Source organism: Mixophyes fleayi, chromosome 7 (genome assembly GCF_038048845.1).
Source record: "Mixophyes fleayi isolate aMixFle1 chromosome 7, aMixFle1.hap1, whole genome shotgun sequence".
NCBI classification, from domain to species: Eukaryota; Metazoa; Chordata; class Amphibia; order Anura; family Limnodynastidae; genus Mixophyes; species Mixophyes fleayi.
The window spans coordinates 9598466-9730067 of record NC_134408.1 but is presented as its reverse complement, the minus strand read 5'-3'; the positions used below and the strand labels follow the sequence as shown (position 1 = coordinate 9730067).

Genomic DNA, 131602 nt, shown 5'->3' with positions numbered 1-131602 from the left:
TGCACCGACAGACATTCTATAATACCAGCACCGACAGACAATCTATAATACCAGCACCAACTGACATTCTATAATACCAGCACCAATAGACATTCTATAATACAGCACCGACAGACGTTCTATAATACCAGCACCAACTGACATTCTATAATACCAGCACCGACAGACGTTCTATCAATACCAGCACCAATAGACATTCTATAATACCAGCACCGACAGACATTCTATAATACAAGCACCGACAGATGTTCTATAATACCAGCACCAACTGACATTCTATAATACAAGCACCGACAGACGTTCTATAATACCAGCACCAACTGACATTCTATAATACCAGCACCGACAGACGTTCTATAATACCAGCACCGACAGACATTCTATAATACCAGCACCGACAGACATTCTATAATACCAGCACCAACTGACATTCTATAATACCAGCACCGACAGACATTCTATAATACCAGCACCAATAGACATTCTATAATACCAGCACCGACAGACATTCTACATTACCAGCACCAACTGACATTCTATAATACCAGCACCGACTGACATTCTATAATACCAGCACCAATAGACATTCTACATTACCAGCACCGACAGACATTCTATAATACCAGCACCGACAGACATTCTATAATACCAGCACCGACCGACATTCTATAATACCAGTAACGACTGACATTCTACATTACCAGCACCGACTGACATTCTACATTTACCAGCACCGACAGACATTCTACAATACCAGCACCAACAGAAATTCTACAATACCAGCACCGACAGACATTCTATAATACCAGCACCGACAGACATTCTATAATACCAGCATCCGACAGACATTCTATAATACCAGCACCGACAGACATTCTACAATACCAACACCGACAGACATTCTACAATACCAACACCGACAGACATTCTACAATACCAGCACCGACAGACATTCTATAATACCAGCACCGACAGACATTCTACATTACCAGCACCGACAGACATTCTACAATACCAGCACCGACAGACATTCTACATTACCAGCACCGACAGACATTCTATAATACCAGCACCGACAGACATTCTATAATACCAGCACCGACTGACATTCTATAATACCAGCACTGACAGACATTCTATAATACCAGCACCGACTGACAGTCTATAATACCAACACTAACAGACATTCTATAATACCCATAGACATTGTAAACTGAGGCTGTAAACTATAGTTTAGTATGAAAAGTTTCAGATTGTAGACTAAACGCTTTTCCTGATATAAAACTCAACACAACCTGTTCTTACCGGACAAAGAGAGTCGTGTTTATATTGCTGTATCCTGTGTTGAATGTGATGAAAAGGTTTAAATGTATCACAGAAAGAAATTAAAGGTCTAGTCTAGTGGTGGAGAGGGAGGAAGTTTATAAAGCAGACGTCACAGTTAAAGAGCTGGAGAAATCCAGTTAATGATAAGCAACAGAAAGTGATACTCATACATCTGTGTACCAACCCTGTAAAGGTGCCCATGCACATTTTTACAGTAACTTGAAAGTAAACACCCTGTATACTCAGCTGACTGTTAGAAGCAGATAACGTAGGTTATCTACTGGCAATACTCGTCCGATTGAAAGCATAGAGTGACTCCTGATTACTGACACCTTCTGAGTATCCAAAAAGGTGCTATGTGGACCCCCACTAAAAAACCCCCACCTTCCTTACCTCTGTAGATCCCATTTAAATAATCTTGTTCTGCAAAAATAAATGTTTTTCTTTAGCTGATACTCATCTGGTCCGCTCAGCTCCTCCCATCCAAGGAGGCAAAAGTTTGCCCCCCAGCCATTGCCGCCACCTTGGCCAATCCATCTCATGCAAATATCACACCAAGCCATGCCTTAGTGCGTTTCCTAAGGCTAAATCTGGGTACGCACCTATGCAATTATCGTGCAGATCACATGATTCGCGATCTCTTGGTCAGATATCACATTGGTGTGTACGTTCCCACCATCATGTTTTATCGTGCCAAATGACATTGTATCAGACCATTTGGTTTTCTAAACTTCCTAAAAATCACGGTCAATGATGGAACAATGCCGGGCATGTGGAAGTGTGCACACACTTACGACCAGCAGTGTAGGCAGAGATCTGGACAGAGTCACAATCTTTTCAACAGATGGTTATGAAAGATGAAGATCAATGATCTGAAGGTAAATATCTAATATAGTTTCATCCACGTTAACCTCAGTAACCTATTCACACTCATTCTATCTTCATCCACATATTCTATATCTTTACAGCTAAGACACCAGGGAAGTGTGAGGATTCTATCTAGGAACACTGTGACTATTCCATTTACTTCTAATATTACAGATGTATTTCTAGATCCTCATTTTAAGCGGTTTCTTTCTCTTTCTAATCTACTTTTAAATGCAACTGCATTATTCTAGAAAAATAATAAATAAGGTTTAACAGTTCAAATAACCTAATATTTTCCTTGTAACCATATTTAGAGACATTAAAACTCAAAAACCCTTCAGTCCCTTCTGAAATTATAAGAATGTCATCAGTAGATTGTTTGTATAGCTTTAACCACAGTGATTGTTATAGACATGTGTTTGCTCCCATAAACAACCCATAAACAAATTGGCATAATTGGGAGCAAATATTGGGCTCATTACTGTGCCATATAGTTGTAAGCAAAATTAAATTGAAAAATGATGTGAAATAGTTGTGTTCCAATACAAATTTAATATGATCTATGTGAGGATACCAATCCTTAGCTGAGATTGCAGTTACCCTCTGTGGGAATCAACTCACTCGGATAGACCAAAGTATATCCAAAATAAGGCTTTATTATGAAAGCACAACACCACAAGACGTTCACAAGATACAGGGTAAATGATAGTATGTATCCTCTAGCAGCCTCTTTGCAGTGAGCACTGACAAGTAATAATCTCAGTCTCTTTCAGAGTTCTTCTCTAGATACACAGGGAGTAGAGTCGTCATCATCATCATCATCATCAAATGTCTCAATCCTCCCCCTTACAGCAGTGGTCTCTCAGTGGACACTTTAACTTTTAGACATACAGTCTGTTACCTTGATTATACAATGGAATGGCTTGACTCAATAAGTTATTTGGCAGAATACACTAAACAAAGGATTACAATATAAATTCATGGAATGACACTTCACGTTTCGTGAAAAAAGAAAACATATCTGCAACATTACACAATCTGAGTCTGTGATACATTTTGATACAATAACATTTATATTGAAACATAATAATACATTTCCCAATGCTATTTCAGCCAGTATATTACTGTGGAGGCACATTGAAGTTCACATCTAGAAGTTCTAACCTAATTACCTCTCAGATTACCTGTTAACCTAGCTAATTAACTTGGGCTACCAGCTAGCTATGTCAAGTCACTCAGACATTGTTCTGATTACAAACCAGGTCTATGCCACACCTCATAAAAATGGGCATTTGAGGCAAATGGTAATTACCTTACCTAACATAAGCAAAATGACTTCGGCTGTCCTGTTATTTTCACACAATATGGCAATATTCTTTCTATTTCTAATACATACAATATTGCAGGTAATAACAAGGGCGAAATGTACCTAATAACATGAAAAGCTAATACATATAATACACCGCTGCTCTGGTGTATATACTTAAACTGGGCCAAGGATTAAAAAGTACATTAAACTGTGAAAAACGGGTGATGAATACAAACTTCTCAGTCCAGTAGTACCCCGTTTCGTGACAATTTAGGATAAATGTTACTTAATGTATAATCCTAGTGTGCTATGGAGAGACCATGTGCTATGGAGAGGTGGTGTGCAGTGGAGAGGCAGTGGGCAGTGGTGAGGGAGTGGGCTGTGGAGAGGCAGTGGGCAGTGGAGAGGCAGTGGGCAGTGGAGAGGCAGTGGGCAGGGGAGAGGCCGTGGGCAGGGGAGAGGCCTTATGCAGTGGTGAGATATTGGGCTGTGGAGAGGCTGTATGCAGTGGAGAGGCAGTGGGTTGTGTGCTATGGAATGCTAGTCTGCTATGGAGAGGCCGTGTGCAGTGGTGAGGGAGTGGGCTGTGGAGAGGCCATGGGTTGTGTGCTATGTAGATGCAGTGTGCAATGGAGAGGATGTGTGTAGTGAGCAGGCCGTGGGCTGTGGAGAGGCCATGTGCTCTGTGAGAATGCAGTGAATTATTAATACTGAGGTTGTATAGGGCTGTGTATGATGATGTTATGGGATTGTTCGGGAAGCATATGGGGATAGACTGTGCATATAATATAGATTGTTATGTATGAGAATATGGGAATGGGATACATGTGAGAAAAAATAGTAGACTTTGTGACTGACACATTGTACTTGGAATTTGAAAAGCAGATGTATTAAGTAGATGCATTAATAATACTGCATCTATAGAGCGTATAAGATGTATGGGACAATGGATGAGGAAAACTGAGAATGTAGGGGACTATGGATGAGGAATACTGAGGAGGTATGGGACTATGGATGAGGAATACCGAGGAGGTATGGGATTATGGATGAAGACTACAGAGAAAGTATGGGATTATGGATAAGGAATACTGAGGATGTATTGGACTATGGATGAGGAATACTGAGGAAGTATGGGACTACGAATGAGGAATACGGATGATGTATGGGACTATGGATGAGAAATACTGAGGTGTATGGGACTATGGATGAGGAATACTGAGGATGAATGGGATTATGGATGAGGAAAACTGAGGAAGTATGGGACTATGGATGAGCAATACTGAAGATGTATTGGACTATGGGTGAGGAATACCGAGGATGTATGGGACAATGGCTGAGGAATACTCAGGATGTATTGGACTATGGATGAGGCATACTGAGGATCTATGGAACTATGGATCAGGCATACTGAGGATCTATTGGACTTTGGATGAGGGATACTGGGGAAGTTTGGGACTATAGGTATGTGCGGGAATGACATACTGGCACTTCTTCACAGCCATGGGCAGTGGTAAGTGGGATAGGCGAGGCAGGGTAGTGCCATGCTAGAGAGGCACTCTGCTCCGCCTGCCTCCCCCATATGTCCACCGGTGCTGCATCCGGCGGACAGCGGTGGCTCTCTCCTCCTCCACCCTACAGAGAATGGGGGACAGCGTGGTAAAGGGGAAGAAGTGTGAGAATTAATTTAACGCTATCAAAATTAAAGTCTCTAAACCTTGGAGGGCCCTAGTCGGCCCCTGGCTGTTCATTTCAAGGTGGAAGCTCCATACCAGCACTGATTAATTTCCACTTTCACCACTGTACCAGTAGTATAGCATTAAGCCCTGATTTATGCAATATATAAAAATTTACTTTTTAAAAAAAATAAAAAAAACAACACATATTTGTATTAATGATTATAGTATTATGAGTTATTCATTTATTTGCAAAATCTTTTTTTTTTCTGCAGATAATCATGTGCGTATCCTGCAATCTACCACGTCCGTCTACATACGGAAAGTATAGGCAGAGTGCACTTATACCCTCCCTCAAATAGAAACGCCTCTCGAGATCCACACGAACTTGAACACAACAGACATTACGCTCAAGTTCTGTCCTCTATTCTTAACCGCAACTTGGGTGCAGGTTGCGTAAGAACATTAATCAGGCCAAGCGTGCTCCAGTAAGGCTCCACCCCCTATCTTTTACAGCGTGTGATAGGTGGGGACTATGTGACCCTCAATCAGTGCAACGCACCAAAAATGCCAGCTCTGTGAGTGCTTGAACACCCCAATATTGGTGCTTCCCCTGCCACTAATCATAGAATCTTTCAGTCATATGGGGGGGGGGGGGGGGGGGGAGGGGTAACTTGAGTGCCTCTAAAATCAAATCTATTTAAAAAGTTGGCCCCTGTGTCCGTCACACACTCACCTGTGGCTGTAGATTCATCCAGCATCATTGAACACCTCTCTGCCATCACACACTGTTACCCATGTGATCAGTGTACTTGACCTTTATACACAGAAACCACAACACTGTCCGCACTCATCTCTGTGACATCCTCTATCTGTGTGTTTACCAATTATACGCTTCAGATGTCACCTATCTATATGCTACTTCGTAAATAGTTATATGTGACAGACATATCCATCTTCCAGCCTTTATGGGGCCATAAAAGGCAATTTCCCAGAACCCCCCACAATACTTGGCAAGGGTCACGTGACTTACAGGTACCAGTTGTCCGTGTTAACTCTTCCAGTGACGGCAGCAAATAATTTATTATACACCCCACAGTCTACATAGAACGCACCCAGCGATCTTAGAAACATTGGTTATTGTTGCAGTAGGCTCCATTTATTTATTAGGGCTTATCCCATGATCTATTCATTTTGGGTTTAAGTTTGTTAAATTCTTTCAGAAGCTACCTCTACCCCACTGGTGAGATGTCTAATGGTTCATTTGTTGGGATTAGGAGGAAATGTCCACCACAAAAGAAAAATTAAATGGTATCTATCTCTTTCCATGATCAGAGACACTGTTACTTTGTATTTCTATACTCCTGGCCTGCCCCAACCTGTTTTTTTGCCTTACAAAAGGAATGCAAATACAATACAATAAAGCATCTATATACAAAATCAACCAATGATTTAATATTTTGATACACTGCTCATACACCGGTTAAGTTGCCCACACATGATGCCCTACGGTGGCTGGGGTTACCCTCACAGTTTCTGAGAAGGCCGAAAACCTCACCCATAAACCGATGAAGGTTACCGGATGACCAGATTTACCACCGGACCAGATTTCGATCTATCGGTATGGGGCCACCAGTCATGATGCAATGGTTGGCCAACTTGGTCAAGAATGTTCAGGTAAAGATCATAAAAGATCAGTAGATGGTGTCTCTTTGGTTCTCTTGCTCTCCATTACTTGATTGGCTTTTAGGTCTAGAAAAAAATGAGAATTAGAATATGATTGTAGGATGTCCTCCAGGTGGAGATACTTGACCTCTCGTGTTTGTGGTGGAACACTGCTTCAGCAAGGCTCTGTAGGCTGGGATATGAGCCTACAGAACTTTGTCTCTTGTTTATCAACTACATTCCACTCCATCTGCAGTAGCTGTGAGCAGCCTTTAGGGTCTCTAGTTACTGGACATAGCTGTGACTTTGTTGTATACTGGTACTATGTAATGTATGTCACACCTGAAGACCTGTCTGTAACCGGATTGGGTTGTGTCTCTGGAGCTGGACTGGTGACTACGTGGACAAAGCTGGGTGACCTGATTATGTTCCTCTGAATGTAGTGAATGGACTGGAGCAGATGGTGATTACACTAGCAGAGAAGAGCAAACAGGAACTGGATTGCTGGAACGGACTGCAACCGGAATACTGTAACTGGAATGCTGGAAGAGGATCTCTGTAACTGGAGTGGACCCGGAATGCTAGAACTGGAATGCTGAAAGAGGATCGCTGTAACTGGACTGAAACCAGAATGCTAGAACTGGAATGCTGGAAGAGGATCTCTGTAACTGGAGTGGACCAGGAATGCTGGAACTGGAATGCTGAAAGAGGATCTCTGTAACTGGAGTGGACCAGGAATGCTGGAACTGGAATGCTGGAAGAGGATCTCTGTAACTAGAGTGGACCAGGAATGCTGGAACTGGAATGCTGAAAGAGGATCGCTGTAACTGGACTGAAACCAGAATGCTATAACTGGAATGCTGGAAGTGGATCGCTGTAATCGGACTGGAACCAGATTACTGGAAGTGAATCGCTATAACCGGAATGCAGTAACTGGAATGGAACCAGAGTGCTGGAATCGGACTGGAGCCCGAATGCAGACTGCACTGTCAGAGCTGGATTAATAGCAAGACTGCAAACTGCTGGATATGTCTGAAATACAACATTACACTGGCAACAGGTAAGGGCTCCAGAAAGTCCTTTTATAGTTGTGGTTAATTCCTGATTGGAGACTGCGGTCAGCTGGGCAGAAGCAGCACTCTGAGTTGCTGAGATGGATCAGGTGACTATATCCAAGATGGCAGCTCCCATGAACAGGTTTTGGAGGAAATCTGGAATGGAGGCTGTTATCACCTGATTGGCTTAGAAGAATCATGTGACCAAATCCAAGATGGCTGCATCCACACTCTGATTCTGGAGGGATCTCTGGAGTGGAGACAGACTGGGCAGCATCTTACAGAGAGGTCTGACACCAGCAGAGCCTGAGGACCGCAGGGACAACTTGGAAAGACAGCGAAGAGGTAAGTGACAGAACCTGAGAGCCTGGGGTGTGACAATGTAAATGTATGTGTATTCTCTTGTTTCCTGTGCTACCCTTTAACTTTGGCATCCAAGGCACAAAAGACAAACAAAATCTCTGATTGGGGGAGGGGGGGATTAAACCAGACACCCCAATCTGCTGACACCACACCCATTTTGGGATGAGACCACACCCCTTCTCTGACAGGGTGCGGTGCTTTCACTCAGTGGCAGGCTGGGCAGGGGGAATCTGTCCACGGGCCGGTCCCATACTGGGCTACCTTGGTCTGGGTCACTGGGCCATCTGAATTTTTTTCCTTTAAAATGTTCCTTATAGACTTCTGAGTCCAGTCTTGCCCCCCAAGGCTAAAATGAGCCAGCCAGCTCCTGTATCCAGTCCTTAAAATTGTGATTGTTGTCTAGAATGCAGCTGCCCATACATGATGTCATTTAATTATTATTGTTATTATATAGCACCAATCATATAATGCAGCCATGCACAGAGGATATGCAGTCAGTCACATCAGACCCTGTCCCATTGGAGCTTACAATCTAAATTCCCTAACACACAGCCAATTAACTCATGACCACAGCGCTGTGTGTCAGCAATGCTAACCACTGTGTCACCGCGGCGCTGCCCACATACATTATAGGTCATTCCCGCTCCACAACAAGACTTGGCTTTTGTACTAGCTCAGAATTGGCAGAGATGGGGGTCTTCCCGATCCCCCTGAGTTGTGACTCATAGGCCAATCTGAGGGGGGGTTTACTGGTGCCTGAAACCCCCCCTCCAAGCCTGGGGCACTGTATAATTGAGGTGGCTGGACCCTGCCTCCGCTTCACACGGCTCTGCTTGAAAAGGGAGAGCTGTGTGCACCTAGCAGTAGTGCACGCAGCATTGCCCATGTATATTATGGGGATAGGAAGAGTTGGAGAGCAGCCAAGCACTGTCTAATATTAGGTGGAAAATTAACAAGTTTGGGATCCCGGGAGTGGCAGATTTTTCGCCCCCGTAGTCCTGGTATAATGTTTGTCGTGCAGTGTTGTCTTTAGAATATTTATGGCTTAGTCCTTTTCTGATATAGTTACAAATTATCCCTTGAGCTTTACAAATGGGTATGGAGCAGTCCGCTAATGGAACATTTACCCTGGAAACAAAGTTGCCCTTGGATCGTACTCCTTCCCTTAAGCATTTCGCTATCTATAGAGAGATTTTGGTCACAGAAATCTTAAACAGCAAAAGCAACAGGGACACCCGCAGTTTATACCACTAACAGGTACTAAAAATGAGGAGTAACAAAATCATATGCAAATACCAATTAAATAAATTACAGAGTTCACTCATATTTCATCTTATAGGACACAGTAGAATTGCATTCTGTAATTGGCCTATCGTGTGTTAGCGTTACTGGAAGGACATCGATGGAGTACGAAGGTCCTAAAGTCCGCTTGTTCAGCACTCAATACACTTTATTTATTGCACGTGAGACTTTATATCATTTCATGTTCAGAACTTAACAGGACGGTTTGCGGTAGAGCGACTAGTGTACGATTAATGGAAAAATCAGATTATAACTCGCAGCTATTAACCATTAGTCACATTCTCCATTAAACATTGAGCTGTAAGGTATGATAAGTAATCCTGTGTACATTTCTATGCTTTAACCATTACATAATGCAAGGATTTTAATACACATTGGCAGGTTGGTATGGTCTAGCTCTATACTGCTTCCTGTTGGCCACAAGTGGTAGTGCATTTGTTTTTGTTTTGTTTTTTGTTTTTTTATTGTGTTTAATATCTTACCTGCCACCCAACCTAAAATATTGGTTATCCTTGGTTCAAGTAAAGAGAATCTATGGATAAACGTAAAACAATTATACATGACCAGGGTATCATTAAAGATTAAAACATCACCTGCCAACAGTGAGGGTAGATATTTTGTGAGTCAAACTAATGTTCACGACAATGTGGCCAATCGATTAGCTAGGAATTCAGTGACGTCACTGGTTCCTGGTGAATTTGTAGGCGACATTCTCCTGAGTAAGGTTGGCAGATATCCAACAACGTCCAAATTTACCTAAATTCCCTTGTCCCTCTTTTCTGCACAATAATTCCTCTTTTTGGAGTCTGATTTATAAATGAATATATTATTGGTTCCAAAAAGTGTTTATAGGGCTCCTAATTATACATAGTTATCCATCCCGTATATTATTATTGTTGTGTGGTGCAGTATTTGCAGCTGGGTATAAGTGTAGTGCATGAAAATCGCTCTACAGATTTAGTCTGACATCAGATACATCTGTCCTGAGTTCTAGGTGACCCACTTTTTTAGGGCCAGGTGAGGCTGACAGGAAGGGGGACAGAGGACAAGACGGGAAAATAGGTTAATTCTCTGAGAGAAAATCCAAACAGCAATCAGAACAGAAACAAGGTATTTGGCGTCCGCAGAAACTGAACGGCTTAAATTTGTTGACAGGAAACAATTTCATCGTTATTTTTAGGTTCCAGTCACATTAAAGTGTACCTATGGCAGGGCCGTTGCTGCTGTTAGCCGCTTATAGGCTCTTGCCTGGGGCGGCATAGGTTTGGGGGCACCTAAAACAAACTTGTGAGTGTGAGATGGTGATAGGTGATGAGGTGAAGGTCGTTGGCAGAACGTAGTGGGCGAGTATATCATAACAAGAAATACATGAAGTCACTCGTCCAGTGTTTTTAATGACCCTGTGCCCCGGAGTTGTCTCCTCAGAGCGGAGGAAGACATTTTGTTGACTGAACCAACATTCAGCGTATCTATGCGCCAGCTAAAAATATCTGGTGTCAAATTTTTTCTAGTTTGCCAAATTCAGCAGGAAAAGGGCTAAAAATCTGTCAGTGTTCTTTGCTTCAAAAGGCAAATGGTCACTGCTTCTGTTCGAGTGATACTGTGGCCTAGTGGTTAGCACTTCTGCCTCACAGCACTGGGGGTCATGAGTTCAATTCCTGACCATGGCCTTATCTGTGTGGAGTTTGTATGTTCTCCCCGTGTTTGCTTGGGTTTCCTCCGGCTGCTTTGGTTTACTCCCACACTCCAAAAAAACATACTGGTAGGTTAATTGGCTGCTATCAAAATTGAGCCTAGTCTGTGTGTGTGTGTGTTAAGGAATTTAGACTGTAAGCTCCAATGGGGCAGGGACTGATGTGAGTGAGTTCTCTGTACAGCGCTGCAGAATCAGTGGCGCTATATAAATAGCTGATAATGAGTGATGATAAGCTATATGTATCCTACTACAGAAGAGCTTACATTCATTGTAATGTAACAGTGTCAGCACTTTCTCCACACTCCGCCTGCAGCGATCGGAACTACATCCGTGTGATCTGAATTTATTTTTTCCACATTACTTTATTATATAATATTATATAGGATTTTGACATGTAAGCTTTAATTGCCAGTGAAACGCTAATCACACCCAACTTACTCCACCCTACACGTAGAGCTTGGATAAGAAATAGTTGACAACTGTCCCTAATGTCCAAGATTTAAAGATTTGTCCCTGGAAGTTTTTGTGTCCCTTTTATTGTCCCTGTTTTTTTTTTTATATTAAGCAGCTGCACAATAACGTCCCCTGTTTTCTACATGATAGATGTCGACTTTACAACACAGCTTTATACATAGAAACTAGATAGATCCCATTTTGTAGATATAGCCAATATTCCTGAGCACACAGCAGATTACCAGTTTATGGTTATCACATAGATAAAACCGGTCCCTAAGCAATCGCCAATGAGGGTTAGTCCAATAAGGTGTTATTATAGCTTTATTAATAGTGAAAATAAATATTTGAGATCAGGGCTTGTTAAATTTGACTTCCCTGCTCCCATCTTTAACTCAGATATGAATAATTGCTACCTGACATCTGAAGCTAGTCCCTAGTGAATTATTAGCCTACAATCTCATGGATACTGGGTCAGCTTACAAAATGGCCGCCGTCCGTGTGTAGATGACTGGTGCTCGTTAAGTTCTCAGAGTAGCTACATTGAGTAGCTCCTGCATAGAGAATAATCAAATCAGGTTTTCTGCACTTTCACAGATAAGAAGATAAGCAATGGTGGTCAGGACGCAGCGTTGTACGATAACGTGGACGAATCTTAAAGTGGTCGCTAGAGTCTCCTATTCTGCCCTTTACCACCGTTCAACACTGAAAACTGACGATGGTGGTGTCTGCTGTGCGTTCTATGACGATCAATTTCATTGCTGAATGGTTTCAAGTTCTAGAAATATGTGTAAAGTAAACATGGCGAAATGCGTCAATACGAATCAAGATGGATAATTTAACCTGAACTCCCCTTTATATACGCCCTTTGCTTATTTTTTAGGCACACATAACGCATTCTATTATTCTATACCGCATATGTATTTGTTACCACGTATTCTAGTGCATGTTTTGTGTACACTGTTTTCCACCTAGACCAAACTTTTAGGTACGCAGCAAACGTTTTGTTCCTGGGAAGTTAATCACGAACATTACAGTATAAAATACGTTCAATGTATATATACAAATAGCAATATATAATAAATTGCTATTGTAGTGTCTCTTACATTGTCAGAAGTACAAAAAATGCCAGATATGAAGAGTTTTTAAACATATTTTTATCTATAGACGAGAAAAAATGTGCCTCATTTGTCATTCAGTCTCGAAATTTTATACTTCGCCAGCGGAATTTGGACTTAAATGTTTCTTGGTCTTCTCCAACCACACCACTCATGAAGAATAAATTCACCATTAATACCCCAGCTCTGTTCATTGATGATAAATGCTGCAAATTTACAAAATACAGTGCCAAATTTTTATCGCCGCATATAAACGGTCTGTTCTGTTGCCAAATTCAGTTTGCACAAAAAATTTCCGCTCCGGATTCCTTTACTACGAGATGTGATTGTCAGATCCCTGTCTTGGTGACCTCCACAATTTACACTCTAACAAGACACGTTATAATAGTTTTATAACCTTATAGTTTTATAGCCTTATAACCCACTCCGCTCTCTCTTCTCTCCAGACCGAATCCTCTTCCAGTAACACACACAGACAAAGCTACAAAAACAGGGATATTTATTTTATTCACAAGAGTTCTGTAAAAGGCCGGGAGTGTGACTCGGAGGGGTCCTATTCACTGATCCGTTAGCGATAGCGGTTAGAGATGTTCTGGTGAAGTATATGACGTCTGAAGGAGGCACGCGGTCTGGGGGGATCCTGGTTTTTCATTGGATGTCAAGTGGAGAGTGGTCAGGGGTCAGCGTGACATCATTCGCACAAACTCTGCAGAGATAGAGGGGAGAATTTAATCAGATTTAAAGTATAACAGGGCAGTTGTAAGTATGGGATGGCGACATGGGAAGAATCTTACCTTCAAAATCCACTGTGCCGTCTCCATTCAGATCGGCCTCTCTCACTACGTCAGCGATCTCGCTAGTTGTCAGTTTCTCTCCCAGAAGCCTTTGCATGGCTTGCTGTAGTTCGTCCAAAGTGATCTCTCCATCTCCGTTGGCATCAAACTGCGAATCATAAGTGATACAGAAGTGAACCGTTGTGTCTTTGACACCCACAACAATATCTAGGCCAGTGCCGTCCAACGAGTAACCCCAGGGCCGATTGTGGCCCTCCTTTTCCGTGTCACTCAGGGCTGCAAAACTTTGGTTAACCATAGCTCAGATTTTATGGAATTAGCAGGTCATTGATTCACACAGTAGGGGCTAAAGTTATGAAATCCTGATATGATTTGTAAATCTAAAATAATGTTTTGTGTTATAACACACAAAATACTTTGCACACTTATATATTGCAGTTTTATCCTCATCCTGTGTGCTGCCATATCTCCGAGAAAGTCTGTTCCATTCAAGTCACTGACGGAGGCTAAAAGCCATCCAGTGCTTAAATGCACTGCTGTTGCCTGTTGAGCAGCTTCACTGTATGAAACAGATAACTATTAACATCTATAATTTTTCTTTTAAATTGGTAATTATTTTATATATCATTTGCACTGACGCAATAACATTTCTCTTATTCCCTTAGTACTTTCAATTCCATAAGTTGAAACCTCTCATGCAGATAATTTATAGAGGTATTTTCAGCTTGTAGCTTCAGGTGTGACGTCCAATTCATATTTTTATTGAAATACTCCAATAAATAATAAGATAATTTGCAGACACTATTATTCATTTCTCTGCTGTTTTATGGAACAAAAATGATATTTAACCACCTGTCTCAAAGCCGTTGTTTCAAAGAGGAGTGAAATGTAACGCTAAAAAGTTCAAGTTAAACCTCTAACTTATCATCTGAATCCATCCCCAAATATGCGCTATCAACGCTTTCTATCGCTCTCTCCCCGGTGTTTATAAACTTTATTGAAGTTATTTTTTTGTCATCATAGAAACATAGAATTTGACGGCAGATAAGAACCGCTTGCTTGACCCATCTAGTCTGCCCATTTTTTAACCTATGGTAACCTCACACCTTATTTGATCTTTAGTACTTTGTAAGGATATCCTTATGTCTATCCCAAGCATGTTTAAATTGCTCTACTGTATTAGCCTCTACCACCTCTAATGGGAGGCTATTCCACTTATCCACTACACTTTCTGTGAAGTAGTTTTTCCTCACGTTTCCTCTCCAGTGTCAGTGCATGTCCTCGTGTTCTAATACTTCTCTACCTCTGTAGAATGTTTCCCTCCTGCACCTTGTTATAACCTTTGGTATATATGACAGTTTCTATCATGTCCCCCAGTTCCCTTCTCTGCTCCAAACTATACATATTAAGATATTTTAGTCTTTCCGGGTAAGGTTTGTGCTGTAGGCCATGCACCAATTTAGTTGCCCCTCTTTGTACAGTCTGTAATGTACTTATATCCTTCTGGAGATATGGCCTCCAGAATCTGGATCAGCTATTCCGACCTAGTTGCGTCTCACCTCTTTGAAGGCATCTCGGAGTTCCTTCACTCCGATCATCCCCGCCGTCTCTTCCAGGAGCTTTGGAGTCATCAGGTCGACAAAGTCCTGAAAATCCACCCGACCACCAACTGGAGGAGAAAGGGGGGTAGAGAAGGGAGATTACTAAGGGGAGATACTGTCGGGGAAACATATTGAAGAGAGAAACAAGCGGACAGAGACATATATCAAAAAATATATCCAAAAGTCACAAAATATAGAACACCTGGTGACCATGTTACGCATTTCACTGATTTACTTGTCGTCTTCCCACGGAACGTTATTAATGTGCTTTCTTCCACAATCAATACCTGTTATCTTCCTTCGGAAATGGCCATTGCTGGAGTTATCCCACTGTTCTATCTCTTAGCGCCCTCGCAGTACTCACGGTTCATGTTGATCTGCTGAGACAGTTCTATAAGTTCCATCTCAGTCGGCATGTATCCCATGATCCTCATCAGGTTCCCCAGGTCCTTGCAGGTGATGTACCCATCCTTGTCCTTGTCAAACTCCACAAAGGCCTCACGTAGTTCTACAGGAACCAGTGGGAAAAGTGAGACATTAGTGACCGTACCAATATAAAGCTGTAATGCACCCTACGAAGATAGTCCATTATATTTATTTATATAGAAATGAGGCTATAAACATTAGATCACACATCATGGGTTACTCTCCATCAAATCATCTGAAACCATAATTTCTAGGCAGAGAGGAATGAAGGAGAGAAGCTGTGAGTATTGTTCAAACAAAGTGTTTGAATAGGTGTGAAGTACGTTATCTTTGAGGTATGTCTTTTAAATGGCCATCACAGTGAAAGATTGCAGTGACTCAGAAAGGATTGCCCGGGCTGCCGTATTTTCAAACCCACTTGATACATGTTGACTGAATTCCCCTGTTCACAAGTAGATAGGTCAGAAATAACTTATTTTTCCACCAGAAGACAGTAGAAAAATGAATACTGTGCCGTTACTTTGCAAATTATTTTATTATCAATTTGTGGGATGTGAATAAAATAATTTGTAGAGCGCACTTTTTAAAGATTCTCACTGAATTGATATAGCCGTCATATAATACAAATATAATGAATGTATAAAATTATGATTCCGTTTAAAAATAGACTTTATCTTCAGGCTACAGTATAGTGATATACAGTAAAATGGATAAGATATGGGGTAAAGTCTACGCTGTATATAAGAGTAATATTTACCTTCAATCTCGTCAGTTCCCAGTTCCCGGTACTGTGTAAAGAGAAGAGATGAGAGAATCACAATGGTAGTTCCATACCAATATAACTGGTTTTATGCTACCAGCAACTTCCCTTATGTGCTGCTCCCCCTACATCTCCGACCTCAGTCATTTCTACGGGTATCACATATTTGTAAGTCGTGACGTATCATTAAGACACCGAGGGGTTCAGTGCAATCGATATCTTACAGTATCCTCAAACATGCCCGTGTCTTATCCCCACGTACTTGTCTTCTTCAGACAGTCCTGGCCTAGCGGGGCTTACAATCAAAATCCCTCCCCCAGGATGGTTAACTGAACGGAATGTTGGAGAACACCAGGAAACTCCGAACAAACACAGGGATTCCAAACCCAAAGCGCAGTGCAAAAGTTCTATTTGTGACGTCATGGGTCTACTTTTATGTAACTGCACCTGCTTTTATCGGAAAGAGCGTGGATCTGAGCGCCAAGATGGCGGTATCTGCAGGATGCAAAGGTTGCCAAGGCCGATGGGAAGATTCGGATGGAATAGAGCTGTTCCTTTGCAGCCACATGTAACAATGAGGTTTTGTATTACATGAAGAAATAATGGGATGGAATAGGCACGATTACAGGGGCATCCCCTGCCTTATGTTAGGATGCACAGCTGTTTCCTCCCCACAGGGGGACATGAATTTATCTGGGACCTTGGAGGGGTCAGAGATGGGGTCCTATCCCTATAAATATAATAAGTCACATTTTGCACCTCCCAGGTACACATTTGCAGGAAAACACATTTCTAGGTAATAAACAGCTAAAAACAGCCTAAACCAACGCGTAATAAAATCAGTCCCTCATTCCCTTGATGAAATTAAGACGTAAATATTTGTTAATCCTGCAGTATTTTAGGAGAGCAACGGAACATTGCTGGACGTCTCCATAAGTTTTGTGGCTATTCCTTAAACACAAAGACTATACAGAACACACAGCCCCTACTTGGCATTTAATATCTAATTGTTCTACAACAGGTGATATGTCATCCCTTGTTACCAATACCGAGTACTAATGTAAATATACCACACTGGTAATGCATCTCTAACACATCTTATACTAAACACATGCAGCTACTTACCCCCTGCTTCTCGGCAATGCCCTTACGGAGAAAGATACAGGCTGGTCCCAGTCCCTGCATGCCGGTACCCAGCGTTAGAACCGGTAATGCCAACTCTGGATCCGTCACCGCCAATTTCCGGCGGAACCGTGACACCGCTCCCACCGCCTTGTGGAGAGGACAGAAAATGGGTGTGAGAGATTGAGTTTTGGAAAATTATATTAAAATTGTAAACGTGAAACTGGAATCTCGGATCCATATAAAAATACCCATTTCCAACAGAGCAACCACCGAAACTATTTTTTATTAGAGTAAATCTGCTAAAATATAGACAAATCATAGATTGTTTTTTATATATTTTTTTAGCAATTGTTATGATTATTTATTTTGTTACTAAATATTCCTAATTTCCATTGGCAGGTTCGGAGCTTTAAGATTTGTCCGTGAAAATCTTCCTATTTATCAATATGGACCAGCTGTACAGTGCAATACCTCAGATTATATTTAATTAATGTTGGCAATTAGGTTACATAATAGAAGAGATTGCAGATGCACCCCTATAATCTTATACAAAAAGGTCATTTATATATAGATATCAGCTGCCTTGTGGTCTTATACTAATACGTTTTACATGGAATATTCAGCAATAATATTTTACTATAAAGGGTTGCCCTAGTATCATATATCTACACTGAAAATCAAAATCAAAGTTTAACTTTTCAGCCAAGATTATTTATGGGAACACTTGGGGCACCCACCTTTCTGTAGAAACGTGACACCGCTCCCCTGTACGGGACCACCAAATAAGCGTCAGAGAGAAAGCAGAGACTAAACGAGGGGGATTCAGTGTCAGATTATCGGGGTCACCTACAGGCACAGGGTCAAGGTCCGCAGTGACGGGAGAAGATCGGGAGTAAGGAAAGAAGATACCAAAGAGTGATGACAATGGGGGACACAGCGATTTAGGAAGTGAAAGGAGAAGGAAGAAAATGTGGCGGTCGGAACGAATGGCAGCAGAGACTGAGAGACCTGGAGACGAATGATGTGACAGGACGGTTGGGATGGATAATGTGCGGGTATCACAGATCACCAGACTGAGGATAATACAGATTATATCACATGTCTCTGTCCTGACTCTAAACATCTGCTGAATTAATAGCCCCCCCTTCCTCCTCGCATCTGTTGAATCAGCTTTAGATAGAGAAGGACCGACTGGCTTCCAGGAATATTAGTTCCTCCAAATATAGACACAACTCCACAGGGGGGGGCCTCAAAGACACCCCAAACACTGCTCATGCCATCCGATTATGTCTATCTCCAGCCAGCTGTAAACCCAACCAACAGGTGCCTCTGTGGTACTATATAGTAATTACTGTATATTACTACGTGCATAGGAGTATGATCGGTGGAATTCCTATATAGGAGGTATACACCGATCAGCCACAGCATTATAACCAACTGCCAAATATTGTGTAGGTCCCCTTGTGCCACCAATACAGCTCTGACCCGTCGAGGCATGGACTCCACAGGACCTCTGAAAGTATCCTGTGGTATCTGGCACCAAGATGTTAGCAGCAGATCCTATAAGTCCTGTAAGGTGCGAGGTGGGGCCTCCATGGCTCAGACTTGTATTTCCAGCACATCCCACAGATGCTCGATCAGATTGAGATCTGGGGAATTTAGAGGCAAAGTCAACACCTTGATCTCTTTGTCATGTTCCTCAAACCATTCCTGAACAATGTCTGCAGTGTGGCAGGGTCCATTATTCACTGCCATCAGGGAATACTACTGCCATGAAGGGGTGTACTTGGTCTGCAACAGTATTTAGGTAGGTGGTACGTGTCAAAGAAACATCCACATGAATTGCAGGACAGAAAGTTTCCCAGCAGAACATTGCCCAGAGCATCACATTGCCTCCGCCGGCTGCCTTCTTCCCACAGTGCATCCTGGTTCCATTTCTTCCCCAGGTAAATGAGGCACACGCACCCAGTCATCCACATGATGTAAAAAAAAAACATGATTCATCAGACCAGACCACCTTCTTCCATTACTCCAGGATCCAGTTCTGGCGCTCATGTGCACCTGATTGGCGCTTTTGGTAATGGACAGGGGTCTGAGGCTACACCGCAAGCTGCGATGTACTGTGTGTTCTGACATCTTTCTATCATAGCCAGCAGTAACTTTTCAGCAATTTGTGCTACAGTAGCTCTTCTGTGGGATTAGACCAGATGGACTAGCCTTCGCTTCCCACACGCCATGCTTATACTGATGCTTGTAGTACTAGAAGCACCTGCGCAGCCCAGCCATCTAATGGCAGTCTGGGCATGCTGGGGACTGTAGGGCAAAATGGTTAATTTATTACAGTTTTGACATATTGCTCCGCAGCACTAGGATTGTGGGTAAAGCAATAGTGCTATTCAGAACAGGTGTGGTTAATCCTGGGGAGGGAGGTTCCCCAAATTTTTGCGGCCATTATCCCCCCTACAGATTTCAGCCCCTGCTGTAGGTTTCCCTGTCGTAGTTTGAGGAGTCTCCATGCTTTTTGTTCCCCCTATTTTGCCAGGACCAGCCCATTCTGGCTTGGGCTGGTTTAGACTTTTTTTTTTTTGGTGGGGGGCACTCATATTTTTTGTTAAATACATTTTTTTGTCCTGTTGCATATGATATGCTTTTAATGTATGATATGCTTTAAGCGTAACCTAATAAGATGCGTGCATATTTGGTACTTCTCAGAGTTGCTCGTATCTTAACATACGTGTAAACTACGGGATGCAATATATGTTTACATTATAAGCGCAAATTGCGTTCATCTCTACATAAGGCTCAGAGTGTCCATATCGCCAGATTCATCATCATAATCACCATTTATTTATATAGCGCCACTAATTCCGCAGCGCTGTACAGAGAACTCGCTCACATCAGTCCCTGCCCCATTGGAGCTTACAGTCTAAATTCCCTAATATACACACAGACTAAGAGAGACTAAGGAAAATGTAATAGCAGCCAATTAACCTACTAGTATGTTTTTTGGAGCGTGGGAGGAAACTGGAGGACCTGGAGGAAACCCACACAAATACAGGAATAATATACAAACTCCACACAGATAAGGCCATGGTCAGGAATCAAACTCAAGACCCCAGTGCTGTGAGGCAGAAGTGCTAACCACTGAGCCACCGTGCTGCCCTCCCATCAACGCTGTACCACTCACGGTCTCCCCCCGTCAGTGCCACGTCCTACAAAGCCAACATTCATCACTGTAAATAAACTGACAAACACATCAAACATTGGTAAACAAAAGTTCTGCACCCCACAGGGAATATACTGTATATATACTTACTTTTGGCACGCTCTCCATATGAATGAAGTGGTTGTGGTTCCCTGTATTTCCCATACTGTCAGTCTTCACCCCATTGGATAGTTTCCTGCGAGCAAGTCATCTCTTGTCTACGCACCGAATCCACTAGTGTCCACCACACTCCGTGTCCCGCGTGTATGTCTCCAATGTGCTGTTTAATGGACCTTGGGCTGAATGCACGGGAGAGAGGGCTTCTGGACCTTACTACTAGGCAGCCTAAGGACACATGTGATGGGGTCTGTGTGCAGGCTCAGTTATTCTATGACATTTTCCTCCTGGAAGTGGGTGGGATGCATGGCACATAGAAGGGACAAGAAGCAGAGAGTAGGGGGGGGGGGGCAGTGACAGATGGAGAGCCGGGAGATAAAGCCGGCAGGATAAGCAGATGACTCTTCACAGTTTGGTGTAATAACCTGACAGGGTCAAACCGATTAACTTGTTTGGACCATGCACTGAATCCCAAAGTCAGCGGCTTGCAACCTTACTCTAGTTAATTTGGTACACATCAGGCAGCCAGAGCTCCGGCTTAATCGCTGGCCCGGTGTGGGAATTAATGAGGGCTCTGTGGTGATTTAAATCTATTCCAGTGACCTGATTTCTATACATGTCACACTTTCCCTCTCAGGATGAAGGGATCTGTCGGAATGATTCGGCAGCTTGCTGTCTGCAAGGGGTTAACACCCCCCTTGGCCGGGCCAGCCCCAGGTTACAGATAGATAAAGAATATTAATAAAATGTAAGAACATTTAAAAGACAGTAAAAAAAATGCTTTATGCAAATAATAATATTAGTAGGTGATAAATGGTCTAATTTTGGTCAGTAAATCAGCTGTTTAGTGATGGCTGGTAGCAATGTAAAGATTACCATTTTAGCCAATAGGTTAGTGACAGCTTATTAACTCATTCAGAACTTTTACAAGGACAGTCAGCTGTTAGTGAGCAATAGAATATTACGTTTATAAGTTACTGTAGTCTTTTAACAGAATTTTAGTTTTTGTTCTGGAAATTCAAAAGCAGGGAGTAAGAAAGGTGGGCATGAGGGCGGAGGGGGTCAGGCCAGGATATGATAGGGAGGAGCTGCAGCCAGTCTGGAGGCGGAGCAGCTGGCCGCTCCGGAGGAACCACCGAAGAGCGAAAAAGTGGACAACTCTCCCAGAACAACGTCCTACTGGAGCAAGCGTGTGGAGGCCCATGTCATGGCAAACTCTGACTATTCTGTGGTCAAGTGGTGGACGCATCACACACTGGGTGTACAGCAATAATAATATTAATAATGATGATGTCTAACTCATTGTGTGTACAGGTTTGATATCAGTGCAAGTCTTAAGCATTGTTTGTTACCACCAGGAAGATGTGTAAACCACAGGAAGCCTAGCCACCCCGTAGCGGGTCCGGTATGGGCTTCCATCACATGACTATATAAGATTTGTGCAGGGGCTGGATGGCAAACTTTAGCCCAGTGGGTGCGGCTCTGCTAAGCAGCCTATTAGGAACATTTTAAAGGATAAAGGTAGCCCAACATGGGACCGGCCGGGAGGCAAATGCCCCCCCTGCCCAGACAGCCCATGGGAGTGTGTGACCAGGCTCAGAACATAATTCCCCATCTGCTGCTCATTGATTTGTCAGTAGTTGTGAAGCGTGTCTCGGGATAGAACCTATAGCCAATCAGATTATCCGGATTCTCACAGCAGAGCAGAGTGTGTCAGGAGACGAGTGTGCTGATCATGTGATTGTATTAGTGAGGGCAAGGCTGCAAGTGATGGGGGCAGTGTCATGTTAGGAGGGGAAAAGAGGTTCGCAGAAAGCCAACTGCCCACACATGCAGGAATATTGCACCCAAAAGCATCCAAGTGTATGTGGGCCAAAAAAGACCACAATCCCTGATAGCAAAGAGCACCAGATATGGCTCTTTATAATGGACTGGACACCAAACATTTGCAATTTAGACTTGGGACCAGTTATGGCTACATACTAGACTTGGCACGAGATATGGTTCTACACATTGAATGATATGGCACAATAAATTATAACGGGCATATCAGAATGTACACCGCCCCGCGGTGTGGGTTATTATACCCCAGCTTTATGTATATTATTGGGACAACAGGTCATGTGGCTGCTTTGGGTGGACACAGGCAAGCGTGGCCATGCAGTCCGGTGGCCACAGGGCCGGCACTGCCTCTCACCGGGCCCTGCGGTCACTGATTTCATTTTTATTCACATTTGCTGCTGTTGGCGCCAGGGCTGGTGGCTTTGATAACAATGTCACGTGCAGCCGCTCCTCCCTGTGGGCCTCTGCGGAGCCGCCAGCCGCTGGCAGAAGAAGTCCTGGGCTGCCATCACTGTGTATGTGGTCTGAGATAATACAGATAATACAACTACATTATAAAGTACCATGAAAGGCACCAAGTCCTATATACATGAGAACGGTAGAGAATAATTCCAATGGATACACCAGATCTCAGCTGCCCTGTAAAGGACAACATCTGCTATAGCATCCTGTATATAGATAGGGACACCCAATGACAATACAAGCAACAAAAACTGAGAAAAACTAAATAAGTTTATTGACCTTAGAAAATGTATTAAAACATCATTTATAATATATACACTCAGAGTATTCATGTCTGTATTAAAACACTAAATAGACTGTCATTTGTGTTATGAGCTATTACTATGATAGCTATTAGCTATTTCTTCATGTCTCTCAGTCCCAGTAATGGCCCCATCAGTGTGCACAATACATTGCAGGTGGCCCTGTGTCCTCCCATTACCAGGGCCCCAGGCCGGCCCTGGACACAGGTTAGCAGTGTGAGGAGAGGACCAGAGGACAATGTATAATGCAGGATGGTCACATGGTGCAGCCCCAGCCCGGGCTGTGTGTGTGGGAGGAGCTATCACTGCATGTCCGGGCGGGGTCATTACTGTACTGAGCATACAGACTCCGCCCCTTCCCGCCCATCGGTCCTCTCCCAGCATCAGGAAACTCCGCCCCTCCCCGATATCTCCCGCCCTCTCCAGCCTCTCACCCCGCCCTCCACCTGTCCCTCGTGTCTGACGTCACGTCCCTGTTACCTAGGAGACGTGTGGACGCTACAGAGAGAGACCCGGATCTACAGCCCGGTATATACCTCTTACACCTACCCCTGTACCGTTATATACCCCATACACCTACCCCTGTACCCTTATATACCTCATACACCTACCTCTGTACCGTTATATACCCCATACACCTACCCCTGTACCCTTATATACCTCATACACCTACCCCTGTACCGTTATATACCTCATACACCTACCTCTGTACCGTTATATACCTCATACACCTACCCCTGTACCGTTATATACCTCATACACCTACCCCTGTACCGTTATATACCTCACACACCTACCTCTGTACCGTTATATACCCCATACACCTACCTCTGTACCGTTATATACCTCACACACCTACCTCTGTACCGTTATATACCTCATACACCTACCTCTGTACCGTTATATACCTCATACACCTACCTCTGTACCGTTATATACCCCATACACCTACCTCTGTACCGTTATATACCTCACACACCTACCTCTGTACCGTTATATACCTCATACACCTACCTCTGTACCGTTATATACCTCATACACCTACCCCTGTACCCTTATATACCTCATACACCTACCTCTGTACCGTTATATACCCCATACACCTACCCCTGTACCGTTATATACCTCATACACCTACCTCTGTACCGTTATATACCTCACACACCTACCTCTGTACCGTTATATACCTCACACACCTACCTCTGTACCGTTATATACCTCATACACCTACCTCTGTACCGTTATATACCTCATACACCTACCTCTGTACCGTTATATACCTCATACACCTACCTCTGTACCGTTATATACCCCATACACCTACCCCTGTACCGTTATATACCTCATACACCTACCTCTGTACCGTTATATACCTCATACACCTACCTCTGTACCGTTATATACCCCATACACCTACCCCTGTACCGTTATATACCTCATACACCTACCCCTGTACCGTTATATACCTCACACACCTACCTCTGTACCGTTATATACCTCACACACCTACCTCTGTACCGTTATATACCTCATACACCTACCTCTGTACCGTTATATACCTCACACACCTACCCCTGTACCGTTATATACCTCATACACCTACCCCTGTACCGTTATATACCCCATACACCTACCCCTGTACCGTTATATACCTCATACACCTACCCCTGTACCGTTATATACCCCATACACCTACCCCTGTACCGTTATATACCTCATACACCTACCCCTGTACCGTTATATACCTCATACACCTACCCCTGTACCGTTATATACCTCATACACCTACCCCTGTACCGTTATATACCTCATACACCTACCCCTGTACCGTTATATACCTCATACACCTACCTCTGTACCGTTATATACCTCATACACCTACCCCTGTACCCTTATATACCTCATACACCTACCTCTGTACCGTTATATACCCCATACACCTACCCCTGTACCGTTATATACCTCATACACCTACCTCTGTACCGTTATATACCTCATACACCTACCTCTGTACCGTTATATACCCCATACACCTACCCCTGTACCGTTATATACCTCATACACCTACCCCTGTACCGTTATATACCTCACACACCTACCTCTGTACCGTTATATACCTCACACACCTACCCCTGTACCGTTATATACCTCATACACCTACCCCTGTACCGTTATATACCCCATACACCTACCCCTGTACCGTTATATACCTCATACACCTACCCCTGTACCGTTATATACCCCATACACCTACCCCTGTACCGTTATATACCTCATACACCTACCCCTGTACCGTTATATACCTCATACACCTACCCCTGTACCGTTATATACCTCATACACCTACCCCTGTACCGTTATATACCTCATACACCTACCCCTGTACCGTTATATACCTCATACACCTACCCCTGTACCGTTATATACCTCATACACCTACCCCTGTACCGTTATATACCTCATACACCTACCCCTGTACCGTTATATACCTCATACACCTACCCCTGTACCGTTATATACCCCATACACCTACCCCTGTACCGTTATATACCTCATACACCTACCCCTGTACCGTTATATACCTCATACACCTACCCCTGTACCGTTATATACCCCATACACCTACCTCTGTACCGTTATATACCTCACACACCTACCCCTGTACCGTTATATACCCCATACACCTACCCCTGTACCGTTATATACCCCATACACCTACCCCTGTACCGTTATATACCCCATACACCTACCTCTGTACCGTTATATACCTCATACACCTACCCCTGTACCGTTATATACCTCATACACCTACCCCTGTACCGTTATATACCTCACACACCTACCCCTGTACCGTTATATACCTCACACACCTACCCCTGTACCGTTATATACCTCACACACCTACCCCTGTACCGTTATATACCCCATACACCTACCTCTGTACCGTTATATACCTTATACACCTACCCCTGTACCGTTATATACCTCATACACCTAACCCTGTACCGTTATATACCTCATACACCTAACCCTGTACCGTTATATACCTCATACACCTACCCCTGTACCGTTATATACCTCATACACCTACCCCTGTACCGTTATATACCTCATACACCTACCCCTGTACCGTTATATACCCCATACACCTACCTCTGTACCGTTATATACCTTATACACCTACCCCTGTACCGTTATATACCTCATACACCTACCCCTGTACCGTTATATACCTCATACACCTACCCCTGTACCGTTATATACCTCATACACCTACCCCTGTACCGTTATATACCCCATACACCTACCCCTGTACCCTTATATACCCCATACACCTACCCCTGTACCGTTATATACCTCATACACCTACCCTGTACCGTTATATACCTCATACACCTACCCCTGTACCGTTATATACCTCATACACCTACCCCTGTACCGTTATATACCTCATACACCTACCCCTGTACCGTTATATACCCCACACACCTACCCCTGTACCGTTATATACCTCACACACCTACCCCTGTACCGTTATATACCTCACACACCTACCTCTGTACCGTTATATACCTCACACACCTACCCCTGTACCGTTATATACCTCACACACCTACCCCTGTACCGTTATATACCTCACACACCTAACCCTGTACCGTTATATACCTCACACACCTACCCCTGTACCGTTATATACCTCACACACCTACCCCTGTACCGTTATATACCTCACACACCTACCCCTGTACCGTTATATACCTCACACACCTACCTCTGTACCGTTATATACCTCACACACCTACCTCTGTACCGTTATATACCTCACACACCTACCCCTGTACCGTTATATACCTCACACACCTACCCCTGTACCGTTATATACCTCACACACCTACCCCTGTACCGTTATATACCTCACACACCTACCCCTGTACCGTTATATACCTCACACACCTACCTCTGTACCGTTATATACCTCACACACCTACCCCTGTACCGTTATATACCTCACACACCTACCCCTGTACCGTTATATACCTCACACACCTACCCCTGTACCGTTATATACCTCACACACCTACCCCTGTACCGTTATATACCTCACACACCTACCCCTGTACCGTTATATACCTCACACACCTACCCCTGTACCGTTATATACCTCACACACCTACCCCTGTACCGTTATATACCTCACACACCTACCTCTGTACCGTTATATACCTCACACACCTACCCCTGTACTGTTATATACCTCACACACCTACCCCTGTACCGTTATATACCTCATACACATACCCCTGTACTGTTATATACCCCATGCATCTACCCCTGTACTGTTATATACCTCACACACCTACCCCTGTACCGTTATATACCTCACACACCTACCTCTGTACCGTTATATACCTCATACACCTACCCCTGTACCGTTATATACCTCACACACCTACCTCTGTACCGTTATATACCTCATACACCTAACCCTGTACCGTTATATACCTCACACACCTACCCCTGTACCGTTATATACCTCATACACCTATCCCTGTACCGTTATATACCTCATACACCTACCTCTGTACCGTTATATACCTCACACACCTACCCCTGTACCGTTATATACCCCATACACCTACCCCTGTACCGTTATATACCTCACACACCTACCCCTGTACCGTTATATACCTCATACACCTACCCCTGTACCGTTATATACCTCATACACCTACCCCTGTACCGTTATATACCTCATACACCTACCTCTGTACCGTTATATACCTCACACACCTACCCCTGTACCGTTATATACCTCATACACATACCCCTGTACTGTTATATACCCCATGCATCTACCCCTGTACTGTTTTATACCCCATGCACCTACCCCTGTACTGTTATATACCCTCACTGTCCCTACACTGTAATTTACATGTATGTAATACCAGTGTGCACACGTTGTACAATCCTGGAACGTGTATATGACGGTCACTATGATGGTTACACATTGGTGGATATCTACCTTGTTCCTAATGTAATTTCCTATACATTAGAGAAAGTTGCAGCAGCGTCTGGAGATCAGGGACAGCTAGAGGTCTATATTGTCAGACTGGAGATAAGTTGTAGGAGGCATGTACTTTAGAAATACATGTGTTTCTGTGACATCCAAAAGTCCCCTCCCCATCACAATTTGTAATACCAGAATCACCTCCTTTACCCAAGTTCACTGCCTAGGTGTCACCCTTGACTCCTCCCTCTCCTTCACTCCCCATATCCAATCCCTCACCCATTCCTGCCACTTTCATCTCCGCAATATAGCTCGTATCCATCCCTTCCTGTCCATTGATGCTAACAAAACTTTCATCCACTCTCTGATCATTTCCCACCTCGACTACTGCAACCTCCTCCTTGCAGGCTTCCCCTGCTCCTGTCTTTCTCCTCTGCAGTCCACACTCAACGCTGCAGCAAAACAAATGTTCCTCTCTCGCCGCTCTACTTCTGCCTCCCCTATCTGTCAAGCACACCACTGGCTCCCCCTCCTCTTCTGGCTCCTCTCCATCACCTGCAACTCCACTGACCCTTCTCACTCCAACTTCATCTCCATTCATACTCACTCACCCCCCACGATCAGCCAACGACCGCCGTCTCACCTCCCATCTGGTTACCACGTCTCACTCTGGAGCTGCCCCCCATTTATGGAACAACCTTCCTCGTTCTATCAGGCTATCCCCTAGCCTGCAAATTTTCAAAATATCCCTCAAAACCCACCTGCTCAGGATCACCTACCCTTCCTCCGTCTAACCTCTCCCCTCTCCTCTCCTCTATCCCCTTTCTTATCATTCCTCACTTATCTTCTTATCCTCTGTCTTTCTCCCCTCATTTATCCAGCCCTTATTCTGCCCTCCTTTTAGATTTTTAGACCCTTTTCCGCTCTCCGGTTCTCTAGTCCCCTCAACCCAACTCCTCCTGTTGTTTCCTATTAATCTGCTCAGGCCCAGTCTGCTTTAATTCACACTTCCCTCTGGTTCCCAGCGTTATTTATCCACTCATACCTCTCTGCCCAGTCTACCAGTCCTCAGCTGGGATGTCCAGTCTAGTTGTCTAGAATTGCTCTTTGTTTTGTTTTTGTACTTCCCCGTATGCCATGTTTTGTTTTCTCCTACACACTATGTACGGTGCTGTGGACCCTCTGTGGCACCATACAAGTAAAAGACAATAATAATAATATATATATTAATATTGGATGTTGGTGCTACAGAGAACAGAATTCTGAGAGATGTCTGGTCTGCTGGTGACACCACGGCCGAGGGTCTCACAAACCCACCTGACCCTCCAGCCATTGATCCCAGAGAGCAGCGAAGACCCCCAGGAGCCCCTTGCTGAGCCCAGCACCGAGGGAGAGCTACAGCTGGAGACGATCATGTAAGAGGGGTGGCTGCGTGGAATAATGATTGCCTTATTACACCGTTCTCCACCATACCAGTGAGTCTTTCCCTTCTTCCCCAGCGACTGTGGCGAGGAGGTGATGAGCTGTCGCTTTAACCCATCAGGGACACTGCTGGCTGCCGGGCTTATCAGTGGAACCATAAAGGTGAGATGACAGTCATCTGTCCAGGTGTGGGACAGCCGGTGTACTATCCTCTGGCGATGTATGTGTATTATTGAATATATCCGTGTACACGTCCGTATATAACTGAGTATCCCTGTAGGTATACACTGTGTCCGACGGAAGCTGTGTGCACACTCTTCAGGACGATCAGTCGATAGCCGCATGTCTTCCGGTGACTGCGCTAAGATTTCACCCTGCCACACCTTACTCCATGGGCGACCTACTTCTGGCAACGTGTGAGAGGCCAAATACTTTACTCTATGTCCTGTTTACTAGTCATGGAGTTTCTCTCTGAACATCTATGGAGTGTTTAAGGCCATCATTGACCTCTCCTCCTTGCTGTCCATGTACACAGTCTGTCTGTCTCTCCTTACCTCTCCTCTCCTTCCTCACTTCTTCTCATTGTGGTCATCAGACGCTGGGGGCCAGGTGAAGTTCTGGCACATGTCTACTCAGAGCTGCGTCCGCTCCCTGCGAGAAGACAGACAGACCCTGGCGGTGACCTTCAGCCCGTCCGGCAGCCACTTCCTAACTGCAGGATCCAATGACGATATCCTCGTGTACGACACCAAGACCTTTACGTGTGTCAACGTCTGTCAGCCCAGGTCTGTCTCCCTCTCTTCTACTGGTATCGCTAAACTTCACCTCCACAATGTACTAGGAACACGTGAATAAATGAGGCCTTCATTGGATTAGCTCACATGGTTCCATGATTGGACCTTTAGTAGAAGCCTATTATACTCTATTGAAGTAAATGTCATAAAGGCACTTGGTGTATATGGCATCAAATTTTCGTAGATACTGATGTCATCTCTGTGTTATACCTCTATTGGTTTAAGGATTGTTAACAATTTCGGCACCTTTAAGTGTGGTAGTAGTATCCTCACAGGGTGGAATCATTATTTATGTATTACACTATTATGTATTATTTTTATTTGAGGATATCTCCATACCCGTGAACCTTCGTTTGAAGAATTACCTACGAAAATTGAAAATTTGATGCCATATGCACCAAGTGACTTTGACATTTATTTACTTCAATAGAGTACAATAGACTATATTGATGTTTTGAGCTGTTGTTTATTTGCATCTTTTCTGTTTATGTATCTCTGTAAGGGATTAGCGCCGTATTGCTATATTAGTTTTTTGTTTATATATGTTATAGCGGGTACCTGGTGGAATCCTTTTAAGTTATAGTATCGGCTGCCATCCCTTTGTGCGCGGTCAGTTTCTTTCATTATCTTTCAACTTTAATAGAACAGTCACCTGGTTAACTTCACAACATTGTTAACCAACATTGAGGAAGAATTGATTGACATGTTAAGGGAACCGTAACCCCTGGTGCAGGTTGGTTTAGTTGAAAGAGAAACTAGTAGCTCTCACAGATATATATGTAAACACTTCAGGAGAACGTCCGGACTAAAGATAATTGACGTAAGGCTGTGATTGTGAGGAAGTATCATCTTCTACACAAGAAGCTGCATAGTATGTTGGCCGCAGGACACAACGCAGCATTAAGACCCAATTAGAATGTTTTAGACAACTGTTTTTTGTTACTTTTACCACATTCTATCTCTCAGCCCTTCTCTGTCGGTGATGGACGGACACCGGTCCCGTGTCTTCGGCCTGACCTTCCACCCCGGTAGTGAGGAGAGTTTTATATCCGGGGGCTGGGACGACACAGTCCAGGTGAGAGAGTAGAGTGTCCGTATAGTGTATGAATGTAAAGTAATAAAGGACTAACGTTATATTATAATATTCCATCGCAGGGTAAGTGCCGTCAGATACTTGGGAGGCCTAGTCGTGAGTTTAGCTTGTAATGTTACCTGATCTTCGTTCTATCTTCTCTTGCAGTTCTGGGACATCAGACAGAAGCATTCTATAAGGTAATAATCTGCGGCCGTGAAGTCTCCACCACTATGGGGGGTATTCAATTGTTCGTCTGGACCGCCGAAAAACTCGCGCTCTAAAACTATTACCGTTAATACGGTAATATTGCGCGTAAAAACCGTTCATACGGTAATTTACTCGCAGCTCAGGGAGCTGCGAGCTGAAATTCAGCGAGTAATTACCGTATTAACGGTAATAGTTTTAGAGCGCAAGTTTTTCGGCGCTCCGGACGAACAATTGAATACCCATGTCATGTTATTACATGTGTATCGGACGCTTATAATTATCCCTCTATCTGAAGCCGGTAATCTCCCCCTTGTTAGGAAGATCTCCGGCCCCCACGTGTGCGGGGACGCGTTAGACATTGACCCGGAGACGGAGCAGATCCTCATTGGGTCGTGGAGGAAGCAGGAGAATCTGCAGGTGAGATATGGAGAAGTGAGGAATACGGAGGACATTGAGACACACAGCTCGGTGCCTTCCCTTTATTAAAGCAGGGACAGTTATTATAACGTTTCGGGGCTTATAGTGTGTCCTTTATCAGATGCATCGGATATCAGTGCTGTAATGTATTTGCCCCTGTGTTCAGTATCTGAGGACTATTCTACAGCCGATTGGTCGGTTTCCTACTAATATTAACTCTTCGTGTCTTCCTCTCTTCAATATGAAATCTTTACCACCTCCGATATTACAGTGATCCAGGTTTGTTTTTCCTAAAACGACCACTAAGTTGTCGATGAAACACCATTATTTTACTTTTTATAACCTTCCAGTCTCTTCTGTAGAAGGACACCTCGCTGCTTGCGAAGCCCGTAATGTAGTCTGAGATTTAACCAGTGTCTTGTTATCATGGAAGATGTCACTATATAGCTCTCTATGGAAACAAGGGGTTTAGAAGGGATTTGCACTTATTTGGGAGCAGTTACTCCATCCTGTGTTTCTGAGTGCAGGATCTTCCCAGGGAATCTATCTTCTGTCTCCTTATCCCATCTTTCCCGTCCACTTATGTTACTGTCAGAGCTGCTGGGGATATAAGCGTTGGGCCCTGTGAGATGTCCTCTGGTAGTCACACTGAGCTCTTACAGCCGTGCCCTCTCTTATCTCGGCCAGGTTTGGGATTCTCAAACTGGACAGAAGATACGGACAGTACCCGATGATTTCCGAGGTCCATCCAGGGTGAGTACGACTCAGACACAAAGGGGATAATGAGGCCATAGTTTAATTTTAAGCAGGTTGCACCTATGATGCTGTTGGCACTGATTAACCAGCACTCTCCACAAGAGCCAGTTATATAAATGTCCCCGACTGTCTCTCAGGTGTACAGCTGTCGCTGGTTGGGTGCAGGTCACATGATCGCAGCAGGAAGTGACATCAACATGTGCAGAATTATTGATCGCAATTCTCTGCAGGTAGGTGACCACTGTATTGTGTATCCTCACACTCCGCCGTCTGATCTCTGTATCACACATCATGGTGACATTTGTTTTTTTCTTTAATGATCTTGTTAATGAATTTTAATTGCTATGACCCCTCCTCGATGGCTGTTCGCTCACACCCGGTGCTTTCTCCTTCCCGCAGACTCGGGGAAGCCTGGTAGATCTTCCATGTGGAGTCTACAGTATGGACATTTCCTATTCCAAGACCTCCGGCGCTCCTCTTGTTGCTGTAACCTCTAGTAACAGCCTTTTCTTGCTGCGCCCCACAGGGAGCGCCTTTTTCTAAATATACGACCATACCGGGCTGAGATTCTGGTGTATAAAGTATAACGATGGGGCAACTTGCCCGGTGACCCGATGTGTGCGTCCGCTGATATCTCTTGCTACTCCAGCTGTTACAAATTAGCATCAATTAGACAAATCAGTAACTGTAAGTTCAGACATCTCCACATTTAGGTACACTCAGCGGGACATGTGTCAAGCTGCGAGTTTCTGGTTGGTTTGATAAGTGGAGATGTTGCCTATAGCAACCAATCAGATTCTAGCTATATTTTGTAGAATGTACTAAATAAATGATAGCTAGAATCTGATTGGTTGCTGTGGACAACATCTCCTGCTGTTATTTAATTGGCCATAATATAATATCACACAGATTACAGTGTCCTGTTTACTAGTCAGGATTCCCGACTGCCGTGTGTTGTCACACTTGCCCTCTATGATCTGTTTTAAGCATTGACCAGTGAAGAAGAGTATAAGTTCTACATTTGTGTCTCGGAATATAGCCAAAATCATAGCAAAGTCACCAGCAAATACGATATACGAGAGGGAGAGTGTGTAAATATCTTAAAGCCTAATGTTTTATTTTTACATCACACTGTTAATAAACATTGTTTGACAATTATTCACATTGTAGTTTGTTAAATCAGATATAAAGTCTTTAATAATCCGCAGTCTTTTATCAGAATATGTGCACCTATTGGATTGGAGTTATGTTATGTGTGCAATGTACATCTTCTCCACAAGGTGGTACTAACGAACACTGCCTAGGACATTGGTAACGGGGTATCCCCTGTGTTCTGGAATAATGCAGATATGACGTGTGTCCAGGGTGAAGTGAACATACCAGGTACTGATACCGCACAGTAATATCTGCGTCCCACATTTATCTAGGTAGTGTCTGCGTCTCCTGTATACAGTTATACCTAATAAGAGTCTGCGGCGGAATCCAGGACTGTTGTGGAAATAGAGGGTGTTGTGCGTCCCGATGTCCTCAGTGTCCCCCCCAGGCCAGCTCGTGGAGGGAGCGAGCCACGGCCTCAAGACGCTCTCTGTACTCGAGAGCACTGTAGTTTCCCTTCGGTACCCCGGATAATCCATGAATAGCGCCCCAGCAGCAGCCAGCAATCACTCCGGTGGAGTCACTGTCACCTGGACGGGGAGGAGGAAAGGATGGAACAAGGTTAGAATGTTTTACCGGGAGTGTCCATTTGTCCTGGGTGAGAGGACAGCAGCTAACTCAGAAGCTCTGCAGTTTTATGGACAAATTCTATGTTTGACTACTTCATCTTTATCTCTGCACAGAAGTAGAGATAACTATATGATATATATCACTTATGACCCTCCTGTGCACTGCAATGGTCTCGTGTTTTGGTGCATAAGACACCTTGGGCAGCACAGTGGTTAGAATTGTTGTCTTACACCGCTTAGCATTCGGCTGTGACTGCTTCACCAGTGGAGTCCTGTAGGGTCATGGTTGCTCGTGTGTATACAGAACTCATTGCAGGTTGATAAAGCCCAGACAGACTCACCTCCATGGAACATGGATCTTCTGCATAGCTCCTCCCATGAGGAACCTGCTCCCAGGAGAGCATCATATGCAATCATTGGTGCATCGTGACCGCTCCTCCCTGGCCAGCCGTCTAAACTCCACCGGCCGTACTCCAAGTCCCTCTCTGCAGCACCATAGAGAGATGGAAACACCACTGGGCCGGACCCCTGTAACAGCCCCCTCTCCGTCAGGTATCTGAGGAGGAAGACAAGCTCAGAATTATATATTACACATAACAAAGACCCCTCATGGCCACCCCCCACTCCCTGCTCTCTCTCACCTCTCCCAGCTCTCTCGGAAATAATCCCAGGCTTCCAGGTGAGGTCCCACATCAGCCTCTGTAGAGCGCACGTAGTCCAGGGCCAGAGGAAGGGTCTCCAGCAAGCGGACCCCCCATTGTTCTAGAGGGACCCTCTGTACAGACAGAGAGGTGAAGAGAGCCGAGGCAAGTGACCCAAGATAGCCTGGGGACAGCCAGTGAGGGCGGAAAGACAACAGATGGAGAAGACTTTAGTGAATAGGAGGTTCCATAGGTAACGCGGATTCATTTCAATAAAAATCAGTGTGGTCATAGTTTGTGGCTGTAAATCAGTGAGACAAATGTAGCACTAAAGCCTGCTCCATAGGTATGCATTATACTGTAATAACTAATTATGGATGGTATGAATAACATGTCATAAGACACAGTCAGGTAGCAGAATGACTATCATTGTCTTACTCATCAGGAGACAAAACGTATCCGGTGTCTATAACAAAGACTTCTGCGTTGACATCGGACATTATGGCGGAGGTGAATTAGAGTTTGAAGTATGGAGGATTTAGACCGTGAAGAGGCCTCGTGTGAGTGGTTGATCATCTAGTCAGAGATTTACGGACCTGTAGGATGGTTGTGAGTCATTTTCCCGCTCTCCACGCTGACAGAGACCAGAAGAGACAGCTCTGATGGTCGGGGGAACCTGGAGAAGAGAGCGCCCCGCTTACTATCTCCATCATACTGAACATAATACATATAATTCTTAGCGTATCATACAACCGCTGCAAGTATCAGCTAGACACTGTGGTGGCAGCCATATTGAATTCACGAGAATCGCTCCACTCGGACCCAGTGACCTCACTGAGGTATTCCTTTCCCCTAAACTCCAGTGTCGGGGGGCACAGATACAAAACTAAGCAACTCATTCATTCTGACACAAATAGCAAAGTAACTCACCTCAGCCCTATACACATGGCTCTCATGGCTGCCCCGCAGCCGGTGGCTGAGGGGTTAAAGGGTATCTTATACCCGTCAGGGTGCAAGGGGATCAGCTGCGAGGTTCCTGTGGAGAAGAGGGGATGTTACTGATCTGTAATGCACAATACCCAGCAGTAATTTCATTGGATAATGTACCCTATTTCTCAAAGGGCATGCAAGGGGAGAACTTCTGCTTTCAGTTTTTAACTGATCCATCTTTATTTGAGAAACATATATGTCACATGACTAATTTGTAACGTGTATAAATGTCAGTGAAGACAGAACACATCCAGGTATAAAGATCTCCTCTCACAACAAACTTGTTGCTTTTTAATGTTTTTCCACATTCCGGCTGTATTTATTCCCATATATAACTTTATTAGGTACACCTGCTCGTTAATGCAAATATCTGATCAGCCAATCATGTGGAAGCAACGTAATGCATAGAAGCATGCAGACATTGGTCAAGAGGTTCAGTTGTTGTTCAGCCCAAACACCAGAATGGGGATAAAATGTGATTCAAGTGACCGAGGAAAGGATTATTGGTGCCAGATGTGGGGATCTGAGTATCTCAGTAACTGATGATCTACTGGGATTTTCACACACAACAGTCTCTAGAGTTTACAGAGATTGGTGCACAAAACAGTAAACATCCAGTAAGCGTCAGTTCTGTGGGCGAATATGTCTTATTAATGAGAGAGGTCAGAGGAAAATGGCCAGACTGGTTCAAGCTGAGAGGCAGGTGACTCAAATAACTATATGTGACATCAGTCCTATGCAGAGCACATTGAACCTTGAAGTGGATGGGTTACAACAGCAGAAGACCATACCCGGACTCATTCAGCTAAGAACCCGAAACACAGACTACAGTGGGCACAGGCTCACCAAAATGATTGAAGATTGCAAAAACGCCCGCTCTGGATTGTGTCACCAGTGTAGTCTGGCGGTGGTTGTGTAGGTGTGGGGAATGCATTTTTGGGCACATATTAGGCCCCTTAATATCAATTGAGCATCATTTAAATGCCACAGCCTACCTGAGTATTGTTGCTGACCATTTATATTCCTGTATGGCCACCATCTACCAACCATCTAATGATTACTGCCATGTCGTATGTCATCTCAAGCTGGTTCTACGAACATGACAATGAGACCAGTCTACCCCAATGGCCTCCACAGTCACCATATCTCGTTCCAATAGAGCACCATTGGGATGTGGTGGAACGGGAGATTGGTGTGATGCGATCATGTCGCCATAGACCAGAATCTCTAAGAATGCTTCCGGCACCTTGTTGATGCCATGATAAACTCAGGATGTTCTGGAGGCAATTGGGGCAAGTCCTACCCAGTGCTAGAATGGTGTATCTAATACAGTGGTCACTGAGCAAAGGAGCCAAGTTTTTTAAATAATTTGGGGTACTCAAGTTACCCCTCCTCTCCATATGACCGAAAAATGAACCTATGAAAGTATAGTGCAACATATGTTATAATCAAAGAAACTATTCCACATTCACACTATACGACTGAACGTTTCCCTTTTTAGCGAGAGCGAGAGCTCACTTACCCAGAATGCTCGTGGGCCCCGGTTTTCTCCCTTCCATGTCAGTCATGGCGGCCACGTATCTGCTAGCCAGCTGGTGATACAGGTCCACGTTCATCTTCCCTTTACCCAACGGTGGGAGAGGAGCAGACATGGGTGAAAGCAAGTCAAATTCAGAAGACTTCCCAGGGCACAGGCTGCTCTTACAATGCTCCACCTTATCTCACATCCCATCCCAAAATAGACAGTGCCCTAATCATACCAATCACCCACCTGTTGCCAGGCTCTCGCCCGTCGCCAGGTGAAGCACGGTGTCATCACTGACCGGCCAGTCCGGCAGAGACACCCCGATCTTCGGCAGCCCTCCCAGTTCCTCCAGCTCTCCGTGGATTTGTGGCCCAGATTTGCAGTATTCCCAGAGCTGATTCCTGTACCCCAAAGCATCCCCGGCGGCGCTCAGCAACATCGCCGAGACGTACAGATCGCAGGACGGCGCCCTGAGACACACAGAGGAGGGGGAGGTCATTGGCTGGAACTACAGTGCTCAGGTCTGAGGGAGCGGAGTGTAAAAGTATAATATATGGCATAATGCACCCTACTGTACGTTATATGGATATTAATGGTCAATGAGGAGTTCTGGAAACATATAAAGGAGGAGGCCGAGGGCTATTATACAGGTCACAGAAAAACGAGGTGACTTCTAATATCTATATAATGTACAGGAGCTATGTTATTCCTTATAATACAATACTTTCCTAATTAAATATAATAATTGATCAGGAGTTATAGTACCATAGGGTAAGGCAGAGGGAGACGCCACAGGAGTTATAGTACCACAGAGGGAGGCACCATAGTAATTATAGTACCACAGAGGGAGGCACCATAGGAGTTGTAGTACCACAGAGGGAGGCACCATAGGAGTTGTAGTACCACAGAGGGAGGCACCATAGGAGTTGTAGTACCACAGAGGGAGGCACCATAGGAGTTATAGTACCACAGAGGGAGGCACCACAGGAGTTATAGTACCACAGAGGGAGACACCACAGGAGTTATAGTACCACAGAGGGAGACACCACAGGCGTTATAGTACCGCAGAGGGAGGCACCAGAGGCGTTATAGTACCACAGAGGGAGGCACCAGAGGCGTTATAGTACCACAGATGGAGGCACCAGAGGCGTTATAGTACCACAGAGGGAGGCACCAGAGGAGTTATAGTACCACAGGGTAATACAGAGGGAGGTACAGAGGGAGATAGTGTCTCTTACTTGCTGTCCATGATTGATCTCCAGTCTGGAAGTTTCTCTACAATGAAGAAAAGGTTCACAATCTCCACTTAATATGCAGGTCAGGTTCAAACACGTTTTATCCTCCCTCCAACTTCCCCTCTCCCTTTATATCCTCTCTATACTGCGCGACTGTACCACAGTTATGTGGTACTTATATCATCATCAGTTATTTATATAGCACCACTAATTCCGCAACGCTGTACAGAGAACTCACTCACATCAGTCCCTGTCCCATACGAGCTTACAGTCTAACATACACACAGAGAGAGAGAGCGACACACAGACTAGGGTCAATTTTGATAGCAGCCAATTAACCTACTAGTATGTTTTTGGAGTGTGGGAGGAAACCCACGCAAACACAGGGAGAACATACAAACTCCACACCGATAAGACCATGGTTGGGAACTGAACTCATGACCCCAGTGCTGTGAGGCAGAAGTGCTAGCCACTGTGCTGCCCTATATCCCTATAACGGTGCAGCCTCCGCTCTGCCCCCAGTGTCTGTGTGTCTCTTACCCCTATAGCCTCCTCTGTTTAGGCTATAGTGCCCTGGTTTCGGTCTCCCTCTATGCAGTCCCCTCCCCGCTCCGTGGTGTGTGTATTAGCCTCTCTATAAGGTCAGCACATTCTGTGTCTATATCAGGACACTGTCTGGGCTCTCAGCCATTAACCACACAGACGCTGCCTCGGACAAAGTTCACAAAACATGTAATAACTGATCATTTATTAACCGAAACAGTTTTTCCCTTATTAATACCCCACTGCAATCATCTGCAGAGCATCTCACACACAGACCATCTCACAGCTCCATTCTGTATCGGTGCAGGGGGACAACGACATTGGGGCCATAACCTCTGACCTCCTCCAGGCTGACACGCAAGAAACACACAGTCAAATCTTAATTCAAAGAGTTATATTGTGTCAATAAAAAGGATATGAGATTATATTGTAGCAGGGAGGAGACAGACCATGCACAGCGCTGAAACCACTGACCTGAGGATCTTCTGACATCACCAGATCATGTGACTTCTGCAGTCACATGGTGCATAGAGGGGGGGCTGCAAGTATGCTTGTTCCTTTGTGCTGCTGAAAGTACTACAGGGCAATGCAGAGCGAGGCACCAGAATAGTTATAGTACCACAGATAGAGGCACCACAGTAGTTATAGTACCACAGAGAGAGGCACCACAGTAGTTATAGTACCACAGAATGAGGCACCACAGTAGTTATAGTACCACAGATAGAGGCACCACAGTAGTTATAGTACCACAGATAGAGGCACCACAGTAGTTATAGTACCACAGAGAGAGGCACCACAGTAGTTATAGTACCACAGAATGAGGCACCGCCGTAGTTATAGTACCACAGAGGAGGCAGCGCAGTAGTTATAGTACCACAGAATGAGGCACCATAGTGGTTATAGTACCACAGAGGAGACAGCACGGTAGTTATAGTACCACAGAATGAGGCACCATAGTAGTTATAGTACCACAGAGGGAGGCACCACAGTAGTTATAGTACCACAGAATGAGGCACCGCCGTAGTTATAGTACCACAGAATGAGGCACCATAGTAGTTATAGTATCACAGAGGAGACAGCACGGTAGTTATAGTACCACAGAATGAGGCAGCGCAGTAGTTATAGTACCACAGAATGAGGCACCGCCGTAGTTATAGTATCACAGAATGAGGCACCATAGTAGTTATAGTACCACAGAGGGAGGCACCAGAATAGTTATAGTACCACAGAGGGAGGCACCATGGTAGTTATAGTACCACAGAATGAGGCACCACCGTAGTTATAGTACCACAGAATGAGGCACCATAGTAGTTATAGTACCACAGAGGGAGGCACCAGAATAGTTATAGTACCACAGAGGGAGGCACCACAGTAGTTATAGTACCACAGAATGAGGCACCGCCGTAGTTATAGTACCACAGAGGAGGCAGCGCAGTAGTTATAGTACCACAGAATGAGGCACCATAGTGGTTATAGTACCACAGAGGAGACAGCACGGTAGTTATAGTACCACAGAATGAGGCAGCGCAGTAGTTATAGTACCACAGAATGAGGCAGCGCAGTAGTTATAGTACCACAGAATGAGGCACCGCCGTAGTTATAGTACCACAGAATGAGGCACCATAGTATTTATAGTACCACAGAGGGAGGCACCACAGTAGTTATAGTACCACAGAATGAGGCACCACCGTAGTTATAGTACCACAGAGGAGGCAGCGCAGTAGTTATAGTACCACAGAATGAGGCACCGCCGTAGTTATAGTACCACAGAATGAGGCACCATAGTAGTTATAGTATCACAGAGGAGACAGCACGGTAGTTATAGTACCACAGAATGAGGCAGCGCAGTAGTTATAGTACCACAGAATGAGGCACCGTCGTAGTTATAGTACCACAGAGGGAGGCACCAGAATAGTTATAGTACCACAGAGGGAGGCACCACAGTAGTTATAGTACCACAGAATGAGGCACCATAGTAGTTATAGTACCACAGAATGAGGCACCATAGTAGTTATAGTACCACAGAGGGAGGCACCAGAATAGTTATAGTACCACAGAGGGAGGCACCACAGTAGTTATAGTACCACAGAATGAGGCACCATAGTAGTTATAGTACCACAGAATGAGGCACCATAGTAGTTATAGTACCACAGAGGGAGGCACCAGAATAGTTATAGTACCACAGAGGGAGGCACCACAGTAGTTATAGTACCACAGAATGAGGCACCGCCGTAGTTATAGTACCACAGAGGGAGGCACCACGGTAGTTATAGTACCACAGAGGGAGGCACCAGAATAGTTATAGTACCACAGAGGGAGGCACCACAGTAGTTATAGTACCACAGAGGGAGGCACCACAGTAGTTATAGTACCACAGAGGGAGGCACCATGGTAGTTATAGTACCACAGAGGGAGGCACCACAGTAGTTATAGTACCACAGAGGGAGGCACCACAGTAGTTATAGTACCACAGAGGGAGGCAGCACAGTAGTTATAGTACCACAGAGGGAGACACCACGGTAGTTATAGTACCACAGAGGGAGGCACCACAGTAGTTATAGTACCACAGAGAGAGGCACCACAGTAGTTATAGTACCACAGAGGGAGGCAGCACGGTAGTTATAGTACCACAGAGGGAGGCACCACAGTAGTTATAGTACCACAGGATAATGATTGATGACAATAAATAAAACATGCCTGATTGTTCTGGGTTGTGACCAATTCTCCTCAGCTGTAAGCACCTGGGGCTAGATTTACTAAGCTGCGGGTTTGAAAAAGTGGGGATGTTGCTTATAGCAACCAATCAGATTCTAGCTTTCATTTATTTAGTGCTTTCTACAAAATGACAGCTAGAATCTGATTGGTTGCTATAGGCAACATCCCCACTTTTTCAAACCCGCAGCTTAGTAAATCTAGCCCCTGGTCTTTTTGGGAAGGGAAACTAGCCAGCTCAGTATAGTTCCTCTTCTCCAAAAGAACCTTTGACAAATGTAGAGGAGTCAGCGTTGAGTGAGGTCCTGGATGTGGAGAGTCAATCATGACCCCCATGTATTGTGCATGGGTACAGGGGAGAGGGTGACACACCATCAAATTTGGGAGACGGGGGCGTGACACCAATCAGTAGAAAGACAATAAGCTTAGTTTTGGATCTGTTGAGCTTGAGGTAGCTCTCAGCCATCCAAGTGGAAAAGGGGAGGAAGGATACATTTGTGTATCATCAGCATAGAGGCGATATTGAAGGACGAAGTACTGGAGGAGTCAACCAAGAGAGCCGGTGTAAAGAGAGAAGAGCTTTGGGCCAGGAGGAGCGGGGGACCCAGCAGATAGAGGGAGGGGAGGGGAGCCAGAGGTCGGAGGTAAACCAGGAAAGGAAAATGCTGCAAAGGCCAATGGAGCGATGGCCGTCAAGCAGGAGAATGTGGTCAACTGTGTCAAAAATACTGGTGAGAGATTAAAACCCACAATGATATAGGAATAAGGGATATCACGCGGCTGAGACAAAATGGTGATGTATAAAGTGGAAACATATACCAGGTCGTATAGGTTAAAAAAAAAAAAAAAATTATAATTTTGGTGTTATTTATTATTTTAAAAACTTCATGTCACGATAGAACACCTCCCAATAATGGTGAATAAATGAGGATTACAGGCCCGGTACTGAGGATTACAAGCCCGGTATTGAGGATTACAGCACAGATCTTTCTTTTTCACCAGCCGCGGGGTTCATTTATGTGGCCCACACATGAAATATCTTTAACTGGAGGTTGTGCATACAAAAAAAAACATATTAATTATATTTGCTGTGTGCATAACATTTATAGTCCCTACATTACCACAAACTATCACCACTCCTCCCGTGATACACAGTGAAGGCAGCCATTTTGTGTGTGCGTCACCAACTTGCAGCCAATCATCTCGCCAGGAACTGATGGCTAGAAAATGGCTGCCTCCGCTGTGTCTAAGTTCACGCATGCTGATTTAATTGTGATGTACCAATCAGTATTGGCTCCAAAGAAGTATTTTAATTCTATATTCAATATAAAAACATCAGTGTGTGTCAGAGCGTTAGCACTTTGTGCTATTATCAGCTGTGTAAGGTTAGATACGTCTTAGGACTAATTGTATCCAAACCCCATCACTGTGATCACACCAGGCTGGAGTTTGCTTCTCTGGTTATTTGAAGGACAGGGAGTTATGTGATAGCCCCGATAAAGGAGAGAAAAGTAAACGTCAGCCGTATAGAACATAACCCACAGAGCTCTTCACAAGACTGGTCTGGAAGCTCTGGAGTGTCCTCCGGATGTCATCATCATCGACATTCATTTATATAGCGCCACTGATTCCGCAGCGCTGTACAGAGAACTCGCTCACATCAGTCCCTGCCCCATTGGAGCTTACAGTCTAAATTCCCTAACATACACACACAGACATAGACACAGACAGACATAGACACAGACAGAGAGAGAGACTAGGGTCAATTTGATAGCAGCCAATTAACCTACCAGTATGTTTTTGGAGTGTGGGAGGAAATCGGAGCACCCGGAGGAAACCGACAAACACGGGGAGAACATACAAACTCCAAACAGATAAGGCCATGGTCGGGAATTGAACTCATGACCCGAACTTGTGAGGCAGAAGTGCTAACCACTGAGCCACCGTGCTGCCTACTGTCACGTTGTCTTCATGTTCCGGAACCCGGATGCGAACAGAATGGGCCCGATTGAAGTTCGGAAGCAACTTGCGATAAATAAAAAAAAAAAAAGAACACGGAACTTGGACGTAATTTCATGGCGTATTCAAGTCCGTGTGGATCTCGAGATCCATTTCTATTTGAATCCTGGTATAAGTTCGCTCTGACTAAATGCTACGTGCCGTATGATAACAGACACAGCAGAGTTCAGACCCTCATCAGAACACATGCACACAAAATATTTGAGCAAATAAATGAACACTATAATAAGTAATACAAATGCGCTTACATTAAATACATAAATAAGGATGTGCTTAATGCGTACTGTACATAGACAATGTGTTTTTATTTCCCTTTACTTGCATACACATATTCTGTGTTATCGAGTGGCACACACGTGTAGTAATCACTATCAGTCGGCACTGACACCTGCCTGTAGATGTAATACGGCTAAACAAGCGTACGTACAAGATACCCAGGACTTGAATCTGCCGCACCTCCCCCAGAACGCCCTCACTGTACATTCCCTGTGTTTGTCCAACGTTTCCCATCCCTGTTCCACCTTTGACATTGGTGCAGTTGCGTTGATTGGCGTAAGTCCCGTTCTGACACATGCGTAGCACAAATTCACGCGAGATACGGCGCATACAAAGACTTGCGTCCAAACATGAATCAGGCCCAATACGTTCATCCGCTACCGTCCGCAGAGCTTTCTCCACATAACCCGTGGTCTGGGCTGGATCGATCTAATCAGCCACGGTTCTAGCTTCGGCCCAGCAGCCGCCTTCTTATCTCTCCGCGCAGGAGGTCTCTCTCCTTCCGGATCCCTTGGAGGACGCTCTGGTTCTCCTGCGCCCGTCGTACGAGGTAGGGGAGGACCGAGTCCACGGATCCATATGGAATAGATTTATACACCAAGTACCCGGCCTGACCTGGTTAGGACGGAGGAAAGAGGCACAAAAGCTCAGTCAGTAAAGTCATACGGTTATGAAAGGGTTAATCACATAGATGGTTACACTTGTGGAATTAGAAGGGGAAAAAAATTGGCCACATTATATCCTGTTGTTTTATATATACTTATTTTTTAGCCAAGGAAATCATTTGGAGATCTTAATTACCCACCAATACTCCCCCAATGTTACAGCGCTTACACGTGACGCGGGATAAATTGTGGATTGTAGGAAGATTGGTTTTCTGGATACGTACCCAGCGTGAGGGACACGTGGTCGCACATTCCCAGCAGCTGTCCGAAACACAACGATCCGCTGCTCTTGTCAATGCCCAGTTCTGCCATCCTGTAAAAAGGGCAGTGCCAGCTTCAGAAGCAATTGATTTTACAGGGATAAAAGAGTTGTGCCATGGAAATATCTTGTGCCAAAGAGTTTTACATTGAAATATATAAAAGACAACTTTGTAAGGTGAGTAAAGTTCTGGTTCTGATTCAGTCTCAAAGACAACTGGCTTTGCACGAAAATTAATGACGATGTGTTTTTCTGGAAATAGAGTGTAAGCTCAAGTGGTGCAGCGTGAACTCGATATGGACATGTCCGATAAATTATAGTCTTACATCTAAGTGAAATCGGACGTTATTACGGAGAGATTATAATTACGTCACTCGGATAGTCCTAATAGTTATTAGTTATTGAGAATACAGTTAGGAAATAAACTGATATAAACACAATTCACACCAGTGTCATCGCCCACCTGGTAACGGAGTGTAGAACGGACTCCTCGTTGTGGCTGGCTATTATAAGGTTATAGCGCTGCCCTCGCTGTCCAATCAAATCCAACATCTTATCCAGGGAACGCTGGTAACTGCGGAGGTCAGAGGTCAGGAAAGTTCATGTTATTCTATTGTCAAACATTCACTTGGTGCACATGAAAAGGTGCTGTAACCCATAGCAACCAGATTATATCACTTCTATCAGTTGTGTTTAGTAACTTAAAGCAGACTTAAGGAGCTCTGACGCCGCGCCCGACAATAACGTAATCACGGGGGTCGAAGGGATTCCCGTCATGGCCGCTCGACTCTTCATTGTGGTCAAGGGTTATATAAACGTGAGACCCAGCTGGAATCTGCCTCCAAGATGCTGCACCTACACCTTCCTGGGCACTTCTTCAGGACATCTCAGCTCTCTGCCTCTATCTATATTGTTTTATCTACTCTGCAATATACTATAATCTGCCGGGATTTAGTGGGTGACGTCAAAATGACGCAATTCCCTAAGAATCTCGTCATTGCGGCTCTTATTTAGCCCACGTCACTGGAAGTGGGCACATGCGGGAGGTTACCCTGCTCTTCTGGGAGTCTGGGAAACCTATCCGGAATTCGGGAGTCTCCCGGATATTCCGGGAGAGTTGACAAGTATGTCTATATCCTGCAATATAGTCTCTACCTGCATTTTAGTCCTGCATATACGTATAAAATATGCTGCAATGTAATCTATAAATCTGCCTGTACTATATAATGCAATCTACTCGTTCCTGCCATCTACTAATCCTGTAACTACCTACTACCTGCCCTATCAGTATCCCTACCCTGCAATACAGCAATACTCTCTCTCCCTTATCTTTATACATCTCTAATTCACCCTAGATCATACTCACTCCCACTCTCTCATGTTCTCTCTCTCTCTCTCTTTGTGTATCTTTCCCCCCTCTCTGTCTCGTCTACATGGGGTTAAATACTTATGCAAACAGCATATGTCATTTTTATTTCTTGTTAAAGAAGATAAATCTGCAGACAAATAATGAACTATGAGCTTGAAAATTACTTAGCCTACTGGTTCCCAACAAATACTGTCTAGAACAATCTATAAGTGTCATTTGTAATACAGTCAAATATGTTGCCATGTCAGGGGGTTGAATACTTTTGCAAGCCAATGTTTATACATACACACCCAAGAAACCCTAGAAGTGAAATACACCCAGGAGAGGGTTAGTGACATACAAAGTTAACCTAGGAACAGAATATAGTAACTCATTACTAGATATGAACTGGGAACTAATCTCTGAGAGTAGCTGAGTAATATATTATAATGTCATGTCTGTTAAACTATAATGTATTATCTGTACCATATGTAAGCATTTCATGTATGGTGTATATAATCTCGAAGGACTCTTTGTAAAGTAAAAGATTTACCTTGCGTCTGTTTGTATGTTTAGATAACTGAGAGAAAGGATGAATGAATGGTTTGTTTACATAGATAATGCAGTATAGAGAGGTGCATGATAGATTGTTCTATAGTTAGCGATTAACGGTGGGCTATCTGACGGCAGTATATAGATGTGTAATACTTGTGTGGTATAGAACCTGGTCAAACAAAGGAAACGCGTAAGTCGCTCTTGCGGACTCTTAGCTGAGACGCGTTAGCGGGATTCCTGGGATCCCGTGTGTGTGGCTGACATGGTACAAGGCGAAAGTTTTAAAAGGTTGTGTAAAACAATGCCTCCGAGCTGTCACGTGTTATTAGACATGATTAAAATAACGGAAAGGTTGCAAATGGCATAAAAACCCCAATACCTAATCAATCAATGGCATTTGTATCATTATTATTGATTAACACACTGTTTCCTACTACTACACACATTGGGTTACAACATCTTTTTCCCTGTGCACCAGTTTTCATAGCTGCCCCCATACGTAGTACATAGGCATAGGACAGCGGGCTCCTCACCTTCTGTTGGTGGCTGCCCAGTCAGGCTGTATGGGGTCGGTGTACCCCTTCTCTTTGGCCAGCTTCCGTTCCTTGTCCATGTACGCCCCACGTACCAGCTTCACCCCAAAACAAAGGTTCAAGCTCTCAGCTGTGTCCAGGTCCTGGGACAGGTTCTGGAATGAGTCCTAGAAGTGGAGCAGTGATAAAGTGTCAGGGGGTGGTTATGTGGTGCAGGTTGCCCCTGTCAGCCAATCAGAAATTTGCTTTCATTTTCTGCCACATATTAGAAAAATGAGAGTCAGAATCTGATTGGCCGCCAAGGACAACTCTTCATTTCCGCACAGCTACCTGTGCAGCAGTTTCCGTGAATGACCCCACATATTCCCAGGGTCCTGTATGTCCGGTGCCCGTCTTACCTTTAGGTAACACTGGTAGGTGTTCCAGATCCAGGGCTCATCCTGGTTACACTGTGCCATCATCCCCAGGGTGACCAGGCTGAGGGCTGGGTTCATGTACGTGTACTCTGCGTCCACTAAGACACGCACGCCTTTGGCTTTCGCATGCTGGAAGAGAAGGGAATAGATGTGTTTAAACACTGCTATCTATAATCTACAAATAATATTACCACTGCCAGAAATTATATTGATATAAACGGATTAGACTGCAAGCTCTTTAGATCAGGGACCTCATTTAATGTTTGCACTTTGCTATTTCTAATTTATTACATGTGGGTGATGAGAGCATCAGGTGACACCGGATAAATAAAAAGGAGTATTAATGTAATCAGTTATAATCTGACAGCTATGACATCACTCCGGTACAGAAAACATTTCCGGACACAGCTCCAGGAATATAAACCCCTTGCTGTACATTGACATACGTTATACATACACGGTTCTCACCTTCCCGACCCGGCTGAGTCTGAGAACGGAGTTCTGGAGATGCCGGTTCTGTTGCTCCGTCAGACAGGAGAAGGATGAATCCTAGAATCCAGATTGGAAAGATGGAAGAGTCAGGTCATGGCTCAGACTTAGGTCATTGAGAGGCGGGACAATCCTGTCACTTAGCCAGGGTCCTGAAGGACAGGATCTGGGTCCAATTTGGCCACGTGGGTGGGTCACCAAATTGAACAGGGCCAGCCATGAGGTGGTCAGGACTACGCATGGGTCACATGGGGGACTATCAGTGCGATTGGTGGGTGACCACACAATTGGATCATTCACAGCTGTTGCAGTTATTTGGGGATAACAAAGAAGGCAACATTAGTGCCATGTGCTGGTATCACTGGTGATATGGCATTGTGCAGTCACCTTAAGGCACTTTGTTGTCAGAACCTTAAGACACTTTGTTGTCAGAAGTCAGATAGAAAGCTGGTGTCGGATTGGAATAAACACAAGTGATGATTAGTATGGGAAGCGGTACCGCGTCCAGGTCACACAGGACAAGAGAGAACGGATTATCAGTAGAGGTCCAACAGGCAACAGAGACAGATGTTCCCCTTACCTTCCCCTCCATGATGGAGACTATCCTCTGAGGACTGAGCTCTGCCCTCCGGGACGGGTCAGACAGACACACAGTCAGCACCTTCTGGTAACACCAATGGAAGAGAAATGAAATCATTAGGACAGGTTTATTCTACTCCAAAAACTGCAGCTCAGAGTAATGACTGGCAGAGATTAGCTGTGTATGTTATCTACGTCCACATGTCTCCTTTACATTACAGTATATGTTATAGCGAGAGATGTATGCCAATGTAGAGGTGCACAGATGGAGCACTGGTTATCCCAAAGAGCTCAGCTTATACTGATCCTCACTTGTTACCCAAGATACCAGTCTGTCCATAGCAGGAGATGTTTGTCTGTGTCTCTCCATGGGTGTCTGTTTACTGGCAGTGTCTGTCTAGCAGCCTCTGACCGTCCCAGCCCTCTCTTGTACTCACACATAGATCGGCGCTCATCAGGGCGGTGATCTTCAGCTGCATCATGGGCCGGTCGCCCCCAGCGGCTGAGAGATCCACACAGTTCATCATAATCTCCTCATTCTGCTGGTACCAGCGCTCCCTGCGGGACAGAGAAAGCAGAACTCAGACCTCCCTGCAATTCATTTAATAATGCAATGATCAGACATGTGCTTTACCCATAGAAACCAGGGGGTGTATTTACTAAACTGTGGGTTTGATAAAGTAGAGATGTTGCCTATAGCAACCAATCAGATTCTAGTTATCATTTATTTAGTACATTCTACAAAATGACAGCTAGAATCTCCACTTTTTCAAATAAGCAGTTTAGTAAATAACCCCCCCCCCCCCACCCCCACCCCCCCCACCCCCACAGATATCACTTTTATTTGATGGGATGCAGTACCTATGATAGCCTGCAGGTGGCAGTGCTTCTATTGCTATCCATGGAGAGCCATTGCTTAGCAACTAAAGCATCAGTGAGGAGGGTAGAACATCCGGGCACATGAAAAATAGTTTTACAGAATGTATAAAGGCTGCTTTAAGGACACACGTACAGGAATTGGTTGTGGGAAAGTTTGTAATTGTCATGACTCACAACCTGATTGTTTAGTTATATGGGACAAAGCTGTCTGGACAGTATAAGGCTACAATAGTTTAGTTGGGAAAGGACCAGGACAAGATTATCCATAGAACACTGCCCCTAGTGGCCATATTAGTAGAGAAATTACACTATGCCTAAATGTCTTGCACAAGCAGTAAAGTTGAGGGAACAGGGGATACTTGGTCATATCATCCGATAATTCTGTCCAGCTCACCCGCTTTTGCTCTCGCCCAGGTCCTCTTCGATGGGCACTGCCAACATAGGCCGAATGCCCAACTTCCCCAGCCTGTCCACACACACCTGTATCTCAGGTAGGGTCTCCCCAGCCACGAACTGCCCGTATACCGAACCTCTCATCACCCATTCGAAGAGCCGGCGGCCCAGGAGCCTGCGGGAGACGGACAGCAGCTGGGGGAGGGCGCATACGACGGTTACACATTGGCATCCACGTTATTAGGAACATACCACTTTGTATGTCACAAATACATTTTAATATCAATGAGGAATTGGTTAGAAAACTTGCATAATGATAGTGAATGCTGATATCTCTAGCTCACAAGTAGATAGGTTAGAGAGTAAAAACTTTAATAATATCATTACCCTTTATCTGTATACGACAACATATTATGCAGAGAGAACTTTCAGACACATCTGTGCCAATGGAGCTTACAATCTCAATTCCCCACCACCAGTAGACTAAGTCTGGGTCCACACAGTTTTTGGCTGGGCAGTGTGGTACATCAGACTTCATCAGATTGCACCCTGTGTTATGCTTTAACAACAAAGCATTATAAAAGTTAATTCCACTGGATTACAAATCATCTTATCATCAATTAGGGGATATAAATGAAAGGTGTGGACTTTACTAAGGCCACCGTGAATGGACAATTTTCCTGCACACGAAACCGGTCTAAGACCTGCAGGAATGTGCGTTAACTAACAGAGTGTTGTCTTATCTGAGAAATAATTAATTATGAGAACAACGTCTCGGACAGGACACAAACAGAACAATTCACAAGAGAGGTTTCTAGATACATTCAATGCTGGGGATTAACACACAGCCAGGAAAAGAGCTTACAATCTATGGAGCGGATGACAGAGACAAGAGGGTTGAAAGGTCGCAGGACGAGTGTGTATGTGTAATCAGGGCCGGATTAAGGGAATGGAGGCCCCTGGGCTAAGGGGGCCTCCATTCCCCCGTGATCCGAGCTGCCCCCCGCTCTTACTTAGACTCACGAGATCTCCTCAGTAAGGAGACTACAGCGCGCCGGGGAAGTACTGCAGGGAAAGTGCTCAGCAGCACTGATCGGGCTGGGGGCGCCCCCGCCCGATCAATACTGCTGCTGAGCACTTTCAAGGGCCCCCTGGATGCCATAGGCCCCTGGGCTGTAGCCCAGTTAGCCCTATGGTTAATCCGGCCCTGTGTGTAATGATCTACTGGGTTCTGAAAAGGATCCCTGTAACAAGAGATTAGTGGGATGGAGAGAGACCATTGGGAAGATTGAGAGACCGGAGGGTAATTAAGACATAAGGCGCATCAGACGACCAGAATGATGATTATTATTATTATTATTATTATCTGTGACTTATAAGGCTCCACAAAGGGTCCGCAGCGCCGTACATTACATATACAGAAAACAGGGAACCAAGACACAACATGATACAAAAATATATACAAACACAGGTGACAGGGTAAAGCAAATCAGATTATTTCTGGGACAGATAGTGAAAGGGAAGGTAGAAATCAGCAAGAAGGTGGCCGAAGCTTAAGAAAACAGGGCCAGGGAAGCAGGCCAAGAGGTACAGAGGGTGACGGAATAGTAGAACGAGCACAAGGAAATCAGGAACGTTGTATGAGAAGCCCCTCACTCACCTTGTCAGAATTTCTCACCAGGCTGGGTACAGAGCACATTCTAAATATAAGGAGACCTCTGACCACCTCCCACCTGCTCTTCAGTCTAAAGACCCCTCCATCAGAAAAATCAAGCGCCCTCTGAGCTGACACTCTATGAGAAGACCCCGCTCTACAAGGCAGCGTCAGGGTCCAGGCAGTCGTAGGGAGAGGAGAAGACCCCAAACGAACACAGCGGCTGAGCCACCACATGTTCAGCGCTGGTCCTCTCCAACCACCTCGGGGACAAAGGTGCAGACAGAAGCAGGACAAGGGAGGCGGACAGCGACCAATGACGGCAGAGAGCACCTCAGGACAGGACATGGGAAGAGGCCAGGTGATGGCTGTGTACATACGTCTGACCTCCTCACTGGGTGACAGATTAACCTGAACCAGCCCACTGATCATGTCAGGCTGGAGGGAAGGAAAGGGTTAACAGATCAATAGTCTGCAGCCTATATACGTTAGAAAGGTGCTTCAGCAAAGCGTGCGATGTTCTGCAAACACTCACGGTGGGGCTATATATTAACTATCCAGGATTAACTAACTCATTGCTGGGTATAGAAACTATTTAATATTTCACCCAGTCTACTGCAAATCCTATAAACCAACATCTAGCCCCCGCTGAGATAACAGAATAGAAAATAATGTAACGTGAGCAAAAACCCCAGATAACACCAGGGGGTAAATGTACCAAGCTGAGAGCTTTCCGGCAGGTTTGAAAAAACAGATTCCAGTTATCATTTATTTAGTACATTCTACAAAATGACAGCTAGAATCTGATTGTTTGCTATAGGCATCACCTCCAATTTGGGTAGCATGGTTATAAGAGGTGAGCTCAGTGACTTTGAAAGAGGGGGTGATTATTGGGGTGCTCTTGCCATGAGCTTGAGGGATGTAGATGGCTCTGTTTGCCAACAGCGGTGTCTAAAGTGATGTCCACGTGGAACAAATATCATCAACGCTTGTTCCAGGATCATTATATGTCCCTGCAATCATTCAGACAAAACAGACGAAGAACAAAAGATTAAGGAATGGTAACATGAACATGGGTGTCAGGGTGCAGTATAGACATCACACATAACAATGCAGGTTTGGGAGTTCAGTGGTACAAACATCATGTAGCACAGAGCAGTAGAGGGAGGTGGCATCAGATGAATTAACCTTCGCCATGTTCTCCACAAATAGATAAGGGCCAACCTAAAGAACTATACGGCCCTGAGCGCTGGTTTCCAACAATGAAGGGTTTTGGTGGTTCCACGTTGTTGTGAGAGCATTGTCCTGATGTGGTATGGGTTCAATCATTTCTTTAGAATCCAAGATCAATGCTACTCACGACCTTAATGGTAGACAGTCATCTTCACCCCACGTTGCTGCATTACTCTCCCTCCCGTCAGGAGCCACGTCTTCCAGGATGACCCAGAGCACGTAAGGTGGCCCAGTGGTAGAACGAGGACACCGATGTCCTCTCAGCCACCAGTTATGTACCCAATCCACCATTTATGGGATCTTCTGAAATGGTGCGTCTCCCATAACCCAGGTGTCCAATGAGCGGCGTTCCTGTGGACTTTAGTAGACATGTGGCTATGAGGCCTTATATTGGCACTTGCCTGTATTTCATCAACCAAAGTAGGAGCGGATGTTACTAAACAGCAACAACCTTCTGATACAATTCCCAGTAATTAACCAACTTTCTATGGTGGACCCAAGAGACCCCCCCCCATCATATTACCACTGATAAATAGGACCAGGTTATGTCCTTTATGAATAGAAAATCCTTTTACGAGCTCCTGTAACCTGCACACACCATGGTGTATCTGTAAGGAACCAATCTCCCCACCAGCAGACAGAGGGTACAGAGGAGGCAGCTATTTGTGCACCCAATCAATATATGCAACAGCACAGTCTGACGATTCACCAAGACCAAGGTTACAACCACAGTTCAAAGCAACACAGCAGGAACATAAAACACCTGTCTGGTCCTACACGAGGATTTACCTCAGAAGGGAGCAGGTGAAACGATTCTCATAAGATAAATAAGAGACCTGTGTGAGTTTAATAACTCTGGAGGTGCTCAGTCTCCCGTTTCTGGCTTCGGAGAGGGCAAAGTTTGACCAAACCGGAAATTGTAAAATGTTTCAGACACCCACACGCAGAGGAGGCAGCAACTCTGAAGCAACACATCAGCCAGTTAATTCAGTGCCTCGTGCCTCAGTGACGTCACTAAGCGAACTGCGCTGTCCTATTGGTTCAGAAACAAAAAGAAAAATGGCTGCCTCTACTGCATGTAGGCGTCGGGTCTCCATGAAGGTCAGATCAAGTCAGGGAAAGATTACACAGCAGACGCTGGTTTCAGTCACTCAAATATCTTTATTACATAAGAGTCATGATGGGACAATGGGCCGGTAACAGCCGACCTCTGATATCAACAGGGAACGGTGATCAGATGGACGGGGGCGGGGGAGGGGGGTTATCAGTAATTGCTCTGGTTCTGCTGGTCTCGTCTGTATCCTCTCCTCATGTAGCCGCCCTCCTTCCTCTGGTAGGAATCTTTCTGGTCTGGAGAGGGACAAAAAGAAGCAGTTAGTACATAATGCAGTTACTAACATTTACCACTAGAGGGCATCCCACTACCCACACACTGTACTTGGCTGCATCCCGCTACCCACTCGCTGCACTTAGGGCAATATATATCCCCACAATTTACTGCACAGCGGTTTCTGTTATACTAGAATCTCAAAAGTAACAGAACCACTAAATGTAAAATATAATTACAAATCATCATCATCATCATTTATTTATATAGCGCCACTAATTCCGCAGCGCTGTACAGAGAACTCACTCACATCAGTCCCTGCCCCATTGGGGCTTACAGTCTAAATTCCCTAATATACACAGACAGAGACAGACACACACACAGACAGAGACAGACACACAGACTAGGGTCAATTTGTTAGCAGCCAATTAACCTACCAGTATGTTTTTGGAGTGTGGGAGGAAACCGGAGCACCCGGAGGAAACCCTCGCAAACACGGGGAGAACATACAAACTCCTCACAGATAAGGCCATGGTCGGGAATTGAACTCATGACCCCAGTGCTGTGAGGCAGAAGTGCTAACTAACCACTACGATATATATTATAAACCGGGACTGGACTATTCTATATACACTTCTTATGTAACTATATGATAATCAGGTATTCTGTAATCAAACATTGGCGACCGAGTGTATTCTTCAATAGGCTTGCAAACAGGAAGTATATGGTGCACAGTATAAAGGCTTCCCCTGAAATCCCAGTCCTAGGTAAATATTCGCTCACGTACTGGCTGTTAGGTAAATAGCAAGAAAGGATTATATGGGAAAGATACATGGATTTGTGAGAGCCTGTAAAATACTGGAAGTAAGATGGAGAAATAGGAACTGTTGGTGTTGACGATGGTGGAAGATGGAGATGAAGCCTACACAACATACAGCTTTCCTCACCTCGATTGAAGTATCCACCATAACTGCCCTGCTTATGGTCAAATATCCTCTCGTTGTTCTCCACCAGGTTGCCCAGTTTCTCGGCCAGCTGGAGAGCAGTGTTCTGTAGAGAGCTGGGCTCGGTCCCGTGCATCACAACAGTCTGTGTCGGCTGGTCCAGGGAGGCCTACAAGTCAAGAGTAATCAATGGTCAACGTCAACATTGGTCATCGGCTCCTACTGGACCACAGCACCAATATAGAGGGACAACCGATGATGTCTCAGACGTATTCAAGATAACAAAACAGAACAAATGAGACAGAATATTCTTCTAGCCCTACAATACAAAGATAATCATCATAACTCAAGTGGGTCTCACCATGAGCTCTTCGTTAATAATCATTTTGCTGATGATGCTGTGTACGGTGGGGATCTCCAGCTGGAACATGTCCCCTAATATGCCCATCCTGAGAGAAGATTAGAAAAAATATGGACAAAAGATCAATAAACCAACTTGTTCTTCTACCACAGAAACCAGTTACAATTTGCAGTTGACCACGTTAAATAAAGTGAGTCTCACCTGATAGAATCGTAAACACTGCTATATGTGAAGAGGTAAGTGCGTAAAGATTCCTCCTGGATCTTCCTACGGAGAAGAGGAGAAATGTGGTAAGAATGTGAACTTATCGCACAGAGATCCATGTCTATCCCAGGTGGTCCGGTTTCTCCTCACCTGACCAGCATGTTCCGCACACGATCTGCCTCCGGGAACAGGTCCCACACCTTGCCATTCATCTTTTCATTGATTATGAAGTTTCTACAAGTCTTCCAGTCTCCCATCTTCATGGCCTTAGAAGCTGCCACCACGTGCTCTCTCATGCTTTCTGGTGGGCCTGAGGGACACAAGACATTTCTGTAAGACCTTCAACTCAGCAGATCTGAAGGTTCTATAACAAGTCTAAGACAAACCCCAGAAAATGTAACTAGCTCTGATGTGGACGTCTTCACCACCCGACCCATGGTTTCATACAGACACCCTAAAAACAAACCCGTTGTGCTCCTTACCCAGGAGAGGCTGCCTCTCGCCCACACGCAGCTGGTGATGGAACTGCTTGCTGATCATCCTCCTACGGGCATCAAACTCATGAGCAGCCATGTACGGGATCTCCAGCAGCATGGCGGACACCAGGTAGACGCACTCCAGCAGTTCCAGGTTGATGTGCATGTGGAAGGGGATCTGCCTACGTTTCTCGATCTTCTCCTGTTCCTGGTTCCTCTCTTGCATGGTCCTCATCAACAAGCCCTGGCCCAGCAGCTCCTTGGCCCGGCCGCTAGACTGGATGTCCAGGAGGGCATTGTGCGCATCTCGGATCATCCCCTGCCGGAAGGCGCAGATACCAAGCTGCACCATGGTACGGTTATACAGGATCTGGAGAGGACAGAGAGGGGTCAGGACAGTGAGGAACCAACGATCACTCGTACCATGATAAAGAGGCTTTACAGTCCCATTTAAAAATAGGATTTATTTTGCTGTATTCTTCTGATTCTATGTAGTAAGACACATGGCTGATCAATACACTTACATACTGCATATATATGAAGGCAAGCTTCATCTTTAAACAGATTATTCACACTCTGAAGTTACACTGACCCCTAGTGGCCAAGTTATGTGTAACAGCCACACACTGAGTAGTCTGGGACACAGCACATCTCGGGAGAAGCCGTGATTTACACAACATGCGGTCATTCCATTACCTGCACTGGGGGGTCTGCGTGTTGGATGTTGTCCTGCAGGTGGGACATAAGCATGAGGTCCCGAGCCTGGAACCAGCGGTTGTGGAGTGCGTGGTGGTAGATGTGGCACAAGATGGCGCAGGTCCGGATACGATCTGTCCGATCCTTGGCGTAGATGTACTTGGAGAGTTTGTCCATGAGGACGGCGCTGTCCTCCGCCTCGTTCTCCGCCTGGTCCTGTTCAGACTGCACAAGAGAGAGGAGGAGAGTTGTGAGCCTGAAGGCCATGAAGCGAGATTACTACATATATCGACATCGTCCAGGAATCGTGGCCACCAAAAGATCGGAGGTTGGCAACTTAGCTCTAAGGCTGATGTGGCACCACAATCCCTAGTGTGCCTCTGCCGAGCAGGGAGAGTCACAGAGTAACCAAGTTCAAAACAAGTAACAATTATAATTACACTATCTGCAAACAGTGTACACTACATGGGTTCCCCTGTACGAGGAAACAGAATATTATAAAGGATGTCCCATCGGCGATGTTACCTTGGACTCCTGGGCCGAGCTGAGCTGCCTCTGGTGGGCTTTGTAGTCAAACTTGTAGTAGGTGTGCATGATCCTGCGTAGATACACCCGACAGATCTCGTCTGTGCTGCCCTTTTCCTGCAGGTACTTCTGTACTCGCTCGATCACCTCACACACCCGGGCTTCATCCTTCAGGTTGTCCACGTACTCTGCGGAGAAAGTGCGGAGGACAATTCATTTACAAGGCAGGACCTTAAGCAGCCCTATTATGATCCCTGCCACAGACTTATCTAAGGCATTTCCTATACAGAACATAAAACCGGAACATTGTCCGAATCCGGAGCAAAGAAAAATCTCTCGCCCGCTGGTTATTACAGAAGTTAAGTCTGGGACTTAATGTCAGCAGTGATGTGTGAGCAGATGATGATCACAGACTACACAGCATCCCGCCAACAGATTGTAATTCTTATTAATGGTGCGGCGGGGGGTTCACAGAGATGAAGACCTGTCTGCACGTACCTTGCGAGTGGGGGTCTGTGTTCTGCATGATTTTGGTGAACTCTTCGTCCATTCTCTCGATCAGTGTGAGAATACAGCCACGGACACGCAGGGGCTGGAGAGCGTAGAGAGGAGGTACAGACTTATTATAGACACGCGTAGTGTACAGGGCGGGCAGCATACACAGACTATAGCAAACACGTAAAACTCAAACACAATCACACGTGACCCCAGCTCTGTAGAACTAATACGTAGCATAGACTTCAGAAAGATCTTACATTATTGAGGTTGTTTTATTAAACATTGACATTCACAACTTAACTAACACTAGTTGCTAATTTACTGTCCGTAAAATGAAGTCAGACAGCATAGATGATATTTGTTAACTCCTTAAAACAACTATAGTAACATTTATTTCAAGCAGAGCATGTTCAATGGTGTGCAAAGTTCCGCTTTCACAGCTGAATATTCCATTCCCCCCTCCCAAATGTACACAGCTCAGGAACAGGGAGAGACGTAGATAATGTGTATACGACGGGGGGGAGGGGGGGTGGACAGGATTGGGGGGAGACATTAGTAGGACTATGATGGGGTAAACACAGGGTATATGACTGGTTACCTGGTCGCCGACTACTAGATTTTCAGAGTCTTCTGCGATATTCTCCCCAATAAACATGTTTGAATTAGCAAAGAGGATATCCATCAGGTCATGTATACAATCCAGGCACTTCTTCCACATGTCAGGCTGAGGAGAGAAACATTCACACAGAGATTAGTAGCGCACGTCACATACAAAATACATTACACCCAGTTATTTCATTATTGTAGTAAGGAAACACCGCCATGTACTCAGCCTCTAACTGGGACAGATAACATGGCTGTGCCAGAAACTGATCAGACATCGTCACATACACAAAGGACAACACAACTCTCCACAGGTAAAGAGTAATTCCCAAATGGTTCTATGGGATACGAGACCAAGCATATAAGATAAAACGTTGTGGGCGATTTCTACCTTCATATAAGCAGCCAGATTGGGGTTGTAGTCGTAGAGAGAGGCCACGATGTTGAACTTGATCTTGACGGCGATTCCTTGCCCCAGATTGTTTTCTTCAGAGATGACAACGAGCATGTTAAGGAGCTCAATCTGGGCCGCCCTGCGGGAGGAATCAAAGAACAGGGTTAGCCAAATAAACGTATCACCAAAAATCACATGTATCTATAGCGGAAGTAAAGGTCGGAGTTCAAAGGCGGAAGAACGAGGGTCGTGTATTCCTGTTACTCACCTGTCTGTCCCTTTCTTTCCTCTGGCCTGAAGGATCTCATTCAGCTTCTTGACCACGATGGGGGGAGTGATCTCCGTACCCTTGGCGAACATCTTTGGTTTTTCCTGCAGGGGTAAAAGATGGGTGTAAGTCTCGAGATGGCACAACACAAAAAATCCCCCCCATTCCTTGAATATTCTCTCACCTTAACCAAAGGAGCGCCCCCCTTGACTTTCTCCCACTCTCCCCCAGCCTCGTTCTCGTCCTCCTCGCCCTCAACGCCTTCCTCAACTCTACTCTTGGTCTTACGATGCTGCTTCTTCTTGGCCTTGTCTTCCTTTTTCTTCTCGGCAGCCTGGCGATCTCCTTCCGACACCGCCCTGAAACGAGGCAAAGCGACACAAGGTTTAAAGTGAAATGCGTAAGACTAGAGAAGACAGAATGCACATAATGAAAGATCACAAGCGAGCCCGATATTCAGGGGAGTAGGAGGTGTCTCCTGCAATGGCTCAGCGTGGACGGCTTCCCCTGGTCATCCGTTGAAACAAATTCAAATGTTGGAAGCAGATATACTACATAGAGCTCGAAGATGATGGCAGGTACGCAAGACATAATACTACAAAAATATCATACTCACTTCTTAAGGAATTTAGAAGCCAGAGAGGTGTATTTTCCCTCATCGTCCTCAGATTCTGAGTCAGAGTCCTCAGAATCAGAACCCCAATCTTCATCATCCGATGACTCTTCATCATCTTCTGCCTCCTGGGAGAAAGCAGATTTATCAAAAAAGTGTTAATACCTGTTAGGAGATGCTGCAAAACAATCGTTATTCACATTACTCTAGTGCTGGACAATATTTCTGTCTTAAGTATATCGCCAGATAGGAGGCCTGCCAGGGAAAAATACAAGCAGAAACACCAGAGCAGGAAACGGATAAGGGGTGTCGTCTCAGGAATGTTACCCAGAATCCTCCTTACCTCTGCTTTCTTCAGGAACTTGTTTCGGGCATCTGGGGGAGCAGATTCCACCTTCTTCAGGAACTTGCTGGCGCTCATGCCTTCATCTTTTTCATCCTCACTGGAAGACGAGGCTGAATGACAGGAGAGAAGATAAGTAGACGACACTTAGGTCATATAAAAATTTATTTTTAACGTGCGTAAAGCGGCGATGGCAGGTTGATAAGCAGATAGAGATGTGTGTCCAGTAAGTAGGTAAAGACAGTACTCACAGTCCTCACATCCTATCCTTATTCTACCCTAGACAGCAAAGACTATTGTTGTTTGTTGATACAAGATTACTGCACTATAGGAAACAGTCTATGGGGCATATTCAAATCCGATCCCGATCCGCGGGATTGCGCCGGAACGGGCCGTGAACTTAATCCACGGTACCGCAATAACGTGGATTTTCGTTCGCAGCCCACAGGGCTGCGTACGAAAATCTGCGTTACTGCGGTACCGTATTACCGGCAGTAGTGCGCATTTTCCGGATCGGAATTGAATATGCCCCTATGAGTTAATATTCAACAATCAGACAGAAGACTAAAGTTTGATGGGCAATGTGTATCCTAGCACAGAGAGAAACAGAGAAAAGGCGATATTAATTCACATGGTCTTGCTACCGAGCCAGTGGTGGGGGATAGAGGGCGTAAATAGGACTTTAATCTATAAAGCGCAAACAAAATCCATGACAAGATTGTTATATTTCTGTCACACAAGACACAGGGTAAACACAAAGTAATGACGCTTCCCGGTAAGATTCTCACCATCTGAATCATCGTCGTCGTCATCGTCCTTTTCTTGATCCTCATCTGCAGACTCCTCGGGGTTCTGGAAAACAAGAAGTTTATCATTGACCAACGGATACAAACCCGACAACAGGATGATGGTTTTAGACGGGATACTATAAACGGCCATTTGCACTGGAAAATATTAATTGCAGAAATGACTAGAGACACATTAAAAAGTTTTCCAGCACTGACAACCAACCACCTAATTCACCAGATATCCCATATATCATATGCCGGGGTGGGGACTACCGGGCGTTGTGTGTGGACAGGACCAGCACTGAATTGCAGAGCAGCCCTGGTGGAGAAACCTTCTCAACCCCACTGGTAACTCACCTGCTTATAGGCACTGATGGGTCCTTCAAAATCCCGGTTGTACTTGCGCAGTTTCTGCCGCAGGGTGCTCAGAGCTTTGGCGTTATTCTTGTTCATCTTCTTCTTGCCCTCTTTGTCTTCCCATAGCTGCAAGAAATAAGAGTCACGGGGTTACTCGTCAGATCTGCTACGTGGTGTCGCATGTCCTCCCCATGTTTGCCTGGGTTAATTGGCTTTGACCCCATAAAAAAAGACCCTAAAACTAACATTAGCCGGTGCCACCTACTACTGGGTACCAGAGCATGGTCGTATTGTCCTTCAAGAACACGTTCTCCCAGCTATGGAACCTGGAGACCAGGAGATAAGTACATCCCGTGTACTTTACACCAGCGCCTCACCTCATTCAAATAGTCTTCCAGATCAGACAGCAGCCGGATGTAGAAACGGGGGACCCCTTCCTTGTCCACTATGTTTTTGGCCTTGATATAAGCTTTGCCCAGCTGCTCGAACTCCTCCAGACATTTGGTCATGTCCCGAATCTTCATAGCGTTACGGATGGTCTTGATAAAGTTTGTCAGCTCCTCAAACCTGTACAAGAAAGAATTTTGGAATCGTTGCAGAACGGCACAAAAATGGACAAGCTGGTGGTCATCGCTCCTAGATTATTTATTTTATATGCAAAGTGACCCCTCTGAGGAAGAAACTGTCTTATCTGTAGCCGACAGCCGGCTGTCTGTATATATGTCTATAAAGATAAAAACCTTTTATCTAAATAGTTTCAGAAGCAGAGGTTTTACAAGGATAAGGGGTCCTGTGCACCGGGGTGATTGCTGAAGCTTTCAGGACTGTAAAGAAGGCTCTGGGATACGGACAAGTAACATTCTGCCCCAGGCATCTAGTAAGAACAGTCACCAGGGTTACAGGAAATACAAATTAGAGTTAGAAATGAATAGGAGAGCGTTCCATTAAGTTACTAACCTTTTATCCTTTGCACTACGCACAACGCGTTTCATATCCTCTTCATCGTCACTGAGAAGAAGTGGCCTGAGTGATTGGAAGGAAACAAGTGTAAGACACCAAACTAGGGAACAAGATCCATGAACCCTTCCCCCAAATCACATCCCCCCTTCCGATAACAGGGCAGGAATATAGGCTAGAGACACTTACTGTTTGCCATAAGTACCTCCCACTGGCTTGGGGGGAGCTTCATCTCCTGAGAGGGATGATTCCGACTCGCTGTCGGTGCCGGTGGCAAAGAAACGAGACATGTTGGCAGCTGGTTTGGGTCACGCGATACTGTGGAACAAGCACAGACATTACCATCCACTATTACACACAATATTAACATGAACAATATTCACACAAACTTAAAAATTAAAAGGACACAAGAAATGAAAGTCATGAAATGTGCAAGAATATTACATCCTTATCCAAAATCACCAATGTATAGGACTCCAGAAATACATCATCGTCATAAAGGAATAAGAAGGCAGCTTTCATGGAGCCAGATTAAAGCACAAATAGAGGGAACGATAAATGGTTATGGTGGTGCCAAGTTCTCCAGTTTTACTGATCACTCGGAAGAGGGGAGTTAGTCAATACATAGCTCATACGCCAAACAACTCAACAACAGTGTCTACATAGCTCAAACGCCAAACAACTCAACAACAGTGTCTACATAGCTCATACGCCAAACAACTCAACAACAGTGTCTACATAGCTCATACGCCAAACAAATCAACAACAGTGTCTACATAGCTCATACGCCAAACACATCAACAACAGTGTCTACATAGCTCATACGCCAAACAAATCAACAACAGTGTCTACATAGCTCATACGCCAAACAACTCAACAACAGTGTCTACATAGCTCATACGCCAAACAAATCAACAACGGTTTGCCACACAAAAATCACATATATCTCAGACGCAAAGAAACACATAGACCTGGATTACTTAATATGACAATTTCAATCTATAAATAAATATGTCAAAATGGAATGTCCAATATACAAAGACATATACTCCCAAAGAGTCTTTAGGGCTAGATTTACTAAATTGCAGCTTTTAAAAAGTGGAGATGTTGCCTATAGCAACCAGATTCTAGCTGTCATCTTGTAGAATGTGATAAATAAATGACAGCTAGAATCTGATTGGTTGCTATAGGCAACATCTCCACTTTTTCAAACCCGCAGTTTAGTAAATCTAATCCTTAGTTTTTAAAAGATCATAAGTTGTTCCACGTAAAGTAGAAATTCTGCAAAAAGAGTCTCCCGATGATGTCATATAATGGAGAGAGAAGGAAAGACAATGCAGTATCAGATCTAAAAAATGAAAATACACACATAGCTCAAAACCGCAGAGACGGCTTCTGGTGCTGGTGATGAAAATCAAACAACCGTCTGTGGATGTTAGAACATCACCATGTGAAAGACACTTCACCAAAAACACCAATATCTGGGCATTGGCCCCATTCAATATGCTCACACTGCTTGTACAGAGGCTTGTCAGATATTATGGCTGCAATCCCGTTCTCAGATGGTTTCAATCTTACACTCAGTGTATGATGGTGCATAATACAAAACCATATCCAGATCTGGCATATTATCCTTTTAAAACGATGGTTTAATACAAACACTAGCACACTAATGTCAACCATAAGCTGGTGGCCCAAAGAATTCACAATATCCTCTAATGATAAAGCTAATTCACTTCCACGGGAGGGATGAGATGTAATCAGCGTGTTTACGATGTAATAGTCCCGGGTCCAGGCTGACAACTCTCTTGATCTCCGGCTGGATAATGAATCTAGTAAGTCCGCTCAATCACCGACCCGGGGTCCTGGGTCTTTTTCAACGGTTTGCCAGTTGTAAAGATATGGATAAATAATACACTAAGTGGCCAATTTATTAGGTTCACCTTTCCAGTACTGGGTAGGACCCTTGAATCCTTCATGGCATGGATACAGGGGCTGGAAACTTTCCTCAGAGATCCTGGTCCACGGTGACGTGATGACATCACGCGGTTGCTGCACGTTATTGTGTGAATCTCCCGCTGCACCACATCCCATACGTGATCATAGGATGAGATCTGAGTACTGTGAAGGCCATTAGAGTACACTGGACTCATTGTCATTATCGTAGAACCAGCCATAGCGTTTGGCATGGGATGTTATCCTGCTGGATGTAATCATTAGTATGGGTAGACTGCGGCCATAGAGGATGCACATTGTCAGCAACATTACACCGCCAGCAGCCTGCACCACTGACAAATTGCAGGATGGATTCATCTTTACTTCAAGATTCTGACCCTGCCATGTGCACATCGCAGCAGTATTGAGGTTTGTCAGACCAGGCGACATTTATCCAAATCTTCAATTGTCCCGTTTCCATGAGCCTGTGGCCTCACGTTCCTCTTCTTATCTGACAAGAGTGAGTCCCGGTGTGGTCTTCTGCTGCTGGAGCCCATCCACTTCAGGATTCAACGTGCGTAGCACTGATGGAACGTAAGGTTGTTTGAGTCACCTTGAACCAGTCTGACCATTCCCTCTGACCTCTCATTAACAAGGAGCTTCACCCACAGATATTGTTTTGCACACTTATCTATGTGAACCCTGAGATTACTGATCTCCAGGGATGTTCATGCACATATAGATAGATATGTATACTTATATATCAGACACAACCAAAAATATAACCCTGCACTAACAATGCTCAGAAACCAGGAAATATGATTCAAAAGTATAATTAATAAAGGCACTCCCAGGTCTTCTCAGAAAGGTTATTAAGTATATAGAGATCGTGTGGTAACATTTCGGAGACTGACTGAATCCTCTCTCAAACTACATCATTTTGGTACTGACAAAGCTTTTATAGGTCACACAGACTGACCCCTGGTACAACTGAAACCAAACACCACAAGATGAAACCTCACAAAAATTAGGACTGTTTACGTTACCAAAATGAAACAGCACAACAATCAGAAGCTAAGCCAGCAAAAATGCAACAGGCAACTGAAATCCGGCACTCACACATTGTCTGCAGCCAATCCATTGAAGTAATATAAAATAACAACATAGAGGCGTCAGTATGAAATTCTGAATGAAATGTTGGAATTACATATTTGTTTTGTTTCAAAGACCTTGAGCGCCATCTCTGGCCTGTAGATTGCTAACTCTTGGGATCACTATGCCAGGTACACACTGATCACTCCTGGCCTGTAGATTGCTAACTCTTGGGATCACTATACTAGATACACACTGATCACTCCTGGCCTGTAGATTGCCAACTCTTGGGATCACTATGCTAGGTACACACTGATCACTCCTGGCCTGTAGATTGCTAACTCATGGGGTCACTATACTAGGTACACACTGATCACTCCTGGCCTGTAGATTGCTAGCTCTTGGGGTCACTATGCCACATACACACTGATCACTCCTGGCCTGTAGATTGCTAACTCTTGGGGTCACTATGCCACGTACACACTGATCACTCCTGGCATGTAGATTGCTAACTCTTGGTATCACTATGCCAGGTACACACTGATCACTCCTGGCCTGTAGATTGCTAACTCTTGGGATCACTATACTAGGGTACACACTGATCACTCCTGGCCTGTAGATTGCTAACTCTTGGGATCACTATACTAGGGTACACACTGATCACTCCTGGCCTGTAGATTGCTAACTCTTGGGATCACTATACTGGGTACACACTGATCACTCCTGGCCTGTAGATTGCTTACTCTTGGTATCACTATGCCAGGTACACACTGATCACTCCTGGCCTGTAGATTGCTAGCTCTTGGGGTCACTATACTAGGTACACACTGATCACTCCTGGCCTGTAGATTGCTAGCTCTTGGGGTCACTATACTAGGTACACACTGATCACTCCTGGCCTGTAGATTGCTAACTCATGGGGTCACTATACTAGGTACACACTGATCACTCCTGGCCTGTAGATTGCTAGCCCTTGGGATCACTATACTAGGTACACACTGATCACTCCTGGTCTGTAGATTGCTAACTCTTGGGATCACTATACTAGGTACACACTGATCACTCCTGGTCTGTAGATTGCTAACTCTTAGGGTCACTATACTAGGTACACACTGATCACTCCTGGTCTGTAGATTGCTAACTCATGGGGTCACTATACTAGGTACACACTGATCACTCCTGGCCTGTAGATTGCTAGCTCTTGGGGTCACTATACTAGGTACACACTGATCACTCCTGGCCTGTAGATTGCTAACTCATGGGGTCACTATACTAGGTACACACTGATCACTCCTGGCCTGTAGATTGCTAGCCCTTGGGATCACTATACTAGGTACACACTGATCACTCCTGGTCTGTAGATTGCTAACTCTTGGGATCACTATACTAGGTACACACTGATCACTCCTGGCCTATAGATTGCTAACTCTTGGGGTCACTATGCTAGGTACACACTGATCACTCCTGGCCTGTAGATTGCTAGCTCTTGGGGTCACTATGCTAGGTACACACTGATCACTCCTGGCCTGTAGATTGCTAACTCATGGGGTCACTATGCTAGGTACACACTGATCACTCCTGGCCTGTAGATTGCTAGCTCTTGGGGTCACTATGCTAGGTACACACTGATCACTCCTGGCCTGTAGATTGCTAACTCTTGGTATCACTATGCTAGGTACACACTGATCACTCCTGGCCTGTAGATTGCTAACTCTTGGGGTCACTATGCTAGGTACACACTGATCACTCCTGGCCTGTAGATTGCTAGCTCTTGGGGTCACTATACTAGGTACACACTGATCACTCCTGGCCTGTAGATTGCTAACTCTTGGGATCACTATACTAGGTACACACTGATCACTCCTGGCCTGTAGATTGCTAACTCATGGGGTCACTATGCTAGGTACACACTGATCACTCCTGGCCTGTAGATTGCTAGCTCTTGGGATCACTATGCCACGTACACACTGATCACTCCTGGCATGTAGATTGCTAGCTCTTAGGGTCACTGCTTGCTATACATCAGCTAGTCAGTTCCTTCGCCCCCAGCTGTCCCCCTCCGGCCTGCGGCTGCTGCTGCCCCCACGTTGCATCATGTCCTCCCTGCTGACTCCTGCAGGCCCCCGGCCCCAGCACACCGCTAGCGGCTCCACGGTCTGCCGGCAGCTCTCAGGCCCGGACCCCGGATCCCCCGCCCCGGTACTCACCTCTCTGTGCCGCACACACGCTGCTCGCCCGGCTGGGAAAGGCGCAGAATGGCTGACCGAAGAACGAATTGCGCATGCGCAGCACCCGGCACACACTACACCGGAAGTTACACTCGTTTCCTGTTCTCCCTGGACTACATTACCCGGCATGCCCCGCTGCCCTAACATCCAGCTGTATACTGGCTCATCCGGGCATTTATCTTCAGTTTAAAATGTAATTTAGGATTCATACAACTATTACCAGCCAGTACTAGCGCCGGACGCAGAGAATAAACGCACATTTCACATTTTACTCGAATAATATCTACAGTAACTGCCATTTTCTTGATGACCGACATCCATTGCGTGTAATTGTGTAGGCTACAACAAAATGGCCACCAAAGGACAGATTAGAACTTTTTTCTAAAGAAAATTGTGTATGTGCTATCTGTACCTGACATGTGCTGACTGGATCTTTGGATAAGAAGGAGACTTCATAGGGTGTGATCAAGTTACTCTCCAGCCCCATGTGGCTGAAAACACAAAGGTATATTATTGGCAATGCCAGCTATGTATGGATACATACCATAATGGTGCCATATAAATGGGTTACCAGTAAAGCATAACAACCAATATATCCATCCCTATATTACAGAATGAATGTAAAAAATACACAGTGACGTCTTATTTGCTAGCTCTGGGGACTGAGGATGTGGGGAAATAAAACCAAGTACATCAAAGGCTGCATAGTGCTGAGCTAATATATTACTGGTATATTATACATGAAATAATAGGAGTGTTTTATATCTATCTATCTATATCTATATATATCTATATATATCTGTGTCCACAATGCTCTCTCCCTTCTCTGCTGCAGGTTGCCAGTGTAGGACAGAGTTGCTTCTATAACTTGACATATACAGAGTGACTGACAGGCCGGCAGACTTGACTTAAGTACAGCGCTGGAAGTTGTCACAACTCTCAAATGTAACACTGTCTTACACAGATATCTAAAGATGTATAAGTAATTATTTTATCATCTCGCAACCATAAGAACTTGCATTGCAACAATAAAGGCTGTACTGCAAGCAACAATTTTCCTCTCTTGAAGATATATTAAAATAACACCATGCCAGCGTTTGTACACATACATAAGGGACCAAGGTCTGCTGTTAAATTAACAAATCTCACCATGACCCACAGAAAGTGCTGACAACGCTCCCAAAAACAACAAGATGGTTTCTGTACAAACAAGAAGTGCCTCTTACCTCCAACTGTATAGTGCCTCTAATAATGCAACCAACGGGGCAAGACAACTAACAGTGTTCAGGTCCTCAAATGTATAATATTACTCACACAATAATGGTTTGAGCAGTTGAATAGAAGTCAATCATGATCCCAAATTGTGTACCACTAAACTCAATTTACTTTTAATGCAAGAAAATGATCACTTGGAATTCTGTTAGATGAGCAAGTGTCTCTCATACTCGACATGTTTCATTGCCATTCAGACTTGATTTGCAGACATTCACTGCGTGGGTTGCCTGTCTCCAACAATTCAAAATGTGCAATCGGGGCATGGTGCAGGGTGCGTGCCCACCTTGCCATGGGGTATACCTAGGACTTCTGAATCACTAGTCCGATTACAACCACCTTTCCTTTCCTGAAAACACCCTTGCACTGCCACACTCACCAGTGGCAGGTGTGCACAGCGCTCACTCACATACCTCCAAACCAGCAGTCAGGAGAGCAGGACTGTCCCTCAGAATTGGGATAGTTGTCAGACATGGGGTTGTTTAACTCATATACCGGGGTAGGGCCAGTGATGTTACAGTAACCGAGTTTCAGCTTTTTGACCTGTATCTTATCCCATCAGGACACACTCCTAAAGCGGAGGTAGGAGCATTAGCTGTCTGCAGTAATATTTTACTCTTTTAACAAATCTACAGTTGAAAATCAGGCTAAGATGGAACAGTGTATTTTACATTCACGGAACATCTATGACAATTATAATTTTGTGGGGTAGTAAACCTGTAAATACATAATCAGATCATTATCACTTTTGTGTAATTGCATTTTTGTTTATCACATTGCACCAACCTCCGCCCATGCAGGCAAGGATAAAATGGAAGAACTGATGTAGCATTTAGTGTTTCCCTCCATATTAACTATAAACCTTTAACCTGTTGTAACTTCTACACTAAAGAAGAACATACATCAAGCATTATACCCAGAACAAGATGTGATACAATAAGCACATTCATAAACATGTTCTTGTGCATAAAAATATAACCCAAGTATTGCTTTACTGTGTCTGAAAATGAGACCTATTAACAGAAAGTAACATAGTTGATGAGGTTGAAAAAAAAACCAGTCCACCAAGTTCAACCTATTTTGGATCTCCTGCGATCCTGCACTTATATTTGAAATTGATCCAGAGTAAGCAACCGCCAATCTGTTTCAATTGTTAAAATCCCCCCAGACCCAATATTACAGTCCTATTTTTACCCTATATCCACTACTATCCTTCATTTCAATTAACGGCCGTATACCTGGATACACTTTTCTGCTAAAAATTTGTCTAACCTTTTGTTAAACATATTTATTGAATCTGCCATCACAACCTTCCCTGACAGTGAATTCCATATCTTGACTGCCCTTACCGTAAAGAACCCCTTCCCTTGCTGGCTGTGAAAGTCATAAGACAAGTTTTAAATAAGGCGCATGAAAGGAAATCAAAAATGTTGTAAACCCATCTCTTTCAGTGACCATTAACGCATTTCTGTGTTAAGTATAAATGTTGCCATATCGTTTTTATACTCCTGTGACGTCGTTTTTTCAACACTGTTTCAACTGTTGTTGGTAAATATGGCTAAACATACTAAAACAGTTTTATAAATATTGCTAAATTTATTTGTCTATCCATTCAGAATAAGGTACTGGGAATTACACGGAGCATACAAAAGAAATGTAGCACAGTGCAACTAGCCCCGTCTACAAACCACACATTACATCAAATACACACCAGAGAAGTGTTACTGTGTTTGTTGTCCGTATAAACACACTGAGAAGAGATGGCAATAATTATACCCAGCATACAGGACAGGAGGCGTTGTACTGTGCAATTGTCTAAATATACAATATAACACCAACTATACATTTCCAGAGACGTGGACTATGGTATTATTAATATTCACAGAATAAAAAACAGATACTGTGACATCCATCAAGTACACAGAATAGGAGATATCAAAAGAAGTAGTACTATGCCCATCTATACAGAATAGGAATAGATGATGATTACATCAATCATTTAAAATGAGAAGTTGTAAAGTGCAATTTTTCTAACATACAGAATAAGAAGAGATACTGAGAACTACATACATCACAGGAGAAGTGGTGCTGAGCAGCTGTCCCTATATACAGAACGAGAATTACATCATTCAGAACACGGTAAGATTGTCATCTAGAAGACTTAGATCTTTACAAAACCTCAAACGATTTAGTTTGAATCATTATATGCAACCATATACTATATTCATTGCTTCATAGTTGTGTTCCTGACCTCTGGTGAACACATAGTGTTATATTTTCCATTTTATAGCAATTATTTAATAGCAGAAAATGAAGAAATAAGTACACAGACCAGATGAGGTATTATTAATCTACTCACTAGAGACAAGAGACATCATTGAGGAGCTGCAGGAAAATGCGGCCTGTCAATTTCAGGTCTGGTCAACCTGTGAATCTCCAGGTGTTGTGAAACTACAAGCCCCAGCATGCTTTCCCAGTAGATAGCCAGCCGATAGCTGGCAGGGCATGCTGGGACTTGTAGTTTCACAACATCTAGAGAGCCATAGGTTGGCCAGGCTTGCACAAAGTGATGTCATTGGGTTACAGTGAATGGAAATGGTTCCAAAAATAATTATACAATCTCACCGATACATTACTTGGGAGTCAGAAACAGCGTCGTTCATGAGCGTGACATCAGTATATATCCCCAGTGGTTGTAAATTCATAATGAAAAACCGAAAAGCCGATGATTATGGGAAATTGAAAGACGGACAAATCTATATGAGGTGAAGTTTCTGATCAAAGCATTTTTGTGGACCGCACACATCACATAAGGAGAGAGTGTAATGAGATAAATATTGAACACACTTATCCTAATATACTCTAGCAACCTCAGCAAGACAGCTGCTGCAGTACTGCTTCTAGCCTGTAGGTAGTGCTGCATAGCTCTTTGTTTAGCTCTGTAGTTTATTTACAGTGTACTATATGTGTGAGATGAGCATATGAACCATTAACTGGGTAAGAATGCCATAGAGCCGAATACTGTGTGTATATCTAGACAGGGGCATGTGGCCTTGTTTGGAAAATAGCAATAGAAGCACAGGTTAATGACTAGTCCTAACAGAAATAACACTTTTATGGTGCAGCTATTTACTTTGCAGGTTATTATCGTATTCCTTGTACACTATGGACCTCATTTACGACACACGAAACTGCTGAAGCGCAGTGTATTTTGTGTATCTTGATCTGCAATGGCGCACTTATATTTCTCAATTTGCCTATGGTGTGCAGCATAAGAGGGCAGTATTTGCGAGCAATAGATATAATGGGAGGTGTTTTGCATTTGTCCACTTCTAGACCCCCTCTGAGTGGAAGAAAAAACCTTCACACAGGCAAAAGTGACACATAATATTAATATTTACATAGCGACAGCATACTCTGCACTGCTTTACAATTAGGAACAAACATTGTGAAACAAAAGATACGAATTAACGAACAGACAGGTAAGAGGGTCCTGCTCGCAAGCTTACAGCCTATAGGAAAATAGGAGTTTGATATAGTGTCACAGATTGTGTTTTGGTCCAGTCATACCGCCAGTAACCGCACAGTAATACCAGTCACCAATGGCTGATTTATTATTGATGGTTGATAATGCTTCTGCCTTACAGTACCCACATGCTTTCCCACCAGCAGCTACAATTATTATTCCACTACCTTATGCATCTTGGTTCCCCGCACCGCTTAGAGTGTAAGCTCATGGGCCAAAACCATCTTTAAATTCTCTTTCATGGCATTGTATAAAATTTGTTTGTATCTACTCTTGAAGGTCGGGAATTCCACAGAGCGGGTGCAGCCCAGAGAAAGTCCTGTAACCAGGAAGGGGAGCTGATAATGAATTTGGATCAGAGGCGCAGATCTTCGGCCACACGGAGGTGTCACGTTGGGAGATATATTGAGACAAGTGATGGAGGTTGGTGCAGTTTTGTCAGTGGCTTTGTATGTTAGTAGAAGCATTTTATGTTGGGTTCTATAAAATACCGGCAACCAACGTAGGGACTGCCAGAGCGGATCAGCAATAGAAGAACGTGCGGCAGGGACAATCAGTCTAGCCGCTGCATTCAAAATTAGAATATAATAATAAGATAATGTTAATTTAAAACATAAAGGACAGCCCCCTCGCTCTTGTGATTAATTGAAGCCATGAATGAGGGTAAACAAAGCAGTATTTTAGGAGAAAAACTAAAAGTTTTATTTAAGTAAGGGGTGGCACTAGACTGGCCGGAGGTTAGACTTTGACGTGACGTTTGCAACGTGCCACCTCTCTGCGTGCCCTAGGCGCACATCTACTTGGCGCAAATAGTAGTGACGCTTCTTAAAGCGCGCAGGGCAGACCCTCTAGGTGCGCTAGTGCAAATCTCAGGCAATCCGCAGTACACAGTCAGTCGCTTTGTACACCAGGTCCCGTGTACTTGGTGCTCTGCGGCATTCTAATGGGTGCGGTTTGTAGTGTGCGGTTGGGTAGCTCCCGGGTCCTCTGTGCCGGGGGATCCCAACCCATTCTTTACTTGTCCAAACAGAGGTGGCATGATTCCTATGCAGAGTCCTCGGCACCCCCGGACGGACGACATCAGGATAGCCCACAGAAGTAGTTGTGGACAGGAATGGCAATGGCTCCGGACAGGGATATTCCCAGAGTGTCCGATACACAGGCAACACCCATTGCAAACTCTTTGTCTTCCGGTTTACTCTGTGGGCGACATAAGAATAAAAGATGTGAAGAGGGACGACTGCCGCTTAATACAAAACATTTCTCCCCATATATCCTCTCCCTAGGATCCTTCTGCAGTCTGCTGAACGCAAGCGCTCTACAAGTCACCAAGATGGTTGAACGAGATTCCACCAATGTTCAAGAAGCTAGCTTCTTGGTTGCCGGTAACATGAGGCGAGTGTATGTTTTATGAAATATGGGATGTCCACTTTAGTTTGATCATTAATATTACCACTTATAATCAATTCATGGACACGAGACCTTGGGCAGATCCACCAAGATGCAAGAAGCCTCTGAGAGATTAAACAATTAGTCTACCGGTCTAACGGATCTCTCACCTCTTGTTTCATCCTTTACTTATGGTACGTGGGAAACTTAGTCACTTTTACAATGAAGTTTTAGGTGCCTGGGACACAAAGTGACTGGTCAGAGGTCACAGGAAGGTGACTATGGGATTCTACTTAAGGTCTCCAGCTCGTCTCAAAGTTATAGTCATAATATAGTCAATGCTCTTAGCCAATGAGCTATTCCTGAGTACTTTCTGAAGGCTTCTAAAGTAAAGAACATAATGTACATGATGACTCCATAATGTAGAAGACATCATAATACTGAGAGAAACTGGGCGGACTCACCTCAACCGCGATGTTGTTGAATGTGTTGACATAGGCTGAACCCCCAAGTAGTCCCTCAAATACTATGATCAGGAAAATGACCGGCAGCGTCAAACTAGGGAGGAACAGGTAGGCCACCCCGACAAGGAGGAAGGTGGCGATTCCACACTGAGGAAGTAGATAAATGGCGTCAGTAGAGGCAAAAGAGAGTTTGTGAGAGCATCGGAGACCAGGCTCCTTCTTACCTGGAGGCAGGAGAGGACCCAGATGTGTCTGATGGTGATACATCGGACGGAGGAACGGGACACAAACACACCGGCCTGGTACAGCATCTGGTACCTGAGAACAGGAGAAATAGGAGAAGAGCGAAGAGATTACATAGAGACAGGGGTGGAGACATATTGGTGAAGACCACACAGATAAAATGGAGGAAGATAAAGAGACTTATTAGGCACACAAAGCAGAGCTCTGCTGTCACCCTCACAGTAACCAATCAGACACAAGCTTTAACCAGTTTAGTGCATGTTAGACAAATAAAAGCTAAAATCTGATTGGCTGCTATTGGTGCTATGTCACCCATGCTGGTATACGGTCTTAAAATAAATGGTGACTCGGAGACGTGAGGTATGTACCAACGTCCAGCGAGGTCACAGTATTACCGCAGCCGGTGCTGACTTACCATCTATACTGCTCCGAGTGGTTCATCTTGATGTTTGGGAAATAGATCAACTCAAACTGAGATTAAAAGAGGGACAGATAGATTAATACATACCCGAGTGCCTGCCCCCTCCCTCATTATTCACCACTTACCAGACCCTGATTAATGAAGTATTCAGCGAAGTAGACTAAGGACAGTGGGATCATGTACTTCAGGAGGGACTATGGGGGAAATAAGGAACCTAGTGTGAGTGGGAGATCGTGGATCTGATCCAAGTACATACAGATTATCTATGTAGTAATACGTAAGTCAAGGCTTGTTATGTGCTATTAAACATGTAAGAAATTATCTTGTCCCAATGAGAAACGTACGTAGCGCTCATTATGTCACATGACCCAAGTCGTCAGACACTCTCTCTGACAGATTGCAGTGTGTTAAGCTGCTGGTAGATTCAAAGAGACAGCTGAATGTCTCACAAGTGCTGCCAAAACACAACCTCACACGTTTTGGAAGACTCCTCCCACTTATAGGTCAACTACAAAAGGTTATTTGTTGAAGGGGGCGGAGTCTTCCGAAACGCTTAATAAATCAGCCCCTGGACAGGTTAACTCAGATCCACTTGTGTACCGGTGGGACAGCCATATAGAATGTAACAGAGGGGTCTAAAACTGCGTAAAATCTTAGAACCAAAGCCAATCTAATAGACAAGTGTATGTATGTTTACATTTCTAAGGTTTATTGATTCTTTCTGAGAGATGGCGGACTGGATCGGATGATCTTACATCATCATCATACAACGATGCAGAATGTAAGAGAGACACAGAAAGCAGACAAGAGATACCAGAGATATATTTCTGGTTGGTAAATCAGGTCAATTCACCCAAACTGCAACCAGATCGGCCCAAACCGTTCCCATTTCATGCTGTGTAAAACTTCTTTTTCCGTTAGGCGACGCCCCCTTTGGGCACAGAAAATCTGCGCAGCCCAGCAAAAAATCGGGACTGCTAGCAGGTATAGCTAAGAGACTACAGGTGTAGACAGACCGATCGAGTACAGAATGGAAACAGAAACAGCCAGTGAAGTTATAGAAACAATCTTGTCTGACCTTAATTATCTTCCACTTCTGCGGTAGCGTCAGCGGAGGCCTGATCTCTGCAAGAAACACAGCGAGCCGGTCAGAAATCAGCGCAAGAAGAGTAATCACCCCATTAGACAGCTGTTCCCCAGTACCTGTCCTCCTAGGTGAGGAGCCATCCAGTAGTGGTCGCTGGTCAGACGTGGGGGTGCTGCTAAATCCTTTAGGGAACTTCCAGCGCGGGAGAGAGGACGGGGGGAGCAGCAGGAAAAAATAACTGTCCGAGAGGAGAGAACGGGAAGGGGTTCATCATCATCATCATCATCATCATCATTTATTTATATAGCGCCAGCAAATTCCGTAGCGCTTTACAATTGGGAACAAACATTAATAAAACAATACTGGGTAATACATACAGACAGAGAGGTAAGAGAGCCCTGCTCGCAAGCTTGGATTGCTCAGTAATTAGATGCACTGAGTATTAAACACTGAAACTGGAAACGCTGGCACTAAAGTTAGATTGTAAGCTCTGCTGGCCAGATAAACGATGCATGGGAAGCACTATATAGAACTGCGGATACTATATAAGAATAAAGACATACACTGATCTCAGGTGATCAGTCTCAGTACCCCCGCTCTCACTCACCTTATCAGGAGCAGGGCCGGGATGACCAGCATGAGCAGCAGAGAGTTCTGGGGAGAAAGACCAGCCACTGTGAGGCCCAGGTAGGAGAGGGAGCCCAGGATCCCGGCTCCTCCAGTTCCAGAGGACCAGCAAGAGACCACATCACTGGGGGCAGATATTAGTAAATACATCAGTAGCGGCAAAGAGAGAGAGAAAGGGAAGAATGATGAGGGGTAAAGTTATAAGGATTTAGGACATAGCAAAACCAGGAAAGGAGAAGCCACCAGTAGTCACTAATCCACCACATCACACTCCTAGTGTGGACTGCTGGTTACCACCGGGAGCCCCACCAGAGGGCAGCCTGATGCTATTGCCTGTATGCTCTGTGGCCACATGAACCATGCAGCGGGGCAATACACGGGGTAGAATGTAACGGAAATGGGACATTAAGTCTGGTAACACCTATCCGGTGTCAGACTGTTCGCATTATACGAAGCAGACGTGGGTTGTGTTACCTGTAGAAGAACGCTGTGAGGCTGAGGAAGGTGATCTCCCCCAGACCAGAGGACACGCTGGCAAATACCACACCTGAGAGACACAGATATATGTTATTATCATCTACTGCAACACTGTACACTACTATATCATGTATGTCTCATGACCAGGCACACGCATTAATGTACACGCTGGACTCACCCAGCAGGCTCAGAGCGACTCCTGTGGAGAAGGACACGATTAGAAAACTGGCGGCTGCTGTAATAATGCAGAGAGACACCCGGTAACTGAAAGAGAGACACGTCGTTACTGGGAGCGCAGGGAAGAGACAGACACGGACATACAGGGAGCGTGGTCGGATTATCGCTCACTTGTAGGGGATCTGGTGGATGTAGAATGGCGCTGTGAACTTAATCACCAGCGTGGGCAGGATGTCAGCCAGGAGGACCGCCTGCAATACAGAGAGAGGCAGCGGGTTATACCGACAGACAGCGGGTTATACCGACAGACAGCGGGTTATACCGAGAGACAGAGACAGCGGGTTATACCGAGAGACAGCGGGTTATACCGAGAGACAGCGGGTTATACCGAGAGACAGAGACAGCGGGTTATACCGAGAGACAGCGGGTTATACCGAGAGACAGAGACAGCGGGTTATACCGAGAGACAGCGGGTTATACCGACAGACAGCGGGTTATACCGACAGACAGCGGGTTATACCGACAGACAGCGGGTTATACCGACAGACAGCGGGTTATACCGACAGACAGCGGGTTATACCGACAGACAGCGGGTTATACCGACAGACAGCGGGTTATACCGAGAGACAGCGGGTTATACCGACAGACAGCGGGTTATACCGAGAGACAGCGGGTTATACCGACAGACAGCGGGTTATACCGACAGACAGCGGGTTATACCGACAGACAGCGGGTTATACCGAGAGACAGAGGGTTATACCGAGAGACAGAGGGTTATACCGAGAGACAGCGGGTTATACCGACAGACAGCGGGTTATACCGACAGACAGCGGGTTATACCGACAGACAGCGGGTTATACCGACAGACAGCGGGTTTTACCGAGAGACAGAGGGTTATACCGAGAGACAGCGGGCTCTACAGAGAGACAGCGGGTTCTACAGAGAGACAGCGGGTTCTACAGAGAGACAGCGGGTTATACCGAGAGACAGAGACAGCGGGTTATACCGAGAGACAGAGGGTTATACTGAGAGACAGAGGGTTATACCGAGAGACAGAGGGTTATACCGAGAGACAGAGACAGCGGGTTATACCGAGAGACAGCGGGTTATACAGAGAGACAGAGACAGCGGGTTATACCGAGAGACAGAGACAGCGGGTTATACCGAGAGACAGCGGGTTATACCGAGAGACAGAGACAGCGGGTTATACCGAGAGACAGCGGGTTATACAGAGAGACAGAGACAGCGGGTTATACCGAGAGACAGAGACAGCGGGTTATACCGAGAGACAGAGGGTTATACCGAGAGACAGCGGGTTATACCGAGAGACAGCGGGTTATACCGAGAGACAGAGAGTTATACCGAGAGACAGAGGGTTATACCGAGAGACAGAGAGTTATACCGAGAGACAGCGGGTTATACCGAGAGACAGAGACAGAGGGTTATACCGAGAGACAGAGGGTTATACCGAGAGACAGAGAGTTATACCGAGAGACAGCGGGTTATACCGAGAGACAGAGACAGAGGGTTATACCGAGAGACAGAGGGTTATACCGAGAGACAGAGGGTTATACCGAGAGACATCGGGTTATACCGAGAGACAGCGGGTTATACCGAGAGACAGCGGGTTATACCGAGAGACAGAGAGTTATACCGAGAGACAGAGGGTTATACCGAGAGACAGAGGGTTATACCGAGAGACAGAGAGTTATACCGAGAGACAGCGGGTTATACCGAGAGACAGAGACAGAGGGTTATACCGAGAGACAGAGGGTTATACCGAGAGACAGAGGGTTATACCGAGAGACAGCGGGTTATACTGAGAGACAGAGACAGAGGGTTATACCGAGAGACAGAGAGTTATACCGAGAGACAGAGGGTTATACCGAGAGACAGAGAGTTATACCGAGAGACAGCGGGTTATACCGAGAGACAGAGACAGAGGGTTATACAGAGAGACAGAGGGTTATACCGAGAGACAGAGGGTTATACCGAGAGACAGCGGGTTATACTGAGAGACAGAGACAGCAGGTTATACCGAGAGACAGAGGGTTATACCAAGAGACAGCGGGTTATACAGAGAGACAGAGGGTTATACCGAGAGACAGAGACAGCAGGTTATACCGAGAGACAGAGGGTTATACCGAGAGACAGAGGGTTATACCGAGAGACAGCGGGTTATACCGAGAGACAGAGACAGCAGGTTATACCGAGAGACAGAGGGTTATACCGAGAGACAGCGGGTTATACCGAGAGACAGAAACAGCGGGTTATACCGAGAGACAGAGGGTTATACCGAGAGACAGCGAGTTATACCGAGAGACAGAGAGTTATACCGAGACACAGAGAGTTATACCGAGAGACAGAGGGTTATACCGAGAGACAGAGGGTTATACCGAGAGACAGAGACTTATACCGAGAGACAGCGGGTTATACCGAGAGACAGAGACAGCGGGTTATACCGAGAGACAGAGGGTTATACCGAGAGACAGAGAGTTATACCGAGAGACAGCGAGTTATACCGAGAGACAGAGAGTTATACCGAGAGACAGAGAGTTATACCGAGAGACAGAGAGTTATACCGAGAGACAGAGGGTTATACCGAGAGACAGAGGGTTATACCGAGAGACAGAGGGTTATACCGAGAGACAGAGGGTTATACCGAGAGACAGCGGGTTATACCGAGAGACAGAGGGTTATACCGAGAGACAGCGGGTTATACCGAGAGACAGAGACAGCGGGTTATACCGAGAGACAGAGGGTTATACCGAGAGACAGCGAGTTATACCGAGAGACAGAGAGTTATACCGAGAGACAGAGAGTTATACCGAGAGACAGAGAGTTATACCGAGAGACAGAGAGTTATACCGAGAGACAGAGAGTTATACCGAGAGACAGAGGGTTATACAGAGAGACAGAGGGTTATACCGAGAGACAGAGACAGCAGGTTATACCGAGAGACAGAGGGTTATACCGAGAGACAGCGGGTTATACCGAGAGACAGAGACAGCAGGTTATACCGAGAGACAGAGGGTTATACCGAGAGACAGCGGGTTATACCGAGAGACAGAAACAGCGGGTTATACCGAGAGACAGAGGGTTATACCGAGAGACAGCGAGTTATACCGAGAGACAGAGAGTTATACCGAGAGACAGAGAGTTATACCGAGAGACAGAGAGTTATACCGAGAGACAGAGAGTTATACCGAGAGACAGAGGGTTATACCGAGAGACAGAGAGTTATACCGAGAGACAGAGAGTTATACCGAGAGACAGCGGGTTATACCGAGAGACAGAGAGTTATACCGAGAGACAGCGGGTTATACCGAGAGACAGCGGGTTATACCGAGAGACAGAGAGTTATACCGAGAGACAGAGGGTTATACCGAGAGACAGCGGGTTATACCGAGAGACAGAGACAGCGGGTTATACTGAGAGACAGCGGGTTATACCGAGAGACAGAGAGTTATACCGAGAGACAGAGAGTTATACCGAGAGACAGCGGGTTATACCGAGAGACAGAGAGTTATACCGAGAGACAGAGAGTTATACCGAGAGACAGCGGGTTATACCGAGAGACAGAGAGTTATACCGAGAGACAGAGGGTTATACCGAGAGACAGAGACAGCGGGTTATACTGAGAGACAGAGACAGCGGGTTATACCGAGAGACAGCGGGTTATACCGAGAGACAGCGGGTTATACCGAGAGACAGCGGGTTATACCGAGAGACAGAGAGTTATACCGAGAGACAGAGAGTTATACCGAGAGACAGAGGGTTATACCGAGAGACAGAGGGTTATACCGAGAGACAGAGGGTTATACCGAGAGACAGCGGGTTATACCGAGAGACAGAGACAGCGGGTTATACTGAGAGACAGCGGGTTATACCGAGAGACAGAGAGTTATACCGAGAGACAGAGAGTTATACCGAGAGACAGCGGGTTATACCGAGAGACAGAGAGTTATACCGAGAGACAGAGAGTTATACCGAGAGACAGCGGGTTATACCGAGAGACAGAGACAGCGGGTTATACCGAGAGACAGCGGGTTATACCGAGAGACAGCGAGTTATACCGAGAGACAGAGAGTTATACCGAGAGACAGAGAGTTATACCGAGAGACAGAGAGTTATACCGAGAGACAGAGGGTTATACCGAGAGACAGAGAGTTATACCGAGAGACAGAGAGTTATACCGAGAGACAGCGGGTTATACCGAGAGACAGCGGGTTATACCGAGAGACAGAGAGTTATACCGAGAGACAGAGGGTTATACCGAGAGACAGCGGGTTATACCGAGAGACAGAGACAGCGGGTTATACCGAGAGACAGAGACAGCGGGTTATACCGAGAGACAGAGGGTTATACCGAGAGACAGCGAGTTATACCGAGAGACAGAGAGTTATACCGAGAGACAGAGAGTTATACCGAGAGACAGAGAGTTATACCGAGAGACAGAGAGTTATACCGAGAGACAGAGGGTTATACCGAGAGACAGAGAGTTATACCGAGAGACAGAGGGTTATACCGAGAGACAGCGGGTTATACCGAGAGACAGAGAGTTATACCGAGAGACAGAGGGTTATACCGAGAGACAGCGGGTTATACCGAGAGACAGAGACAGCGGGTTATACTGAGAGACAGCGGGTTATACCGAGAGACAGAGAGTTATACCGAGAGACAGAGAGTTATACCGAGAGACAGAGAGTTATACCGAGAGACAGCGGGTTATACCGAGAGACAGAGAGTTATACCGAGAGACAGCGGGTTATACCGAGAGACAGAGACAGCGGGTTATACCGAGAGACAGAGGGTTATACCGAGAGACAGCGAGTTATACCGAGAGACAGAGAGTTATACCGAGAGACAGAGAGTTATACCGAGAGACAGAGGGTTATACCGAGAGACAGCGGGTTATACCGAGAGACAGCGGGTTATACCGAGAGACAGCGGGTTATACCGAGAGACAGCGAGTTATACCGAGAGACAGAGAGTTATACCGAGAGACAGAGAGTTATACCGAGAGACAGAGAGTTATACCGAGAGACAGAGAGTTATACCGAGAGACAGAGGGTTATACCGAGAGACAGCGGGTTATACAGAGAGACAGAGAGTTATACCGAGAGACAGAGGGTTATACCGAGAGACAGCGGGTTATACCGAGAGACAGCGGGTTATACCGAGAGACAGAGACAGCGGGTTATACTGAGAGACAGCGGGTTATACCGAGAGACAGAGAGTTATACCGAGAGACAGAGAGTTATACCGAGAGACAGCGGGTTATACCGAGAGACAGAGAGTTATACCGAGAGACAGCGGGTTATACCGAGAGACAGAGAGTTATACCGAGAGACAGAGGGTTATACCGAGAGACAGAGACAGCGGGTTATACTGAGAGACAGAGACAGCGGGTTATACCGAGAGACAGCGGGTTATACCGAGAGACAGCGGGTTATACCGAGAGACAGAGAGTTATACCGAGAGACAGAGGGTTATACCGAGAGACAGAGGGTTATACCGAGAGACAGAGGGTTATACCGAGAGACAGAGAGTTATACCGAGAGACAGCGGGTTATACCGAGAGACAGAGACAGCAGGTTATACCGAGAGACAGCGGGTTATACCGAGAGACAGCGGGTTATACCGAGAGACAGAGACAGCAGGTTATACAGAGAGACAGCGGGTTATACCGAGAGACAGAGACAGCAGGTTATACCGACAGACAGAGACAGCGGGTTATACTGAGAGACAGAGAGAGTGAGTTGCACAGAGAATAAAGATTGTTGGAACTGATTTAGAAAGCTCAGATACATCCCATTATCATACCGGCTATTTGCCGTTATAAATTCCAGTAAATGAATAAAGTACAAGGATGACTGATAGGAGTTGAGGTTTCTCTACTTTCTCAAATCCTTTCATAGAAACTGGAGGCCTGGTGACCGCTCCACCACCAACCACATCACGGTGACAGCCACACACCGCTCCTCCGGGATTCCAAACAAAAGCCTGTTTCCTGTACGTGAAACACAAGAACTACACAACTATCTGTTCCCGACACATGGAGTGTATAGGAAAGACCACGGGAATCCCGATTCAAATCATGTTTGTATATAGTATATAGGGAATACGGATCTAAATACTAAGCAACGGTCCTCGGTTCCCCACATCATGATTCGGCCTATGCCAACCTGTTCTCTCCAAGAGCGAACCTCTGCCCCCCGATACAGTTTGCTTATTATACTACAATCTGATCAGTGTATGAACCTTTACGTGTCACTGTACATCCTGGTTCTCTGTACAAGTCACGTTGTCTTTAGAACTCTATGTACCAACCCATCGGTCCATCTCTTTGTAGTATAAAAACACAAACTATAATTGTCCATAAGAGAAACAGCCATAAGGAATGGTAACGATTTATTTGCAGAAAGTCTACAATGATATAAAGATATCTTGTGTACGTACCGCGGTGGAGATCTCGTTGTAGTCGTAGTGACTGGAGTTTGTAACATTGAGCTGGGAGACAACAAAAGACACTTATTATGCAAATATAAATCAAACACTTAAACAAATAATGACGACTAAACAATAGGCACATGTCTGAGGTTTAGCTATAGACAGTTTGAGTTCTACACAGTTTTTGGTTGTGTTTCTTGGCACAATAATGCAGCGTTGGCTCTTCTGCTCTCTCCCCGGATAAAGTAACAGTGACTCTTCTGTTCCTCTTCTACCAAAACCAATATCCCAAGTCACGAGCACTAGAAATGACTGCACTGGTGATTCTTCCCAAGGGCTCTCTGTCCTCGTCCCAGTCTGACCTCTCTGATTCCTGTGTACACACCTACATGATTTACTTTCAGATCTGTCATTACCATCTGATGAACAGATGGTGACTCTGTACACACTACAGATATCTGCCTACACTGCTGGTGGTGAATGCCTACACACTTCCACATTTGCCCGACATCGTTCCACCGTTGACTGTGATTCTTAGGAAGTGAAGAAAACCCAATCAGCAGATGCAATGTGTTTTGAATGATGAAATATGATTGTGGGAGCGTACACACTAGTGCAATATCTGATCAAAGGCTAGTGAATCGTCTGATCTGCACGACAACTGCATAGGTGTGTACCCAGCTTAAGACACACGGGCAGCACGGTGGCTAAGTGGTTAGCACTTCTGCCTCACAGCACTGGGGTCATGAGTTCAATTCCCGACCATGGCCTTATCTGTGTGGAGTTTGTATGTTCTCCCCGTGTTTGCGTGGGTTTCCTCCGGGTGCTCCGGTTTCCTCCCACACTCCAAAAACATACTAGTAGGTTAATTGGCTGCTATCAAAATTGACCCTAGTCTCTGTCTGTCTGTCTGTCTGTCTGTCTGTCTGTCTGTGTGTGTGTATATTAGGGAATTTAGACTGTAAGCTCCAATGGGACGGACTGATGTGAATGAGTTCTCTGTACAGCGCTGCGGAATTAGTGGCGCTATATAAATAGATGGTGATAATGATGATGCGCTGCTCAGTACAAAACCAGCTTTGGACTTGCCAAGTGGCACAATGAGCACAACTGTATCTAGAATTCTGCCAAAGTGCTGGATTTACAGAGGATGATGGAGGTGTCTGCGGAGGAGCTGAGCTTCATAAGGAGTAGGTGCACAGGTACTAGTGCAAGATCAGGGCATCCAGCTCATTACTAACCTCCAGGGTGTGTAAGTGACAGGTCCAGGAACAGCAGTGATTAGTGTAGTACATGTCATTAGACTGTTCCTGCAATCACAGAGGTCTCGGGTATGAACACTCACGGTTGAAGTCTCGTTGGTCTCAGTCCGCAGGATGTCATGGGCAGCGCTCAGCATCACAACGTAGGCAAAGTTATTGCACAGACCCAGTAACCTGAGAGACAGAAGATACGTGACAGACGAGGCGAGACAGAAAGAGACAGCCCTATGTCTGTTCTATGTGATAGGCTGAATGTTGATAAACAATGGCTGCCTCTTGTGCGCACACTAACAGAGAGAGGCGCCAGGGATGTGTTTAATGACAGAGACAGTAAGAGACGTTAGTAGTCAGCTGTGAGAGAGCCTGGAGTACTCACCAAAACGCTGACAGGTTCCTCCAGTGAGAGCGGTTCTGTGCCTGGGGCGAGGGCTCGGACGGGCCACCCCCTGCCTCCTCTGTAACACAGCACAGGGGTTAGGTAATCTGCCTGACACTTCACCTGCTGCAGAACCTCTTCAGAGCTGACTGACAGCTCTGCTTTACGCAGCAGATACGGTCTTTCTTTCCTGTAAGCTGTGGAACTACAAGTCCTAGCATGGCCTGGCAGCTGCTCTCTATGTAAGTCAATGACAGCCTGTAGTTGGCAAGGTAAGTTGGGACCTGTAGTTCCACCACGGCCTATGGCTGGCAGTGCATGCTGGGACCTGTAGTTCTACCACAGCCTATGGCTGGCAGTGCATGCTGGGACTTGTAGTTCTACCACAGACTATGGCTGTCAGTGCATGCTGGGACCTGTAGTTCTACCACAGCCTATGGCTGTCAGTGCATGCTGGGACCTGTAGTTCTACCACAGCCTATGGCTGTCAGTGCATGCTGGGACCTGTAGTTCTACCACAGCCTATGGCTGGCAGTGCATGCTGGGACTTGTAGTTCTACCACAGACTATGGCTGTCAGTGCATGCTGGCACCTGTAGCAAACAGCCTATGGTTGGCAGTGCATGCTGGGACCTGTAGTTCTACCACAGCCTATGGCTGTCAGTGCATGCTGGGACCTGTAGTTCTACCACAGCCTATGGCTGTCAGTGCATGCTGGGACCTGTAGTTCCACATCAGTCTATGGTTGGCAGTGCATGCTGGGACTTGTAGTTCCACCACAGACTATGCTTGGTACTGCATGCTGGGACCTGTAGTCACACAACAACCTATGGCTGTCAGTGCATGCTGGGATTTGTAGTTCCACAATCAGCCTATGCAAAGAATGCTGGGACCTGTAGTTCTACCACAGCCTATGGCTGTCAGTGCATGCTGGGACCTGTAGTTCTACCACAGCCTATGGCTGTCAGTGCATGCTGGGACCTGTAGTTCTACCACAGCCTATGGCTGTCAGTGCATGCTGGGACCTGTAGTTCTACCACAGCTGGAGGGCCAAGGTCTCTCACCGTCAGAGTCAGAGCCGCCTCCCGCGTCTATCCTCCTCCGCTCCATGTCTGATCTCCCCCAGCTCTGCAGGGATCACTACATCCGGGAACACTTCCTGGTTCTGCAGCCACGCCCCTGCCCGGTTACTGTTGCTATGGACAGGATGCCTTAAAGCGACAGTCACTGTTAATTCCTCCATTCATCATCATCATCATCAGCAGCTATTTATATAGCGCCACTAATTCCGCAGCGCTGTACAGAGATCTCACTCACATCAGTCCCTGCCCCATTGGAGCTTACAGTCTAGATTCCCTAACACACACACACAGAGACTAGGGTCAATTTTGATAGTAGCCAATTAACCTACCAGTATGTTTTTGGAGTGTGGGAGGAAACCGGAGCACCCGAAGGAAACCCACGCAAACACAGGGAAAAACATACAAACTCCACACAGATAAGGCCATGGTCATGACCCCAGTGCTGTGAGGCAGAAGTGCTACTATTCATGATGAATCTTTATCTGTATGGCTGGGCCAAAGAGGAGGAAATAGCTGATAACTGTCCCTAATTTCACAGCTTTTAAAGACTTGTCCTTGATATGCCCCTCTTTTTTCAAGATAAACTGTACAGTATAACTTCTATATAATTCATGGGCTGCTTATAGGCAAATTATGAAATGATGTGTTACACATAAGAGTATCCCGTATCGCCCCCTGGAGATTCTTCTCTTAACATCACTTATCAGTCTGGATTTCATAATTTTAATACTTTGCCTAAAAACAGCCCAGGCATTGCATAGAATATACTTATATGATGCAATTCTCACAATCTAATAACATATACGTATTTAAAACATGAGTGTAATTCTTTTATTTTATATTTAGTTAAGATGTCAAGATGTGGCGTAGTTTGCACTTGGCACCTTTACATCAGTGATGGGCAACATGGCAGCACTAGGGCTATGTGTGGCCCTCCTGGCACACGTATCTCTTCTCCCGTGGCCCCCAGCTCCTTCCTGCTTCTTCAGATGTGTATGTAATAGCGTGTAACACGTGTATAAACTCCCTGCTGATGTGTTATTACAGAGAAGTCTCTTTCATTGATTTAATGACTTGTTTGAACTTATTGCTGACATTAAGGGTTAATGTGCGGCCCTTTTGAAGGTTTACTGAACCTGCCCCGGGATGTAGAGTCCCTGGAAATTATAATATAATGATGGTGACTATGAAATGTAACTGCTTAGATGCATCTACCCCTCAGTACCAGGATTAGTCCCAGGATTGTAACATGTTTTCTTTGAAATCTCTGTCTCTCTGACTTTTATTAAAGTTTAATACTGGCCAAATGCTCAGTACTACTTCTCTTGTGTTACATTATCTGAGGATACCTACTCTTCATCATCACTATTTATTTATATAGCGCCTCTGATTCCACAGCGCTGTACAGAGAACTCACTCATATCAGTCCCTGCCCCATTGGGGCTTACAGTCTAAATTCCCTAACATACACACACACATACACACACACACACACACACTAGGGTCAATTTGATAGCAGCCAATTAACCTACCAGTATGTTTTTGGAGTGTGGGAGGAAACCCACGCAAACATGGGGAGAACATACAAACTCCTCACAGATAAGATCATGGTCAGGAATTGAACTTATGATGCCAGTGCTGTGAGGCAGAAGTGCTAACCACTGAGCCACCATGCTGCCCATCTTCCCACTCTATTTTAGAATGTCAGTAACCTGGGCTGAGTGAATAAACCATACTGACCGGATCCTGGAGGGAAGGTGAATTTTGGCTCCGCCCCATTATACAATTGCGCGAAAGCCTAATTTTGCCACGGGGCGGGGCCAAAATGACACAACCTGACACAAATGGTGTCATCTCTAATCCTGCCCACTTCACTAGGAGGTGGGCAGGATGCGGGACAGTCCTACGCGGAATTGGGGGGTCTTTTGGACATTCTGGGAGAGTAGGCAAGTATGGAATAAACTGATATAAGGATATGTACACGTGGGACTATTTCTATGCTGGGTGGGGGTCTTCTTTGAGTAAGCGCGGTCCAGTGCACACGTCCGCTTGGAAGTGGCCTTGGGGTGAGTGGGGGCCTTAGAGGCGAGATGGCATCTCCAAGTTCCTTCACAAATTTTGCTATTGTGACATTTTTGTATGTTACTCACATAGCGGAGTACTTTGTCCTGTTTATATCTCACACTGCAGACAGTACAGATACTCACATATGCATTCTCACATGATCTTTTTGGAAGGGGCAGGAGCCATTACGTCCGCTCCGAATGCCGCAGTGCATGCTGGGACTGTTGCTTTGTGGTCAGTTTCTATAAAGGACTTTGCAGCCCAGGCAGAAGTTGAAACCTCAGAACCACATCCTGTTATGACAACTGCCTGTGTCACAATTCAGGATTGTAGGTGAAAAATATCAACTTCTTTGGTCACCAGCTGACAAAGCTGTGTTTCGCCGGCCATTAAAAATGGCCGCTGTGCTCGATTCTAGACCCTCAGGACCCGCGTGCTATATATAGCAATTTACAAGATGTTTCTGCAGGATTTTGGCTTTTTTTTTATACTCTCAGGTGTCAACAAGAACTTACGCAGTTTGGGTCATTTTGAGTCACTTTCAGCCAAATCATACATGTACAATGGTGCACTTATGTGTTTATTTTGTGTTGCACTTATCTTAAGATATACGCACCTCAAATTAGAGTGTTAAATACGTCTGCATGGAGATACGCTTATAGCGTACCAAGGTTAGCTTTAGCGCGTCATGACGTGGACGCTAACTAGGGTCGTCAGACATCATCATCAACTTGATGGTGATGTTTTAATGTATAAATAAAATAAACAAATAAAAAAACTGTACTTGCATTTAAACAAACACTCCCCCAATCTCTCATTCTATTCTTTATTAGACTCCTAAATCCAAATCATGTTCTTCTTTCTTATCCTTTTTCATTTTCTTTGCTATTTTCCATGGTCATCCAAAACTGTGTTCACACAATGAGAACTTGCTCACTGTGGATCAGCCGCGTAAATGACAAGCTGGGGGCCTGTGCGCAAAGATCCAATCCAAAGCAGCTTCACTCTGATTGGATAGGGAAAGTTCTCTGATTGGTTATTTGCATATAGAACCTACGGGGGGATTCAGTGAACTGCAATTGATACAATTAAATTCCTTGAGACCTCACGTGGGGGTCTACACTGAAATAACCAATCACAGCAGAGTTTTCATGCACTAACCCACTGATGGGTATCAGATGGCCCTCCGAGCCTACCCCTGTGGCCCCTATCCCTTCCTGATTATTGTCAGATTTGTTTGTTACAGCTTGTAACACTTGTTTGAAATGCTGATTTGCACACACATGCAATCCCTGAATTATGTCACGTTACCCATCAGTGCTCCAACCAATTACACAGAGCCGCTGATACAGTGAATTTCATATACCCTTAAATTTTATTGACATACATAGTACAATTTATGTGTAGTGTATCAGAAAATAACTTTATCTGAGATACACTTCTGTTTATTCCCACACCTCCTATTATTCTACTTTTATTATAATTACGGAGAAATCCTATGTTCAATTTAATTCTTACCATGTAATTAACACTTACAGTCCCTCCTTATGTGCTTTTTGTAGTGCAACACTTACATTCCACAGTCACGAGGCCGCTTACTTCAATGTCATTGTACATTTTCTCCTTCTGGATAGTCAGGTAAATTGTAGATATTGTGTGGAGTTTGTATGTTCTCCCCGTGTTTGTGTGGGTTTCCTCCGGGTGCTCCAGTTTCCTCCCACACTCCAAAAACATACTGGTAGGTTAATTGGCTGCTATCAGAATTGACCCTAGTCTGTGTGTGTGTGTGTGTGTGTGTGTGTGTCTGTCTGTGTCTATGTTAGAGAATTTAGACTGTAAGCTCCAATGGGGCAGAGACTGATGTGAATGAGGTCTCTGTACAGCGCTGCGGAATTAGTGGCGCTATATAAATAACTGATGATGATGATGGAAGTGCTGTATTCATTTACCTGTGAGGGAACAGGAAATCTAATGGAATTTAATGTTGCTAAAACCGCCATTCTCATTTCAGAAAGCGCAACACGAATATTAGAAAGATCTTATGCCGTTTCATTAGTGACTCTTTCCAATTTTACAGATAAGTCGTAACCCTGCAATTGTATGGTATAAACCTTAAAGAGGATTTAGAAGGCAAAGAAAACCCTGTTACAAGGATGTGACTGCTCTTTTAACATTTCTGAGCCTTCTGGGGGGGGCAAGGTTTGAGCAAGAGGTATCCATAACCAATCCCTGTAGAAGTCTGCCAACCAAGGACGAAACGCGTCGTCTATAATACGGAGAACCCCAAACCAGCTCCCAACGCCCTTCCTAGTCTCCAAGCACCTTCCAGGATGTTCCTGGCATTGAGTGCTCTGCACCCTACTCTCGTAATATAGGGGGACCTTCTAAGAAGTATTTAGTACGAGGACGGCACCTGGATCGACGAGAAAACAACAAAGAAATGAACAAAGAATCAGCTGCCCTTCTCAGAGCACCTTTTGTCCTCTCCACAAGACACATTAACGCTATAAGACATTACTCACACCCATCGTCTTGAGTTATAAACATAAAGGGCTTTAGACTTTCGAGTTCTAAACAAAAAGAGCTGTAAAATTTCCGAAGAGCCTTAGACAACCACACAATCAGGAACAACAATCACATATTAATACCAGACTGGGCTATAAACATATAGAGCTATAAGCACCAGAGCTTTAAACCCGCACAGCCACATACCATAATAAGCTGTAAACACAACAAGGTCAAATATAATTTTTTGACATAAGGACTATAAACATAACTACAAAAGAGCTATACACCACCACATACGGACTTATACAGCGAATAGCAGAACGCAGCAAGCATAAAAAAAAGGTGATGAAGGGGGGGCAAAAGCAGCATGGAGGGCGCAGTGTGATCACAAGGAGGCCCAGCATGGTGATGAAGGGGCACAGTAATGTGTGTGTGTGATGACACAGGTGGCTTGTGGTAATGTAATGTGTGTGAGGTAGGTGGTGGCTAAATAGGTATATTTATTAAACATAAATGCTATTAATTTATTTCAGGGGCTGTCTGGAGGAAATAGGTTTATCAAATGGGAATACTATTACTAATGTTGGGGCTGGAGGAAGGCCTAAGTATCAATTGTGGGTCCTATTGATTTAACGCCGGGGCTGGTTGGAATTTTCTAAATGTACCCATTATTTTTTCCAAATAGGGCCCCCAACATTCCAGGATCCAGACAAGCCGCAACTAAAGAAACCAGCAGCCACAGATGGTAAAAGTGACAAGAACAGGCAGGACAGTCTGTCACATGTTCTGAGTCTAGTGCAGGATTGGCTAACTTGTGGCACTCCAGGTGTTGTGAAACTACAAGTCCCAGCATACCCTTCCAGCAATAAGCTGCTATATATTGGCAAAGCATGCTGGGACTTGTAGTTTCACAACACCTGGAGTGCCACAGGTTAGCTAAGCCTGGTCTAGTGGGACAATCCCGATTTTTGGTGACTGTTCTACCCAATCTAAGGGGCGGATCAAGACTGTGTACTCTTTATATACACACTGCATTCTTTATATACTACACTATGGTGCTAGCTGTCCTTCGTAGGCTGACCCCTCCCCCTCTAGTGTCTGGTCTCGCCTCTATCATGGCTGGTCACACCCCCTCTGGTGGGCCCCTAGCGTTGCAGTCCCCGATGGGCCCTTCATGCCCCAGTCCGACACATGTTCCTGTACCCCATAAAAGTTTGCAGAAAAATGAGCGGATATTCCTACTGCAACGGCTGTCAATGTGTGCAGCCGGACATTGCGGTGATGTCTGCTTGCCGCGTCGCCAGCAATTGAATCTCCCCCATTAAGTCATGTATTTTGCCGCCTGCAGTAGTATCTGCACAGGGATAAGCCTCAACCCATCTCAAGTACACATGAAGAAGTACAAAAACATATTCAAACGTACAATGGATGAAATCAAATTGCAGATTTACAAATGGGTCCCACGGTGGGGGCTCTGTAACCTGCTGTGTCTTCATATGGGGCCCCAGGGTGATTCCTGTGTACACACCTACACAATTTACCTTCAGACCTGTGATCTTTATCTGCCATAACCATCTGCTGAAAAGATTGTGACTCTGTACACTGTACAGATATCTGCCTACACTGCTGGTGTGAGTGTGTACACACTTCCACATTTGCCCGACATCGTTCCACCGTTGATTGTGATTTTTAGGACGTTTTGAAGGCCCAGTCAAACGAAACGATGAGCTTTGGTACGATAAAACATGATGGTAGGAGCGTACACACTAAAGCGATTTCTGACCAAACAGTTAATTATTGTGTGATCTGTATGATAATTGCATCACTGTGCACCCAGCGTAAGGCTGCATTGTGAGGTATGTTTGTTAGTTTGCAAAATCCCACAACGGTGTTTAGTCAGAATCGTCAATGCATTTCCTATTGAGATATCTATCATCAGCCAGAGAAATGTGATCTGCAGGTTTGACGATCGTTATCTCACTCTGAAGTGTCATAAAATATTGTTTCAGCCCACAGTGTGTATAATAACTTGGGATTAGTCAGACACCCAAAAATTGTGACTGACTTTAAAGGAGAACTGCAGCGAAAATGAGTCTGGTACTTTCACGGAAGGCAATGTTATATGTAAATGTTTCCATACCTTGACAGAACTTCACAGATTGGAAAATGCACATGTAGTTTCCAGCTCTCAGGGGGAATCTCGTCCTAAGTCCTGAGCACCAGTGTAATCTACATTAAGTGTACCTGCCACCAGCAGTTAATGAGTTATGGAGGCCGAAGAGGAAGTCTGTGTTCTACAAGGAGTAATATATAAAGATATTTGCTCATTGCTTGTGGTTTTCTGGTCACTTCCCCCAGAGGACTCATGTAAAAGAGAAGCAGTGAGACAAGCAGGCTAAGAGACATCAGAGAGACGCTGCAGGTCAGAGAGTGCCATGGACTTCCTCCAGCGACATCTGCCCCGAGTGTACCAAGCCGTGCAGAATGCTCTGGTAAGGTCTATATATGACGAGAGGAAGGGGGGCAGATGAGGACAGCGTAGGGTGGGAACGGGGGTGTCATCAAAGAAGATGCAATTATGTAAATAACTGGGCAGAGGCGGAAGGGGATTCCTGCCAGAAATTATTTGCAAGAACGGAGATCCCCAACGAAACGACAGAAGTTCGGAAGATAACCGGAATGAATCCGGATGTAGTAATGATAATGCACAAAATATACCATAAGTGTATCTATGGATCTGTTAAGATATATTATTATTATCATTTATTTATAAGGCACCACAAACATCTGCAGCGATGTAAAGCTGGGAGTGGAGCTAATTACAAAGACGTAGCAGAGTAACAGGAAAAGGACTGGGCATTCAAGAAGAAAAATACTGTACATAGTAGGGGCAGGCTGGGTTAGTGGGCAGGGGGGCATATGCCCCCCAGTTAGGAGGTGAGCATAATAAGGAGCAAATTTGTACCTTGGCAAATCCATGTTCCACTGCAGGAGGGGGGGGGGGGGGATTTAAAATTTGCGAAGGGGGCGTGCCATAGCTTAACTCTAAATCGCAGTGTAAGAATAAAACTGTCCAGTATTTGTGTGCTACGTGCAACTAGTATATACCCCCTGCATGCAAAATAATCCATGCATGTGCACTCATTATATTGCAGCATGGTTTGTCCAGTAGCAAATTTGCACCTTTTTGCTTTGCTCCTTACTCTGACCGGATATGTCAAAATTTCGCCTGAACTCTGGGCCATGTTAATAAAGGGAATAAAAAGTATTATTTGTCCTGGGACTTCCGAGTAATGAGCTAGTGGTTAGTGGTGGTACAGTGGTTAGCATTGCTACCTCACAGGACTGGGGTCATAGGTTCTATTCCAACCAGATATGTGAGAAATTTGTGTATAAAAGTGTCAAAAACTCAACCTACATTACTTGTGTCAGTGAGAAATGTTTTATTTTGTCATAGGCTGCTCACCTGATACATTCTGTGTTTGGGATACAGGTGCATGTTTTGCAAAGGATTATGGGTGCCCGCTCATGTGATAAAGTGTACAGGACCATAGAAGGGCAGCCCTCCAAATTATACTTAACAACATTTAATAATAACGCAGGATACGGTCTCGGGGCACCCTGGAGAACTGCAATACCCATCATGTCATGTTTACAGGTTTTCATTATAAAATACATTTAGCATTTTACCAAATCCTATTCAATGACCATTTACTTTTAAAGCCAAGATAATTGAAAAAGACAGTAAAGGCAGCAAAATAGGAATTGCATTGTGCAATCTGGGTCAATACTAAAAAAAAAAGTAGGGACATTTTCAGGGAAACATGATTAAAAACTGGGACTCTCCCAGAGAGATTGTAAGTAAGGGGCTCACTGCTATCCACAATCTCGACATTGTAGAATAACACTTCTGTGAGTACTAGGGGTGATTTTACTGACTTTTCTCTAACCGACAAGTAAACAAATGTACTTTCTTTATGTTTCTACTGTAAAACTCCCCATAATGGACTATATTACAGCAGAAGGACGGGCTGGTTTCATCCCATTGACACCTTTAACATGAAGGTGATCTGGTGGCTACAAAGCCTTCCCAACCCCAGGAGTGGGCAACGTCCTACAGATAATAACCCGCACATCACAATTGTCCCAATTTGCAGGGCCAGAGAGGGGGCTTATGGGAAAGCGGACATTGCCTGAAATAAACGGCCACGTGATAGGAAGGATTGGGGCAGGGTCCGAGCTGATTGGAGGCGTGCTTTATTTTGTCCCAATTTTGCTCTTTAAAATGTTGGGAAGTTATGATTTGCAAATCGTTAGTATCAAAGTACATTCATCAAAAAGAGGAAGTTTGGATGCTGCAATGTTACACGTCAACACCTTCAGCACTGCCACTTGCACCCATTGTTATCCCTCTCACCACCTGGCACTGCCAAAGCATGGGCCAAAAACGTGCCACCACTTAATCCAAACTCTGGGCCTTCACTTGGCCTTAAAAGGGTCACGGCAATATTTGTCACTCATTTAATTTTCATTGAAATCAGAACTGTATAGCGGAACGGAGGGGTAAACGAGCGCTATTGAGAGTGAAGATGTGAAGGGGGAGGGGCCTGTCACGCTTGCGCCTGTCCATCCTTGTCTGTCCTACTCGCTTATCCTTATACCTTATTACATTTTTCTTCCATGCTTCTTTTTTCTTTTCAGAACATCTATTCTCTTATATTTTAAAATTAATTTCAGTGTATGTAACAGGGCAGATGGTTGGCATCCCAAAAGTAGTGTATGGCAGGATTCTACAGGCCCGGCAGTACGGTAGAGAGGCGAGAGTCCCCACGGTAGTGTTGGAATAAAACAAGGAACACAGGGCTTAAACTGCATAAATTTGTGGCTTTATTCTCTTTGCTTGTGGCGTAAGGCTTTACCACAGCAGCAGATAAGTAGCGGTAGTGTAAGGAAGTAATAGCACAATACCATCAACATGCAATGTTATTCAACATGTCACAAAAAATAACATTCTTGGTTCAACAATATGCAAACATAAATCGACACAACACATAGGTCACTGAATAAATATATCCCACTTTAAATTTAGGCACTGTGCTTCAGTGAAATGGATTTCACTGGAGAGATACTTTATTAGACAACTGGTTGCTACAGGTTAATTAGACCATCACATCAAATGCTGCTAATAGAGACCAATCAATCACAATACTTTTAATGCCCTTATGCCGATTATACTTAACAGACAAAAATCAGTAGAGATGCAGTACGGATTGATCCAGTTTGTTCAGGCTAGATGCTTTCTAGTTCACTTTATGATATACAGAACCCAAGCGGGTAAATTATAATCCACAGGTTTAAGCGAAGTTTCAGCTGACACTTGAAGCTTGTTTACTTGTACTAGGTGAAATCAATAATCAACTTGACAGATGTGTGACTCAAGAGCTCTGTAAACAACAGCACTTCTGCACAATGAACAATTTCCAGTGTAAAGGACAGTGTCTACTTAGCAATCCGTCTAATGAAATAAGCAACTGTCTCCTAGCAACTGTAGGCTTAAACAACTTGCAATTCTCTCACCAGCAACCATTTTAGGCAGTTTCACAATAGAATCAAACTTCTGATGCACTATAGACAAACTCTTGTGATAAATGATTACTCTCTATGTCCCACTCAGCTTGCCGTTAAATTTAAATACAGCAGATTTGGCTGGATCAAACTCTTCCTTTAGCCAGTGCTATAACACCTCTCAATAGCAATATTACAGTCCCGGCCAGAGGTTTTAATAACACAGTTTGATATTTCACTTAAATAACTTGAACATAGCAAAGCAAAAGAAACTTATCTGTCTTCATATGAGTCCTGCTGTCATCTCATGGGCAGTAGTAAGATAGGTATTTTCCTATACTGCAAAGGTGCTTCTTTCTGGGCTGGCTGCAAACATCCCTCAGGACAACTATTCAGCCATAGCATTCAGTGGCTCTTCGTGGGAAGATCCTGCATTAGCTCAGCCAGCAGTCACACATCACTTTACTCACTAGCCAGTCCGTTTTTGTCTCCTCAACCTTTTCCCCAAGAATCTCCTGGAACCTTCTAGTCCATTCACTGCAGATTGGCCATCCCAAAATGCTAGACGCAACTTGCATTTAACTTCCCACATGCACTCTGGACAACCGTAGTTTTCTGAATGAGTGCATACAGTAATATACCTGTGATTTGGTATTACACTTATACCTCTTCCTGTCACAATAGTGCACCCCCTCCAAAAAGCCTTGTGCCCCTGCCTTCATATTAGTTAGCCTATTGGATAATCAATGCCACCAGTCAAAATAATATTAAAGCAGGGTTAATTAAGTCTATCAGTTAGTAGTACATAATAGGTTTGCAGCAAGTCCCATTCTAAATGTTTTCGTGACCAGAAGCGGAACATGTCATCCTCAAAATTTGGCTTCTGAGCCAAAATGACACAAATTGCGGAAACCCCCCCCCCCCCAAAAAAAAATAAACTTGTTACTTGACCGGAATTGGTGGCCTGTATGGGCAACTTTAGGAACTTCCCCAATCCAGTACTGAAAACGAACAACAGCAGACCCCATGCATTTAATTGTGTCAGTCAGGATCATTTTTATATTTTATCTTGCAGGTCTATTTCACCAATGTTACTGCGCAGATTTTTGGAGCCCCCCCGAATGCACCACAGCCCAGAAATGCCAGGTCTAATGTGCCGATTAAGACCCCCCCGGATTCTGAAAGTCTGACACTTTCAGCAACACCAGCAGAGATCAGTGGTACACAGGTGAGTGATCCAGTGCGTAGTGTCAATATAATGTCTATTACCATTCATTGACTACCTGCACGGAGTGTATGCTGTATATTTACTGGAGATTGTAGTCTTATTTGTACCCCAGGGGTGGGCCTGGTAATTCTGCTGCTTGATGTGGCCTCGAAAATAGGCCCTTTGTGTACCTGCCAACATATCTTAATGAGAAATCAAGATCGATAAGACCCTGTTTAATCCAAACCACACCCATGGTGCGTGAGGCCACACCTCTTTAAATGCCAAAAACATGGGACTGTGCCGTGAAAGTGGGACTTTTGCCAGAAACAGAAACAGCTCCTGTGTACATTTGTAGCTAAGTGTTGTACACTATAAAACACAAATTTTGACTTTAAAGGATAGTTCCATCTTTAAATAATATTGTCATGAAGTTAATTTTTGTTGCTGTTATTTTTTTCTTGTGACCCCAGAAATACTGTGTATAGGAGCTTCTGTGAATCTCCGCAATAAACTACATCCCCCATCATCCATTGCAACTCTGCAAGCATTACTGCAGCACTATTCAATATCGCTCTCTCCCCTATGACATCATCACCAAGCTGCCTGCCGTGTATCTCTTGCAGCTGGTGTTTGAACCATGCAAAGACCTAACACCTGCAGAGAAGGTAGCACAAAATGGAGTTAGAGGGTGAAATCTCAAAGGCTGCATAGATCTGCAATAAACCTGTGGCAACCAATCACACACTAACTTTCATATAAGTAGTGCCAGACAATGAAAGCTGAAGCCTGATTGGTTGCTGAGGTTTTAGTGCACTTTTGTGCGATATTAGTATATTACCCCCCAGTGTCTTTTTAACAATTCCCATAACATAACATGGATTCCCCTTTAAGAATACTCTTATTAAGTTTATTGGTTTCTGCGTATGTCACTGTTGAGTAAAAGTGAAGTTCCTGTTTCCTGTTTCCCTTAATAGAATGTAGACCAAGGTTGTGGGAGATCCCATTATCTGTGCTTTTAAACTGGTTAATTATTATTATCCTTTATTTATAAAGAGCCAACATATTACGTAGCGTTGTACATTGAGGGGTCGAAGATACAAGTAAATAACAAACATGTGAGCTTACAATCTATAGTTCTCAGTAATCTGTCTGCTCACCTGGTTTTCTGTCATCCGGGAATACGACATTGGACCATTTTATAGTCAGTGAGACATATTTATGGGAACTTATAAGTTATAACTGACCAGTGGACTATCCAGAGCCTCTTTGTTCCTCTTTTACAGAGCGGCCGCTTCACACAATTTCCTAATAATGTGCACATGACGAGCTCAGCAATCACCCGTTAGAGATTTGCAGAACATGTGTTCCAAGTGACATAATGCATATTGTGATAATCTGCAGAGCATCTCGCACTTATAAAAATGCCTAGATCCATAGACAAACCGAGGCCTCATCCAAGCCTGCAGCACTGTATAATTGAGGTCGCTAGACCCTGCTCCCGCTTCACACGGCTCTGCTTGAAAAGAGAGAGCTGCGTGCACCTAACAGTAGTACACGCAGCATTGCCCATGTATATTATGGGGATAGGGAGAGTTGGAGAGCAGCCAAGCACTGTCTAATATTATAGCCACGCCCCCATACATGCTGGTCACGCCCACTGGCGGAGTGGTGTGGAAACCCCCTCTCTACAAATCCTGCTTTTGCCCCTGAGCTCCTGACAATGTCATATAGATAATTATGTAAAATCAGTGGTCAAAGTGGAAATTTAGAAGTGGCAGTATGAAAAATGTACCTTGTAATAGTTTTACAATGGAGGTCATAGAAGTTTGGTACCACCGTATACAGCTCCACTTCCACCTGTGTAAAATTAAATATTTTTACCTCTTTTGCTCCTAATTTACTATAAAGAGCCATAAGTACTCCATGACTGCACTTGTACATGTTCACACATAACCCTTACTGGTCCTGTTCTGCAAGCCGCTGTGGACCGTTTAAGTCATCAGTGATGTCACCAACCAGGGAGTGACCTATTTAGTTAGAACATATGCACAGACAGTCAGTCTACTTGATTGCTGTCACAGTTTATTACAATTTGCAAAGCACAATAATAAAACATGTTTGTTTTCGACCTCAGTAATGTCACTTAGCATTTTTGGCAGCTGATTATCACACCAGTCTTTTCCCCTCTCGCACCATATAACACTGGCTTCATCTTCTCCAGGTGACCTCTGCTTCAGACATCTCTTCAGACCACAGCGTTTCGGGGATCACAGAGCGGAATGTGGGGATGCCTGGGCCCCCAACGGGTAAACGCTTAAAAAAAAAACAATGAAAACTGTAAATATGTTGATTTTTTTCCCCCAGAAAGTCCCATTATTTTGATTGAAGTTGTTTCATGATAGACATTATGGGTCTGAGTTATTAAGGAAAGTAAGGCAAAAAAAGAAGTAAATGTTCTGCGGGACAAACCATGTTACAATGCAAGGGGTACAAATTAGTTTATTATTTTGCACATAACTTAAGTAGTGGCTGCATTTTCATGTAGCAGATAAAATCATTGATAGCTTTATTTTTACACTGAAATTTAAAGTTAATATAGGACATGCCCTATCCCAACTATAAATCTGTTCCTAAATTTTAAATTTATGTTCCCCTCCAATGCAACTTGGTTTTGCCCAGATGCAAAGTTACTCCTTTTTTATGCTTTGCTCTCCTTAATGACTCAGGCCCTTGGCCTCTACATGTTTATAAAGATGATCTCATTATCACAATGGTTTTCAGTGTTTATAAAGGGTTCTCCAGATAGTATAACCTGTAGGAATACCTCGGCCAATCCAGGGTGTGACCATACTGCTGCCTGGGGGATGGGGGGGGGGACAACTAAGATGGGACAGTTCTCATCCCTTACAAGTTACATTGTATATAGTTAGTGTACGTGATAACTATAGGACACATAGTGAGTCAGCATTAGACCCACCATCCATGCAGAAACCACTTTATTTAGAATTTAGATTAACATACAATGCTGAGTCCAATCTGCATGTTAGTGTACAAGGCTAAGCCAAATGTGGTGGCTAGTGTACAAGACAGAGCCCAATCTGCAGGTTAGTGTACAATGCTGAACCCAATCTGCACGTTAGTGTACAAGGCTGAACCCAATCTGGTGGCCAATGTACAAGGCTGAGCACAATCTGTTGGCTAGTGTACAAGGCTGAGCCTAATTTGTTGGCTAGTGTACAAAACAGCCCAATCTGGTGGCTAGTGTACAAAGCTGAGCACAGTCTGCAGGCTAGTGTACAGGGCTGAGCCCAGCTGGGCCATATCTGGTGGCTAGTATACAAAGCTGAGCCCAATCTGATGGCTAATGTACAATGCTGGGCCACATCTGTTGGCTAATGCACAAAGGTGTACCCGAGGTGATGGCTAGTGTACAAAGCTGAGCAGTCTACTGGCTAGTATTTACAGTTGAGCACAATCTGGTGCCTAGTGTAGATATCTGAGCTCAATCTACTCAACATAGTTGAGGCACATGTACAGATTACAAGCTGGCCTCAATATGATGACTAGTGTACAAAACAGACCCAATATGGTAGTATACAGAGGAGACCCCACTGTTGAAACCAGACCCCAATCTGGAGGTAGTAGTCACTGACCCTATCTGCAAAGACAGAGTTTCAGCCAACAGTATTCCTGACTGAAGCTATATTTCCTGTCCTTCAATGATCACCAGTTGGATGCCCAAGTTCAATGCAGGACAGGAAATAGAGCTGAGCGATAGAACAGGCTAATCTCCATTAAGAAAGGTCTACAGGCACTCGGGGATACAAGTGTTACATCCTGTTAATGGAAAAGTTATTTATTGCTATCTTGCCATTTCCATATGGTGTATGTTGTAAATATTACATGTAGCACTTTCTGGTCTTTTTGCTCAAACAAAAAGAAAATAACTAATGTGAAACTGACCTATTTCATCAAGGTGATATTCGTCTGCTCCTGAACTTAGCAGTGAGTGTTTCTCTGAATGAACCTAGGTTCAATCAAGTAATTGATGTTGAATGTTTATTTTATGTCAGATAATTAATTGAGCCCAGGTGAACTCGAGAAATAATTCAGTGGAAGAGCAGACAAATATCTTCCGGATGAAATGGGTCTGGTTGTCGTCTCTGGAATAATTCTGTTGTCCCATAAATTTTATTTTGTGTCCCAGCAGATGCAGAGAATCAAAGACAGGAGGCCGATCTCAGACACCGGAAGGGCCAGTCTGGTGGAAGACTCGATCTGGAGCATAAAATCAGCGACGACAAAGATGTTCTTGGTGGTTTTCACGCAACAATGGAGAAACACACAAACCTTGAAAACACAGCTCACAGTTATAACAAAGAAGTAATAGATGACCTAAAGCAAATGGAATCAGAAGAATTAAAAGACTTATCACGCAGTGACAACAGTTGCGGTCCCCATGCAGAGGATGATCCACTAATCCATCTAGATATGAAAAAGGAAAATCGAGACTCGTTGACATATCAAGGAAAACACTTAATTCCAGAAACTGATATGCTACATGAAATAGACAAATTGTTGAGTGACTTAAAGCACAAAGATCGAGGGCTTACTGAGGATCCATATGTCGATAGTCCACAAGAAATAGAAAATGTATGTTTTCAACCAAATACTTTGAACGTTCTGGCGGGTAATGTTCTCAAAGAACAGTCTCCTGGTACAGATGAAGAAATGTCAAATAAACCAGAAGAAATGATGTGTCATATAAATGTCACATCACAAAGCAAAGATATTATTATAACAGATGACCAGGAATCAGAGTTATCGGTGGACATAACGGCTTCTCCAATGACAATGGACTATGATGATGGCTTGGATGTAACTGGCATCGACCCCAAGCAACATAAGAAGTTGGTTACACCAGCAAGTGAATCAGACAACTCTCCTTATGAAGCAAGGAAGACATGGGAAGATCTACAGGAGACGGCTTTTCGTCTAACACTTCATTGTGATTTATTTGAAAACGATAACCAAGAATGTCAGAAGCCAGGACATCTTACAGAAATGTCAGAATCTGCCCAGGTGGGTCAACTGCATTCAATTCTAACAGATGAACAAGGATGGATTGAAGAAGATGTAGTGAATAAGTCATTGGTGCAGTATCTAAAGGAAATTAAAGGATCTAGCATAGAAGAGGAGCCCGTCACAGGGCAATCTCCATTGTCTGAACAAAGTAGGTCTTCTGGAGATGGAGATTATTCTTCTGGCGAGGAACAGACGGATCTGATGGTGGAAGGTGAAGATGCTCAAAGTAGAACAGTCATTCAAGAACAAACAACGGAGGAGAGTGGTTTTGCGATAGGAAGATCTGAGGAAAATAATCAGCGTAATAAACGAGAGAGTCATCGTAAATTTTCTAAAAGTAAAAAAGCAAAGAAAAGAGTACATTTTTCTCCAAGTACAGAAGAGCTTATCAAAAAACTAGATCATCCAACAACAGATACAGCATTGATACAAAGTGATTATACACTAGAGGGGGCATCGCAACACACCGACGAAAACACTGGACACCAAACAAGTTCATATTCAATAATAATCGAGTCGAGTCAATCACTAAACAAGAATAAAGATGACGACTATCTTGGAGACAGCAATCGCACAAAAGATAATGGACAACCGTTAAGTGGTCCAATAACTGCAGAACGTGACCACACGGTGTGGTATGATGAAGATGAGATTAAAACAGAAGCAGATGACGGGCTATGTGAATCCATTGTAGACATTGTCTACCAGAAAGTGTCTGTGGATTTCCAAATGGAAGAGACATTTTTGCCAATAACTGATAGCAATGCTGTGGATGAACATTCATATTATCTTCCTTCTGGTCAGGAAACGCATGAAAATGAAACCGAGCCTCCCAAAAAGACAGATGCCCCTCTAACAGATATAGTAACTCTTGGACAAGCAGAACTCTTCTTGGAAAATGTAAATAAATCAATGAGTCATTCTGAAGGGGAGTCATTAGAATCAAATCAAGCAGAAGATACTTTGGTTTCAGATCACTCATTTGAGAAAGAGAACAGATCCCTGAGTGAATCAGATCACTATTACCAGAAAGGGCCAGATCTTGCAGAAGACAATACCACATCAATTACAGAATCTCAAGAAGAAATTATCTGTTCAACTAAGACAGAGATAAAGGTTGATTTACCACTTGGAGCCATAACAGAACCACTGAATCAGAAGATCTATGAACAATATACCTCTGTTGAGGACATTGATATTAATGAGGAGTTACTTAGAACTCTGTCAAGGGATGACACAGAGACGTCAGTCATTGAGAAGGTCCTGACAGCAGAAGAACTAGCATTAGAAGGAAACTATGAAGGCTTGAGAGAAGCAAATGTTCCAGACGTGAGTGATTCTCAGGAGGTAGCATACATCTATGAAGAGGAGGAACAGTTACATTATCTACCAGAAGAAGTCACAGAAGGGAAGCAAAATGATTTCTCTCGACATGAAGAAAAATTACAACCAGAGAACAGCATCTCACAAGAAGATGGAAGAGAAGTCGAGAATGGATACGTAGAAGAACAATCAGTGATTGCACATGAGGCATCCCAGAGTGCTGAGGATCGGGATTCTTTAGGAGATAATAAAGATAATTATCAGAATGATGCACATGATACCTGCAGTAAGGACAATGAGGATCATGGGTCCCAAAAAGAACCAGATAATTCAGAGATAAGTGAGGAATCACTTGGAGAATTAGGCCAGTTATCTTACCAGGAATCTGAAAGAGAAGCCCTCGCTAGAGATGATCAAGAGATTGGTCATCAGATAGACCTATATCACACACAAACGGATACAGAAATTGTTGACTCAGATGGAGATATAGTTCAACCAGCGAAAGTCAAAGAGTTAGATATTGTACCAGAGGGTGAGTCTATTAGTACAGGCCCTGCTGGTGATCCACAATCTGCTACAGGACCAGACAAAGAGTTAGATATTGTACCAGAGGATGCGTCTATGAGCACAGGCCCTGCTGGTGATCCACAATCTGCTACAGGACCAGACAATGAATTTGAAGAAATCTGTAAATCTCAAGATTTGGAAATAAGTCACTTTTCAGAAATCCAGTCTGTGATTAAACCAAATCACTCAGGTCAAAGTGCTACTGCAATAATGGGGGAACTAGATGTTGTGTCAGAAGCTCAGTATACTACCAATCAAGATGTGGAGTCAGGTGGGTGCTTACACGAGTTGGTCGAACCATTGGAAGTGAATGGCAATTGGAAGGAAATGGATACTACATTGGATTCTTCATATGTTACAAAAGATCATTTAGAAAATGTTCTGGGACCTGCATCAGAATCAGATTTTGGGACTGATGAAGTCTCCAAGTTATCGTTAGATTTGTTGTCAGAGATTCAGTGTACTCTGATCCCAGATCACACAGTGTGCGAGGACCCTGAAATTACAAAAGAATTGGATCTCTCAGAAGATATGCAAGCTGCTGTTACTGTCGATAGTATCAATGATCTGGATATTATCTCAGGATCTGGACTTCTTGCTGAAGGACACTCTGAAAACATTGAAATAAGTTTGGGAATTGCTTCAGACACAAATGTTAAAGCAGACAAAATCTCTGAATCACAGGGGGGAGTTGATATTGTATCAGAAATTGAGTCTGTGATTACAGCAAGTCATCCAGAAAGCATCACAAGAAGTGTGTCTATTATTAAACTAGCTGAGGAAGATGAAGCGGTGGGTGGTGAAGTAGACATATTAGCAGGGACTGAACCCTGTTACACTATTTTTCATTCTACAGAAGTAGCTGGAGAAGATGTCTTGACAGAGATTGCCATGGCGGATGAACCGGTGGACACTGAGGAGGATTTTCAGCCTATACATAATTTAGAAGAACATGGATCCAGCTTTGAGCCCCATCAAGAATTTGAGGACGAAGTCAAACAACATGATTCTTCATCTGCAACTGTGGTTACGGAGGTTCATGTAGAGGAAGCAGACATTGGGTTGGGTATCATTAGTTCTTCCAAAGAGAATGAGATTGTTATGACAGAGGACATAGAACAGTCAGACATCAAATCCATAACAGAATTTGACCTTTTGTCAGAAATTCAGTCTGTTATTACTAGTCATCCAGCAGAAGTCACAAGAAGTGTGTCTATTACTAAACTATCTGTGTCCGACGAAGGAGTGGGGGATGACGTTGACAAATTAGAAGGAACTGAACCCTGTCACACAATGGTCTCTTCTGTAGAAGGAGATGGAGTTTATATGTTATCAGAGAATGTCATGGCAGCTGAACCAGTGGACACTGAGAAGGATGACCAAGTTATATCTCATTCAGAGGAACTTGGATCCAGCCTTTTGCCCCATGAAGAATTTGAGGACAAAATGAAACAATTTGATACTTCCTCCGCAACTCTGGTCATCGAGACTCATGTAGAGGAAGCCAACATTGGGTTAGGTATCATTAGTATCCCCAAAGAGAGTGATATTGTTATAACAGATAATTTTGGAACGGAGGACATACAACAGTCAGAACAGAAATCCATAACAGAATTTGACCTTCTAACAGAAATTCAGTCTGTGATTACAGCAAGTAATACATCAGAAGTCACACAAAGTGAGTTTACTATTAGACAATCTGAGTCCGATGATGGAGTAAGGGATGCAGTTGACATATTGGAAGGGACTGAACCCAGTCACACAACGGTTCATTCCGCAGAAGGTGATGGAGCAGACGTCTTGCCAGAGATCGCCATGAGGGATGAACTGGTAGACACTGAGGAGAATGCTCAAGTTATGCGTCATTCAGAGGAACTTGGATCCAGTCTTGTGCCCCATCAAGAATTTGAGGACAACATGAAACAACGTGACTCTTCATCTACAACTGTGATGGCTTATACTCATGTGGATGAAACCAACATTGGGTTGGATATCATCACCACCTCAAAAGACATTGGAATTGTTATAACAACAGATTATGTTGACTCAGAGAATAAAGAACGTCCAGAAATGAAATCACTGACAGAAGTGGATGTCATCCAACAACAGATTGAAGAGAAAGCTGATCAACAGCAATCATCTAATCAAGAAGCCGTGACAATACACTCATATCCAGCTCAGCATGGAATCACAGGCCTACAAATGGTACAGTCACAATCTCATACAGAAATCAGTGAAGCTCAAGAGAGACCTCTAGTGGATCAGAAGGAAGCGATAGAGGAACCAGATATGCAAGAAGAGGATGAGGTGGACACCAACATGGTGAGTCCCAGATGTTCTTACAATAAAGTATTTATAGAAACATAGAATTTGACAGCAGACAAGAACTGCTTGGCCCATCTAGTCCGCCCATTGCTTTATTAACCTATGGCAAACTCAAACCCTATTTGATCCTTTATTCTTTATAACAATTATGTCTATCCCAAGCATGTTTAAATTGCTCTACTGTATTATCCTCTACAACCTCTGATGGGAGGCTATTCTACTTACCCACTACCCTTTCTGTGAAGTAGTTTTTCCTCTGAACCTACTTCCCCCCAGTGTCAGTACATGTCCTCGTGTTCTAATACTTCTCTTCCCCCCAGTGTCAGTGCATGTCCTCATGTTCTAATACTTCTCTTCCCCCAGTGTCAGTACATGTCCTCGTGTTCTAATACTTCTCTTCCCCCCCAGTGTCAGTACATGTCCTCCTGTTCTAATACTTCTCTTCCCCCCCAGTGTCAGTACATGTCCTCCTGTTCTAATACTTCTCTTCCCCCCAGTGTCAGTGCATGTCCTCGTGTTCTAATACTTCTCTTCCCCCCAGTGTCAGTACATGTCCTCGTGTTCTAATACTTCTCTTCCCTCCAGTGTCAGTACATGTCCTCGTGTTCTAATACTTCTCTTCCCCCCAGTGTCAGTACATGTCCTCGTGTTTTAATACTTCTCTTCCTTTGTAGAATGTTTCCTTCTGTACCTTGTTATAACCCTTGATATATATGATAGTTTCTATCATGTCCTTCTTTCCCTTCTCTGCTCCAAACTATACATATTAAGATCTTCTAGTCTTTCTGGGTAAGTTTTGTGCTGTAGGCCATGCACCATTTTAGATGCCCATCTTTGTACAGTCTCTAATGTATTTATATCCTTCTGGAGATATGGCCTCCAGAACTGAACACAGTATTGTAGATGAGGCCGTACCAATGACCTATACAGTGGTATTATTACTTCTTTATTTCTTCTACTGATTCATCTCCCTATGTAACCAAGCATCTGACTTGCCTTCCTCATTGCTTTGTTACATTGCTTACCTGCCTTTAAGTCACCTGAAATAATAACTCCTAGATCCCCTTTCTCCTCAGTAGTTTCCATTATAGCGCCATTAATACTATATTTAGCTTTTGGGTTTTTGAGACCCAAGTGCATGATTTTGCATTTTTGGGCATTAAACTGTAGTTGCCACTCTCTTGACCGTTCCTCTAGTCTACCTTGATCATCAATCATTTGTTTTACCCCTCCTGATGTGATATCTTTGTGTCATCTGCACAAAGGCATAATTTACCTTTAACACCATTTGCAATGTCTCTAATAAAGATATTAAAAAGCGCTGATCCAAGTACCGCTCCTTGGGGTGCTCCACTGGTAACCTTTCCCTCCTATGAATTCACTCAATTTACTATAACTCTCTGTTTTCTATCCTGCAACCAAGATCTTATCTATTCCACAATCTTTGAATCCAATCCCAAGCTTTCAAGTGACACAAGTCAACGTTCTGTACTTAAATATAAATGCGTGGGATCTGACTAGGTAAAAGTTATATACCTCAAAATCAGCAAATGTAAACCGCAGGTGGATGAAATAGTGAAGCAAGAGACAAGATCAGAGAGGGAATGATATATTATATAACAAACACCAGAGACAGGAGTTATCTGATCAATGCTCTATAACTTTCAGTCCATTGGGAAGACCACTGTATATATTCGGTTGCTCTCACCCTTTGTGTATTTTGGCCAGTAAGGTGCAATGTGTGATATTAGCATTATATATGTGAACAGTGGGCAGATAGGGACATTTGTGTAAAAAAATTTTATTATTCTTTTGTCATATTAAAGGGAATCTATTCCATATTTTTTTATTTTTTTGTTCTACAAAGTCCTGTACTGTACAAAGTCTACAAAGTCTAGTTGAGCTACAAAATATGTTTTACAATAATTCATTTTGGAGTAAAGGATCTTATTGATATAGAATAATAATGTTATTATTGTCATGGAGATACTATCAGTGTAACAGACAGGTTTCTTCTCTCTGTTATCAGCTCCCTCACAACATGCTGGACGTCAGCGCACAGAGGAACCGGGTGCAGCTACGTAGAAAAACCTCCATCCGCCGGCGCCAGGGGCAGCGCCAGGTCGTGTCTGAGATCGAGCCGGCCGCCCCGCCACGTCCAAGCATCAGGCCGCTCTCAATGGGGGTGCCAATATTTCCAGGGTCGTTGCCAGTATTTGTACCGGCTCCAACCACGACGCCGCCCGCTGCAGAGAAACACACGGAAGAGAAGCCCGTGGCGGATGACCTTGCTGTCAAGCCCAAGAAAGTGATACCGAAGCATGGGTAATGTCTAATCACCAGGCAGGGTGGTGGATCATAGAAAAGGGGGTGCTCAGGGGTTGCCAACAGGGGCAGGCTGAGCTGGGGGGGGGGGGCAGGGGGGCATTTTCCCCTCGGGTCGGTAGCATAGTGGGTTACCTTGGGCATTTTTGTCCTTAAATGTTCTTAATAGGCTGCTGATTCGAGTCTTGTTCCACGGTCTAAAATTTGCCAGCCTTCCCTTGGTTGCCAACCAACCTTACATATACTGTCGGTAAAACAAAGTCATATGGGTACGTCAGTAGAAGCCTGACATGCAACTGACATTAACACACGCGCACCCCACTTACACTTATACTCAGAGTCCGTGAGCCCTGTTATATTTTATATGCTGTAGAAATTGTGACACCATCTGGCTACAAACTGGTACTACACTCTATCAATATAACATGCTGGTCACACACACTCCAGTGTCTTCAGTTGGCCTCAGGGGAAACCTTACAGAGGGGGGAGGGGGGTTACGTTGCCCAGAAATCCCCCTACACTTAAGTAATGACAGTTTTGTGGTTTAGATGGAGGAAATGGCTTCTGTGAACCTCTTTATCATTTCTATATTAAATAAAACTAGGGCCTGAGTCATTAATGGAAGGAAAGCAAAAAAAAAAAGGATTACCTTTGCAATGCACCTTGGCAAAACCATGTTGCATTGGAGGAAGAGATAAATTTAAAATGTGGGGACAGATTTATAGTTGGGGTAGGGTGTGTCCTGATTTCAGTGTAAAAATAAAACTATCAAATATTTGTGTGCTAGATGAAAAAAGCAGCCAGTATTAACTAATTTACACCCCTTGCATTGGAGCATGGTTTGTCCAGGAGAAAACTTACCCATTGTTTTACCTTACTTTCCTTAATGAATCAGACCTTGATTGTTCTCACTTTTGGCTCTAGTGTTTCTGTGACTAGAGAAAAGGAAAATATATTAATGTGGGTCTTTTAATGTACAGCTTACTTCGTGCTTCCTTTTTTTTTATCACACATTATTACATATGTCAGTGTGCCTTGCCCCTAAACTAACACAATGCACAATAGTGTGTAAATCGAGATGCACAGCACCGCCAAAGAGGAAGTGTTACAATTCTCCATCTAGTTGTTTTTGTTATATTATTGTATATTTGTTACTTAATTTGCCTCCCTATAAAATCCACCGAGGGTGAGCAAAAGGTTTCCTATTAGAAGAAGTAGCAGAATTGTGATTATTGCCTGCGCCAAAGTGGGATAAGAATTTTAAGTAGTGAAATAGGCTCTAATGTGGGACTGCCTACAAATGTGCTAAGTCTACGCCCGCTGAGGTGAGTGTAGTACGAGTTATCGTTGCTGTAAACACCGACACTGTTTACTCCTACATAATTATTCCGATAATGAACAGAGCGACATAGAAAAAATAACTACTTACCAGTAAAGAGAGACAGAGGAAATCCGATGAGAGGACATCGCAACACTTCCAAATGATGTCAGTTGCGTGCGCGACTTTGTTTTTGTTTTTTTAAAGAAGCAACGCACGGACTATGGTAATATTCCTTTTATTCCTAACCCTAACTCCTAACATAACCCCTAACTCCTAACCTAACCAATAACCCTAACTCTTAACCCTAACCCCTAACCCTAACTCCTAACCCTAACTCCTAACCCCTAACTCCTAACCTAACCCCTAACTCCTAACCCTAACCCCTAACCCTAACTCCTGACCCTAACTCCTAACCCTAACTCCTAACCCTAACCTCTAACCCTAACCTCTAACCCTAACTCCTAACCCCTAACTCCTAACCCCTAACTCCTAACCCCTAACTCCTAACCCTAACCCCTAACCCTAACTCCTAACCCTAACCCCTAACCCTAACTCCTAACCCTAACCACTAACCCTAACCCTAACCTAATACTTACCTTGGTCCGTGCGTTGCCGCTTTAAAAGCCAAAATTTCCAAGTCGCGCAGGCAACTGACGTCATTGGGAAGTGTTGCGATGACCTCTCATCAGATTTCATCTGTGTCTCTTTACTGGTAAGTAGTTCTTTTTTCTATGTTGCTCTGTTCATTATTGGAATAATTATGTAGGAGTAAACAGTGTCGGTGTTTACAGCACTGATAACTCGATTACCACCGCACTGAGGTTCGGTAGAATATCAAAATCTTGTTTTGGCATTAATGCGTCATTGTGTATGGAACATGCTGATCAGCTCATGTTCAGGGAGTTCCGTTGCAGGGAGCAAAACCGCGTTCCTCACTCGACCGATGCCATATTGTCGCATAATCTGTTTATATAAAGAGGAAGTAGATTAAATTGGAGCAAAATAAATGCTTTAAAGCATACATATTTTTGTGATACCCATTTTTCTGTGCCCTATCCATGGTGACAGCAGAGGTCTATTCTTATGCAAAGCTAAACAAGTGTCGGACTATTTTACTGCACTGTGACAAACAATGAAAAACAAGACTTCTCTAATTGCAATGATTAGTGTAAAATTCCCTGGTCTGATTCCCTGATCTGATTTCAGAAATCGTCATAATTGGGGAAACCCTAATAGTGCCTGGGACATATCTTCTCCATCATCTCCCCCATGTACAGACAGGAGACCCCTCCTCACTCTTAGCCACCTGTTCCATGTATATGTAGAGAATAGAGAATATTTACTCTAACAATCTGTACTCTCTGTCCCCCCCCCCCCCCCCCCCCCGTCTCTGTGTACAGGTTCGGGATGCCAAGTCCCCAGATGATGCAAGAGTTACAGGCACGCCTGAAGAAGAAGAAACCAAAGGAGTGACCGAAGGGGGGGAAATGTTGGATCCTGGGAGTGAATGGGGAATGTTCATGTAAATAAGAATAAATAAAGATTGACTGTATAAATTACTATAATGCCACTCTATTTCCTATTCCATTGGTACAAATGAAATATCCATGCCAGGAATTTGAAGTGCACCATATGGTGGTGGCAGCCATTTTTGTTAATGTGGCCCACACCCAAAATTGCTGCCCATAGTAGATTAGGTAAACTATAACAATATTTAGGTTAAGAATTGGTAAGTGTTGCATTTTGTCGGATTTACCTTTGAAGTAAAAGACCCAGTGTCCTGTGACAGGTCCTGAAGCCCCAATCGCTGTGAGGTATCTCCCAGTACACCCATTAGTTCCACATAAAGCTAAATAGGGATTTGCCTAGATGAGAGTTGAAGAAAGAAAGGACTTTTTTTAAATGCACTTTTCAGTCATCTTCTCAAAGCTGCAGAGACGGGGGTAATTTTCTTTTAAAACCACCTCCACCTCGTGCATATAGATGACAGCAGGAGCGGAGCTAGCCAACCTCAACATGGAAGTAGCAACCAAAATGGCGTCCCTTCAGTCCTGGCTCCTTAACCCGTTCTTTCCTCTCCCTCTAGGTCTCTGACGTTCTCCCACACGTTATGATTTAGTTGATTGACCTGACCGTAAGTTGAGCGGATCTTTATCCAATTTGCCCAACACATGTGAACTTAACAGATCCAGTTGTTTGGCAATTGGAGGGGAATGACCAGTTCCCATGGGGGTCCCATACTGTGGTCATCCCACAAGAATGATTTATTATAGTTATCTGTCACTACTAACTGTGGAGACACACACATGCTGACTTCAGTCTAAATCCCCCGAAAAAATTACCAAATGTGGTCACCTTCACGTCCGTGTGGTCAGTTTGGTAGTTTTTGACAAAATTAGACTATTATTGTACTGTCTGCACCCTTATTGTGCAAGATCAAAATCTGGTCCAGTCGGATCAAAATTTAACTGACAAAGAGCTAAACTGTTTCGGCCGAAACGTTTCATCCAGTGGCAGAAATAACATTGGTCCGGCAGATGCCGTGCACCGGGGCCCAAGGAGATAATGGGGCCCGCTGCATGGTAGATGCAGAGGGTCAGGGGCCCCGGTTGCCTCCTCTCCACCTCCCTGCACCGGACTCACAGCTCGCTAGTTCCAACTCATCAGCCTTCATTACGTGGGGTCATCGGCCCACCCAGACTTGGAGAAGAGCGATGCAGTTTCTAGTCCTGAATTGTAGGACTTTTGCGATTTGTACTCCACCTGTGTGGTCAGATTTGTCAGAGATCTGGCTATTCGGTGGTCCGGCCGAAGGACAGAATCTCAATGTGTGAGACTAATATTAATCCCTGCCAGTCCTTAGTCTGCAATGCCGTGTACGACCCACATCTACAGATGTGTGACAGCAGCAAATCTCTTCTTGTACAAGTGAAAGGAGCAGAGTCAGTCCTCAGCAATATGACCTAGACTCCGGGATAATAAATGTGTGTACTAAATGCTTGGTTTATCGGCTGCTAGCTGACCCGTCACCAGTCCATTGCACACGTTACCATATGGGACCTCTGTATTTAGACACATATTGGGTGGGGTTAACAATTAGTTACATACACATGTCCGGACGTAAGACATTACAAGACCTCCTTGGACCCTGGAACATTTTGGGTACTAGAATTCTGCTTATTTGATTTTTATTTTTCAGTCGATCTTTATTGCATCGTGGTGGAGATCACAATGGCAGTGACTACCCCCAAAAATACTCCTTGTAATGACACCACCTCTGAGTTAGACGCATCTTGAGATACTCGCATAAGAACGTAATCTAAAGGAACTTATCTAAAGGAACTTATCTTAGAGAATATCATCAGCAGTTGTAGAACTACAGCTCCCAGCAGGTTTTGCCTCCTGAGACTTGTAGTTCCACAGCAAGCTACAACTGGTTGTCCAAGTATGACAATAAAATCAATGGATTAATGGCATTATGTGCCAGGGTGCAGATAGTGGGCTCGGTTCACCAAGACAGGCACACTGAGCGCAACAGCGTTTGTTTTATAATGCACGGAAATCGGCTCTGCCTACTCCCGAATTCAACAGGGAACGGATGTGAAGATACGTGCGCTGGTGAAGTGTGGTGTAGACAAGACGCGGAAGAATAAGTCCAATACCTATGTGGATTTTAAATTTGCAAAAAAATGTAAAAATGTATATCAATTAGAGATGCTCACTGACCCACGTGAACTGGTTTTGGTTTTGGATCTGGATTAGCTTCGTGTTTTGGTTTTGGTTTTGGCAAAACCGCCCTCGTGTGTTTTGGTTTTAAATTTTTTAGAAAAAATCCTAAAATATGCTAAAATCACATAATTTTGCTCTTTTTTCTGTTCCTACATTATTCTTAACCTCAATAACACTAATTTCCAGTCATTTGCAGTCAATTTTGACCACCTCACAGGTCACAATATTATTTTCATACAACAGAGCAATGACACAAACACACGGCAGTTCCTAGCACATCTAGGACACATGGGCACACAGCAGTGGCAGAAAAGAAAAATGGTGCAAGATGGAATTGTCCTTGGGCTCTCCATCCCACCCACCGTTATGTTGGATCTTAAAAAGGAATTCAAAAATCGCAAGATCCGAGATCCGACGACGTAACAATGACCTTTTGCCTCGTTTTCAAATCCGAAAAAGCACAAAAGTGCCGAGACGGCTCAGCTCGGTACTCGGATCTGCTAAGCTCGGGTATGTTCGGTTCTCAGGGAACCGAGCCTGAGCATCTCTAATATCAATGTCTCCTGTTAACAATATTAACAGTAATAATAAAACAGTAAAAAAATATTTTAAAAATAAATAAAAAAAAATTTTCAAAAAAAATCCACCGTGAAATACATTTATTAGGATGCCGTTACTGTCTACTGAACATAAAATACATTTTACAGTTGCTTGTGATTGCAAACCCATTATATCGTGCATACAAGACTGTCATCACTACTGATCAGGACCTAGACTAACCCTGTAGCTGGAGCAAGAGATACGGCAGTAAAACAAGTACCTTAGAGATGCCCAGAGATTGAATGGGACGTGGCTGCGTGCGCTTGAGCTTGGCGCGCCCCTACTGTACATTGATTACGGCTGAACGTCCCCCTTCCCTGCCCCGTAATGGTAGTCTGTAGTACGTGTCCTTTGCGTGCGAAGATGGAGCGGACATTGCTGCGTTTACTGATGTACGGTCCGGTTCTAGGCCTGCGCAGAGCGATTTTGCATTCAATATGCTAAATATTGGCAAATACGTGACTTAAATCAGGTCCAGTGTGTTTATATCAATTTATATCAAAACATTGAATGTATTATGTTGCTGAAGTATAAACAAGGTCTGTATGATTGAGGGGGGGGTTTTGTTTGATTAATAACAATATATGTCCCGGGAGGGGTTGTTTGTTTGTTTGGTTTGCTGTGTTTATATAGTATAAATGTATTTGTCCCGGGGGGGAGGGGAAGTTGTGTTTCTGGTAAGACACAGAATTCCCCCCCAATCCACCAGTGACTCAAAAGCATCTGGTCGTCTCAGCACCAGTAACAGGGATATTCCAAGATCTGATCTTGTCCTTTCTTGTAGAGGCACGAGGCAGCTGGGAGGTGGGAGGTGGGAGGTACGGGTTAAGCCTCTCCTGTAACACTACGGCTTTCACAGCTGTCTGTGCAGTTTATTTGTGCCTTTCCGCAGACAAACAATTCCAAACGTTTCCAAATGCATCTTAGTTTATTTAAGATAAATAAATACACAAATTCCATATAAATAACAGTTACAAAAAAAAATAACAGGTTTTGTTATAAATAAAAGTAAAAACATCATAATTCACAATAAATAAATAGCACTCTTTAAAAAACAGTAACACCCCCTCACCTAAAAAAAAGTTGTTTCATCACAGAATTTGTATTGGTTTTAATGGGTTTTGTGTTGTGTAGCTATTGCAGCAAAAATGTAAGTGTAAGGTGGTGAAGAGTGTAACAATTTAGAATGAGATGATGAGGAGAGTGGCAGTCTAGAACATGTTGGTAAAGAGTGTGAGAGCTTAGAATGTGTTGGTGAAGAGTGTGGGGGATTCGAATGTGTTGGTGAAGAGTGTGGGGGATTCGAATGTGTTGGTGAAGAGTGTTGGGGATTAGAATGTGTTGGGGAAGAGTGTGCGAGCCTAGAACATGTTGGTGAAGAGTGTGATAGCCTAGAATGTGTTGGTGAAGAGTGTGAGGGATTAGAATGTGTTGGTGAAGAGTGTGGGGGATTAGAATGTGTTGGTGAAGAGTGTGGGAGCCTAGAACATGTTGGTGAAGAGTGTGGTAGCCTAGAATGTGTTTGTGAAGAGTGTGAGGGATTAGAATGTGTTGGTGAAGAGTGTGGGAGCCTAGAATGTGTTGGTGAAGAGTGTGGGGGATTAGAATGTGTTGGTGTAGAGTAGAGTGGGGGGGCATAGATCATGTTGGTGAACAGTGTGGCAGCCTAATATGTGTAGGTGAAGAGTGTGGCAGTCTAGAACATGGTGAAGAGTGTGGTAGCCTAGTACGTGTTGGCGAAGGCTATAGAAGCCTATAACAAGTAGCTGAAGGCTTTGATATGTTAACATGTGTTGTAGTCTAGAACATATTGGTGAAGGGTGCAGCAGCCTAGAATGTGTTGGTGAAGAGTGTGGGAGCCTAGAATGTGTTGGTGAAGAGTGTGGGAGCCTAGAATGTGTTGGTGAAGAGTGTGTGGGATTAGAATGTGTTGGTGAAGAGTGTGGGAGCCTAGAACATGTTGGTGAAGAGTGTGGTAGCCTAGAATGTGTTTGTGAAGAGTGTGAGGGATTAGAATGTGTTGATGAAGAGTGTGGGAGCCTAGAATGTGTTGGTGAAGAGTGTGGGAGCCTAGAATGTGTTGGTGTAGAGTAGAGTGTGGGGGCATAGATCATGTTGGTGAACAGTGTGGCAGCCTAATATGTGTAGGTGAAGAGTGTGGCAGTCTAGAACATGGTGAAGAGTGTGGTAGCCTAGTACGTGTTGGCGAAGGCTATAGAAGCCTATAACAAGTAGCTGAAGGCTTTGATATGTTAACATGTGTAGTCTAGAACATATTGGTGAAGGGTGCAGCAGCCTAGAGTGTGTTGGTGGAGGGTGTGGCAGTCTTATATGTGTTGGTGAAGGGTGTGGCAGTCTTGTATGTGTTGGTGAAGGGTGTGGCAGTCTTGTATGTGTTGGTGAAGGGTGTGGCAGTCTTGTATGTGTTGGTGAAGGGTGTGGCAGTCTAAGACATTTTGCTAAATATATTCCAATCAAAAACATGGAATAGGAGAACCTTGAGTTTGTATCCAAACATCCCAATTTGAAACCTATCTATGAAAATAGCAACATGAAAATATATCAACAATCCAGGGACAAACTAAATGATTGTTCTAGATTACTAATTGTGCAACAGCTTTCAAATACAAGAAGTAAAAAATAAATAACCAGCATATAGATTATCCTAGTACTAAAAAGCAAATTCAAGTATTGTCAGTAAATTCACACCAAATTCAATGACCTCTATCTAACACTTCTTATCACATTGGCCAAAGCTTTAACAGAACAGTAATATCAAGTCATCGAACCTTTCTCAACATGTTCAGCGTCAGAATATACCAGCATACAAACTGGGCTGTTTTCATCAATAGTGAAACGTATCGACCAAGAAAATATTCGAGTTAGAAAATGAAAAGTCTCATTTTTATACAGCCGATTTTAGGTTGTATACGATAATCTTTTAAAGAAAAGGTTTTCTATTTTGATATTGCTGTTCCTTAAATGTCCAGTCAAATCCAGATAAACAAATTAAACATCACAAGACAAGCCAGGGATTCAGTGATTCCTTTCAGTTCACTTTTCACAATTCAATAAATAATAATAAATACTCATTTAGGCGATCAATATAAATACCGTCAGAACACAGGAAACAGATAACGGACGTGGCTGCAAGGCATGCTGGGAAGTTTTGCGGTGACCGAGAACAAGTATGATGTAATTTGTGTGGGAAATGAGCAAATGATGACATCACGGTATTGGATATTTTAGTACCTGTTACTATAGTACATTGGTTTTACTACAAGAAGTCTAATATTCTAACATTGGCTTCTAGTGTGTGTAGACCATACATAGGAAACCTGAGGGAGCCATCCTCTGGGAAACTATGGCACTTGTAGTTTCCAAGCACCTTGTCTGGTGTAGACGCTAACAAGGAAAAGAGGAGGTGTTGCCCATGATAACCAATCAGATTCTAGCTATCATTTATATAATACATTCTAGAACATGATGAAATCTGAATGGTTGCTATGGGTAACACCTCCACTTTTACTTTTTTAGAAGGTTTGATAAATCTACCCCATAAGTGGAGAATTTAGACCTGGGATATATTCCTAGCTTCTGTCGGTAACCAGGCGGGATGTACTCTCACCAGGAATGACGAAGACACCATATTGGGCTGAATTCACAACGCTGGCGTTTTTCAATGCAAAAATTACCTCTCTGCTCTACTAATTATAAAGTTGCCGTCAAACTAACGAGCAGAAATGGCATTTGTCAATTTGTTTTCCAAACAGGACAAGTGCATTTTTTTTTTATTAAGTTGATGGCGAATTGCCATAACAAATGCTTTACTTTAGTCTGTTTTTAAAACTTACAATAAACTTTCAACTGTAAAATCATATAAGCCCACTATCTTTCAAGACTGGTCCTAGGAATGGGTTTGTATAATTCATGACCTGTAAATTAAAACCCTAGAGCAGTACATCATTAATAGACCAAATATGAATTTCTCTCGGAGATAGAAGGGGCTCGTTGCGATTTCCAGTTAGCAGACTTATAATCCAATGTTATGCAATTACCCGAATAAATATTCACCGATTTGTCATGTTGTGTCTCTCCCACACAAACTCCAGTTGTGCGACATTTCCACACTTTTCTCCCGGTCGTGTTTGACTTCCCAGCAGCCTCTTAGGGGAGCAGTACAAATCTCTAGTGTCTTAGTCAGCATTATTGTGCTTAGAACGGATGTAATCACATTATGTGGGACCCCCCTTCCCCCAAATCATCCTCATAGTTTAACCAAGAGAGCTTTGCAACATAGTATAATCCCTCACCGCCCGGAGGAGGCCTTGTTCCAGAGCCTTGAGAGCCTGAAACATCTGCACACGACTGCACCAGTCTTTGCCATCGGTCGGGAGTTTTGTGGGGGACAGGACTTTTGGTGGACTGACTCCACGTGATGATATCTATTGGAGAAAAAAAAATAAGTTACATTTTGCCATTAATCATTTGTTCCAAAAATCATATATGTTAGTCATTATCAAGTTGAATTGATTACACTGGTGCAGCTGAGATGAAGAAGAGAATTTGACAGTAGAAAGAAATTAGTTTCTCCTTCATTGTCATCATCATTTATTTATATAGCGCCACTAATTCCGTAGCGCTGTACAGAGAACTCACATCAGTCCCTGCCCCATTGGAGCTTACAGTCTAAATTCCCTAATATATACACACAGGCACACACACACACACGTCAATTTTGATAGCAGTCAATTAACCTACTAGTATGTTTTTGGAGTGTGGGAGAAAACCGGAGCACCCGGAGGAAACACACGCAAACACGGGGAGAACATACAAACTCCACACAATCTCCTTCTCCTTTTTCTTCTTCTTTAAAGCTAATTTAAGCCTTTTCCATATTTTATGTTCTTCTCATGCATTTTTAAAACTGGACTAATGCACTTGTAAAGCAATAATATTACACGACTCTTAGCGCACGGAAGGGTGCATCTCACACTAATACCAGGACACTAGTGTCTATGAGAGCACTAGAACAGGTAGGATTGAAATAAACTTTTATAAATGTTTAAGGGAACCTTCCACTGAAATGTTTAAATGACAAGAAGCCGAGGGTTAGATTAATCACCAAACCCATTTTATTACAATGGAAACACTGTAAGACTTAATCATTCTTCCTTGGTTATAGACGACTTATAGTGCTGAGCTTAATATTTCAGGTGTGACTCGTTACTGACCTGTCTCTGCATGTGAAGCAGAAGATCCCGGAGCGAGAAGCGCACATTGGGGACTTTCACCTTGAGATGAGCTGATATGCCATGGGTCTCCCCTTTCAACCATGTCTCCAGCTCATCCAGATACACAGGGAAAACATGTAAGGCTTCATTCAGCAATCTGAGACGGTCACCTGGCTGCACAGAGGAGAATGGGTGAGACCAAGCCACACATGGAGATAGAAGGAGCAAGAAAAACAATCCGATTGGGAGAGGAAACAAATACGGGAGACGGGAGATGGAGGCTCCATGCTCACCTGTAACTTCAGCCAGGAATCAAAGTCGATGCTGACATTAGGAACATTCTGGGAGCGTCCTGCTAGGAAAGCCAGGTGCGCTCCCGGTAATTTCCACAGCCGCTGAAAAGAAGAGAGAACATTGTCTGAAAACAGCGGTGCACAGTGAAATTACAAGACAAACTGTGTGGTCTAGATGGAGTAGACTGAGACAAGTCACCTTCTGTGGGAAAATAGCATCGGGAAGAATAAAATTGACAGGGGGAAATAATTTTTGGAAGAGGGAGAAAACTTTATTAGGAAGAAGGAGAAGATTAAGTCCAGGCAAGTTCACAAAACACATAACAATGGAGAAGAGAAGACTTCAGGTCAAGTTCACCAAACACGTAACAATGGGGAGGAGAAGACTTCAGGTCAAGTTCACCAAACACGTAACAATGGGGAGGAGAAGACATCAGGTCAAGTTCACCAAAAACATAACAACGGGGAAGGAGGAGAAGACTTCAGGTCAAGTTCACCAAAAATGTAACAATGGAGAGGAGAAGACTTCAGGTCAAGTTCACAAGGAGTGTTGACACGGAAAAAGACTCAAATAGGCCAAAGTCACAAACTAGGCAATTTAGTGTAGAATGTAAGGAGAATCCAGATCAAATACAGAAGTGTCAGGGAAATAAGATAGAAGGAAATACATACAATGATCCCAAGAGAGGTCAGAAAGAGTTGATGTGGCAAATCTCACAGTTAGTTGAGAAGATGCAAAGAATAATACTGTTCTCCAAGTGTCACAATTTTACTGCAACCTCCAAAAAGTAGACTTATTTTGTAGCTTAATTATAAAGCTACATCACAACGTAGACTGCTGTGCGCTATTTAAAAATAAAGATGACATTTTCTTGAAACTATGCATAGAAAACAGAGTGTGAGTGGAGGTTAGAGACACTTACGTAGTCATGTGTCAGTAATCTGGTCTCCCGCAACAGCTTCTTGGACAGCTTCAGACTGTTGTTGAAGTCATCGTTAAGAATGTCAGTCAGTTGTGTCATTCCTCCTATTGTGGGGGCTCCATCCACCAGCGGGCCCCGGATTATGCCACAGAGCAGAACTGGCAACCAGCATGCACCTGCAGAAATGGAACAAGGTTTCAGCTGTAAAAAGTGACAGAGCAGAAAAGTACTGTATGGTTAGCACCAAATGAGCCACCAAGGTCAACATACTCTTCCCATTAACTTCCCTTCATGGATTGCACTGAATCTCTTTAACTTGTAGACTTGTCCTTTTATGCATCAAACCGTGACTTTCTATGTCTTCACCGCTCCTATCTCCTAACACCCTATATACTGTCTCCTAATCTCCAACTCTCGGTCTGTCTCGGAGACTCCCCCGTTCGTCTCTCTTTTCTCTCTCTTTGCTCTGTGCTTTCCCGGGCTCTTCCACTTCTCTATCTTGTGAGAAAATCACTATCTCATCTTCCTCCACAGCTGATGTTACACAATAGTCTCCGGGCAGTTTATAGTTGGTAACTTCTGAATTTCCTTCCTCGTGAGCAATATACTCAGCAAAGTTACTGTCAGGCCAAACCCACCAATACAGAAGTAGGCTGGTCCTTGCTTGAAGGAACAACTAACCATTTACCATAAGCGAGCAAAGTGTAGCTATCATACACCAGTCCTGCTGTCAACCCACGGTGGAAGAGGGCAATGAAAAAGCTTTGGCTGTCTGCTTTGTAGAACTAGTAGAACTTGTAGCATGATAAATGTTGACGAGCTGTCGAAATAGATGTCTGGCAAATTATTACACTTAGGAACATTAACTTAAAAACAAAAGAGTATCTCAAGTGTTCCTTTTCTGTTTTCAATAATAATTTAGCCCTTTCTGACACTTTAAAAACTGATTTGCCCTATGCATGGTTTTTGGACTTGCCCTGATTTTGCCTAACCACCTCCCAGGTGTTCTGGTAGAATAATCATTAATAAACGAAGCAGTCTCCCTATGCTCTGCTTTTCAGGCCACAGTTGTAGCTAGGATGCCAGCTTGGTACATCCATTGTCATCTTCTGCATAAGGGTGACATCACCCCTATGGCTCCAATAGAGTCTCCTACCTGAAATGAGCGTGTTCATCTTGTCAATGGGAGGTTGGTGTCCTTGTACCTACTCCTTTTGTGTTTCTGTCCTGACAACACCATCTCTGAGATTATATATAACCCTCTACAGCTTTCATTTTCCAAATGGCTACAACAGCAACACCGCCTTTTTTTTTTCTTTAAAAAGAGGGGGGGGGGGGGATTCCCTCTCTGCTTCTCTGCTTTGGGCTTTCCTAAACTTCCGATTAGGTCACAGCAGCAGTAAATAATTGAGATTTAGGAAATTTGAAATATTTGCAGAAGTTAAGGCACCAAAACTATCTTACACTATTTTTATCCTGTTTCTGACTGCAGACATTTTTTTTAACAATTGGACCACAAAAGGCAAAAGCCTAGGGGCTAGATTTACTAAGGTGCGGGTTTGAAAAAAATGGGGATGTTGCCTATAGCAACCAATCAGATTCTAGCTTTCATTTATTTATATCATTTTTTATATCATTTTCTTCCTTGTCACTATTTTCTTAGTCTCTTCGTTTGTTCATATTTTCATTATATTGTCTAGTAATATTATTCCTCTTTTTGAAGCCCATATTCTCAAACAGGAAGTATCTAAAAGATGTGCTAATTGCAAAAGTAAAAACAAAAAATAGGCTACATTTACAAAACTGCAGGTTTCAAAAAGTGGAGAAGTTGCCTATGGCAACCAATCAGATTCTAGCTTTCATTTATTTAGTGCATTCTACAAAATGACAGCCAGAATCTGATTGGTTGCTATAGGCAACATCCCCACTTTTTCAAACCCACAGCTTAGTAAATCTAGCCCTAGGTCGTTGGTGTTCAGGGCCAAACAGTACTTTGCAATTATTTACTCAACTTTGTTTTTGCTTGCTGCCAATTTATCTAATCTAATCTGTAAAAAGTATGTGTTTTGCAAACCAGCCCAAATTGATAGTGTTTTCAGTACCATATTTACCTTCAGGCAGTTAGAAGGACAGTACCACCCAGATTACATTTGCATGCGTTCAAACATTACAACCCATCAGTCAGACTCGCCTGTGCAAAACAGAAATAGAGGATTTTGATCTTAGAGCAATTGTCTGCTTTAGGCTTTATCAATTTACAATTAGCATATAAATGTATTTGTAGCATTGCATTTAGGTGCATTTGCACTAACCCGTAACAACCAATTATCAATTAGCGTATATCTGTCTAGTGCAAGTTAAACAAAGAAAGATGTTAAAGTAACATGTCACGACAAGACCCACCTGTGCCTGCGTGACGTGTGGGTGTGGAAAGGGTTCATTAAAAACAAAACACCCTGGTCTGTCTACAAATGACTAAACCTACCCCACAAATTTATTTTACACTCACTCTTAAGCACAAAAATCCTGCCACCTCTAAGATTTAGTTCAAGAGCTGACACTCTTAGGGAGTCTTCAGTTACTCCCCAACTCATCCCACAATGAAATCCCAACCTGATTAATCAGAGGTACTGTAAACCAAACACTTTCCTGCATAAATGTAGTGTTCTAAAAGCCAACTCAAAGCCTATCTGACATGTGAATTCTTTAAGAACACAAAGACAGAATGTTATTAAAAGGTGTTAAAGATGATCAAAAGTCACAATGTTGAATTAACAAAATTAGTTATAACAACTTCACATGAAGAATACAAATGCAAAACAATCTCTTAAACTAAAACAGAAATAAAACACAGAAATTGAAGACCTACACTCATGTACTTTATCATGTAATTGGCCATCTGGGGAAAGAAGTCAGATAACTACTCAGTAGCAAACTGATCCCCAAAAATGTATGATTTCCCCCAAAAAGTTCAATAGTTTTTAAACCTTTTTCTTTCTTGACCAAATCCCCCCTCTGTGATGTTACTGAAAGAGGTGTGCTGGTATGCTAGAATTAGAGTTGGCGCTACCCTAGATGAGGTGTAGAGCAGCTCTAGCTCGCCACTTCTGATTGGCTGGTTGCATTTCGACTGCTCAGCTAATAAGACTTCAATCACTACGCCGCGATTTCTGCTGATTGAATCTGCCCCCTTAATGTCTACTAAACATAAAATACATGTTTACAGTTGCTCCTGATTGCAAACACATGTTATAGCATGCATACCAGACTGTCATCACTACTGATCAGGACTCAGACTGGCCCTTTAGCTGTAGCAGGAGATACGGCAGAAAAACAAGTAACTTTGAGATGCCCAGAGATTGATACGGACGTGGCTGCGTGCGTTTAAGTTTGGCACACCCATGCTGTAAATTGAATATGACCAGTGGCCCCTTCCCCACTCCATTCATACCAGAAATCATAGGCTGCAGTAAGTGTTCTTTGCAGACGGAGCGTTTACTGATATGGACCAGTTCTATGCATGCACAGAATGATATTGCTTACGATGCGCTCAGAATCAACAGCCACATGCCTTGATAAATCAGGCAGTAAGTGCTTGGCTGTTGGTCTAGTTTAGCTGCTGATCAATTGTATTTTAGACCTCACCAATATAATGCAATATATGTATCACTTCTACGTAACTATGAAGATCACTTGTCTACTCAACAGGGGGAATTCAGTTAGCCGCAGAGTGCCTCCAGAAAGATGTAATATCACAGATTTTTCCTCGCACCTCTATGGGTAATCCGCGATTTTGGGGTATCGCAGTACCTGGAGATGTGCGCATCCGCGATGTTCGGTGTAACATCACGGCTAATTGAATTCCCTCAAATGTGTTTTTGTGCAGTTCTCACAAATGTCACTTCAGTCCCATTGTGATTTTTAGTCTGGCATCACTGTCCTTTACAATCCTTACACAGCAGTTTCTATAAAGTGTGAAGTGGTGTAACCACAGAATGACTGAACTGCAGATGTTGATTCTTTCTTCCGAAACCCATCAACAAAGGCCCCTCTCCCCCTGTTCTAACATGTGAGAAGATTCAACTGAAACTGCAGTGCGTGTGCGCTCCTCCCGGCCACCCCCTCTGTAGGGAAACGTTTCGGAAATTTTTATATCATTTTCTTCCTTGTCACTATTTTCTTAGTCTCTTCGTTTGTTCATATTTTCATTATGTTGTCTAGTAATATTATTCCTCTTTTTGAAGCCCATATTCTCAAACAGGAAGTATCTAAAAGATGTGCTAAATGCAAAAGTAAAAACAAAAAATAGGCTACATTTACAAAACTGCAGGTTTCAAAAAGTGGAGAAGTTGCCTATGGCAACCAATCAGATTCTAGCTTTCATTTATTTAGTGCATTCTACAAAATGACAGCTAGAATCTGATTGGTTGCTAAAGGCAACATCTCCACCTTTTCAGACCCACAGTTTAGTAAATATACCCCAATGTATTTTTCTGTAAAATCTACGGCTTTTTGCGCAAACGTCTATATATTTTTACCGTCTACAGTTCTTTTAAATTCATTTTCAGAATATAGTTTTCAATCATTTTGCCAAATAATTTATAAAATGCATGATAGGTATCAAAACATTTTAAGTAGTTCTCTGTTAAATTTATTTTAGCCATCAGTTAGGTTGAATGACGATGGAGGATGGGTATATTGACAATGTTTTTCTGCGTGAATTGCATGAATTAAACAATTGTAGAAAGATTTGTCCTTTTCATTTCAAATTCACAAAGGATCATATGGTTTTCCTCTTAATGGGGCTTCAGACATCTCTACCTTTGGGCAGCATGGTGGCTCAGTGGTTAGCACGTCTACGTCACAGCACTGGGGTCATGAGGTCGGTTCTCGACCATGGCCTTATCTGTGTGGAGTTTGTATGTTCTCCCCGTGTTTGCGTGGGTTTCCTTCAGGTGCTCCGGTTTCCTCCACTACTCCAAAAAAACATTCTAGTAGGTTAATTGTCTGCTATCAAAATTGACCCTAGGCTCTCTGTCTGTGTGTGTATGTTAGGGAATTTAGACTGTAAGCTCCAATGGGGCAGGGACTGATGTGAGTAAGTTCTCTGTGCTCCTAATATGTTGCTCACCAAACCGTCCCTGTAGCATCGGATGCAGTAAGCAAATCACACATAGCTGAGGTCATAGATATAAGTTGCACAGATGAGAGTGAGTAATGCTATGGAGACTCATATAGATTGCTGCACAAGACATGACAGGACGTCCGAGGGAGTCAGACATGGGACAATAGGAAGAGAGGACCCTGCCACAAAGAGCTTTAAGAAAATGCTGACAACTGCACAATGGTTATTAAGGGGTATTTTAGAAAATCTTCCAAGCCTACAGATTAATGATACTTAATGTGTTTAAGACTCATACTAAATCAGCTGTCTAAGGAGGCTGCAATATACCAAACTAAAAAGACAGCCCTAAATAGTTAGGTATAAATACTAAACAATAAACCAAAAATCTTAACTCCTATTTGGATCATCACCATATAAATATTAATAAAAAAATATTATAAATGCTAGCTCTGTAAACCTCAAAAATTAAAAGTAAGTTACTAATTAAACAAATATACCTAATAAATAACAGTTAAGTGCATAGCATGCTGCAGTGTGGCTTATATCACATTACATCAAAATACCATAAAAATAATAATCTCGGGGCCTTTTAAAGATCAAAATATGTGGTTATCCAATAAACTCAACATCGTCTAATCGAAAATCAGTAAAGAGCAGAAAACATCCTAGAAGAGATAAAGTTTCACTTTAAGAAAATGCAGTTATGAAGATCTAGTTAATAAGAACACATGTATTTGAATTAATGTTAAGTATATCTGTACAAGAGAGGAGCTTTAGCAAAAGCAGTATTTGCACCTTAATGAATAACCCCCTGATCCCAGTCTGCTATTTCTCATATCCTTATTCCCCAGTGGGTTCAATTGTACATTGTACTTGGCGCCACAAAGTTGAGTAAACTATCCTCCTCATCCGAAAATCAACTGCAACAGCAAAGGAATCTCACGCGTTTCGTTGATGTTTACGCAACTTTTTCAGAGGGATAAGTAATGAGTGCCTTTCTTCCACACTCTCAATATAAAGAGTACTGATCAATTACGTTTTAACCAGCTGTGTATTAGAAATTAGGGTTTCACAGACTTAGCTCAAAGTCATATACGGCAGATTCAATTAGCCGCAAGGCACCGTAATAACCTCGCAGCTGTGTGCAAATAGCGATCGAAAATTAGCGCAGATTATTACCTAGAACTTTTATTTTATTATTAGATGTTGTTGAGTTTATTAGATGACTGCATACCATCATCATTTTATTTATATAGCACCACCAATTCCGCAGCACTGTACAGAGTATATTTGTCATTGACATCAGTCCCTGCACCATCAGAACTTACAGTCTAAATTCCCTAACACACACAGACATACATAAATTTTGTCAACAGCCAATTAACCTACCAGTAGGTTTTTGTAATGTGGGAGGAAACCGGGGTACCCGGAGGTAACCCACGCAAACACGAGGAGAACTCATGACCCCAGCGAGGCAGAAGTGCTAACCACTGATCCACCGCGCCTCAGTGGGCACTGAGATGATACAGGCCTAAGATTTTTAATCCTTGTTTGTTATTATTCATATACTGACCATGCAATTAGGATTTTGGGTTCATTGTTTCATATTTTACCTAGCTATTTAGTCTTTTCAGTTTAGTATTCACTTTTCTCCGAACCCTTCCTCTCAAATAGACACAGGGTATGGACAAAGGGGCAATTTATTTTCAGTCAGATGTCTCCTGTAGGAAAGATTCCATTGCATGTCTCTTCCCCATCTGTGGTAGGATGTCTGGTGATATCTGCTGGTAATTATTGACCACTTCCCCGTTCTTCCTTCTGTGGTGTTTTCTGAGCTGCTTTTCCAATCATTTCACAGGTGATTGTGATCGCTGAACTGGCGGAGAGATATAATATCAGTATGATAATAATGTAATGCGTGAGTTTACTACACTGGAAACAAGATAGATAGACTAAGCAGCAACTGAGTCAAGAGGAACCAGCAGATATTTGGGTTTTCAAGCGTTCTCTGAAAACCCACCTCTTCAGACACCCTCTTAACCTCACTACATTACCATATTACCACCCGTTATACAACTACCCCTTGACCAACATTGTTGTGTGACAGGATCATTTAGCTTATGAGTCACTTTTACCTTTGCAGTCTGGCTGGGCCGACTGCAAATGTAGACTTAACCTCATGTGTCAAACTCCCATTGTCCAATAGATTGTAAGCTTGAGAGCAGGGCCTTCTCACCTCTTTGTCTGTTTTACTCAGTAAAGCGCTACGGAATATGTTGGCGCTATATAAATAAATGATGAGGATGATGATGATGATGAAGATGTGAACCTTGTATCTACATTGTCCTCATTGTTCAATGTTTGACAAGCTAAAAACCCGTCTGCTCCACATCAATGGTCCACTGTGAGGAGCGCTGGTGTGGAGCAGGGGGCTGGTGGATGAGGGTCTGAGCATTTAAAAAAAGAATGCATTTGTTGTGGGAAAAGAAAAACTAAATACATAGTTAAAAAAATATAGTTTTCAGGTGTAAATTAGAGGATTAAAACTTAAAGGGGAACTCCACCTTCAGGCAACAATATATTCCAGGCAGATATCTTTTTTTCTCTGCTACATGGATGTAGGGTTGTATGAAGAACTAGATATTCTGTTTGCCACATTTGGATATATTTTGGTCCAAAATTAGTGAGTTGCAACGAAATGTATTGTTTCATTCTACTTGTGAATCACGAATTGCTTAGATCCACTGCAATTCGCTTAATACCAACTCAGATTCACCCCACCTACTTTCTACCTACGATCTCTGGGGGAGTAGTAGGAACCACAGCAAAGCAAGTAAAAGCTGGAGTGTGGTCTTCAAAATTTAAGGTTATTTTGTGTCAGCATATAAACGCTGGAGTAATTGTTGGATTACACTATGAGCATTAAATTAATATAGGTAGATTCGTAGAATGCTTATACCAGACGTTTTGTGGGGATTAAATGTTCCTAGGACAGCCCGGAGTCCCAAGTCAAGAAATATTGTCCAAAATATGCCAAAAAGTTTAAAAGAAAAGCTGAAGGACACCCTGTGACCACCTGCGCCATTTTATTCTAGCTGTATATTTATGGTAAAACGTTGTTGGCTTGGTCAGGAATAATCTATACTATATCTGTGTGTATATTGTGTGAGTGCTATACACTGATCATTAACGGAATGTGCCATTTGACAATAAGGATGAAACAATGCCCATGAAAATCCCTTGTTTGCCCCTGTGATAGACAGTACCATATACATTTGGGTTCCCCCTTCTAAAATACAATAATTCTTCTGTGGAATTATTACAAACATTAAGTGATGATGACTGAGAATTTAGAGTTGAGTTTGTTTCGCCATTTACACGTAAGGCATTGCTACGGGGTTAAGTATCACTGGCTTTCGATACCAGGGCTCTTCGGTTTAATGGACTGGGTATACAGTACTGGTATGGCATTGAGCGTTCAGCATCTACATCACCATCCCACTCATCACTGTCAGTAAGGACAACAATGCTAGGTGTACAATTACCATGTTTATTTTTACTTTTTAAACTACTGTCTGGTTTGTTAGGTCTTGCAAGTCTCTTGCAAAAGAGACTCTGCTGCCTTCCCATTAATTGGCCATGGAACCGAAAAATGCTAGTACGAGACTTGATATAGTGATGGTCATTCATCTTTTAAATTATTATTTGGTATAACCCTGTAGAATTGCAATTATTTATAGAGTTCTTGTTTCCAAAGACAGTGGCAGCAGATTCCCTAAACAAACTGTAAGTACGGTTGTTATTTTGGACGCCAGGCTTCAATTAGTGGTCACCGGAGAGATGTTCCTCTTTCATTATTTGATTTTTCTGTATGCAAAGTATTGGTAAGAAGGCTTCCTGCATTACAACAGGGCAGATGGGGCACTTGACATTTGAGGTGCACCACAACAGCCTCCAGTTCCTTGCAGACTTGACACGTCAATTCAATTTTAAATAATTCTGTTACTTGCAAGAAGCTGAATGGACATGGATAGGACTGCTCTGCCATAAAAACATAGGAGGCCTGGGAAGTTCTACGTAGAGTTTAATAAACTGGTGCAGAGAGTGTTCGGTTTCCTTAATGTTGCTGGAAA

The 131602-nt window shown here is 43.9% G+C and overlaps 8 protein-coding genes and 1 long non-coding RNA gene across 13 annotated transcripts in view; 2 read left to right on the top strand and 7 right to left on the bottom strand.

Annotated features, from left to right (window-relative positions):
* The window catches only part of LOC142097303 (uncharacterized), a 13605-nt gene extending 12195 nt beyond the window's left edge, over positions 1 to 1410 (bottom strand). The window contains exon 1 of the long non-coding RNA XR_012678167.1: positions 1306 to 1410. This is a non-coding gene — a long non-coding RNA (uncharacterized LOC142097303). The remainder of the gene's footprint in view (positions 1 to 1305) is intronic.
* An 11899-nt stretch (positions 1411 to 13309) lies between these two features.
* Positions 13310 to 21131, bottom strand: LOC142097302 (calcium-binding protein 5-like). Of its 2 annotated transcripts, none has more exons than XM_075179017.1 (7): positions 20850 to 21131; positions 17534 to 17680; positions 16406 to 16436; positions 15587 to 15730; positions 15181 to 15290; positions 13622 to 13769; positions 13310 to 13533 (listed from the first exon to the last, which is right to left on the bottom strand). In XM_075179017.1, exons 1-7 carry the CDS (start codon positions 20901 to 20903, stop codon positions 13508 to 13510), a joined length of 660 nt encoding a protein of 219 aa, XP_075035118.1. In that variant the 5' UTR covers positions 20904 to 21131; the 3' UTR covers positions 13310 to 13507. The 2 variants fall into 2 exon arrangements, with proteins under 2 accessions (XP_075035118.1, XP_075035120.1); XM_075179019.1 differs by lacking the exon at positions 20850 to 21131 and adding an exon at positions 18271 to 18608.
* Positions 21132 to 23909: 2778 nt separating this feature from the next.
* Positions 23910 to 34081, top strand: LOC142097299 (uncharacterized). The gene is made up of 11 exons (XM_075179013.1): positions 23910 to 23989; positions 29721 to 29884; positions 29969 to 30053; positions 30172 to 30307; positions 30487 to 30676; positions 31652 to 31760; positions 31926 to 31957; positions 32285 to 32384; positions 33072 to 33137; positions 33278 to 33370; positions 33540 to 34081. Exons 2-11 carry the CDS (start codon positions 29739 to 29741, stop codon positions 33681 to 33683), a joined length of 1101 nt encoding a protein of 366 aa, XP_075035114.1. The 5' UTR covers positions 23910 to 23989; positions 29721 to 29738; the 3' UTR covers positions 33684 to 34081.
* A 155-nt stretch (positions 34082 to 34236) lies between these two features.
* LOC142097301 (ADP-ribosylhydrolase ARH1-like) lies at positions 34237 to 40291 on the bottom strand. Of its 3 annotated transcripts, none has more exons than XM_075179015.1 (9): positions 40273 to 40291; positions 39259 to 39295; positions 38267 to 38490; positions 38018 to 38116; positions 36436 to 36541; positions 36102 to 36181; positions 35506 to 35689; positions 35206 to 35420; positions 34237 to 34825 (listed from the first exon to the last, which is right to left on the bottom strand). In XM_075179015.1, the coding sequence occupies exons 2-9, from the start codon at positions 39267 to 39269 to the stop codon at positions 34668 to 34670; spliced, it is 1077 nt and encodes a 358-aa protein (XP_075035116.1). In that variant the 5' UTR covers positions 39270 to 39295; positions 40273 to 40291; the 3' UTR covers positions 34237 to 34667. The 3 variants fall into 3 exon arrangements, with proteins under 3 accessions (XP_075035116.1, XP_075035117.1, XP_075035115.1); XM_075179016.1 differs by lacking the exon at positions 40273 to 40291 and adding an exon at positions 40248 to 40265; XM_075179014.1 differs by lacking the exon at positions 40273 to 40291 and adding an exon at positions 39796 to 40030.
* Positions 40292 to 44813: 4522 nt separating this feature from the next.
* PRODH2 (proline dehydrogenase 2) lies at positions 44814 to 54281 on the bottom strand. The gene is made up of 10 exons (XM_075179012.1): positions 52582 to 54281; positions 50923 to 51116; positions 50087 to 50207; positions 49651 to 49734; positions 49050 to 49130; positions 48564 to 48710; positions 48166 to 48332; positions 46193 to 46303; positions 45695 to 45783; positions 44814 to 45420 (listed from the first exon to the last, which is right to left on the bottom strand). Exons 1-10 carry the CDS (start codon positions 53005 to 53007, stop codon positions 45251 to 45253), a joined length of 1590 nt encoding a protein of 529 aa, XP_075035113.1. The 5' UTR covers positions 53008 to 54281; the 3' UTR covers positions 44814 to 45250.
* Positions 54282 to 54949: 668 nt separating this feature from the next.
* EIF3CL (eukaryotic translation initiation factor 3 subunit C like) lies at positions 54950 to 68505 on the bottom strand. Its single transcript, XM_075179010.1, has 21 exons — positions 68397 to 68505; positions 63352 to 63480; positions 63163 to 63228; positions 62583 to 62772; positions 62206 to 62331; positions 61849 to 61912; positions 61061 to 61173; positions 60721 to 60845; positions 60289 to 60463; positions 60105 to 60208; positions 59834 to 59975; positions 59438 to 59563; positions 58840 to 58933; positions 58342 to 58529; positions 57817 to 58041; positions 57127 to 57490; positions 56795 to 56954; positions 56642 to 56707; positions 56441 to 56528; positions 56083 to 56248; positions 54950 to 55158 (listed from the first exon to the last, which is right to left on the bottom strand). The coding sequence occupies exons 2-21, from the start codon at positions 63450 to 63452 to the stop codon at positions 55073 to 55075; spliced, it is 2769 nt and encodes a 922-aa protein (XP_075035111.1). The 5' UTR covers positions 63453 to 63480; positions 68397 to 68505; the 3' UTR covers positions 54950 to 55072.
* Positions 68506 to 73062: 4557 nt separating this feature from the next.
* On the bottom strand, positions 73063 to 87371 carry CLN3 (CLN3 lysosomal/endosomal transmembrane protein, battenin). The gene is made up of 15 exons (XM_075179011.1): positions 87255 to 87371; positions 86192 to 86270; positions 85899 to 85989; positions 84563 to 84613; positions 78272 to 78351; positions 78102 to 78187; positions 77921 to 77993; positions 77427 to 77570; positions 76936 to 77057; positions 76811 to 76857; positions 75858 to 75926; positions 75727 to 75782; positions 75293 to 75386; positions 75069 to 75215; positions 73063 to 74415 (listed from the first exon to the last, which is right to left on the bottom strand). Exons 1-15 carry the CDS (start codon positions 87298 to 87300, stop codon positions 74296 to 74298), a joined length of 1305 nt encoding a protein of 434 aa, XP_075035112.1. The 5' UTR covers positions 87301 to 87371; the 3' UTR covers positions 73063 to 74295.
* A 6795-nt stretch (positions 87372 to 94166) lies between these two features.
* Positions 94167 to 113124, top strand: LOC142097294 (uncharacterized). 2 transcript variants are annotated; one of them, XM_075179008.1, is made up of 6 exons: positions 94167 to 94336; positions 98485 to 98637; positions 100841 to 100925; positions 102830 to 107916; positions 109949 to 110244; positions 112966 to 113124. In XM_075179008.1, the coding sequence occupies exons 1-6, from the start codon at positions 94280 to 94282 to the stop codon at positions 113036 to 113038; spliced, it is 5751 nt and encodes a 1916-aa protein (XP_075035109.1). In that variant the 5' UTR covers positions 94167 to 94279; the 3' UTR covers positions 113039 to 113124. The 2 variants fall into 2 exon arrangements, with proteins under 2 accessions (XP_075035109.1, XP_075035108.1); XM_075179007.1 differs by having other exon boundaries at positions 94168 to 94336; positions 102827 to 107916.
* Positions 113125 to 118817: 5693 nt separating this feature from the next.
* IL27 (interleukin 27) lies at positions 118818 to 123562 on the bottom strand. The gene is made up of 5 exons (XM_075179009.1): positions 123501 to 123562; positions 122345 to 122520; positions 121422 to 121523; positions 121129 to 121302; positions 118818 to 120339 (listed from the first exon to the last, which is right to left on the bottom strand). Exons 1-5 carry the CDS (start codon positions 123517 to 123519, stop codon positions 120169 to 120171), a joined length of 642 nt encoding a protein of 213 aa, XP_075035110.1. The 5' UTR covers positions 123520 to 123562; the 3' UTR covers positions 118818 to 120168.
* Positions 123563 to 131602: the final 8040 nt, after the last annotated feature.

Coding starts and splice junctions, on each gene's coding strand:
- LOC142097302 (XM_075179017.1), bottom strand. CDS start 20,903: ATGGGAAATACAGGGAACCACAACCACTTCATTCATATGGAGAGCGTG. Junction 16,437..17,533: donor GCATTGCCGAGAAGCAGGGG/GTAAGTAGCTGC, acceptor CTCTTTACACAG/TACCGGGAACTGGGAACTGA. Junction 13,770..15,180: donor TCCGAGATGCCTTCAAAGAG/GTGAGACGCAAC, acceptor TATGATTCGCAG/TTTGATGCCAACGGAGATGG.
- LOC142097299 (XM_075179013.1), top strand. CDS start 29,739: ATGTCTGGTCTGCTGGTGACACCACGGCCGAGGGTCTCACAAACCCAC. Junction 29,885..29,968: donor CTACAGCTGGAGACGATCAT/GTAAGAGGGGTG, acceptor CTTCTTCCCCAG/CGACTGTGGCGAGGAGGTGA. Junction 31,958..32,284: donor AGACAGAAGCATTCTATAAG/GTAATAATCTGC, acceptor CCCCCTTGTTAG/GAAGATCTCCGGCCCCCACG.
- LOC142097301 (XM_075179015.1), bottom strand. Junction 35,421..35,505: donor TTCCGAGAGAGCTGGGAGAG/GTGAGAGAGAGC, acceptor CTTCCTCCTCAG/ATACCTGACGGAGAGGGGGC. Junction 34,826..35,205: donor AAGATCCATGTTCCATGGAG/GTGAGTCTGTCT, acceptor CTCCCCGTCCAG/GTGACAGTGACTCCACCGGA.
- PRODH2 (XM_075179012.1), bottom strand. CDS start 53,007: ATGATCAGTGGGCTGGTTCAGGTTAATCTGTCACCCAGTGAGGAGGTC. Junction 51,117..52,581: donor TGGTGAGAAATTCTGACAAG/GTGAGTGAGGGG, acceptor GCCCTCCCCCAG/CTGCTGTCCGTCTCCCGCAG. Junction 46,304..48,165: donor TGGGCAGCCACCAACAGAAG/GTGAGGAGCCCG, acceptor TGACCTCCGCAG/TTACCAGCGTTCCCTGGATA.
- EIF3CL (XM_075179010.1), bottom strand. CDS start 63,452: ATGTCTCGTTTCTTTGCCACCGGCACCGACAGCGAGTCGGAATCATCC. Junction 63,229..63,351: donor GGAGGTACTTATGGCAAACA/GTAAGTGTCTCT, acceptor CCAATCACTCAG/GCCACTTCTTCTCAGTGACG. Junction 58,042..58,341: donor GCTCGGCCCAGGAGTCCAAG/GTAACATCGCCG, acceptor TCTCTTGTGCAG/TCTGAACAGGACCAGGCGGA.
- CLN3 (XM_075179011.1), bottom strand. CDS start 87,300: ATGGAGCGGAGGAGGATAGACGCGGGAGGCGGCTCTGACTCTGACG. Junction 75,783..75,857: donor ACTTCATTAATCAGGGTCTG/GTAAGTGGTGAA, acceptor TTTTAATCTCAG/TTTGAGTTGATCTATTTCCC. Junction 75,387..75,726: donor CACTCGGAGCAGTATAGATG/GTAAGTCAGCAC, acceptor TCCTGTTCTCAG/GTACCAGATGCTGTACCAGG.
- LOC142097294 (XM_075179007.1), top strand. CDS start 94,280: ATGGACTTCCTCCAGCGACATCTGCCCCGAGTGTACCAAGCCGTGCAG. Junction 100,926..102,826: donor GATGCCTGGGCCCCCAACGG/GTAAACGCTTAA, acceptor TTTGTGTCCCAG/CAGATGCAGAGAATCAAAGA. Junction 107,917..109,948: donor ATGAGGTGGACACCAACATG/GTGAGTCCCAGA, acceptor CTCTGTTATCAG/CTCCCTCACAACATGCTGGA.
- IL27 (XM_075179009.1), bottom strand. Junction 121,303..121,421: donor ATTCCTGGCTGAAGTTACAG/GTGAGCATGGAG, acceptor TCCTCTGTGCAG/CCAGGTGACCGTCTCAGATT. Junction 120,340..121,128: donor TGCTTCACATGCAGAGACAG/GTCAGTAACGAG, acceptor TTTCTCCAATAG/ATATCATCACGTGGAGTCAG.